Below are 144179 nucleotides of genomic sequence, written 5' to 3'. Positions count from 1 at the left end.
GAGGGGATGGGCGATATATACTGTGTAAGAGCTGTTAAAATAACTTTTCTATGTGATTGTAAAGTTTTATATATTCATTTTAGAAAAAGAAACTGAATTACAAAAAAAAAAATAAAAAATTTTAAGTTCAGAACTTTAAATGAACTTTATCTCACAAACTGGTGACTAATTTGCCATAAACATGTTGCAAAAAAAAAGTCAGGATTGTGAGGTAAAAATCCATTTTTATTTATTTATTTGATTTCAAAGTTGTAACAAGCTTGCACAATTTAGGATCTGCATTAGCCTATCTATAATATTTGTGTGTAAAGTTGCAGAACTGTATGCTTTCATACAACATTACCTCCTGTTTCAAGAGATCAAGTTAATTTCCTCATGATATTGCCCTTTTAATCATGCAATTAATTCATTGAAAGTGTAGAAAAGTAATAAATGTCAAGCACGAGTGCGTAAAGCTGGACGTCGGCTGAGGGTGTTCAGGTTTACCCTACTGCCCAATTATGACCCTTGTCCGACAGCTAATGTGTCCAATTAGAGTAACGCGCAGGCAAACCGCCAGTTCTCTGTCGTTATGGAAACTAGCAGATATGCGATAACTGTTGCATGCTTGTGGTATACTTGTGTCTCAGATGCAATTAATTATTTCCAGCACAAAAACCATTACTTCACACCTCCCCCTCAAATTCAAACACATGCACACACACACATACAGACCGAATGTTTTCAGCTCAGTGTAACAGCCTTTCCTCTAATTCATGATTTTACACGCAGGACAAGAAACCGCTGTTGGCTTTTCAAAGCGTGATAAAAAAAAATGTATACTACTGTTTAGTTTACTTTTCACTTCATTAATCGCTTCACCAAACTGCTTTATTAAACCTGTGGTTGGTCAATCACCTACTTTAAAATTTCCTGCATGAAAAAAACACTTAGACACATAAAAGATATTTTGAAAGACTTCTATTGTTTTTTTTTTTAATTACAATAAGAAATTAATTAGATCAAATATTTTATGGATGGTAAAGACTTTACAAATCATACAAATTTAGAGCAGAACTGATTAAAATACCGCAGTTATTTTTGGTTCACTATTCCTTTAAGATTTCAGCAAGTGTACACTCTTTCATTCATAAAATAAACTGCTTTTTTTTAGAATAGCATGCCTTTCCATGCCTGTTGGATGAACAGAAAAACTATCAATATTCAACTAGTTCTGTCAGTATCAAAAATCACACTAAAAAATCTGTGTGTCAAAGCTGATATTTGTCAGCAAAGCAAAGGTAAATGTGTTTTTCGTGCATTGACACCACAGAGAAACCATTATTGCACCTTTAAAGAACTTTCTGTAACACTTCTTAAAGCAGGGGTGTCCAAACTTGGTCCAGGAGGGCCTGTGTCCTGCACATTTTATTTCCATACCCAATTAAACACACCCGAACCAGCTAATTAGGCACTTTAGGTATACTACCTTCAGGGAGGTGTGTTGAAGGAAGTTGGAGCTAAACTATGCAGGACACCGGCCCTCCAGAACTGAGTTTGGACACCCCTGTCTTCAAGGAAGCAACAATATTTTAATAATTCAAATAACATTTCCAAGTTTAAAAAAAAAAGGTTTAAATCAAGCGGTTAAAAATGTATACATTAATAATTTTTTGCCAATTTTTCACAATTCAACCTCCCTCCTTCTTATTTTTTAGGTCAGGAGCTATGTCCATCTAAATATTCCAGACTTTGATGATTTATCTCTAGAAGGCGAGTTATTTGATTTATTTTTAAACTCTCCAAATGCTAAGAGCCTAACATCTTTATTTGTTAATGCTTTTAAAAAGAAAACAGATTTTTCCTCTCTTAATTTGAATGTTGCTTGGGAAGAAGAACTATAGGAATTTAATCTCTGAGACTGATTGGGATCAATTCCTTTTATCAGTTTATTTTTGTTCTAGAAATTCTAGACACAACCTTATTCAGTACAAAGTATTACACAGACTTCACTATTGAAAAACAAAGCTTAGTAAATTCTATCCCTTGGATTCCCCCACATGCAACAAGTGTAAAGCTGCTGAGGCACATCTTTTTTGGTTCTGTGTACAAATTCAGATTTTTTGGTAAGAGATGTTTCAGTTCTTTGCTGAGGTTTACGATTGTGTTTTACTGCCTGACCCAATCATATTAATTTTTGGAGGGTCAGATTTTCTGGAGACTCTTAACCGAAATATACAGTTACCTGTTCAGTATGCCATGATCATAGCTAAAAAAGTTATCCTTTGTTTCTGAAGGAAAAATGTTAGGCCTCTTTTTTTCTGTCTGGCTTCTCCACTTTACATTTGAATTAGATTTAGAATTAGATTTACAGTGCTCAGCATAATTTAGTACACCCCATTTTGAAAATGAATATTTTTATTTTCAGTGAGAATGGGCAATGCATTTTAATGCATTTAAACAAAAGAGATTTATTAAACAGATATATTTATTAAAATAATATTTAGTCACCAAACATATTTAGAAATTGAAAGATAATACAATTAAATTCAAGCTAAATATTGCAAAAATAAATTACAACCTACAAATTTTCAACAAAAATTTTCCATGTTTTTCCTTCTCTTGATTTTTCCTCTTTTTGAAATGTGTATTTAATATTTTTCTTTAACATATAAATTTGGGTGTACTAGTTTTTGGACTGTTATCACAAGTTATTTTGTTAGATAAGCTCCAGATTTGGTTTCAGTACTGACTAGTCTACTTTATGTGCCACATATAATATTGTATAGCTTCCTATTAAAAATATGAATTCAAAAGATAAATTTGCGAGGGGTGTACTTATATATGCTGAGCACTGTACCACTTCTGGGAACTGCGAAATTTGATAAAATGTGGGATCCAGTCTTTTTTTCTAAAACACTGCAATGACTAATAGTGTTGTTTAATTTCTGAATTTTTTTCTTCTCTCTCTCTCTTTACATCCATTGCTGTGTCTTTTTGTAGGTCATATTTTCCCTTGTTTCATGCTTTATTTTACATGTTGCACAGATTATTGTTTGATGATGGGTTTTTCTGTCTGTTCCTTGTTTCTCCATGTCTGCAAAAACTACAATAAAAGAAAACCTATTTTGTAGTGGTGCCACAGAAAAAAAAATGTTCCCTGGGAAACCTTACAGTCAAGAGTTCTTAAAAAATTATTTTTTTCTCAGAGTGAAAAACATGTTATTCCATAATGATCTAAAGAACCAAAAAAAAAATGGTTCCCGGAGGAACCTTTCAGTCAAGAATTCTTAAAATAAATTTTGATTTAGAATAATCTCAAGGAATGATTTTCTTTTTTTTTTTTAGTCTAGAGTTTCTAAAATAATTTATTTTCACAGAAGGAAGAATATTTTAATTTGAAATGATCTAAACACCTTTTTCCACTTTAAATAACTTTTCTAGAATGGAAAGTTTCCAAAAATGTTAAAGTTTCTTCATGGAATTATTGTTCCTTAAAAAGAACCTTTAATTTAAAAAAGCATATACTTTTTCTGGGAGTTGTCAGGGATTTTCCATACCTGTACTTCATGCCAGTGAGTTTCCCAGTGGACTCCTTCAGGGAAATGTGGTGCCTGTGCGTGAAGGAGCCCAGGCTGCGAGCGATCAGAGCCACCGTCCGGAAGCGTGCCCGGGCTGCGCTTGCCGTGTTGGGACTGGACGTGTTCTGCTTGTTTGGCTCGCTGGTGCGCGGGGCCTTCAACCCATGATCCGTACATGCGAATGACACCTGCATGGCTGCTGACTGCAAAGAAAAACCCACACAGCTTGTCTTGAAAAAGAATCAGGATGCAGTTCTGAATTGGATCTGAGTTTATAGTCGCTACTTCTGAAACTCTGGCTCCCTCTGTCCCAACAGCAGCAGATTCTGATGCTCTTATCCTCTGTGATGCTGCTTTGCCCTTCACTCTTGCCTCCTTTCTTATCACTCTTTCCCCTCCGACCCTCACCGGTGTTCCTCCTCAGGCTGTTGAGGGGGGTTTTCTTCTCCAGCCCACGCTTCTCAGCGAGACTATAAGAGCAACGCAGGAGAGGTACAGCAATGCAACAGACTCCGGGACTCTGGGAAAACACTCAGCAAACCGGTTGATCGATGTATTCCTGAAACTCCAGGATGGAGCCGGACCCCTTTCTGAACGCCGTCCAGACGAACGAGCTGCAAGGTGAAAAACAAGCCACGTCCCGCATCTAAATGTCCCTCTCAACAAAAAGCAGGTCCAACAGTCAGTTTGATGAAGAAATATGTAGACGGAAGCAGACAGGCGGAGGAGAGGACGGAGAGAGAGAGGGATGCAGCATGATCACCGGGGCTGTAAGTGAAGCTGTGAAGTCAAGCTTAGAGACGGAGAGAGTGAGTGTGAAATAGGAGGCATGAAAGCGCAGCATGTGAGAATGATGCTCAATCAGAGCCGATAAGAGGGAGGGGAGAGAGAGAGAGAGAGAGAGAGAGAGAGAGAGAGAGAGAGAGAGAGAGACTGCAATGAGACTGAAATAACTGCAGTCTCTCACCAGCGGCTCAGTGCTGCTCTCAACAGCGAGAGTGAAGAAGACAATCCATCTGGATGGGACTGTGTGTGTGAGTGTGATATGCTTGGATACTTTTGTAATGCAGATGTCATTCTAATTTCACAGCGAGTCACATGGAGTCCACTGCGAAAACTTGAAAAAGGGGGTGATGGAACAGTTAATCACTGAATCGACATCTTGCTATTTCTTTACCATATATTTCAACTGCTGTAAGATGTTAATGAGACATCTGGTTGTCAGTTGAAATGCAACATACAACATTAATGTGAAAGCTGAGCTTAACTGTCCTAAAAGCTGTAAGGCTACTGTCAGGTCACGCTATGTATTTGGCACATTTCCGACACTGCTTTCCTAGAAATTTCCTTTGTGCTGCAGTGGCATTATGACAATGATTGAACAAAACATGCATTCAGTAAAGAAGCTCCAAACTTGACATTAAAGCCCAAGTGCTGCATATAAACAAAAGCATTTGAACCAAAGTGACTGGTGCACTCAGACATTTAATATTGAACCTGATTGAACTTGAAAATATTATTTTTATTTCTCCTCTAACCAGAGTGGACCAGAGTACACAGTCTTTCGCACAAAATAGGATTGTGTTTTTTAGGAATTACTGCCAGAACTTGACAGAAACCCAAGGTCATGTGTGAAAGAACTGGCCAAAACTGGCCTGCAATGTCCTGGCTGGCTCAGGTCCTAGAGTAAAACTGAATATCAAAAGGATGTCAACCAATCATAGTAACAATTAAATACATTTAGGCACTGTTTACACTGCCAATTAAATGTGACCCAATTCAGATCGGATCTGTTCTATGACCGTGTAAAACGAATGCATTCAGATATTCTGTGATCGGTTTCAGGCCTCTTTATATGTGAAAATAAATCAGATGTAAATCATATATGTGACAATGTGACTATCATGTAAACATGCAGATCAGATTTATTGAGGCATTTTGTTTGTCATTAAACTTGCGGCAATGAGGTACTTCTCCACAGTTTAATGACGTAGAAGGAAGAGCGTGTGTGGAGACGCCAACACAGTAAACAACAACAACAGAGAAAACATAGAGGAGAAAAGAGGCCAGTCGCCACAATTTGCACCCACCAGACCTGAGATCTCTCTCGTACCCACAAATTCCTCTGAATGGTGGAGGATACCATATAGAAACCACAGGCGCAAGCTGGGTGTCACGAATGGGTATCACAAAAACAAGGGAAAGATCCAAATGCAGCAAAACACATTTATTGTCAAACAATAAAGATCCCCAAAAAAATGACAAAGGGACAGGCAAGGTACCAAAATCGAGGAAAACATGAAGTGCAAAAATTAAGCTCAAAAGTGAATCAAACACAAACTAAACAGATATCCAAAAACATAGTAATGATACTAAACAAAGTGAACAAACAAACAAACCAAACACGATGAACCAGATCACGAATAAAGCACGACAAACCTAAACAGAACATTGAAAAATCCAAAGGCAAACTAAACACAACATAACAGGGCTTATAAAGAGAGAACTAATTAGACAATGAGGGACAGCTGGAAACAAGGAGTGATCACATGACTAGGATACAAAACACAAAAACCAAAACAAAAACTGGTGCCCTTGAAAACCACCAGAGGGCACTGCAGCAGGTGTGACATTACCCCCCCTTTAAGGAGTGGCTACCAGACACTCCCAAAAACACCCATCTAGGAGGGAGGCGGAACGGAGGTGGACCAGGGGAGGGATGGTGGGACAGACCAACACTACAAACCAAACAAAAAAAAATCCTTATAACACAAAACAAGGAATCAAAGAGAGTCTGTAAGGGCTTAAGAAGAGTCTAAGGAACTGGTTACTGAAAGAGTCTCGACATATCAATACCCAAATATAGGACCACCATGGTGGTACCATAGGGGAGTAGGTCCCTTTTAGCCAGTTGTGGTTCCACCAATTTAAAACTGGTGGGTTTGGTAGCCCCCCACATGGAACAGAGGACCATCCTGAGGGTCCAGATGAGATGTCCGTTTTCCTCCATGGGGCATTAACTGGTGTAAAAGGCAAGGACCCACTGGCTCTTGAGAATGTTGGTTTGCCAGCACCCGAAAACAAGGGTCCGCCGCCACTTGTGGGCAAGGACTCAGCATTTGAGAGCGTGGGTCCACCAGCGCTTGAGGGTGAGGTTCCGCCGGCGCTTGAGGGTGAGGGTCCGCCGGCGCTTGAGGGCGAGGGTCCGCCGGCGCTTGAGGGCGAGGGCCCGCCGGCGCTTGAGGGCGAGGGCCCGCCTGCGCTTGAGGGCGAGGGCCCGCCGGCGCTTGAGAGCGTGGGTCCACCGGCGCTTGAGGGTGAGGTTCCGCCGGCGCTTGAGGGCGTGGGTCCGCCGGCGCTTGAGGGCGTGGGTCCGCCGGCGCTTGAGGGCGTGGGTCCGCCGGCGCTTGAGGGCGTGGGTCCGCCAACGCTTGAGGGCGTGGGTCCGCCAACGCTTGAGGGCGTGGGTCCGCCAACGCTTGAGGGCGTGGGTCCGCCAACGCTTGAGGGCGAGGGCCCGCCAACGCTTGAGGGCGAGGGCCCGCCAACGCTTGAGGGCGAGGGCCCGCCAGTGCTTGAGGGCGAGGGCCCGCCAACGCTTGAGGGCGAGGGCCCGCCAACGCTTGAGGGCGAGGACCCGCCAACGCTTGAGGGCGAGGTTCCGCCGGCGCTTGAGGGCGTGGGTCCGCCGGCGCTTGAGGGCGTGGGTCCGCCAACGCTTAAGGGCGTGGGTCCGCCAACGCTTGAGGGCGGGGGTCCGCCGGCGCTTGAGGGCGGGGGTCCGCCGGCGCTTGAGGGCGGGGGTCCGCCGGCGCTTGAGGGCGGGGGTCCGCCGGCGCTTGAAGGCGGGGGTCCGCCGGTGCTTGAAGGTGAGGGTCCACCAATGCTTGAGGGCGAGGGTCCACTGGAGCTTGAAGACCCGCCGGCACTTAAAGGTGAATGCTCACCAAGGCTTGTGGACGAAGGCTCACTGGTACTGGGAAACAAGGACTCAAGAAAACCAAAAAATGAGGTTTCCAAAGTAATAGAAAAAACTGGTTCTATAAGAACAGAAAAATCAAAGTCAGAAAAAATTGAAAATAAGGATTCCCCCAACTCTAAAGATGAATCCTCCGAACAAGTTGTTTCAAAACTAGTCAAGGGTTCAGGCACTGGTTTGAAGATAGCTGTGGTATGGCACTGAAGCTCAGAGCTTTTGACTATCTTTGGCAATTGCTGCAAAGTGGCCACAATCTTAGGCATGAAATCTAAATTAATGTCCATCTTGCAAAAAGGTTCAGAAGTATGAGCTTTGTTTAAACAAAATTCCAAATCATCAGCCATTTTAGAAAGTGGGCCTGGAGCAAAAACAAACTCGAAGGGTGTCTCAGGACTAGTATTGTAGGCTGAGTCGCAACACTATCCAAAATTTCATGAAGTGAGTCAATAAGCTCTAAGGCCATGCAAAGACAGTCAGGGGCAATGGTATCTTTAGGTGGGGCTTCTGAAGTTAAAGTCATCTTGGGAACAGAATTAACTTTTAGACTATTCACTTTAAGGTGGACAACAAACTCCCAAAATTGATTGATCCCAAGTTCATCCATCCCCTTAATAGAAAGAGGATAATCAAGACATTGATTAAATATAGTCATCAGTTCATAGTCCGATAAGCCCAGTCCCACAGCCAAAGTCCAAAATGACTGAGCAAAAGCTCCTACCTCCCAACCCTGCTGACGTTCAGCCACCAATGCTTGAAGACGAAGTGACCGCTCCCTTTCAGTCACTGGAGGAACCATTCGGAGACTCATACTTGACAAAAACCAAAGCAAAAATAGGGGAGAAAAACTGGGGCGAGAGAGAGAGAGGGAAAAAAATGCTGCTGGATCTTGGTAATGGCCTTTGGATTATGTCACGAATGGGTATCACAAAAACAAGGGAAAGATCCAAATGCAGCAAAACACATTTATTGTCAAACAATAAAGATCCCCAAAAAAATGACAAAGGGACAGGCAAGGTACCAAAATCGAGGAAAACATGAAGTGCAAAAATTAAGCTCAAAAGTGAATCAAACACAAACTAAACAGATATCCAAAAACATAGTAATGATACTAAACAAAGTGAACAAACAAACAAACCAAACACGATGAACCAGATCACGAATAAAGCACGACAAACCTAAACAGAACATTGAAAAATCCAAAGGCAAACTAAACACAACATAACAGGGCTTATAAAGAGAGAACTAATTAGACAATGAGGGACAGCTGGAAACAAGGAGTGATCACATGACTAGGATACAAAACACAAAAACCAAAACAAAAACTGGTGCCCTTGAAAACCACCAGAGGGCACTGCAGCAGGTGTGACACTGGGATGATGACAGTTTCCCTCTTCCTCCGCCTATAAGTCAATTTAAAGTTGGGCAAACTTTGCATTTTTTCAGAGCTAAAAGCAAGACAATTTCTTTCATCGTGGCTACTGTGATACAGATGCAAGAACCTGCCTTTACGTATGTGTGGCGTCGTAAATTGTATGGCAAGTGTAAACACATGAATCATATATGTGTCACAATTAAAAAAAACGTGTAAACGGACAGGCAAAAAAAATCTGATATAGGCAACAAATTGGAATTGGGCATCAAGACCTGACAGTGAAAGCGGGGCCTTAGACATGAGAAGTTGCTGGGCATTCCAGACTTTTTTAGAAAGCCTGTATTTATGAGTTGAAAGCACATAAACACCACCAGGCCCGCGCAGAGACCTTCAAAGAGGCATGTGCAGGATAAAGGGGGAGGGGGGGGGTGTTGTCACAGGTTGAGTGCACGTGTCTGAACACTACCACAAAGTGGTAATTATAAGGGGAAACAGATTTCTTTAAGCCTCAGGTTTTTTAACCTTTACAAAGCATCTTTACAGTAAATTTGTTGAATTATTATTTTTTTCCTCATTTACAATAAAACTGTTGTACTTGTATCTTCAAAATACAATATTTTTGTAAAGTTGCAATAAAATACATGACAATTCAGTTTATAGAAAGTTCATAAACAGAATACAACAACAACAACACCCAACTGATTCGTTTAAGAACACTATTTACCTACCAACAAAACAAGTGACTGCTGTTATGAGTGAGTTATTAAATGAATCACTCAAATGATTAGTTCAAGAGCACTATTCATCTACCAACAAAACAAGTAACTGTCCTTATAAGTGAGTAATTAAGTGATTCACTCAAATGATCCACTCTAAATGATTAGAGAACACTATTCACCTACCAACAAAACAAGTGATTGTCTGAGTAAGTTATTAATCGGTTCACATAATGTATTCTTTCAAGAACACTATTCACCTACCGACAAAACAAGTCACTGTTTATGTGTGAGATATTAAATGATACACTCAAACGATTCCTTCTTAAACACTATTCACCTACCATCAAAACAAGTAACTGTCCTTATGAGTAATTAAATGGCTCACTCAAATGGTTCATTTAAGAAAACTATTCACTTAATAACAAATCAACTATCTTCATGAGTGAGTTATTAAGAAATTCACTCAAATGATTTGCTTAAATAATTTGTTTAGAACACTATTCACCTACCAACAAAACAAGTGATTGTCTAAGTGAGTTATTAACTGATTCACTCAAATGATTCATTCAAGAACACTATTCACCTACCAACAAAGCAAGTGACTGTCTTTACGAACGAGTTATTAAATGATTCACTCAAATGATTCATTCAAGAACACCAACAAAACACGTACTTGTCTGAGTTATTAACTGATTGACTCAAATGATTTGTTTAAGAACACTATTTACCTACCAACAAAGCAAGTGACTGCCTTTATGAGTGAGTTATTAAATGATTTGTTTAACAAATCGACTAACTGTCTTTATGAGTGAGTTATTAAGTGATTCATTTAAAAGATTCAGTCAAATGATTCATTTAGGAACACTATTCACCTACCAACTAGGCAACTGACTGTCTTTAATAATGAGTCATTAACTGATTCACTCACATGATTCGTTCAAGAACACTATTCACCTGCCAACAAAGCAAGTGATTGTCTTTGCTGTTGCTCAGCCAACATTGCTGTCTAAAACTGGCTGAATTTCCTGAAAGAGAATGACGTTTTTATTAAAAAAATTTTCAACTGTTTGCCAAAGCATGCGACTATAGCCTATGCCTACATTAAGATATTTATGTTAATATTTTTTTTACTGCCTGTTGTTTCTTTTGGCATATAAAATAGGTATTGTCTGATAGAGATATCAATAAGGTTCATCTGTGTCGCAGAACTGTGTTGTTTCCGATTTCTACAAGCTCAATAACATCCACAGCAAAAAATAAAAAATAGTCGAAAAACTGTGCCAATTAATTAGATGTGCAAGGCAAGCAGGTACGTTTTTGGGGTTGCTATGGACAACTACAAATGTAAACATTATTAGGCTATAATGTAAATGACTTATTATTCTATCTATTTACTAAAAAATTAATTCAAATTAAATTAGGCATTTAGTAGTAGGCTAAATAGCAGCATGTTGAAATGATGTGTCAATGCGTTTTCTATTAGGCTACAATAAAAAAAATTGTACAGTACAGTGCGTTTAATTTAGGCTATTTATTTATTTTTGTCCCTGTGCGCCGATTGGAGACGGAGTTCACTGCTGATATTCTGAGAGCTCGGGTGGTTCTCATTTCTTATTTGTGCATCCTCGTTTCCTTTCCTTGCTTTCTTTCCTCGTGTTTCCACCCCACCGGGATAACGTTACGAGGGAAGGACGCAAAAAGACTGAAGGACCGAGGAATCGAATCAAGTGAAAAGACACGTCCTCGTATCTTTAGCGTAACTTCAAAGCGTCGTCAATTAATGACTTGCACGTTTGGATTAACTGCATGTCTACATTCAAGTCATTCTCTGTTCTATAATGATCGATAAAGAAACATTCATTTAATAAAAAAAGGAATAAGCCATTCAAATAAAGAGCCCAATCAGCAGATGGCGGGCGGGTGCGGTTTTAAAAATTGGTCAAAAATGTTACTGCAGATGGATGGCGGACGGATGATGAATTTTGTCATGCGGTTGCGGATGAAATAATAGCCCATCCGCGCATCTCTAGTACACAAACAGCTTTGACCTCAAAGAAATCAGACATGGACTAAAGTGCCACAAAGGTGCTGGATCTACTACTCTGTGCCTTGGCCCTCTAGGACTGCATCTGAATAGCACTACTCTGTCTCACAGTCTTAACTGAGTGTAAGTGTGTCACTAAAGTAAGCTTAATCTGAGACTGTCACACTTTGGCGTCCCCTGATGGAAAAACTATTCTGGCACCCAGAGACAAAGATCTCTCTAAACGTCCCCCTGATAATGAGACTCAGTCAGAGATCACCCACTTTATTATACTCTCGTCCAAATAAAGAGCTCTGGCAGGAAATTAGTTTAGTCAAACATGGTTTTGCATGAGCTCTCCAAGGACACCGCTCCCTCATTTTTAACATCTTTATACAGATTTATTATCATCAACTGGGAAGTTTCTCCTCTCTAAGAACAGCTGAGAAAGTCACTGATTTAGAAACACGATTAAATGTGAAAAATTGGTGTGGATGTCACTGTGAGATAAGTAAAAGATACAGCAGGCTGGATCTGAATGACTGTTTGGCCTTCTGAATTGAATTTAAGGTTATAAGAAGCTTGTGTAGACAAATATGTCATGATAATTAATAGTATTGTTCATTAGGAATAATAATAATCTTTATTCATTCATTCATTTATTTTCATTCGTCTTAGTCCATTTATTTATCATAAGGTCACCACAGCGGAATGAACCGCCAACTTATCCATATGTTTTACACAGCAGATGCCCTTCCAGCTGCAACCCAGTACTGGGAAACACCCATACACATTCATTCACACACATACACTATGGACAATTTAACTTACCCAATTCACCTATAGCGCATGTCTTTGGACTGTGGGGGAAACTGGAGCACCTGGAGGAAACCCACACTAACACAAAAATGCTAACTGACCCAGCTAGGACTCGAACCAGCAACCTTCTTGCTGTGAGGCGACAGTGCTAACCACTGAGCCACCGTGTCGCCTATAATCTTTATATTTTTAAAGAAATTTTAAAAGCAGCTTCTCAAAGCTCTGAAAAAAGCAGGACATTTACAAACTCTCTATGTATATTTAATTACCTTACATGAATCTCAAGCTTCAGACTGTAATAAATGTGCTTAATACCTTTTGCCAAGGCTGTGGTTTCAAGCTAATAAGGTGGTAAATATTGCATTTTATGAATCTTCAAGGACCACAATTTTAGCGAAAAACCTTCTTTAATGTTTTACCAAAGGAAAAAAGTCACATACATCTTGGATGACCTGGGAGTGAGTAAATCAACCTAGGCTAATTCTGAAAATGTACCGCTATATAGACTCATGGAGTGAGCCAAATATGTCCCAGAAGGTACAGTTTTTTTTTTTTGCAGTTTTTGTTTCCCCAATTCCACTTTAGTTATTTCACTTTAATTAAAATTTTAAATTCTACAATTAAATTTTAAATTTACTTTAACATTGCATTTATGTTTATCAGTGCAGCAAATTAAACTGAATAAAACTGAGAAATGTAGCTTTTTATAAGCTGAAAAAAAATAAAATTGCTATAAGTAATGAAAATGCTTTTATACTTTTTATTTTAGTTAACTATAAAAAAAACAGCTTTAGACCAGATACTTTATCTCAGTTTTGGATATTTTCATTTAAAACAAAATGTCATTTAATGTAGTGACATGATTGATTAAAAATATTAGCAAATATAATAAAATCTTTTTCTTAAAACTAAAGTATATTTAAAGTCTACATTAACCGGAAGCTGTGACTGTTTTTTTGCTTTTTTGTTTTTTCATATTGTGTCGCAGTGCCTAAAGTAGGCATTTCATTCAAAAAGATCAGGAAATGGGTTTAGAAGAGTTATTACAACCTGACAGAAACCTCCTTTACACCATTTCTGCTTGTTCTTAAAACTGACAGGGGGCATAGTTAAGTATGTTGGCCACGCCCAATACCAATTTACCAAAAAAAAAAAAAAAATAGGAAGTGCTAAAATCTTCAGATTTAAATTTTTCAAACTTTTTTTCTTAATATGTCATTATATAGATTATATTTGTATATTATTACATTAGTAATAGATTATATTATTGTATATTATATTATTTGTATATTATTAATTGTTCACCACAAAACTGGCAATGTGAGCTAACAAAATCATATGGTAAGTTTTGATTTCATTTGTCTTTTAAAAATCTCTAAAAAAATAAAAAAAAAAGCTAACAGAAATGTATTAAATTGTAAATTAACTAGACTCTAAGAACCAAAGGTCAACCAAGAAAAAAAAAAAAAAAAATATATATATATATATATATATATATATAAAATATATATATAATAATATAAATATATATATAATAATAATAATATATAAAAAATATATATATATATAATAATATATATATATATATATATATATATATATATATATATATATATATATATATATATATATATATATATATATATATATATATATATATATATATATATATGAAGTTATTGGAGAAGATATCAAGGTCTCACAATAAAACAAAATATGTAAAAAAAAAAAAAAATTAAGAATAAACAAAAACGCTTGTGTTTTAATATTAATTATTAGCCGGTAATTCACTTTTTGTGCTTTGACTGAACTCTTGAAATTTGTAATTTACTTGATCCTAATGATCTGAGGGATCTGTTAGGTTTGTATTCAGTGAGCATATCTGTGATGTATTGAGGTCCTAGGCCATTTAGTGATTTACAGACAAGTAATAATACTTTAAAATCTATTCTGAATGTAACTGGGAGCCAGTGTCAAGACCTGAGGACAGGTGTGATGTGCTCAAATTTTCTAATTAAAATGAAACAGGTTTTAATTAGATCACATAATTAACATAATTATCATTAAAGTTACCTTCCAGACATAACATTAAGACATCATCAGGCAAAATAACAACACAAAAAAAGAAAACTATTTTTGTATTGATAACCATATGATATATATACATACAGTGATGCAGTGAAACCAATCAAGATCATCGTAATTGAGTGTCCTCAACATGGCACACTCCCACTATGAATCTGTCAGTCCCTGGCCCTGAAAATGAGCAGTACACAATCCCTATAATTGATAATCTATGCTTTGCCACTACGCATTAAATACAGCAGAATTACATAAACCACAGATTTACATATTGTCTACATAATGACCTTTTCCTTCTGCGTAACTACATATGTACCTAACCCTCATCTCTCTCTCTCTCTTTCTCCCGCTTTTCCTCAGTAATCCCGCAGCTGTCATAAGGAATTAGTCCTATTGCAAGTCATTAGCATAAAGAACCAGTGTGAGTCAAAGCAGATCAAGCTGGCAGCTAATCAGAGCTAATAGCTTTATTTTACCCAGCGGTCGCCCCTCCTTCAGTGGCTCGAATAACACCTCTGACTCATGACTCATAAACAAAACCTTTGATCTTTGACAAACGCTTTCACGCACTGATTATACAGTATGGGTGTTTGTCTTTTCATTCCCGAACCCTCTATAGACACTCTTTAAAAATGAAAAGTGTCGACATGTATAATCAACATGTCAAAAATGTGAACTGAAAAAGCAGTAAACATGAAAACCAGCTTTGCATATTTTCAGTTAACCTATTTTTTTCCTGATTTGTAAACTCTATTACTGTATATCCCGACTGTTTCATTAAGTCAAACAGAAACTGAATCCACGGCTTATTTAATTTGCAAATTTTCTTGTGTAAGCCGTTCCAGGTCATGTCATTTAGTTTGTATAATGAATAAGTGTGCGAGTAAATTAATTATTACAGCTGATAAGTGCGGTTCAATAAATGACTGCAAAATCAGGGATGTGCTTGAATGCTGTTGCCAATTAATGCTTCTTGAATACTGTTGAAAGTCAATACTTGTGCAGTTATTCAATTATATTTCCAACAAGGATACCAGACTCACTCAATATTTTCCTGCTTGTTCAAACTATTTAAAAACTTATTTAAATTGAGCAGAAACAACAAACTTCTTGAGATTGTTTGGGGACAGCTTAATTGTTTTATGTTCAATACCCTTAAATGTGTAAATTACGATTACATTCAAAGATTCTTCTCCTTCATTCACTTTTGGTGAATTTAGCCTTGGCCAGGAAGACTTGATGTTATCAGGCAGTATCCAACGATCATTGGGTGTTTCAACCGTGAACCGCAACACCCTCAACATTGGTGGGTCAGCAGTGGTGGCCAAATCACTGCCCATCAACTCCCCCTGGCTTCCAGCTAAGCTCCTCTCTCCTGCTCCATGTCCAGCTAGAAGCTCTCTCTGCTGCCTCCCCCATCAAGCAAACAGTTATCTTTCTTTCCCTCCCCATTACCTTAATGGCTGTAAGCATCCTCCATACTGAATGGGCGTGGAATCCTCTACAGCCCTCAACTGGGAAGAGTAATGCTTGCCAACCTTTCTCCCTGCAGTCATGCAAGAGGTCCTGGTATTTGGCGCTCTTCCTCTCAAACGTTTGCTCACAACTTTCTTCCCATGGGACTGTAAGTTCGATGAGAATGATCTTCCTTGCCTCTTTAGACCACAGTACTGCATCTGGCCTCAGGGTTGTCTGGACAACCGGGGGAAATTGCAGTCTATCTCCCAGGCCTACCTTTTACAGCAGATTGGTTTTTGTTGTTACTGTGGTTGGTGGCTTTTAACCCGCTCTGAGTTTACTTAATTTGTGTTGGGCCAACATGAATGAGTTGTGAGGAACCCTGCAATTTGTACTGTGCTGTTCGCATTTTTAAAGGGACAGTTTACTCAAAATGTCAAATTCTGCTATCGTTATCGTAACACAAAATAAATATTCTAAAAATATCTTGCAATTAAAGTCAACGAGATCCAATGTTAAATGAATCCCAAGATTATTTAAAATATCTTCCTTTATGTTAAAATGTCGGCGACGCAGTGGCGTAGAAGGTAGTGCTGTCGCCTCACAGCAAGAAGGTCGCTGATTCAAGCCTGGGTCAGTTGGCGTTTCTATGTGGAGTTTGCATGTTCTTCCCGTGTTTGCGTGTGTTTCGTCCGGGTGCTCCGGTTTCCCCCACATTCCAAACACATGTGGTACAAGTGAATTATATTGGCTAAATTGTCCGTAGTGTGTGAGTGTGAATGAGTGCGTGTGGATGTTTTCCAGAGATGGGTTGCGACTCATCTGCTGCGTAAAAACGTGCTGAATAAGTTGAAGGTTCATTCCGCTGTGGCCACCCCTGTTAAATAATGGGACTAAGCCGAAAAGAAAATAAATGTTAAAATGTCTATTTTTGAGTGAACCTTTTCTTTAAATAAAGAGGTCATCAGAGCATTAAACTAACAAGACAAAGTTAGCAGAAAAACCGTGTGACCTTTACATATGAAACCTGTGTGAAACGAAACGTGATCTTATGATCTTTTTTCCACTTGAAAATGCTCCAAAATCAAGTTTTAAGTGTTTTATGTGTGACTTTAGCTCTCGTGATGTTCATGTGATTTTTCTGTTAGGATTTAAAGCCATTTTACTGTATTTCCACTTGAATTCTATTTCACTGTAACATGTTATTGGAAACAATCTAAAAACGATTTATCATAAAGTGAGTGAACAAGTTTCAGGACATATTTAAAAAAAAAAACATATAAAGAGAGGATTTTCAAATGTAATTTATCACAATATTATTTTATTTATATATATTTTATTTTATAAAAGACAATGAAGGAATGAATACAGTATAATGCAATTGTTGAATTTAACTTTAAATTATACTCTAACATGGCTGCGGTGGTTCATTCCGCAGTGGCGACCCCAGATTAATAAAGGGACTAAGATGAAAAGAATATGAATAAATGAATGAAACATAGCTGTTAAAGTACATAGCTGTTTTGTTTTAAAATAATCCTAAATTAAAGTTAAATTGTTGTGAAAATATGTTATATATATCATAGATTTATTCCTACTTTTTATTTTATTATCCTTTTTTGTTATTTTTTTTATTTTATTATTCTGTTTTCACTTTCATTTTTGGCAAACTTTCTGTACTTTGTTAAGATTTATATTGATTTCAAGAGTTCACCCTTAGCTGATGATAGATTGTGAAGCGTGTTTGGCATGCTGCCCAGGAGAGAGCCCTAAGCTTGTGCGATCCGTGAGCCCGGGGCTCCCCAGCGTTGCAGGGCCAGACGGGAATCTGAGTTCAGGTAGCTCTCGAGAACTCCCTCTGCTTGATGATGTTGGAAGTAGATTATGAATGCTATGGAATATCTACTGTATGCTGTCAAATTTTTTTTTTGTCAATTTACTTATGTTACATGTTCTTGGTCTGTGGGAGGAAACCGAAGAACCCGCGGAAAACCCACACAAACACAGGGAGAACATGCACACTCCGCACAGAAATGCAGACTTGCCCAGGTAGTGACTGAACCAGTGACATTCTTGCTGTGAGGCAATGATGCTAACCATTAGGCCTCCGTGCTGCCCTGACAAGGAAATGGGAGAAGTAGGGGTGGAAAGGGGGACTCTTCAAGACGAAGATGGCTGAGGTAAGATACTCAGGTTTTTTATAGTGGTTAAGGAGTCGTCTGATTGGTGAATCAGTGTAAGCTAATGTGGACCAGCTGCTATCAATCATAAGCGCGTGCTCCTCTCGAATTTAGTTTATAAATAAACTTCACTTAGATTCGTAATTTCATTGTAATTTAACTTTATTTATATTTGTCAGTGCAGGTATAGCAAGTATAACTAAATAAAGACAGAAATTGCTGTCTATGGCGAATGAGAAAGATCTCACATTTCATCTAAAATATGTTAATTTGTGCTATAAAAATGAACAAAGGTCTCTGGGGGTTGGAAAGCATGGGGGTGAGTGATTAAAGGGCCATGACACCCCCCACTTTCGGTTAAAGACTACTTCAGAATTTTTTCAAAAGATTCATGATTAATGGGCGTGGAGCTCCGCGAGCATAGGGCAGGAGTGGGCGTGGCCAACAGGGGAGAAGGGGAGAAGGGGAGCGAATATTTGTTGTTGACAGTTAGCTCACAAACTGAGACACAAACCGTGAGGAGACGCATGAGTTTATAGTTCACAAAGTTAAAATGCATAGAAATAAACAGTAATTTAATGCCCTGCTACAATTGTTATTCGTAATTTCATATACACATAACCACAAATTATATCATTATAAAGATAAGTGTGTTCATGTAAACACTATAAATGAGGATCCTTCCGGTCTAAATTATAAATCTGAATGCAGACTCAGTGCAGCAGGTCTCCTGATCTGTCTATTTTAACTATTAACACTGCTGGTAATATAGAGGATTTAGGCAAACACAGCAGCACGGTGATGTGTCTAAATGTGAACAAACTCCTGATAAAAGTCAACGTCCGCCATTCTTCAATTCTCGCACTGCTCTCCCGACAAACATGCTTGCAGCACACACACAGCTTTGCTGTATGATCGGCCCTGACAGGATCGCGGAGAAAAAACATGCAACAAACCCCGTGGATCATGGAAACAAACACATACGAGCCTTCATGAACGGCTACTGCGTGCCGTTGGTCTGTGTCTCACTCACAGCTTGCTTGAAACTGGCAGGTCTGCCTTCGGAAAGCACGTGCTCTCATGAATAATTAAACAGCCGGCTCTTCTCATAGGATAAGAAAACTCCGCTATGAATAATAATGAGAAACCGACGCGTCATCATTGCACTTGCAGTACTGCGCTACGTCGCCGATTTTGATCCCGCCCCAAAAATCATTTTAAACCCGGAAGCTGAAATTTGCTGACAAAAGCTCAAAATTATCAATTTTTCCCAAAATTAAAGCTGACAGGTGCTAACATTGTCTTGACTGATGCTCAACACACACAAATCTGTAAATATAAAAAAAAAGTTCTCCAGGGTGTCCTGAACCTTTAATATCAGAATTTTCTTTTTTTTCAGTGAAGTAATTCTTTGATGGTTCCACTGTATATCAAATCTACTTCTCTTAGTGTGTAAAAACAAGTGTACCTGTAGGCCATTTTGGTGGTGGTGCCCAATGGGTCCTTCAAAGAGAACCCATGGATCTGCATGAAAAGTCTCAGCTGCTGGAGCTCCAGGGCAGAGCTGGATCTGGCAGTCCAGTGTGAACAGCCTGTTGTGTGGTGCTGTGAGCTCAGTCCTGCCTGCTGTCTCTGGAGGACGAGACCTGGGCTTCTCTCGCAGCGCTGAACACTTCTCTGCCTGGGGACAGAAATGTCACTGAGAGCCGCCTTGTACAGATACATTCTTCTGATTCTCGCTTAAATGCGACGTGCTGTCATAAAGATGTGAGAGCCTTTCCACCTTGGTTTTTATACACAGAGCTAGCAGTCAATACACTGAGCTATCAGTCTGGGTAAACACAGCTGAGGCCAATCCAAATACGGGACATCACGCATGGAATTGTAATCCTTTAGTACCATCCAGTCATGGGATTTCTGACTTCATGGCATTCCAACGAACAATGGGAGATAGATTTGTAAGTCAGCTAAAGTCCTCATGTTAGCTGTGTGACTGTTGTCAGAATAAAAAATATCCCAAATATCTGGGTAACCATCTGTATATGCTTACAAACACTGGCACATACAATTGGAAACGTATAAATGCGTGTAGTTTCAAATGCGTCAGGTATAGACATAGTATTATTAATGATAATTTGTTAATTAAATAACAAAACCAGCTCTTGCATGGGCTCTGGCGCTGTCTGGCATTAGTGTCGACTGCCAGTTGCTTTGGGGGGATAAGCTGGGAAAAGCTTCAGCCATATTTCTGACATCAGATCAGATCAGTGGAGAGACTTTCAGCCAGAACACATATGAGATGAAGCAGCACGGCTCCTGTAAGCTCTGTTTTTACACAAACATTATTTTCCAGTGTATGATCCTCTGTTGCGTAGCATTTTGTTTTTTTATATTTTTAGTTTGATGATCTTGCACTCATCTTTTCATACCCAAAATATAGACTTGTTTAAACTCCAAATCACAAAAACATTCAACAGATAAAACGTTTAGTCTGGTATGAATACAGCTTTGATTAAATTCTGACTAATTTGAAAATTATTCATATTTGGCTATGTAGATTGATTTTCACAATAAATATAATAGAATAACAGTTATTGTAAAAAAAGCACTAAACTTAAATTAAATTGAATTAGTTTTCAAACTTGCCTGGAAACTTGGTTCTGTGTACTTATTGTTCCGTAATTCAAATTCACATACAGTTCAGATTTCTTCCCATTACAGACTTGCCTTCACAAATTTGTTGCCAATATTAGATGTGCATATGACTTGTCACCAGTTAAAAACTGCCTATATATATATATATATATATATATATATATATATATATATATATATATATATATATATATATATATATATATAGTTCAGATATAAACACTGATGTTTGTGGTTAAGATTAAAATCAAAGGAACTTTCATCAAACTTGATGTTGGTGAATGTTGTAGCAATTACATTTTTTAACCAATGGGTGGCTACAAACAACCATCAAAGTTATGTCAATGAATAGGTTTTCAAAAATGATACACCTATAATCAAACATGAAGTTTTATGTGTGAATTGTCATTCATTTTCTTTTCGGCTTAGTCTCTTTATTAATCTGGGGTCGCCAAAGCGGAATGTAGCGCTAACTTATAAAGCATATATTTTTACACAGCGGATGCGCTTTCAGCGGCAACCAATCTCTAGGAAACATCCATACACTCAATTACACTCATACACTACGGACAATTAAGCCTACCCAATTTACCTGTACCGCATGTCTTTGGACTGTGGGGGAAACCGGAGCACCCGAAGGAAACCCAGGCAAACACGGGGAGAACATGCAAACTCCACACAAAAACGCCACCTGACCCAGCCCAGGCTCGAACCAGCGACCTTCTTGCTGTGAGGCGACAGCACTACCTACTGCGCCATCACGTCTCCAATTGTTGAATCATTAATTTAAAAATAAATATGAAATGTTGTACAAGATGTTAGATTTCTATATTTAGCATTATCAGCAACAACAGCAAAGATCTTTTTTTATATTGAATATTTTCCTTTTGTTCAGATAATTTTTTCTTGATTTTTATTTGTATGAAAATTGCAATTTCTAAGTTCTGTTTGTTAAAACCAATAGCTTTTGCTGTCATTTTTTGTATAAATGGGAAGCAATGACATTTGTCTCATTCCTTTTTGCTGATCTGAAAAATGGTCTGATCCGTGACTCAAAAACCGTAGTGTGATCCGACCCATAAGATTAGTAATCTGTCAAATCACTAATAATATTCATGGGGACATATTTTTGACTATTACGTTTTTTTCATGCAGTTCTTTGCAAACCAATACCCCATAATATTGGTTAAGTTTAGGTCAGTGGTTCGCTGGTGTAGTCGATTTGAACGACAAGCCTCGCCTTCACCTGGATATCTACAAGAATGTGTATCTAAAACGTACAACAACACATACCCTAAGTATTCGCAAAAATTTAGACAGCGCCCTCTAGTGGATTTGTCATCTGAAACGTGCAATGAAAGGTACATGAAGTAACATTTTTTACTTTTCGCAAAAATGTTGGCTAATCCACATATTTCACAGCATCTATAGTAGATCTAACTGCTCAATATGGCTGCACTCACATTTACATACTTTCCCAAAATTCAGACTCAATCTGGTTTCATTTTAAATTCACTTAATCTGATCTCAGTTCAGACTCACAATGGTACACCGTCAATGCAGAATTGCTTAGAATGGCAGAAAAAGCCAGTGAAGGGTTCATCACAGATTTCAGAGAGAAGATGAAAAACTGAGGGACGATGGAAAGACGGGAGAGTGTCAGAATAAGTCTTTTTGTGAAAAATATGAGAAACTTTCTGTGTCTCTGACCATAAAGGAAGAATGCTGCAGAGAGAGTAAAGACATGGAAGCAGGGAGAGAAACTACATGAATGGAATACTGATAACTAGCTTGACAGATTCCCTCTACAGCTGCTGCAGGCAACAAATTCAGCTGTGACAATGACTTAGTAAAGCTCCACACATGCTTACAGTCACACACACGCACAATCAGTTTCCCTGGCTGAAGACGACTAATAAACATCACTCTCACAGGACTCAAGATAAGGGGGAAACTAATTAAATTAAATATAAACTTTAATAATAATTAGGTAAGTTATGTTTTGATAGTCTGCTTTGAGGTTTTCGTATAATAAGGCATACTGTATAGATGTGAGAGGCCGCAGGGAGGGTTCAGAAACAAGCAAATCTAATTACGCATAGAAATATTGAAAAAGTGGATCCCTGTAAATACTCCAAGTCAAGTGTCTTAACATGAAGACTCTGACTTAATCTAAAAGCCAACTTGGCAGTGTGAAGACTGCTGACCTAAGTATAAATATTGGCATCTGATTAATTAACGGCGACATGGTGGCTCAGTGGTTAAGGTAAAACTTTATTGTCCCACTTAGGGAAATTTGTCTTGGGCTCATGCCCTCAGCTGCAGTCATCACAAACAAAGAAAAACAATACAACATACAAAAAACAAATGAGTATATAAATAGATAAATAACTGGCCGTAGTGTATGTGTGTGAATGAGTGTGTATGGATGTTTCCCAGTACTGGGCTGCAGCTGGAAGGGGGTCCACTGTGTAAAATGTGCTGGATAAGTTGTTGGTTCATTACGCTGTGACGACCCCTGATGAATAAAGGAACTAAGCCGAAGGAAAATGAATGAATGAATGAATGAATAATTAACTAGCTTATGAGTCAAAGATGAGATCTTATTGAAACGTCTTGGTGTTAGCCAATATAAAGCATTTTAAACGCAGACAAGTCTAATGAAAATACAATGCCAAAATATGGGTCAAATATTATGTAACTGCACTATTTCATAAAGATTAAGCATGATGAATCTGACCTGTACTTTTTCAAATATAAACTGATCATACCGAATTTGATTACATTTTAAACATTAAAAACTTGAAAATACCTAGAGGTTTGAAGGATTTTGGCAAAAACTGGTTAAGATTTAAAATGAATTTTAATAAGGGCCTACATTGGAGCTGAACTTTGAGCCGGAACATAGCATGAAATAATGTTATATAAATGGTCATAAAATGATTATTATTGTAAGCATTTCTGACAATAATTTTAATAAACAAACCTTTGTTATCTTAAATATGTCTTTTGCTAGAGCGACAGTGGCTCATTGGTTAGCACTGTCACCTCAAAGCAAAAAGATTGCTGGTTTAGGTCCTGGCTGGGTCAGTTGGCATTTCTGTGTGGAGTTTTCATGTTCGAGTGGGTTTCCTGCGAGTGCTCCGGTTTCCCCCACTGTCCAAAGACATGTGCTATAGCCATAGGTAAATTAGATGAAAATAATTGGCCATATGAGAGAGTGTGTGTGTGTGTGTGTCTGCGTGTGTGAATGTGATAGTGTATGGGTGTTTCCCAGTACTGGGTTGCGGCTGGAAGGGCATCCGTTGCATAAGACATGGCAACCCCTGATAAATAAGAGACTAAAGGAAAATGAATGAATAAATGAATGTTTTGAGTGAGTCTATTATCCTTGTTGTTGGTTCTCCCTGTGTTTGCGTGGGTTTCCTCTGGGCGCTCCGGTTTCCCCCACAGTCCAAAGACATGCGGTACAGATGAATTGGGTAGGCTGAATTGTCCCTAGTGTATGAGTGTGTGTATGTGTGTTTGTTTCCCATAGATGGGTTGCAACTGGAAGGGCATCCGCTGCTTGAAAACGTGCTAGATAAGTTGGCGGTTCATTCCGCTGTGGCGATCTGGATTAATAAAGGGACTAAGTTGACAAGAAAATGAATGAATGAATGTCTTATGCTAATCTTAACAAAAATATCGCCATTCATAAAAGGCATCAATACACCTTTTCTTTCTACGTATGTAATAGTCTCAGGCCTGCAATATGCACAAGAATGAACCAACCCCGCCATCTAGTGTTTGGATTGATCTGCAACAACATACGTGCAAAAACGGAGTATATTTCTAACTTAATTTAATATTTTTCGTTATTATATGTATATATGTTATATAAGTTACATGTAAATCCATTTTTAAACACACTTTTTTCATACTTACAAATAAACAACTGTATATTTACAAATTACATCGATGGTGGTTTGTTAAAATACACCCAGAGGCCTAGCAACAGTTACTACTACAATCCGCGTCCATGGAAACGCTAAACTTAGCACCCGGAAGAGCAGGGCATTCACTTCATGCTAACGCTTTACAATAAAAAGAAAGAACATTAAAAACTCTAAAAACACTTACTTTTTCGTCGAAACCTCTCGAATAACACAGATGGAGGGTCTCGCGTCCGTTCATGATCTTCAGGCGTTGTCTGCTCTGCTCTCCAAGCCAAAGGATAATGATGAGGAAGAAGAGGACCTAACGCTACAGGTCTGAGCTTCAAAACAGCTGATGATTTATCTATTATCGCCTGACAAACCTTACATTTTGTTGAATTCTTTTTTGTTTTTTTGTGAAGCCCATGGCGAGGATGGGGCCGGGGCATATCGGCCCTCCTGCTGCACCTTCAGGAAAAAACAAGGGTAACGTTATAATTTAATGATTTAATTTAAAACTGTACCACTTTTTTATGCTGTTGATGCTTTACAGTTTTGATTTTGTAGTATTCTATTTATAAAAATACAATATAATAAACACATCTGTTTAACACTTAAATATTTAGTCCTATATTACTTTACATAATTCTGTAAATTGTATACACATAATATGTATAGTTTTAATGTATTTGCTTACAGATTAAGGTATTATTATTATTATTATTATTATTATTATTATTATTTTAAACATTAGAATGCATTTCTAAGAAATTATATGCCATTTTACCCATCATTTACTGCAGACATCTACTAAAATATAACTAAGTGTGTAACATAAGCGAGCCAAGCATGTCAGTCTTGTTTAGAACAAGAATCATTTGACGGTATATTAAACACTGTTTAAGAATCAGTGTAACAACGAAACACTGTTGATACAGTTTGCACTGTAGCCTCACAGCAAGAAGAACCCTAGTTTAAGTGCCAGCTGGTTCTTTTGGCATTTTTGTGTGGAGGTATAATAATAATTATTGTGTTTTTATTTGATCAAACATTAGAATGTATCCTCTTTATATTTTTAAGAAAAACTTAACTAACTACAATTGTTACCATAATTTACAATAGACATCCACTAAAATATAACTGTTACAATACAAATGTGTAACAATAATTTATATAGGCCTACTAAACATGTCAGTCATATTTATAACAAGAATAGTTTGACCATATATTAAAAGACGATTTAAGGATCAGTGCAACAAAATTCTTTCATTTTCATTCAGCTTAGACCCTTTAATCATCAGGAGTCGTCATTGTGGAATGAACCACCAACTTATCAAAAATATGTTTTACACAGAGGATGACCTTCCAGCTTCAACCCAGTACAGGGAAACTTCCATACACACTCATTCACACACATACACTACGGCCAATTTAGTTTACCCAATTAGGTTATAGGGCATGTTTTTGGACTGTGGGGGAAACCAGAGCACCCAGAGGAAACACACGCCAAACTCCACACAGAAATGCCAACTGACCCAGCTGAGACTTGAACCAGCAACCTTCACAGTGCTAACCACTGAGCCACAAAATACTATTAATAATTGTCATTTAATTTTTTTATACTTCTCAACTCCCCTTTAAACCACTAAGCTTTACCCATTCTGTCAGCAAAAAAGTTTTTAATCATTTAAAATATGAAAAAATAGGAATGATCACTACATATTTTATGTATTTTAACAAATACAGGTCAGAATAAGTATGTTGTTTTATTTTTACAGTACATCAATATACGTTACACTGATAGATAAACATTTCTTTACCCATATTTGGACATTTTATTATCACATTTATCTGAAACAGTTCTATGTATTTAAAAATACCGTAGTAATTTGAATTTGAGGAGAACGTAAAATGTAATGTCTTGTTTTCAACTAGGTAGCACTAGTGCCTATGTGAAGAAGAACAGCAAAGACATCTGGGATGAGGCTGAGGTGACCGAAGGGGCACATTTTGATGACCTCAATGATCCACGACCACAACCAGAGTACGACAAAACACATGCATGTCAGAATCTTACTGTATATGAGCTAAACATGAGCTGATCTCAACCTGTGTGTGTTTCTACGATAAGGTACGAGATTGTGCTGAAACAGTCTGTCGGGACTGAAGATTTGTTTCTTGGCTTAAGCAGAAAAGACCCCTCATCCATGTGTTGTGAAAGCATGCTGGTACCGCTCATTCCTCACTTATAATCTTAAACATTAATACAACATTAATCTTATAGCTCAGAACACTGTGGATTTACTGACTGATTTAAAGTTTTAGATCTAAAGCTTCAGATTTAAGCTTAAAAAGTTTGGGTGTAGAAATGTTATTTTCTTTTCCGAAAGAGATTTCCCACATGAAAAAAATACTACAGTATTTTATAGAAAATAATACTCTAGTGTTTTTTAAACTAAACTACAATAAAGTGTTTTCAATTGTATGTTTTTTACACCACTGTTTTAATGAAGAGTGCTGTAGAACTAAATATAATGAACCAATAAACTTATAAATACTGTAGTTTACTTCAGGTTTTACCACAGTAAACTATGGTGTAACTATGGTAATAAATTATACCCTGTTGTTGTAAAAAAAAATACAGTGTTGATAATTTTTTATTATTATTATAGTTTTGTTACCATAGCCACTATAGAATCACCACAACCAATAAATTCAAGTATTTTACTTAAGTATCTTTCAAAAACAGTACACTATTTACTATTAAATACTATAGTATTTTTTCATGTGAATTGGCTTCGATGCTTTAGAATAAATACATTACTGTTCTCAAATGATACATTTTAAAAGTTGTATTATCTTTTAATACATGGCTCTTTGGAATACTAGATTCTGATTGGTCAATCACAACATTCCAAGGTACAGTGCATCCTGAAAGTATTCATAGCATTCACATTTTTTATGTCACAGCCATTTTCCAAAATGGATTAAATTAATTTATTTTCTCAACATTCTACACACAGTACCCCATAATGACAATGTGAACAAAGAATTTTTTGAAATTGTTGCAAATTTCAAAAAAAAAAAAAAAAAAAAAAAAAACTGAAAAATCACATGTACATAAGTATTTACAGCCTTTGCCGTAAATCTCTGAATTAAACTCAGGTACATTCTGTTTCCACGGATCATTCTTGAGATGTTTCAGCAGCTTAATTGGAGTTCACCTGTGGTAATTTCAGTTGATTGGACATGATTTGAAAAGGCATACACCTGTTTATACAAGGTCCCAGGATTGACAGTGCATGTCAAACCACAAACCAAGCATAAGGACAAAGGAATTGTCTGTAGACCTCTGAGACAGGATTGTCTTGAGGCACAAGGCTGGGGAAGGTTACAGAAAATTTTCTGAAAAATTCCAATGAGCACAGTGGCCTCCATCATCCATTAGTGGAAGATGTTTAGAACCACCAGGACTCTTTCTAGAGCTGGCCGTCATCTTAGCTGAGTGATCGGGGGAGAAGGGCCCGAATAATGGTCACTCTGTCTGAGCTCCAGCGTTCTTCTGTGGAGAGAGGATAACCTTACAGAAGGACAACCATCTGCGCAGCAGTCCACCAATCAACCCTGTTTGATAGAGTGGCCAGACGGAAGTCACTCCTCACCTGGAATTTGCCAAAAGGCATCTGAAAAACTCTCAGACCACAAGAAACAAAATTCTCTGGTCTGATGAGACTAAAATTGAACTCTGTGGAGTGAATAGCAGGCGTTACGTTTGGAGAAAACCAGACACCGCTCATCAATAGGCTACTAACAGCCCTACAGTGAAGCATGGTGTTGGCAGCATCATGCTGTGGGGATGTTTTTCAGCAGCAGGAACTGGAAGACTAGTCAGGATAGAGGAAAAGATGAATGCAGCAATGCACAGAGACATCCTGAATGAAAACCTGCTACAGGGTGCTCTTGACCTCAGACTTGGGCAAGGTGACCGAGGTGAACTTCCAGCAGGACAGTTTCCCAAAGCACACTGCCAAAATATCAATAGAGTGGCTTTATAACAACTTGGTGAATGTTCTTGAGTGGCCCAGCCAGAGCCCAGACCTAAATCCTATTAAACATCTCTGGAAAGATATGAAAATGGCTGCTCACCGTCGCTTCCCATCCAACCTGATAGAGCTTAAGAGGTACTGCAAAGAGAATTGGGCAAAAATTCTCCAAAGACAGGTGTGCCAAGCTTGTGGCATCATATTAAAAAAAAAACTTAAGGCTGTAATTGCTGTCAAAGAGGCATCAACAAATTATTGAGCAATGACTGCAACAAATTTGCAACAATTTAAAAAAAAACTTTTTTTAAATAAATGAATTTAATCCATTTTGGAATAAGGCTGTAGCATAAAAAATGTGGAAAAAGTGAAGCGCTATGAATACTTTCTGCATACACTGTATATGTTATTCCCCAATCACAGCCAATGACATGAATAACACAGGCTCATTTATGTACCAGGAAACATATTGACCATTAGTGAACATATTTATACACATGAATGTAAATAATATGAATAATAAACATTTCTAATAATAATAATAATGTATAACAAGTAAGTGTTGGTATAATAAGTAACGTATATTATAAGTTTTGTTTCTGTCAGCTTTAAGTTTAATTAAAGAATTAATATATTATTACAACTCAGATCAATCAATGTTTTGTTTCTAATTGTTTCGTTTGTTAACCAGAAGCCATATAATAAGCAGGGTATAGTACATCTGTGATTGTTTATGCAGAAAAAAGCCCTTAATGCAATCATATTTTCTCTCTTTCTCCCTGTCTCTCTCTCTCTCTCTCTCTCTCTCTCTCTTTCTTTCTTATGCAAGGTAAGAGTTAAACTGCCTGATACAAAAACATCTGATTTGGTGCTGGATGTGAGGGAGACATTTTTGGATCTCAGAACTCCAAAGTAGTGAGTGAACTATTTGCTACAATATTTGACATTTCTCCTTCTAGTGTTCATTAGGTATGTAAATATCTTTGCATGTATTATTTATTTCAGTAAGCTTGGCCTTCACCTGCCTCACCCAGTCCATAAACAGGAGGGCAATGCCAGATTCATCACAGAGAGGGAAGAGCTGGAGATCACGCTGCCCATGAACAGACCAATGGACTGCATTAATCTGACCTGAGGGAAACAGAGAGAAAGATAGACAAAGCTCCACCACAATGTACTCAAGAACTTCTACAGATTCAGTTCTAGAGCTGTTCCTTTACACTTTTGAATCCAGCCTGGAACATAATGTTAAAATCTTTCCAAATCAGCTGCTTTGAAAGTGGAAAGGATCCAAAGTCTGTGTTAGAACTTATTCAGTAATATAAAATCACAATCATTTTACTTTTTAGCAGGATTGTAAATCTCTTTATTTTTCTGTATGTAATTTTAAGAATAATACAAATCTTAATCTTTTTTAATTCATGATTGCTTCTCTTTATGTTTCTTAAACCTATTTTAAAGCAAATTGCATTAATTGTTATTAAGTATTGACTTTCAGTAGCTATTAATGGAAATAATAAGAGTCATTGTTACACTTTCAGATTCATCAAATACCATTTCAGAAGGTACACATATTATTTCTGAGTTCACAAGCAGTCAGAGTTTGGTCCTAAACCTTTGGCCTTATAAATAGACACTGGGCCAAATAACATATTTTAAATTAGCTTTATTTGGGCCTTTGTAGCTCTGAATAAAATTGCAGTGCTTTTTCTTTTCAGTGATTATATTAGACCATATTATTAGCCATAAAAACCTGATGTATCAAATAAGATACAAATATACAGCAAAGACACAATTTTGATTTCCACATCTAATTACTTACTCATTTTTCTTCAGCTTATTTGTTACTTCTCTCAGGGGTCACAACCACAGTGGAATCTATTTTATAACAAAGAATACATAAAATGCATGTGTGTCTAATTATCAAAGTCAGCATTATTTTCAATTCTGCCACAAGTAGAGACATACAGAGGATTGTATGTAAATCATGTTACTCTCAGACCCTGGGTGCACACAAATTCTAAAAACACTACAAGAAGAATGTATAAGCAACAAATGCAAACAATTTTAGTCAAAATTAGGAGAGAAAAAAATATTAAAATACAAAACTGTACATTTAAATATGAGTGAAATATAGGTAACACTTTATTTTGATGGTTTATTTGAGTATTAGTAGACTGTCTGTTTAATATCTGTTGATATACTCCTTCGACAGACATTTAACTGACTATTAGAAACTTTGCAAGTACATGTCAACTTACACTAACCCTAACCCCATTAAACCATTAAAATAAACATATATTCACATGAGCTTATTTTAAAATTTTATAATAATGACAATTCAATGACAAATGGGTATAAGTTAGTGGTTTGAAAGTTAGTGAAAAAGTATAAAGTTTTGGGGGTCTGCACTGTGAGAACAAGTAAGACGCTTGATAAAAAAAAAGGCAATAAATTCCTTAAATTCAGTAGTACATGTAGCGGTTGTATTTGATCATATGTTTAGATGACAATCAAACAAAGGTTTACCTGAACGTTGTTGTGGTCTGTTGTGGTTGTTGTGTCTCCCATAGACATTTCAAAGCTGTATAAGAATAACAAAATGCATTTTTGAGCAGATGCCCTTTGTGTACATAATATGGAGCCAGATCAGTCTCAGAATTAATACATTTACAAAATAAAATTCATACATCCACAACACAATTAACATTAAAAAAATCTAATTTGTAAATTCAAAACATGATAAAAAAAAAACACAAATGAAATTTGTGAGTTTAAAACCCGATTCAAAAATACACAAATCAAATTCATGAATTCAAAACAAGATTTAAAAATAAACAAAGCCAATTTGAAGGTTTAAAACACGATTCAGAGATACACAAATCCAATTCATGAATTAAAAACACGATTCAAAAATACACAAATCCAATTCGTAAATTCAAAACACAATTCAAAAATACACAAAACCAATTCGTGAATTCAAAACACAATTAAAAAAATACACAAATCCAATTCATAAATTCAAAAGACGATTCAAAAATACACAAAACCAATTCGTGAATTGAAATTATGATTAAAAAAATACACAAATCCAATTCATAAATTCAAAACACGATTAAAAAATACACAAATCCAATTTGTGAATTGAAAACACGATTCAAAAATACACAAATCCAATTCATAAATTTAAAACACGATTTAAAAATACACAAAACCAATTCGTAAATTCAAAAATATGCAAATTCAGTTTATTTGTGAAAAATAATTGTGAATTCAAATTCAGTTTACAAACTGACAAAATTGATTTTGTTAATGTGAATTGTGCTGAATTTTATTTTGTAAATGAATTACTTTTGAGACTGCTCTGGCTCCATATTATTTAGTACTCTTTGAAATGGTTGCATTGTACTGTAGGTGACAGAAAGCACAGCCTTTCGTGCGTAATTCCTCAGGGGCTTCATGCAATACACCCCCCGAGCGCACGGATGCGCACACGCGTTGCCACAGCAGCGGACGTACCAGTGTGACGCAGGCGGGCTCCACACACACACACACACACACACACTTACACACACACACTCTCCGGTAGCACAACAATACAAGCTCTCGCCGCTCCCCCCTCTTTACGCCTCGCTCTCGTTATGGCGGACGGCGAGCGGTCCCCGTTGCTCTCGGATCTTGGTGATGGAGCTCTGGGCAGCGGTAACGGAGGGGTGTCTCCCGGAGCGGCTTCCCTCGGCGCTCCGAACAAACCGCAGAGTGAGTAGCGAGCGCGGCGCGTTTCTGCGCTGTCACGGGCCCGCGCATACACAAACACACACACATAGACACGCGCATGCTTATACATTTACTACGGATTCGGTTGCGTGTTCTGTGGGGTTTTCTTGCTTTGTTTTGCACGCTGTTGATGATGTGACAGAAACTGAAGGGAGGATGTTTTTTCTGGCAGATGGCAGATTGTACGTGCACGCGCGCGGTCAGTGACTGATACATGCTGCTCAACATAGTACAATGCAGTTACATACGATACACCTGCGTCTAAAGAGTCATATTGTTTTATCTCACAAATTATAGTTAAGCTGATCCTCACATACTTCTGTCATTCATCGTAAAAGCTGATAAGCTGTTAATGAATGAGCATCATGCACTTGTCCATGTCTGTTTACTGTTCTGTTATTGGCCTTTCCGAGGTAGGTGAAATATAATAAAGGGTTTTATTTTCTAAAACTAGTCATATGCCTGTAGACGGCTGAGCAAAGATTTTCATTATTCCCGTTTATCCACTTTTACCGGGCAGTCAGCGTCTCTGCATTACAAATTTACAGTAATCTGCCGTATCCTGTAACTCCAGCTACACCCAAACACACATGACTGGCACGTCTGTGGGCCATTCAGGAAGGCTGAAAATGTTGGCTGAGCAGAGCAGAACCAATCGTTTAACAGAGTGGGCGGGGCCAATAGAAAGTTACTAAAGGGCGTGCTTCTGCTGCTGATGGTGCTGTGTTGATGCTGGCGAAATGTTATGAGAATAACATTATTTTATGGCATCCACATTGGTTTTACTGTTGTATATTCTAGAGATAGTGTTTTAGATTAGAAGAGCATTTTAAAGTGCTGTTCTTTAAATGCAGCCAGTCCAAATATGTTTAACTTTTTCTGAGACCTTTGTAAAAAAATGTGGTTATTACAGGGATTTGTGTACTAGTGACCATGCAGCCACATTCCAGCAGTCTCCTTATAAAGCTCCTTTCAGCTGATCTCGAGACCAAATCTGATTTTCTTGTTAATCCTAATGGCGTGGGTGACCAAGAACTATTTCCCCTTTCCAAAGTGCAAGTTTCAGTGTTCGGTTAAACTTTGTGGAGTAAACGAAACTTTCGTTTTAATGACTCTACATCAAGAGCAAGCAGGGGCGTAGCAACCGGGGGATGGGGGTGACGTGTCCCCAGCACTTTCAGAGACAGACCATTTAGAAACAGGTGATCAAGAATTTAAACCTTTGGTTTTCATACAGCTGTCCCCCCACTTTTAAAATGTCAACTACACCCCTGAGAGTAGTATATTTGAATATAGTATATTTCAACTTGTAGTATATTCATCTGATGATAGATATGACTGATGTGTTCTTCCACATTATGACACAAAAGAAATTCTGTGGACCTGGATCAGTGTATTGGTTGTCACTGAACCTTTATATAAACATGCACATATTAATTATTCACAGTTTGCTCTACAATAACATGCATTTGAAAAATAATATAGTACATTTCATCATAACGTTAACAGGATAGTTCACTGAAAATGTGCAGTTAATAATTTACTAACGTTCTTACTAATTTCCTCTGGCTATCCAACATGTACAGATGTAGATGACTTTGTTTCTTAAGTTGAACATGAAAAATGATTTTAGCTGAAATTGTGATTCTTGAAGATGTGTAAATACAAGTGAACAGTTAGCAGCACTTACAGTTGCAATCCTCTGAAGTTGCAAAGCCCTCTGAATTATTAGCCGCCCTGTTTATTTTTTCCCCCAATTTCTGTTCTACTTAATAAATTTCATCATAATGTTAACAGGATAGTTCACTGAAAATGTGCGGAGAGAAGATTTTTTCAACACATTTCTTAGCATAATAGTTTTAATAACTCATCTCTAATAACAGATTTTTTTTTATCTTTGCCATGATGACAGTAAATAATATTTCACTAGATATTATTCAACACACTTCTATACACCTTAAAGTGACATTTAAAGGCTTAACTAGGTTAATTAGGTTAACTAGGCAGGTTAGGGTAATTAGGCAAGTTGTTTTATAACGCCGATTTGTTCTGTAGACTATCGAAAAAATATATAGCTAAAAGGGGCTAATAATTTTGTCCCTAAAATGGTTTTTAAAATATTAAAAACTGCTTTTATTCTAGCCAAAATAAAGCAAACAATACTTTCTCCTGAAGAAAAATTATTATCAGATGCGTAGCGTAAGCTCTGTGATTGGTCTGCTTGGTAGCGCTGACGAGTTTGCAAGTGTCGAGTTTACAAGTGTCGAGTCCCGTGAAGGAGCTCCGGATAGAAACTTTTGTTTTGTGTTTACCTTAATTAAAGTTGCTGCATGTCCACCGGTTCCCGCCTCTGTATGAGCGAATTTTAGCTTCTTGCACATTTAGGTAGCTTTCAGAAAAAACAAAACACCAGCGAAGAAACTCGACACAGAGGAACATAAAAACCTACTGCCAGCTTTTGGAAGTGTTTTTGCGGAGCAGCACAAACAGCATTCAGCTGTATAAATGCATGACTATGTGCAAGGTAGGTGCTGTATAAATTTAGTCTGTTTCACTGTAAAGGCTGATTTATACTTCTGCGTCAAACGCCGGCGTATGCTACGGCGCTGACGCATAGCCCTTCGCCGTGGCCATCGGCGTCACTGACGTGCACCTCTCAAAAACGACACAGAGGAACATTACCACCTCACTGCCCACTAGCGTTTCGGAAGTGTTAATGCAGACCAACAGAGACAGCGCGCAGAAGTATAAATGCACATCTACGCGCGTTGCCTGTGCCGTGGGTTACGCCGGTCACTTGACGCAGAAGTATAAATCAGGCTTAAGTCTAAAAAGTCATTCTTAATAGTCTAAAAAGCGTCTTAAAAAGTCTTAAATTGGACTTGTAAAACCTGCAGAAACTGATTTTTAATTTTGTTGTTTGTTTTATTTATTTGTTTTTATTTTTCATCTTTCTTAATTTTCCTCTGACGAAAAGAAAAGTCACCTACATCTTGACCTGAGGATGAGTAAACTGACTGCAAATTTGTATTTTTGTACAAACTCACCTTTTGTTTTTGATCATGTGGGAATGACAGTTTTTTTCTTTTGCAGGTTTTCCTCCGTTTCCGAGCTCAACTCAGCCGCCTGTGTTGTTGAGTGAGAATCCTCCACCATATTCCCCCCTGACGTCTCCTGAGAGTGGCAGTGCCCCGGTCATCAGCTGTAGGGTGTGCCAGTCACTCATTAGTGTTGAGGGCAAAATCCATCAACATGTGGTCAAGTGCGGCGTCTGCAATGAAGCCACAGTGAGTTGAGATACAGCACATGTACAATACACTTAAAGGTTCATGAAACCCTTGAGTAATTTTTTTGAGATTTTAACAGATTTGTGTGTGCTGAGCATCAGTTAAGAGAATGTAGCACCTGTTAGCTTTAATTGTGGGGAAAAACTGGATAATTTTGAGCTTTTGTCAGTTAATTTTTAGCTTTTGGGTTTAAAATGATTTTTGGGGCGGGATCAAAATCGGCGACGTAGCGCAAAACTGCAAGTGCAAAGATGACGCGTTGGTTTCTCATTATTATTCATAGCGGAGTTTTCTTATCCTGTAAAAAGAGCCGGCTTCTTAATTATTCATGAGAGCACGTGCTTTCCGAAGGCAAAGCAGACCTGGCTGCCAGTGCCAAGCTGTGAAACCCTTAGTTGTTTTCTTTGCATTTTAACTTTGTAAACTAAAAAAAACATGGGTCTCCTCATGGTTTGTGTCTTATTTTGTGAATCGACTGACAACAGTTGTTCGCTCCCCTCTTTCTTCCCTGCTCCGCTGGCCACGCCCACTCCTGCTCTTTGCTCGCGGAGCTCCACGCCCACTATGATGCATCTTTTTAAAACATTCGGAGGTGGACCTGAACTGAAAGTGGGGGGTGTCATGGCCCTTTAACACACGCTTGAATAAATAACAGGGTATATGCGCAGCTAGTGTCTTTGTCCCTTACAGATAAAATAATAAGTTAAATAGACTTAAGCATTAATTTAGTTGTTCAAGTGTAAAACGAGATGATAATCTATTTAAGCGCATGTGCCATCATAATCAGCAAAGAACCTCCATTAAAAATACTGGAGTAAAATAATTTTTCATATTTTGAAGACATTGTGTGGAAGAATTAAATTTAATGCAGTGCTTTTTGTACATTCTGAGACCCACTTTATATCATATAACAGTCAGGCAGTGAAGATCACTGATTTTTAATGAAAACAGACTTTAAAATTGGCAATTTTGTAATGGCATACAGTTCACCAGAAGCGCTTTAACTGGGTTACTGAAATTTTCTTCTGCATAAAAAAAGCTTTAAAATTCCAAGTTCATGTACATTTATTTATTATATCAATTTATTAATAGTTTTTTTATATTTAGATATAAAATATATACCAATTGTTTGCTATTTTTGCATACTGCAGTTATTCATTTACCAGTACCAATTCATTTAATCAGTACCATTTTATTAATGGTAAGGATTTGCTTTAATTGGTTATTTTATTATACTACTATTTAGAGTCAGTATAATTGTTTAATGTTTTAAAAAAAGTCTTTTGTACTCCCTAAAAATGCATTTTATCCTAAAACCCTGATAACGATATATATCATAATATTACACAATTTCTGTCAGTTCAGTCATTTAAAGGTGCAGTAGGTGATTGTCTTCAGTTTTTGTTGTGCTGATTAGAAATCTCTTCACATTCCAATAGTACTAATTAAAGTAAATGATCTAAATCAGTGGTTCTCAAACTTTTTTCATCAAGTACCACCTCAGAAAAATATAGTCTCTCCAAGTACCACCAAAATGAGCAGTATTGAAATACAGTAGCGTAGTAGGCCCAATAAAGCAGCTACAACTCTGTACAGTTAAAAAATGTGGCAGATTACCTCAGAAATATAGGTTATATGTCATATATGGCATATTATATACATCGTTTTTGATAAATTTTGAAATGTGTGTAGCATGTACATGACATATTTCATTCCTCCACGTACCACTAGAAGGAAGCCTGCGTACCACTAGTGGTACATGAACCACTGATCTAAATATATTTTTATGTTTTTTATATTCTGGGTAAGGCATTAAACTAAAAAATGTTGGTCCAATTAAATATTGTCAGCCCGACATCTCCCATAATTCTGATAAGTAGCCCAAACTGTCTGTCAACAAATGTAGATTTGTACAATTGCGCATCTGGAGTTATTTTTGCACGCTGGAGGAAGGACGACACCATGACTGAAGTGTTTCTTTTAGACAGGTTATGTTCTGTTTTAAAACAAATTTAGTCAAGCAAAGCTGATGTAGATTGTGTTGTTTTATGAATGGGATTATATGCACAGAAGTGTTGTTCAGCCGCTGAAACCTTCCTTCCGATTGATTGATGTGACTGTTTTCAGTTTCATAAGGACCTTTTACACCTTTTACAACATTGATAATGTAGATTTTAATTTAGTTTAAAAACATAACTTTGTTGGTTATTCTGCCTAGCTGGGTGGCGGCTGGAAGGGCATCCGCTGCGTAAAACATATGCTGGATAAGTTGGTGGTTCATTCTGCTGAAAAGAAAATGAATGAATGAATGAATGAATTCTGCCTAGCCTGCTTTACTGAGCTAACGTTGGTTTTCTATTCACATTGGTTCATTTTTGAACAATGACAAGCTATATAGGTCCCTAAAATGTTTAACATGCTACTCTGAATATTCGGTCTGAAATAGCGTGTTAGTATGGCTTAGTAATAAGTGTAATCCTGCACGCTGTCGGCCAACCACTAAGCATGACATATTGCACATTATGACAAGTTTTGCTTGCTACAAAACTAAAAATGTACTAGATATAATAGTTTTTCGTTTGGAAATGTAGTTTAATAAAGTTCTTTAAAGTTTTCTAACTGGCGAATGACGTGATCTAGTGGGTTGTCTGCTTTCAACTTTAAGGTGCACACATTCATGATTTCAGGAGGCGTGGCTTTAGACGTATCCTTTAATAGTGAAACCTTTTATCAACACTTACATTTTAAACAAGTGGCAAAAGGAATGGGATGCATTAGAAAACAATAAACTACATGAAATCCAAGCTGAAGTTTCACACAGAATTTTAAGACATTTTAAGAATCGATTTGATCAAGTAGTTTTTACCAGATGTCGTATTGGGCATACGAGAATTACACATGGTTTTTTGCTCCAAGGTGAAAACCCAACTCAGTGTTTGTGCTGCAAAACTCATCTTACTGTAAAACATATTTTACTGGACTGTCCTGCTTTTGCTGATTCCAGAAGGACTTTTTATGAAATTAACTCTTTTAAGGACATTTTTGACAAAGTGAAACCAGAAAAGATTTTAGAATTTTTATCATGTTTTAACACAAAAAATCTTTTTTAATTTATGTTTTATTTTGTTTGTTAATTTTTAAATTGTATATTTATTGTTGAAAGATTCCTGCCATGAAGATAACCTTGGTTGCTGACATGGCACTAAATAAAAAATACATTACATTACATCCTTTAATAGTTTTTATATATTAATAAAAAGACCATTTCTTTTATAGATTTTAAAGTGTACATTCTCAGTTTACTCATTCGTTTATGATCATTATTTCTCACTGTAGAACTTCAGGGCAGTAAACTTAGAAATACAAAATATTAATAATCAAATATAAAATACATCATAAAAATAAAAAAATATTGCAAATTGAAATGCAAAATGTAAACATTGTTCAAGATTGCAGCAGTGCTTGTTTCTGTCTGCATCCCTGTAATGCCGTGTAATTTTGCGTTCTTATAAATTATGGAAAAAAGTATTACCATAAACAATTATTTTGTGACACAATGATAAAATCAATAGAGCCTAATATGAAACGATTGACTTTTTAAATTGTCTATACGATTGAGCCATGTTGTACAGCACTACATTTTAATACCTTTAATGCATAAATATGAGCATTAATTCATTTTTTTTAATCTAAGTGTATATGGAATAAATCATTTAACATAAATGTACATTTAATTAAAATACTGCCCCAAAATTAAAAGTGTCAAGTTTATTGACTATGTTTTTTTGTCTTTCTCTTCCTTTGTTTTTTTTTTCTTTCCTTAACCTTTATTCTCTTCAGCCCATAAAGAATGCTCCTGCAGGCAAGAAATATGTGCGCTGCCCTTGTAACTGTCTTCTCATCTGCAAGGTCACATCTCAAAGGATCGCCTGCCCTCGGCCTTATTGGTAAGAGAGAGAACAGCAGACGAAGTTAAATTTAAACCCAATGAAATGTTTTACATTACTAAACATCATGTTGTATGTGTGTGTCTCTGTATTCATGATCCAGTAAGAGGATCATAAATTTGGGGCCAGTCCATCCAGGTCCAGCCAGCCCAGATCCACAACCTGCCGGAGCCAGAGTTTCCTGCGGACACTGCAGCAACACTTTCCTGGTACATAAACACACACTATATCATAATGACCACCACTGTGCATCATGAGCCAATGCATAATGACCGAATCGCTCGGCTCAGGTTCAGCGTCATCTGGAAGTCGAATATCAAATGGCGATTTATTCTTGTTTTATTTATGCTACTGTCTCACATTAGCCACTCAACCACTTTCTCCACATTTCAGTGGACCGAGTTTACTGACAGAACACTGGCTCGATGCCCCCATTGCAGAAAAGTGTAAGTATTTCTCCACCAACATTTACAGCACCTTTCGCACATAACAAATATATCAAACTCCTTTATTAGATCACAAACAAGTCAGCATTTAATGTTTATCTCTCTCTGTCAGTCCCGCTCGTACACCGCTTCAGCTTCTGAAATGTGTTTCTGCCTGTTACTGGCTGTAATTTTTCTGATGATGAACTCATAAAATTGTAACATCCTGTTCAATCTTATGAAGTAGTAGTCTCAGCCTTGGATGTTGGCTAAAAATACTGACATGACAGTAGAAAACCCTCATATGGAAGAAAAAAAAAAGAGTGTTTATGCAATTAGAGTATGTTGATCAGCTAAAAAACTGAGGATGTGTTGAGGTTTAATGAAATAAACTTTATGAAATATGTCCAAGAGGTTTACTTTGTTTATGTTTTTTTGAAGTACACTCACTCCGGAAAATATTTCATATGATTTTTCACAAAAAGATTGCAGAATTTGTGTCAATTTAAAAATGTTTTTGCTGCAAAGATTAATTGCGATTAATTGCATCCAATGGCATATAATTATTATTTTTTTTACATAATTTATGGGTGCGTGTTGTGTATATTTATTTTGTATATAAACAGTAAATACACACATGCATATATTTGAGAGAATGTTTATTCATTCATTCATTCATTTTCTTGTGGGCTTAGTCCCTTTATTAATCTGGGGTCGCCACAGTGGAATGAACCGCCAACTTATCCAGCTAGTTTTTTACGCAGCGGATGCCCTTCCAGCCGCAACCCATCTCTGGGAAACATCCACACACACATTCACACACACACACTCATACACTACGGACAATTTAGCCTACCCAATTCACCTGTACCGCATGTCTTTGGACTGTGGGGGAAACCGGAGCACCCGGAGGAAACCCACGCGAAGGCAGGGAGAACATGCAAACTCCACACAGAAACGCCAACTGAGCCGAGGTTCGAACCAGCGACCCAGCGACCTTCTTGCTGTAAGGCGACAGCACTACCTACTGCGCCACTGCCTCGCCGAGAATGTTTATATTTAGATATAAAATATATGTGTGCATGATAGGGTGCAACAATACAGTTAGCCTACGGTTTAATTCATACCTCGGTTTTTTAACACTATTTTCGGTTCAGTTGGGTTCTGATGGCGTGATACAAGTGTTTTTTTTTTGTTATTCTATGCTTAGAAAAATTCTAACAGTAAGAGGTTAAGGAGAAAAAAAAATAAAAACAATTTATTGCAATACTCCTTTATTATACTTAAAAGCCAAAAAAAGTACACTAGTTCCTAGTGTATTGTATAATAAAAAAATCAACTGAAATCTTACAGCTGCTTGTAGCCCATGTTCAAACTGGGGAACACAAATTCCTACATTTTGAAAATAAACATACATCTAAAGTTAATAAACATAAATTGACTACATAAATAAACATATGTGTACTTCAGTAAACATATTCATATATTCAGTAATCATTAAGAGTTTTACTCACTGTTCTATTATTTTAGAGATATTGCTGTTTTATTTCACTACCTAAAACATGATGTTCATCAGACGAACTCTGATTGGATGCTTTTATTGTCAGTCAGGTCAGGTGGCCTCTGAGTGGATTTAAATGACCAATGAAAGCTGCTAGGGGGTTCAGAATTTCTGCTAACTGTGTAGAAGAAAACTAAGTCAGCTAATAGTTGAACAGTTTCATCATGTCTGTCAATGTATTAAACATTGCTCTGTTTCTTTAAGAATACAGACTGAAGCAGGACTAACTTGCTCGCCTGACCAATGAGAGATGGGAGACTTTTTTTGTATTTCTGTGTACTTAATACAGTGTTTCCCAACTCTGTTCCTGAAGGCCCACCAACAGTACACATTTTCAATCTCTCCCTAATCAAACACACCTGAATCAACTCATCAGAACATTAGCAAAGACTCCAAAACCTTAAATCAACGGGTCAGATAAGGGAGACATCCAGAATATGTTCTGTTGGTAGGAACACCAACACAGACTTAATGTAAAATATTTGTAACCTAATTCGTAAGTTGCTTTGGATAAAAAAAAACCTCTGTTAATGGATAAATGCCAATGTTATGTAAAAGATTGTTTGTTCTTGCAGAAATTACACATTTTGCTTATCATTTGTTTCGTATTTCATTCATTACCCCTGTTTTTCCTCTTATTGGTCTCTTCCTCTTATCTGTCCTCGCCAGATCTTCAATTGGCCAGAGATATCCAAGGAGGCGGAGTCTGTGGTGCTATCTGCTGTGTTTGCTATTTAGCATCTCGGCTGCTGGTCTGATTGTGAGTTTGAAGCTTGTGTATTTATATGTATTTATCAACCATTTTATGTGTGGTTTTCATGTCTGTCTATATCTGTGTGGGTACCAAAGCTAAATCTAACTAATCTAGCAAAATAACTTAAGATAACGTTGCAAACATTAGTACACCACAATAACTATGTAAGAGAAAAAATAAAAGGTAATCAAGAGGAGAAGTCAAGGAAACCATAAAAATATTACATTTACTTGAAATTTGTCGTTTGTAATTGTAAATTTGAGCTTATATGTATTATCTTTCTGTTCCTATGTTGGGTGACCACACTCTTGTTTTAAATTGACAAAAAAAATTTTGGGAAATCATTTCCCAAATAGAGGTACTCATTTATGCTGTTCAAAGTATGTATTTTTGTCTTTACTTCCACTTTTGATAAATGTAAAGGAACACTCCACTTTTTACAAGTCCACTAGAGTTAAACAGTTGAGTTCATAGGAACTATAATCTCATTCTGGCGTAATAATCAAGGCACTGTGCTTTTGTACCATGGCTGCAGCAGGCTCAATAATATTACGCAATGCTGTTACCAAGCTGGGGACTATTATCGGGTGCTGTGTAAGATCATTGTTCCTACTCCAGCCATTATCCGGCAGCAAAAGTTCTTTTATTATTATGACAGATTAAGAGTAAAGTTTCTAGCCATATCAGTCTAGAAAATATTTAATTTTCTATTGGTCTTAACACATAATCTAACTACAGAAGAGAACTACAAACTACTGCATTTTTTTTGAGTGATATGCTAATGGTCTAAACCGATTCAATGATCTATGCTAAGCTAAGCTAAAACTATTCATACTAGATCCATATAACATCTGAATGAATTCAAAAATGCTAAAACTCAACTTTTTAACCCTAGGAAAGTTGTAATATGAGCCTTTTCAAAATACCACACAATGTAACTACAGAAGAGTCAAGCTTTAAATAGGAAAATTCATTAATCACTTTTTGATATAAATGTATATAAATTTTATATAACATAATAGACCATTATATTATAATTTATTTATTTATTTACTTTTTTTGCAAGATGCTAATGGTTTAATCTGATTCAATGATCTATGCTAAGCTAAAACTGTTCACACTAGACCCATAGATCATCTGAATGAATTCAAACATGCTAAAACTCAACTTTTTAACTCTAGGGCAGTTGTAAAATGAACCTATTTCCAAAATAGACGTAACTACAGAAGAGTCAAGATTTAAATGGGAAAATTATCAAAACTCTTTTTGAATAGTTTTTTTTTTTGAGGGATATGCTAATGGTCTAATCCGATTTAATGATCGATGCTAAGCTAAGCTAAAAGTATTCACACTAGACCCATAGATCATCTGAATGGATTTAAAATGCTAAAACTTAAATTTTTACCTCTAGGGGAGTCATAAAATGAGCCTATTTCCATGTAGCACACAACATAATTACAAAAGATTCAAGATTTAAATTGAAAAATACCTTAAACACTTTTGATATATATTTTAGCCAAATGCTACTGGTCTAATCTGAATTAATGATATATGCTAAGCTAAAACTATTCACACTTGACGCAAATTAACTGAATGAATTAAAAAAAATGCTAAAACTTGACTTTATAACTCTAGCAGAGTCGTAAAATGAGCCTTATTCCAAATAGCACACAACGTAACTACAGAAGAGTTAAGATTTAAATAAGAAAATTATCAAAAGTCTTTTTTTTTTTTTTTTTTTTTTGAGGGATATGCTTATGGTCTAATCTGATTCATTGATCTATGCTAAGCTAAGCTAAAAGTATTAAAACTTGACCCATAGATCATTTGAAGGGATTCAAACATGGGATTCATGCTAAAACTTAACTTTGTAACTCTAGGGTAGTTAAAATTAGCCTTTTCCCAAAATTAAAAATTATATTTTTAAACAAGGGATGTAACCCTTCTGAAATTGTATTTTATTTGATTTCCTAAATTCATACTGATTCATTTGCTCAAATGTGTAATATGTTACCATTTGTCATTTCAAAACTGAAATGCGTGACGTTTCCATGTGTGTGTTTGCAGGCAGGAACGTGGTCTCAGGCGCAGGTGTACGGGGGTATTTATGCCTCGTGGGCTGCGGCGTTGTTGCTGGTGGTGTTGACTCTGGCCAGGGCACTTTACTGGAGCTGCATGAGGGTCAGCCAGCCTCTCCACAACCTCACATAGAGACAGAAAAAAAAACACAGAGGGGTCATGGGGGAAATAAAAGTCCACAGCAAAACAGCTAGAGAGAATCATGGTCAACAATTAAAGCTTGATTGTGAAGGCTGGAATCAAGGGTCAAAGTAAAATCCACGCTTGAGAAGCAAAACAAAAAAAAAGCTATTATGGCAAAGAAGATTAGTGTTTTAAAGTTATTTTTATTCGGAAGCTTTCTCTGGATGTCTTTTCATCTGTGAATATAAATGACTTGTTACTCATGCAGTTCTGATTCCAAATGCCCCCGCTGGGTTTTAACTCATTACAAAACATGTAATCAAACTCTGTACAACTTGAATTAACTACACTACAATACGCAAATGACATAGCACATTCAAAGCTTGAGCGATGTTTGCTGCCTCTCTAGTGTCCAAAAAAAAAAGCCTTATAAAGAGAGAGGAAGTACAGGTTGATCTCCACTAGAGGGTGTTGAAAAACCACACACACACTTATACACACAGCCTATTTCTCTGTACAAACACTGCTAATCGGAATCATTTGGACAGAGCCTGATTAACAAATGCGCAGAACATTTCTTTAATTGATTTTCTTCCCCCACATGTGAAAGTGTGCTCAAACACCCTTTCCTGTTTCTTCATCCTTAGTTATGAATGTTAAGAACAGTATTTTTTTATTATTATAATTGTGGATTTTGTTTGTAAATATTTATTGTTTGTTTCACGAATGACTGAACAGTTGCACTGTAGCACTAACACGCTGTGATTCCTTTTCATGTTTTTATTTGATTTGCTAAATCACTACTGAGAAGTATACGGAAGCCTGTTTCTGCCACAGGATTAAAAAATAAATTGAAAAGAAAAGGTTTTTGTTTTCCCCTAAAAGTTAGAATTAAGAAAAAATAACTTGGAATTTCAAGTGGAAAATGTAGCAGTTTGCAATGTAGTTTAAACTCTGTATTTTAAGAAAATAATAAAACAACATGTCAGAATTTCTTGATTTAAATTCAAAATTTTGGGAAAAAGTCAGAATGGGTAGATTTAAAGTCAGATTTCTGATTTAAAAATGTCAGAATTTCTAGATTTTAATTTAGAATTAAAACGCCAGAATTTCATGATTTAAATTCTGAGTAAAACATGTCAGAATTTCTAGATTTCAACTCGGAATAAAACATGTCAGAATTTCTATATTTAAATTCAAAGTAAAACATGTCAGAATTTCTAGATTTCAACTCGAAATAAAACATGTCAGAATTTCCAGATTTAAATTCAGAGTAAAACATGTCAGAATTTCTAGATTTCAACTCGGAATAAAACATGTCAGAATTTCCAGATTTAAATTCAGAGTAAAACATGTCAGAATTTCTAGATTTAAATTCAGAGTAAAACATGTCAGAATTTCTAGATTTCAACTCGGAATAAAACATGTCAGAATTTCTATATTTAAATTCAAAGTAAAACATGTCAGAATTTCTAGATTTCAACTCGGAATAAAACATGTCAGAATTTCCAGATTTAAATTCAGAGTAAAACATGTCAGAATTTCTAGATTTCAACTCGAAATAAAACATGTCAGAATTTCCAGATTTAAATTCAGAGTAAAACATGTCAGAATTTCTAGATTTCAACTCGGAATAAAACATGTCAGAATTTCCAGATTTAAATTCAGAGTAAAACATGTCAGAATTTCTAGATTTAAATTCAGAGTAAAACATGTCAGAATTTCTAGATTTCAACTCGGAATAAAACATGTCAGAATTTCTATATTTAAATTCAAAGTAAAACATGTCAGAATTTCTAGATTTCAACTCGGAATAAAACATGTCAGAATTTCCAGATTTAAATTCAGAGTAAAACATGTCAGAATTTCTAGATTTCAACTCGGAATAAAACATGTCAGAATTTCCAGATTTAAATTCAGAGTAAAACATGTCAGAATTTCTAGATTTCAACTCGGAATAAAAACATGTCAGAATTTCTAGATTTAAATTCAAAGTAAAACATTTCAGAATTTTTAGATTTAAATTCAGATTACAAAATGTCTGAATTTCTTGATTAAAATTCTGATTAAAACTGTCAGATTTCTAGAATTTAATTCAGAATTCAGATTTTAAACATTTCTGAATTTCTAGATTTTAATTTAAGAATTCAGATAAAAAAATTGCCAGAATTGCTAGATTTGAATTCAGAATTAAGATTTAAAAATGTCAGTTTTTAGATTTAATTTCAGAATAAAACGTCAGAATTTCTAGATTTAAATTCAGGTTGAAAAATGTCAGAATTTTGGAGTGAAATATAAACTCAGAATTCTAACTTTTACTTGCAATTTAATGAAAAAACAACAACTTTTAATAAGTAAATAAATTAATGTGTTTATTCTGTGGCAGAAACAAGCTTTCCCAGCAAAATCACTACTGATAATGTTTTGACTGGAAGTAATTTTGAGATAACAGCTACAAATGCCTTTGGGAAAGCAGATAAAGAAGTCATATCTTTATTTTCCAATGAAGGTTCAGCTGTGTTTCATGGACTTTATCAAAAGGGTCATTAACCTCTCTTCTCATGCTCATGTGAAGTTAATCGTCATTTTCAGGTACTGTACGTTTGATTATGTTTGAACTCTGATATGATACTAATGAGATTAATCAACCACTAGATTTAGATTCTAAACTTCCAGACCTTTGTTTCTCTTCTTCAGATTGCAGATTTTCAACCAATATACTCATCAATATGCTATGGAAACATGTTTCAAGAAAAGAAAAGATTCAGTTATAATAACAATAATAATGCATTAAAGTTTTAAACTCAGAATTGCTAAAGTCTGAATTGCTAAAATCAGACTTATGAGATATAAACTGAACATGAATACATTAAAAATATATAATTATAACTGCAAATCTGGACTCAAAGTCAGAAACTTCATGTCTGGACGTCTAGAATCAGGAGGTCGGGATGTTATTTATAAAGAGCAGAAGGCCAATGATGGAGGTCTCCTCTGAATTTGTTTACATGAGATTAAGATTACACATGATTAAAATGGTGATGAAGTTATAAAACAGTGAAAGCACTGGCCTTGCGTCTTATTTTTATAAAGGTATGTGTGTGAGGGCTGCACAATATATCGCAAAGTTATCGTTATCTTCACAATATTAGTATATGCATCATACATATCACTGACATCTGTGAGAAATTAAATTTTTACATTTTATTTCATGCATTGGCTATCTAAATTTGACCAATCAGATGGGGTATTACTATCTTTATGCCCACCTCCCCAGTTGTTGCCATTCTGCTATTGGCTGGAGCGGGACAAAGGTGAACCCAGAGCTGAAAATCATAGATATTTACATTAGATCATGCTTTAATAGCGCTGCCACATTTGTACAGTGCTCCCAGGACAAAAGTCATTCAACTGCACTTAGTCAAGACTAAAGCCACAGTGAAGATGCTGGACTTTTGCACTGCATATGGGTGTAGTAACGAGCAAACAAAGAAAAGAAAGCATTAAGGCAGAACATTTTTATAGGTAGGATTTCGTTTCTTGCGATTTTGTATGTTACAAACTTGGTTCCACGTTCATTTCAAAGGAGCGCTACCCTGTACCAAAATGGTGGTGTATTCAGCCAATCAGAACATCCACTGAGGTTTAACTCTTTCATGGAGTTTTAAAGGTCCCATGATATTAAAATAAAGTTTTTTTAGATGTTAGTTTGAAGGATATTCATAAGCTTAGTGTGCTCCAAAACATTGACAACATTTGTGTTCGGAAAATATTAAACATATAAACATCCAAAGTTTCCAGTTTGTTACTTCCACTTGCATGGCAAAGAAAAATAAATGATTTTTTTTTTTCCACGACACATAATGCGTCAGTTTGATTGACCAATCCAATGCTCTCTAATATCTGGCATGACCCACCCCCTTCAAGACGCTTCTCATTTGCTTTTCATTTGATGAGCTTGAGCCAAAGAGCATAGAATCACCGAGGCAACACTCTAGTGCAATTTGGGAAACAGCCACTAGATGGTGCGGCGGCCATTTTGGAATGAAAACTCCAATAGAACCACAGCATATTACAAGTCTGTAAAATAAACTATTAAAAGTGCTGATGATTGTGATAGTAAGTGTTGTATTGTCATCTCAGTTTTAATGCAATTTTTAAATAAATAAATAAATAACAAAGCAGCTGCTTGCCATCGCGACAGCAATAAGATCCAATGGACAGCCAATCGCTTTCACTCCAAAATGGCGGAATCCGAGGCTGTTGCTGGGCGCTGCTGTTGCAATGGAACGTTCTATTGAGTGTCGCCTCTTGGTCATACGGGTTGTTAGTAGATTGGATATGGTTGCGGCCGGATGTTAATGAAAATTATTTATATAATTTATTAGATTTCCCATTTATTGTATTTTATTAACACTTACCCCCACCCCAACCCTGAACCCAACTGTCACAGTACTGTAAAAAGATTAATTATTGTTTTACAGTGTCAAAAAAATACTACTATAATTGACATATTGCATTTCCGGCCTGCTGCGTATTCGATCTAGACTTTACCCATTCTAAGCTCTTTGCTTGAGCTCAACTGCTCTCACTGGCAGAGCCTGATATAAAAAAAACTATTGGCTGTTTTTTTTGAAAGGGGAGGAACTACTCTACACCAAAGACCATAGAATACACAAGACATGTAACTCGTATTCTTTTGAATGGGGAAAAGTGTAATTGTCAATATGGCGAATGAAGCCCTGCCTTCTAGTACAGGTGCCAATCAGCAATCGCTAATGCAAATAAAGCCCGCCTTCTAGTACAAGAACCAATCACCGATCACTACAGACTCATATTTCTCCGTGGGAGGAGCTTGGACCAGATGTGAATTTCTGCAGATTTTGTGTGACTCAAACGTTTAGAAATGAAACTAAAGGGGACCAATGTTGCTTAATGTAATTGTTGTTTCATAATTGTTGTTTCATAATCTGAAATTTAATTGTTAGCTTGGCAAGCAATTTTGGAGAATTTGATTTTGACCCATGCCTAGGCCTACTGCCCGAGAGGCGTTTCAAAGATGGCCACCGAGTGAAACGACTTGCCTTAAAGGGACTTTGTCTACACTGAAAAAAAATGTTTTACAGATGATTCATTGAATTTACAATTTTTTTAAGGTAAGGGGTTGCAAATATTTTATTTGGGCTGAATTAAAAAACAAATGAAGTTGAACATTACATTTAATTTGTTTTTTCAGCGTTTGCAACAATATTACAGATATTTTTTTTCAGTGAATGTCCCACCCTCACACTGTTTCAGTTGAGGTTACATCAAACGTCTTATCAAAAATGCATATTTCAAAGCACTTCGCGGGATCATTAAAGTGTTTATATTTGCACATTGACAGTTTTTGAGTCTGAATTTGAATTAGTTAGATCTGAAAAACATTTTATTGGTTTAGTTTAGTTTCATTAAATAAATAAATTAATTAAAAACATAGCTAATAAAAATAGCATTTTTCTTGGAAAATGTTATATTGTAAGAAGTGTCGTTATCGTGTAATACTCAATTCAACAATAACGCGAAACGCATATTTTGCAGCCCTAGTGTGTGAGTGCGTGCATGTGTGTGTGTGTGAGATTCACTTTCAGCAGTTGTTTTGGCTCTTCCTCTCAGTGTCTCTGGCCGTTTGTCTCTCGTTTCGGACGGATATATTATTTTCCTCGACAAAGACTGATAGAGGCATGGAACATACAGAAAGCCTTTTAGAAACCACAAGTCCCCTGAGCTGGCAGACACTGAGAGTCGTCAGCATTAATGGAGGAGAAAGAGCAGAGATCTGGACAGACACACATGGAGAGAGATTTCAGTCTTCAGAATGTGACCACAGAAAGCAGAGAACGAAACACACCTGATTCATCTATTCACACACACACACACACACACAAACACACACACACACACACACACACACACACACACACACACACACACACACACACACACACACACACACACACAGGGCCAAGTTTGTGGTCATTGCCACCTCTGTTAAGCTAAATTTTAATTTAGTTAATTCTTATTTATTGAGACTATATATATATATATATATATATATATATATATATATATATATATATATATATATATATATATATATATATATGTATTTATTATTATGTTTATTTTCATATATTTTATATTCTTTTTGCCTCGTACAGCATGGTGGTCAACTATTGTTGTGTTTATTTGTGCTAAAATATTAAAACATGAAATGGTCGATAATAAATCAAGTTCATTAATAAGAGAAAGAAAGGCAAGGCAGGTTGGTTCGTTTTTTATTTTTAGCATTTTTTTTTAGGGGTTTTAACCTTTAATGGATAGAATAGTACATTGACTGGAAATCATTGGAAGCAGGGAGTGTTGAAGGACCGGCAAAGAACATCAAGCTGGGATTTGAACTCAGGTCACCGTGAGCACCTTGGTGCTATATGTCACTTAACCACTAGGCTATTGGCACTGACAGATCGTTTTGTTTTGATTACATAATGTTTATAAAATTCAACATTAAATAAAACTTACAATTTTCTTCTTTCACTGTTGTTTTACAAATCTAAGGAAAGCACTTCTACATTGTTTTTAGTATTCATAATGTATTTATGATGTATTTGCTGAAAAAAGTAATATAATAAAAGCATAAAAACGAAAATGACAAATCAATAAACAAATCAGACACTCAATGAAAAGGCAAAGCAGATTAATAGATTTCAATTCTGTTCTAATCTATTTTGCTTTCTACACAATATGCCAAAGTAGTCCCATAGACTACAGAAATATAAAAGCATTACATTTAAAATGTCATAACAAATAAAATAAAGCTGAAAATTGTACAATATAATTAAATAAAGCAGCAATCAAATGAACAATCATACTCCGCGAAAATATATTCATATTAAAATACATTGTAATAAATGCATTTACTAAACAAATAAATAAATCTGATTATTAGCATGATAAATGTTACAAATGTATTGCCTAAGCATTTCTAAGGTTTACATTAAAAGAACACATACACACACAGTAAATAGTACACTGTAAAAAAAAATTGGTTTGCCTTAAGTTTTTAAGCTGAATCAAATTAACCTTATGAGTCTATTAAACTTACATTATGTTAAACTGACTTAAAGCAGCTTGTATAACTTAAATCATTAAGTTAGAACATGATTAACTTAGTTTAATAAGGTACCATAAACAAAAAACATGTCATGAATAATCGATCCAATTTTTTTTACAGTGTAGTAAGTAATTCTAAAAATAAATCAGATTAAACTGTACATTTAGCAATCAACATTTTAGGATGAAACAGTAATAATAATAAATAATAATTAGCAAATTTACAATGATTCGTTTATAACCACCTAGAAGTGTGTGTGCATGTGTGTGTCTCTGTCTCAGTTGTGTCTCAGGGGAGAGAGTAAAGTTCCCAATGGAATCAACACGATCTGAGATTACTGAGCTTGCACAAACACACAAGAGCCTTTTATCCTCCTAACGTATAACAGGATTCATCCTCAAAGATGAGCCCTGTGACCTACACACACACACACACACACACACACACTCACAGAGAGAGAGCTGCAGGTCTCAGCGTGAACAGGAATAAGCAGCTGTAAGACGGATAGAGAGGCAGATCTAAGAAGAAAGGATGAGAACGGAGAGGAGATGAGAATGAATGGATAAGATGAGCTGATGAGGAAGGGGCTTTAAGTAGCTTTGGCACTGTCCACTTTAAACAAACAATTCGTTTAGGCTTAAAAATGTATGTTGGCTGTTTGTACAAGCTACTTATTTAAAATAAATCGATACAACATAATTCTTCAGTTTTTTTGGGGGGGACAACTTAATTGTTTTATGTTCAATCCACTTAAATTTGTAAAAACTAATTAGTTAACTTAATTACTTCATGTGATCTCAACACAAATCGATTGTGTGTAACCCAGCATTTTTACAGTGTATTTTATCCATTGCTCATGCACAAGTTAATGCAAAAAAATAAATAAATAATAAAAATAAATAAATAAAAATACAAACTAAAACATTGCAACTAAAAGTAATATTTTTTATGTTTCTCTTGATTTTTCAGGTATATTCAAAATTTAATTTAATATTTTTCCCATAAGTTTTTACAGTTTTTTGCATTTCGCTTTGGTGCATTTCTCCCAACACTATTTACTATTTATTTATAACAGTTAATGCATTTCTCAAAACAATTAGTACAAACTGCAAAACCTAGATTATAACCTGCAAAAGCATGTCACATGCTCAAAATGGATAGCTCATTCCTCAAAATCAAGTATTTGTGTCAATAAAAGTGTCAGTGTCATCAAGATGAAAAGTCCTGTCACCATGTTTATGAACAAGATAGTCAAATGGCTTTGTCGTGTTTTCATTATGACATGTACTCTGTACATTTATTCCAGTGCTAAAAAGTCAGATTTTGGTGACACTGAAAATGCTCAAGACAGCACTAGATACTATTTGCACAGCCATTGAATACAGTAAAGTTAAGGCTGATTTATACTTCTGCGTCAAACGCCGGCGTATGCTACGGCGCTGACGCATAGCCCTTCGCCGTGGCCATCGGCGTCACTGACGTGCACCTCTCAAAAAATGTAACTACACGTCGCAACAATGCGTAGCGCAAGCTCTGTGATTGGTCGGCTTGGTAGCGCTGACGAGTCTGGACGGGACCTAGAGCCGCGCGATTGGCGCGAGCGATTGTTTACAAGTGTGGAGTCCCGTGAAGGAGTTCCGGATGGAAAGTTTTGTTTTGTGTTTACCTCATAGTTAAATTTGTTGCACGTCCGCCGGTTCCTGCCTCAAAATGAGCGAGTTTGAGCCACTTGTACATCCCGGAAGTGTTCAGGAAACGCAAAAAAAGCAGCGAAGAAACTCGACACAGAGGAAGATTTACACCTCACTGCCAACTAGCGTTTCGGAAGTGTTAATGCAGACCAACAGAGACAGCGCGCAGAAATATAAATGCACAACCACACGCGTTGCATGCGCCGTGGGTTACGCCAGTCACTTGACGCAGAAGTATAAATCAGGCTTTAGACATCACTGCATTTAGTGAGGTATCTGAGTACAAGACACTGAATATGTATGTTTCACATGTTTACTGCATTTTCCCTTTGCAAGTCTAATTTATTCACAGCTTTGTGTTAAAAGTATAAATACACTCTTATTTACAACAAACAAACTTCCTTTGGGTAGAGCTGTGCACAACTGTAAACAATATTGCAGTACATATTGGAACACAGGTCTGTAAATCATTCATCAAATTGTTCAGTTTAGAAGACATTCTCAGGGAAAAAACATTTTAAAAAAATTAATAAAATTTGTTTGGCAGATTTCAACAACTAGGTCAACATTTTTGTATGTAAAGTAAAGAAATGAGCACTATTAGTTTTATAGGGAATGACTATTCAGCATTTACAAGTTTAGTTAATTTTGACTGACATGACATAAAACAGCAGAGAGTTGTATGAAAGCTATTGATACATGTCCAAAAGGATCTGCAGTGTGTTGGAAGGAATGAGAAACTGCCACTAGGATGTGCACAAATGACTTATTGTTTTAAGAAATGCTTTAACTGTTGTGCAAATGTAAATAGTGTTGTGAGAAATGCACCAAAGCCACTGTTTTTCTTTGTTAGATTTGATCCAGTTTTGTTAGATTGACTTATCTTATGTATACGCACAAATATATTATAGTAAAGCATCCTATTGTAAATTTTCAAGTCAAAGAAAAATTGGTAGGGGTGTACTCATTTATGATGAGCATTGTACTGTATATACACAGTTTAGCTAAAAACAAATATTACTGCCTGAATTTTTTTTAGTTTAGTTTATCTACTATGAAACTATGAAGTTAACTCTGTATAACTGGAATTCTGTTGGAACGAGCAGTGGTGTAAAAAGTTGCCCAGTTGGTGGAATGAACTCCCTAACTGCATCAGAACAGTCACTCGCTACTTTCAAGAAACGAATAAAAACTCAACTATTTAGTCTCCACTTCACTTCCTAATCTGCAATTGCCTCTCTGAATATCACACTAACTGTACCCAAAAAAAAAAATACTAATACTACTAATACTTCCCTTCTTAGACTTTACAGACCTGAAACTTGCCTATAGCACTTATTCATTGTTGCTCTTAGTTGAGTAAATTGCTTCCTTGTCCTCATTTGTAAGTCACTTTGGATAAAAGCGTCTGCTAAATGACTAAATGTAAATGTAAATGTAAAGTGTACTGAAAAATCATACTAAAGCAAAAGAACCATTACTTGCTTAAAAATGTAGTGCAAGTAGAGTAAAAATATCTGTTGTAAATATTATGAGTAAAAAATAGTATGAGTAAAAAATAGAACTTTCAAAAGTACCCAAGAGTATTACGCTATAAAAAGCTGATGCATTTACATGTAATTTGTGCATATGTGAGTAAACGTAACATTCTGTGGTGCGTCTAGTTATTGCCCAGCAGGCACACAATGTCATAAAACGTTAATATTAGGTTAGATTTAGGTCATGACATCAGGTGGCCAAACTTCAATGTCTTGTCAGCATCTAAGGACTACGATATTTTGATCATCAATAGCAATGTCAAATAACATTAATATGTGTTTGGTTCGAAAAGTGACCAAAATCCAACATCAAGGCAACATCTTAAATCATATTGACGTTAAAACACTGACATTTATTTGTCAAGTATGGCAACCAAAATTCAACTGATAGACGTCATAGTGGTAACGTCCACACAACATCAAGCTGTAGGTTTTAGGTAAGACATTGGACATTGACGTTGAGTTCTGACGTCAAACCAATTTTCATTTCCGAACAAAACGCAATGTCTTCACAACGATTTTTCTAATCCCCATAGACAGATAATAAAGTAGTGTCTGCAGGTTGAAGTAGTGGAGTAAAAGTACTAATACTGAACTAAAAATGTACTCAAGGGAAACTAAAAGTGCACATTTTTAAAACTACTTAGTAAATTACAATTTCTGAGAATAAGTTAGCAGTTCATTCCGCTGTGGCGACCCCTAATGAATAAAGTAACTAAGCTGACAGAATGAATGAATGAATGAATGACTGAACAATAAGCTAGTCATCTTTTTTACAATGTGTTTTGTCCATACATGCAAAACAGACACTGTTTTAATCTATATGTACTAATTTACGTATATTTCCAGAACAAAAAACTTAACATTGAACAAAGTATTCCTTAATTATATTTAAAGATTTTAAAGTGGCAATTTTTTCGTAAAAAAATTTTACTCAATAGTTTAAGAAAAGATTTGATGATATAAAGATGCAAAAAACCTGTATATGACCGTCTGTAAAAAGTATATTTAAGTGTTGCTAAAGTGGAGATTTAAGGGTCACTTCAGGAGAAAAAAAAATATTTCTATAAAATTATGTAACATTATAGAAATCTATTGACACAAATTAATAAAGTATGACAAAAGTGATTTTGTTATTGTTGCTAATTACATTAGAAAAAAAAACACTTTATGAAAAGCCCAAAAATCTAAAAACAGTGGTATTAAAAATGTATTTACTCTTTTTGCTTTTGTATAGCTTTACTGTATGCAATGTGTGTATTCAGAATGTCAGAAGTCTGTGTGTGTGTGTGTGTGTGTGTGTGTGTGTGTGTGTGTGTGTGTGTGTGTGTGTGTGTGTGTGTGTCAGACCTAAAGATCTACGGCTAAAAGCATAACGTTCAACTCAATTAACAGCATGAATTATTGATGTCTGTCTGGACCAGAATTTGTGTGTTCACTGGAATTAAAAGCCTCCGGTGTCACCTGTCACACTGCCTCGTGTGTGTGTGTGTGTGTGTGTGTGTGTGTGTGTGTGTGTGTGTGTGTGTGTGTAGACAGACAGAGATATGAAATTATTCTTTCATCTATTAATTCTCAGTTTTTTTCACCTCTAGTGAAGATATTTATTTGGCTTATTGTTCTGTGATGCTGTGACACAGTGGTTCAGTGGTTAGCACTGTCACCTCACAACAAGATGGTCGCAGGTTTAAGTCCCAGCTGGGTCAGTTGGCATTTCTGTGTGGAGTTTGCATGTTCTCCCGTGTTCGCAAGGGTTTCCTCCGAGTGCTCCCCCACAGTCCAAAGACATGCGCTGTGGGTGAATTGGGTAAGCTAAATTGGCCGTAGTGTATGAATGTTTGTGAATGTGAGAGCGTATGGGTGTTTCCCAGTACTGGGTTGCAGCTGGAAGGGCATCCGCTGCGTAAATCATATGCTGGAATAGTTGGCGGTTCATTCCGCTGTGGTGACCCCTGATACATAAGGGACTAAGGGCCAAAGGAAAATGAATGAATGCATGAATTTTAGGATGCTATTTTGTCCTGGTGTGAGAAGAATTTAATAAATGATCATTTAGGATGATTCTTTAAAGCTTTCAGGTTAGGTATTATATATTTTATGATATAATTTACTTGTAATATGTTACTTTATTATTTAAAATAAATGACATCTTTTGATATTTGCAAACACACAACATTTTGTCCGATGGGTCAAAAAAAAAAAACATCCCTCTTTGGGATTACTTCCCCCAAAACTAACTTCATTATTATTAATTAATGCTAATAACATTAAATGCAAGTAAAATGTCTACTTTAAGATCAAATAGCCTTTAACATTAATGAAAATAAAATGTCAAATACGGGTAAAATATTATTTCCTCATCATTCAGGGTAACTGATTTTTCTATTTAAAAATTACAATGTTATTTTGACTTATTAACATTCATTCATTCATTTTCCTTCAGCTGAATCCCTTGGCACAGTGGAATAAACTTCCAAATATTGCAACATAGGCTCATTCTGAAAACGTAGCCATATATACGCTTCTGGAGATTGTGATTTATGTAGCCATATATGTATGGCTGCATTCTGTCTTTAAAACGAATGCTACAGGGCAGTATAAATGATTACCTTCGTGTGGATGGCTTTCCCGCTGTTAATACTTTGTCCAGTGGCTCTCCATGTACCTCAAAGGACTTGAGACACAGAGAGGAGTTGACTTCGATGACGGGGTTCGAGTCCAGCAAAGAACGGTTCTAGAAAGCAGGTACAACAAAAGCCAAAAAATAAAATAAACAAGTAAATAACAGGGTGAGAAAGTGGTGAGATCAGAAAACGTGGTAAAAATAGGTGAGGGCTTTTTTTTTCCGGATTGATTTTCAAAACACTGTTGGTTAGGAAAGGGGGTGGGTCCTGGTCAATTGGTGCTTTTTAAAATCCTATTGATTGGATTTAGGGAAGGAGGACGGTGGGTCAGTCGATCGGTCAGTCAGTCAACAGGGGCGGATGGTGGATTTACGCGAGAAAAGCAGGAGATAATGGCACTTGTGCGAGAAATTTGAGATCTGAAAAAAGTGTACACAGCAGCCTCTGGTGGATTCGCAAAAAACAAAAACTGCTAAAAAAATTTGCTCCTGGGATGTATTTGGCACTCTCCAGAAATGTATATAGAGGTACGTTTTCAGAATGAGCCTAAGTTAAAATATTAACATAGAAAGTTAAAATTGATAATATAATTAAAAAGTGAATTAAAAACAATTAAAAACTCACTGACAAAAAGATCAAACCTAACAATTTAAAGGATAATGCAAAGTAAAAAAGGTCACTATATAATAATAAAGTAAAATGAGATAACCTGATCAATTATTTAAGCTTACAATTAGCTAAACCAAATCTCTCTCTCTCTCTCTCTCTCTCTCTCTCTCTCTCTCTCTCTCTCTCTCTCTCTCTCTCTCTTTCTTCTTGTGTGCCAAACCAGGCAAATCCACATCCAATACAAAACATCCTCCTCAAATAGGAAAGCTTGGATTCTCCTCTGTCAGTTTGGAGTGACAGAGAAAGAGAGAGAGGGGGAGAAGGAGAAGTAGAGATCAGGATAAAGTTAATAGTATGGTAAATAAGAAAGACAAATAGAGGTAAAGATAAATAGTGAGAGAGGCTTTACAGGTGTCTTTCTTCCGAATTGAGCATCTCTGCCGGACAGGTAAAACAGCTATCTTTAACACCAGCTTTCAGAAGTGCACTGTATGCTTTACATGTTTTTATATAAGGTGGAAATAATTGACACTACTGTATCAGCATGTGTGGTTGCTCTGAATTTCAGCACAGTATTTACTGATAATGTATGTTAAGAATTTAATTAAAAGTCTTTTAATGTAGTGTGATGTAATGAAACACGTACTAAAATGCAAATAATTTGAGTTTATACACTAAAAAATTGTTGTAAAATTGTTTTAAGTACAATTTAAGCACAAAAACAGTTTATATAGGCTGAATTTAAGCAAATTAAATTTAGTAATGCAAACTTATTTTAGTAATAGTAATAAGTTTACTATGAACAATGTAAACTTATAGTAATGGTGTAATGTAATGTAAACTTACTCAAATGCAAAGAATTTAGTTTGTAGTTTACAAAAACCACAAACACTATTATTTTTTTGAGAAATGCATGTAAAGCTTTTGCTGAAAACGCTCTTTATCCATTTTTTAATAGTCTGACATCACCAGCAGATTCCCAAATATGCAACATTTCTTTTTTGAATGACTAATTAAAATTAAATCTCTGAAAATCTAATATTTTCATCCAAGTATTGAGCGAAACACAGTCCTGACATGAACTGACAGTCCGCTGGAAGTAATTGGATTACAATCAAATGACTTCTTATTTTTTTACACAAAGATTTAATTGAATTCAGGGAGCAAAGATGATGCTGATTATGAAGAGGATGATGAATATATTAATATCTTACAGATGGAGTGTAATTGTAATTCCTCTCTCGGCCCTTTTTCCTCAACTTACTGGAGCAGAAGTAAGTAAATGTGTGCGTGTGTTTGTAAGAGAGCGGTGCAGATTTTTTATAAATTCTTTTTTGCTGCTATTAGATATGTGTGATGTTTGTGATTAGTGCTGTTTAACTGATTACATAATAAGATTCCAAAAAATTAATTGCTTATAATTATAGTATATTGCATTTTTAAACGCTCATAATCAGATTACAGTTTTGTATGGCTTGCAGGATAACGTTATTCTCACAAAGGCAGTAAATTACACATCATTTATACTGTAGATTCTGCTTAATTGTTTGTTTTTTAGCTTTTAAAATAGTCTTTCTCTTAAAATCCTACTGTGTGGGATTCAGTTATTACTATTTCTGCTACCGAATGTAAATGTTATGTAAATAAACCATGCTTCTGAACTTAGGGTAGTAGTTTATTAAGTAATGCAAAATTATGAATATTGAGTAATAAAAACTCAATTTATCAAACTAATTTTATGCAAATTATATAACACTGGTGATGTATTGCAGATAAACAATATTTCATCATTATATCCAGGACAAAAACAGAATTATTTATTTATTTATTTAAATGTTTTTTTTTTAATCTTTTAAAATATTCTTTCTCTTCAATTCTACTGTGTGTCATTTAGCTATGACTCTTTCTGTTATATGAATGTAAATGTTATGTAAATAAACCATGTTTCTGAATTTAGGGTAGCAATATATTAAGTAATAAACAATTATACATTTTAAGTAATAAAAAAATCTATTTATTAAACCAATTTCATGCAAATTATGCAACACTGTTGATGTATTGCTGATAAACAATATTTCACCATTATATCCATGATTTATTTATTTATTTATTTATTTATTCATTTATTTATTTATTTATTTATTTATGTTTGTATTTATGTATGAGTTTGTTCATTTGTTCATGTAATGCAGGGATTTTTTATAGTCAATCCCCTTTTAAATAGTAAATGGTGTTTACTTGAAACATTTGAGCTCTATAATTTAATACCACATGTGCATGTTCAGTTGTTCATGGCAGTTATCACACTGAAATGCAGGTAAAAAACAAAAAAGTAATAAAATATTTACTTTTGTTATTAGAGTTTAATATAATTTTATTTTATTAATTAATGTATTTATTTGTCTATTATTTAAAATAATTCAGCCATTTTTATTTGACATTTTCAATTAAATTTAAAGCTAACAAATCCAATGCAACTCTTGTATATATTTTAATATATGTTTATTTATTTGTTTATTAATATCGTAGCATCCGATGCGTAAAACATATGCTGGATAAACTGTGGCGACCCCTGACAAAAGGACTAAGCCGAAGAAAAATGAATGAAGGAATGTATGACAGTGATTTAAACTTGTATTTTAAAGTTGCATCGTAGGAAATATCCTCTTGACTACATTAAAACTGTAATTTTAATTTGCTGTGAATTGAAATACATAAAAAAACAACAACCTTGAAACCTGGCCAATCATAGGAAATACTGTCATTTGAGCTGTTTTATAGTAAATAGATAAATAAACAATGAATTATTATTATTAAAGCTTTTTTTTTTCATTGTATGAAAATATATTACAAGTGAAAAAACTAAAATACTGTATATTTTACAGTAAAGATAAACAACACTGTGAATACCAACACTAAAAAACCCTGTACATATTATAACAGTATATTTGCTGTAAATTTGATTTACAGTCAGTTGATGGCAAACTGCTGATAGTAAATTAATGTACAGGAAATTTGTTAACAGTATAATATGTATATCAATGGCTGTTTTTTTCCCCAACATTCTTCACAAAAACCTGTTTTATGTTTAACAGAAGAAAGAAATTCATAAAGTTTAGAACCACTTGAGGGCAAATTTGATGAGGAAATTTCATTTTTACATTATCCCTTTAATGATACTTTAAAACAAGTTGGATAACAAAATAGTCATAATTTAATCTGTAAATTTACAGTATAGTCACTGCTTGTCTCAGTTGTTTCTTATTTGACATTTCAAACTTACTTCAGGTAGTAAAACAACCCAAATAAATATTCTAAATTAATAAAAATAAATATGCAAATGGTGGGACAGCAAATTTAGACCTACAGTATTTAACATTTGAAGTAGATCAAACCTTTTGTCAAAGTTGTAACGTAATGTAAATGTAATGTGTATTTATTTATTTATTTATTTATATTTATGTAATGTGTTTCGTCAAAGTTGTCCCAAAACTATTCAAAACCCCTAATCTTGTCTTAAGACAATTTTGATCCACTTCAAATGTTGACATTTTGCAACTAAAAACATGGGCTGACATTTGCGCCAAAGCAAAACAATTAGGCCAAAAGTATTATTAAATAAAAGTCTGGTAAAATACAAACATTTTTCATATTATATTTTTAAGCATATAAATCTTCACGTATGTCTTTTAATTTGGCGGTTTGGAAGTTACCGTGCATCATTCCAGTCAACAGTTTTGGCAGAGTTGTTTCTTTACTTTTTCCATCCCTCATGCATTGCTAATTTTGTTTCCCTCAGCAGTGCTTTTTCCGGACTGGGCGTATAAACCCGCCTGGTCTCCGGGCTCGCGGCAGGTGCAGTTGTGGCACTTTCTGTTAGAGCTTTTGGGGCGTGGCGAGGGCGGAGCTATAACTTGGGGCAGCGAATGGGGAGAGTTTGTGATCAGAGATCCAGAGAGGCTGGCTAAACTGTGGGGGGAGAGGAAGGGCAAACCACACATGAATTATGATAAACTCAGCAGAGCTTTAAGGTACATCCACTGACACCAGCAAAAACATATATTCAGATATGTTACTTAAGAATAATACATTTTAATATTGTATTGTGACAGGATTTTTTTGTATTTGTGTTTACTGTTTATTTAGTTTCCCATTAGCCACTACCAAAGTAATGGCTATTCTTCCTGGGGTCCAACAAATAAAGTGAAAAATTTATTTCAAAAGCCAATACAAAAGTATTACAATAATAATTTTAAAAAACATATAATTAATTTGGCTATATTAAGTTGATAATAACAATAATAAGTTGGCGGTTCATTCCGCTGTGGCAACCCTTTATAATGAAAATGGGGGTGCAAATGAATGATTGAAGGAAACAAATGCCAAAACCAAAGAAGTAACAAATTTACAGTAAACGATACTGTCACAATATTGAAAAAAAAATCAATATTGATGTATTTACTTCAGAGATATGTAGCCCTATTGTGTTAACTTGATATCTACAATTATGTGCTTCGGCATGTAATGTTATAATAAATACTTCATATGACTTATATAAAATATTTTCTATAAATTATGATTACAGATTCTGTTACCCATGCATTTTGAATTCCATAGAGATAGACATTCACACATACAAACAATTTAGAAACCCCACATAAATGCATCATTTTTATTACACTGTAAAGAAATCTTCCTGTCTAAACGTTTTTAGTTGGGTCAAATTAACTTTTCTAGTCATCTCAACGTATTATTTACAAAAATATTTACAACAGTTCTATAAGTCCATTTAAATTGTTTAAAGCAATAGGTTTACTCCCTTTTTGGGGTAATATGAATGATTGCTTTTTACCTTGTTGTACACTGCAAAAATATATATTTTGCAATGATAAATTGATGTAAATTATTTAAAATTATTAACACACACTACATGTCAAAGGTTTGCTGTCAGTTTTTTTCGCGTTTTTTTAATTCCTAATTAAAATATTAAATGATCTATTAACCTATTAAATTATTAATTAAGTCGGTAATTATTAAAGCTAAAAATGGTAAATTGTTAAATATTTTATATATATATATATATATATATATATATATATATATATATATATATATATATATATAAGAATATAATAATATTATATTCTTATAATAATAAGAATTATTATTAGAGTGATTTCTGAAGGATCACATGACTCTGAAGACTGGAGTTATGTAGCTGAAACTTCATCTTTAAAATAACTGGAATAAATTACTAAATTAAATTATAAACTACTTTTGAACAGTTATTTTATGGTGCAATAACATTTCACAATTGTACAATTTGCACTGTATTTAAGATGAAATAAATGCAGTCTTGGTGAGCAGAAGCTTATTTAAAAACATTTGAAAATCCTACTGACCCTAAACTTTTGACCGCGAGTGTAGTTCATTCAGATAATAATTAAATATTTAATTAATACCCCTTAAATAACTTTGCAATGAGGTTACTCCCTTTTTTATGTCAAGTCAACTAATCTCTTTAAAAGCAACCCACATGTGCATGTATTTATGATATTTAAGGAGCTTAATATTGTTTTTTTTTTTCAGGTATTATTATAATAAGCGCATTTTACACAAGACCAAAGGAAAACGTTTTACCTACAGGTTTAACTTCAGCAAGCTAATCTTAGTGAACTATCCAAGTCTTCCAACCTGCCCACAGGTGCATAAAAGTGTTTTCAATATTATTATTGACCTTTTTTTTCTGAATTATAATATTTTTTTGTCATTTTATTTTTCAGAATACACCATCTGCCCCCTTCTCTGTCTTTCCTTCTCAGCTTTCCTTCTACAACTCTTCTATTGACAGGGGTAAGATTGAACTTTGAGTAATGAGTTATTTGGTAACACTTTACAATAACAGTACATGAATAATGATGTATTAATATCTAAACTAAACACTACTTTATTGTGAACTAATGATGAGTAAACATATGCGCTAATAATAAATCTTTAACATGAGTTCCAAGAGTCCATGTGTGAATAACGGCTACCTTAATTACTTGCACATGATTGTTTGTTAATTAATGTATTAATTACCACATTAGTTAAGGCTTAATTTAACCATCATGAGCTCATTAAATGTTCCTGTATAATTATATCATGACTTTACTTGGAGGGGCACAACATCATTAACCCATTTTTAACTACTCATGAACTCCTTATGCACATCCGTCTAGTGCATTTACACTGAATAACAATAGAAAAGTGTTCTGTAAACATCAACAGTTTAAACACAGGAATACATGAGTAGTTAAGGATGAGTTAATGGTGATGTGCCCCTCCAAGTAAAGTCATGACATAATTGCACATTAACAGCTCATGAGTTCATGATGGTTACATTTAAACTTAATATATTAATTAACAACATGCACTAACAAGTAATTGAAGTAGCCATTATTCACACATGAACTCTTTTGTTTCTTTTGCATATTATTATACATCATTATACATTCATTTACTCTTATTGTAAAGTGTTACTAATTATTGTTGATTTGAGACTTTATGATTTATATTTTAACACTGATGTTATGTTTCTCTGTGTGTCCTATATGTGTTATAGCTAGTATGCAGTCAATTTCTCATCCCCTTCTGCTGCCCTACAGCTTCCCTAAACCCCTCCCCTTTCCCCAGGTACATCCAATCCAAAGGCAGATTCCCTTCTTTCCTGGGCCACCTCCCTCAGGGATTAACCTATCAGAGCTCTCCTCCCTGTCACCAGTCAGCTCCGCCCTTCAGTTCAGCCAATCTTTAAACTGGCCAGTTAAAAACAGCACAGATTGGCCGCTCAACAGAGTTCTGGGATTACAAGACAGGAGTGAACTGCTAAATAAAAACCACGAGAGCAAAGAAGACAGAAAAATATTTCCAGAGACCAACATGCATTTGAAGATTTAGTCCTATTGTTGTATTTATAAATAGTTTATAAATCTTTACTGACAGGTTAAGAGCAAAGCACTTTATATATGTCACACTAATAACTTAAGATACGACTGAAGGTGTTTGAATAATTTGAAAAGGAATATATGTGTAAAACAATTTAATTGCCCAAGACTAAAGTATCTGTCTGATAATACATAGTTAAATAAAGATGGATGTCTTTGTACCTTTTACGCATTGTTGGTCACATGTTTGGTTTATGATATGTCTCTCTCTCACACACTCATACGCACATTTAATTTATTTATCATTATTATTTATTGATTAATTTATTAATTATTATTTATTAATTAATATTAGGTGAGGCAGTGGCGCAGTAGGTAGTGCTGTCGCCTCACAGCAAGAAGGTCACTGGGTCGCTGGTTCGAACCTCGGCTCAGCTGGTGTTTCTGTGTGGGGTTTGCATGTTCTCCCTGCCTTTGCGTGGGTTTCATCTGAGTGCTCCAGTTTCCCCCACAGTCCAAAGACATGCGGTACAGGTAAACTGGGTAGCCTAAATTGTCCATAGTGTATGAGTGTGTGTGTGTGTGGATGTTTCCCAGGGATGGGTTGCGGCTGGAAGGGCATCCACTGCGTAAAAACTTGCTGGACAAGTTGGTGGTTCATTCCGCTGTGGCGACCCTGGATTAATAAAGGGACTAAGCCGACAAGAAAATGAATGAATGAATATTTGAGTAGCTTAAAATGACTTTTCAGTTGAAAAACTCAAAGAGAGATTACTTTTCAGTTTTAGGTTATTTAATTAGTGCTACATAAAGTATACTGGCCCTAACTGAACTTACATTTAACAGTTCTGTCTAAATACATTAGGAGAAGTAGAGTAATATTTTGTAATGCTGTATATGTGTGTTTTTTGTAGAATGATACTATTTTTCAACTAAAGAAGGTCACATTTATCAAGACCTTTGCATATAGAAAAATGGAGTGCAAAAAATAGTTATATACTAAAATATAAGGTATCAGTTCAGAAAAACTGAGTGACAACATGTTTTCATTATTCATATAATTCACATAATTTTATAGAATTCTGACTTAATAACTCGGAATTCTGACTTTTTAATTTTTTTTTTATATTATTATATATATATTTTTTTAGATATTCTTTTTTTTTTATCATTCAATGGCGGGAACGGGCTTCCTTACATAATAAACCAACAACTGCACATTTGAAAAAAAAAAAAAAGATCGAGAAATGTTGAAGTGAGAATTATTAACCCCCCTGAATTATTAGCCAGCCTGTTTATTTTTTCCCCAATTTCTGTTAAACGGAGAGAATATTTTTTTAACACATTTCTAAACATAATGGTTTTAATAACTCATTTCTAATAACTGATTTATTTAATCTTTGCCATGATGAAAGTGAATAACATTTTACTAGAGATTTTTCAAAATACTTCTATACAGCTTAAAGTGACATTTAAAGGTTTAACTAGGTTAACTAGGCAGGTTAGGGTAATCAGGCAAGTTATTGTATAACAATAGTTTTTTCTGTAGACTATCCAAGATCTAAAAAGAAAATATAGCTTAAAGGGGCTATAATAAATTTGTCCTTAAAATGGGTTTAATTTTTTTAAACTGCTTTTATTCTAGCCGAAATAAAACAAATAAGACTTTCTCTAGAAGAAAAAAATATTTTCAGACATACTGTGAAGATTTCATTGCTCTGTTAAACATCATTTAGGAAATGATTAAAAAGAAAAGAAAATTCAAAGGGGGCTAATAATTCTGAATTCAACTGTATGCCAATATATGCTATGTATTAAATATGGTGTCATAAATCTGAAATAATACACATGTTTAACATTTTAAAGTTCTCTTAAAAAACTAAATAAAAGGTCCTGTTCAACTTAAATAAAAAAAATCAGAGTTTAATTTCTATTGTCTATGCATTGAGATTTACAATTTAGGGAACTTTAAGCAGCATTGAGTCGACTGATTCAATTATTTATTAAAATACTTTACAGACAAAGGTATTAGAAAAGTAATAATGTGAATTCTTACCCAAACACTGCAGCAATACCACAATTTAGTCTTTTTTTTAAGTTAGTAAACCTGTTGCCTTAAAATTATTAAATAAATGAACTATGTGCATAATTATAAAAATGTAGTTGTCAAACTAGTGGCGTCATGGTGGCACAGTGGGTCACCTCACAGCAAGAAGGTTCCTGGTTCGAGCCCAGGCTGGGTGATTTCTGTGCGGAGTTGGCATGTTCTTCCCATTTTCGTGTGGGTTTCCTTCACAGTCCAAAGACATGTGCTGTAGGTGAATTGAATAAGCTAAATTGGCCACAGTGTATGTGTGTGAAAGAGTGTGTATGGGTGTTTCCCAGTGTTGGGTTGCGGCTGGAAGGGCATCTGCTGCGTAAAACAGATGCTAGATAAGTTCCGACCCCGGATTAATAGAAAATGAATGAATGAATGAATTAATGAATGAAGTTATCAGCCTAACAGTTCCAAGTTGCAACAGGTTTACCATGTAAAATAACTAAGCTTTTGATGGTGCAGACCTCAAAGTTATTACAAGTTGATAATGTGAAATGCTGTCTAGTTTTTAAATAAGGCTTATTGTAAAATGATCTCTAAATGAATCATTCAGACAAGCCTGAAACTATAGCAACACAAACATTCAATGCACATCAGTATCTATTCAAAAGGACGTATGAAACATAATACCATGCGGCCAAAATAACGATACATGACAGATGACATCTTAAATAGTTAGTTTATTTAATTCATTCACAGTTGTAGTCTTTAACATTTGCACAATAGTTTATTGTGTGTTGCTGTGAGAGTTTCATCTCATGTAACAACTTTCTGCCTAAATGTCGTTGGAAAGATAAGACTTCTGAACACATTTTACCACTGTTTGTTTTCCGTTACTCAGGTAAAGTAATAAAACATATTCACTGTCACACTGCAGCCTGTGGTATTATTTACATTTTCATGTTTAAACCATAATATTGTAGTCAAAACATAAAGCGACAATGACAAACTGCATAAAGCTTCAAATTTCTAGTTTCCATATCTGATGACTGATCGATTTGATAGATATTGCAGCTTTTAATAAATTATGAGTTGGAAAAAAGGTGACATGGTGGCTCAGTGGTTAGCACTGTTGCCTCACAGCAAGAAGGTTACTGGTTTAAGTCCTGAGAGGGTCAGTAGGCATTTCTGCGTGGAGTTTGCATGTTCTCCTCGTGTTGAATAAACTAAACTGCCCCTAGTGTATGTGTGTGAAGGAGTGTGTATGGATGTTTGCCATGCATGTGTATGATTGTTTCGTTCTGCTGTGGTGACCCCTGATGAATAAAGGGACTAAGCTGAAGAAAAATTGATGAATGAATGAGATGGAAAAAAAACACAAATAACAATAACAAAAGTGTCGCAAGGTACATTGGGTAGTATGTTTACAGACTCTTGTGAAGTTCATCAAAAAAAAAAAATTAAGTTTAAGACTTCATGTTCAGACATTACAGCTTACAAGCACAATTATTACACAAATACACAATTCCAACACCTATAAAACATGTAAATCATCATTCCTACTCATACTGAAAAGAAAATGTGCAATATACGCTTTAATTGCAACTCCGGAAAATAACACAGTCCCTCATGCAGGAATATTCATTCATTCATTTTTTTTAGGCTTATTCCCTTTATTAATCTGGGGTCTCCACAGCGGAATGAACCCCCAACTTATCTAGCAGGTTTTTACGCAGCGGATGCCCTTCCAGCCGCAACCCATCTCTGTGAAACATACAGGAATATCTCACTAGCTATTAGGACTGATTCACTTTATGTAATGTGCTGTTTTACGTATATCTTGAAACTCACTTTACTTTATTGCACTTTAATTCAACATGACTGGCACTTAAACATAAATAATTTGCAGTAAAAGTTAATACACTAACTACAGTAGTTTAAATACTTAATACATACATGGAAAAACAACGTTCACATTCTCTTTGGTTACAGTTATTGCACGCTGCATAATTGAAGTACTTCCATATGCTCATATGATATCTACAATCACACTATTTAAATGATTTCTACAAAGTTACAGTGTCTTTCATTCCCATTGTGACAAAGAGCAGGGTCTCCTGAACTCCTGTCCAAACTCATGGATCCATTTATTAGCCACTGAAATCAGAATAAATATTTAGCACAATGTCAAATAAAACTGAAAGGAAATAGAGTATATATTTTATACATTATAAAAGACAAAAAGAGTCATCCAAACCAGTAAAATGTACTTTACCCCATTTGTTTCCCACTAAAACTGGACATCCTGCGTGTTTTGTTTTTAAATCCAGCTCTCCATTTTTGTGTAAGTTGTACCAAAACACGGCGGAGCCCTTCAATGACAGAAGATTGATGTGAATTTTACTTCATTGTAATTTTTCTTTTTATTTCTGTCCAGAGAGTTTTTTTTTTTGTAAGCCCATAAACAGTGTATACAATATATACATATAACAACTAATAGGCAGAACAATTATCCTTATCAATGAAAAAAAAAGAAGAAGAAACAGATAAAAAGGGGGTATGTAAAAGAATACATATTGAGAGAGCAAAATATACTTGTTAAATAGGAAAAGAGCCGCAGACAGTTGAAGTTTTTAGAGCCTTTTTGTACTAAGACAATTGGATCATGAAAGGTATTGTTTAAATTTGTTAAAAAAAAAAAACAGTTCAACACCATACAACTGTTTACTTTTAGATTGTTTATACTCTGTAAAGCCCAACACTACATCTTTCCAATACAAAGTACATTCATTATAAATTTTACTTCGAATAAAATTCAAGACACTTTTCCATAATGTTTTTGTAAATGGACAGTACCAAAACAGATGAACAACAGTTTCAAAACAGGCATCACAAAAGGAACAGTTTGAGATATCACTTTTATATTTTTTTTCATAAAATGACGGGCCAGATAGAATTTGTGAATTATTTTATAAGAAACCTCTTTTACTTTATTTGTTACCTTTTCCCAACATATATTATTCACTGTATTCAACCTCATTGTAATAAACAGAGATAGAAAATTAAGGTTTTACCTTTTCCGGCTTGACAGCAACTCCGACATTAGTGAACACAGTAGCGCCCCCTACCTCCACATCACTCATCTACACAAAACACATCACTTACTGCTCATTTTACACGAATGAATATGAAGGCATGAAATGTTTATAATTCTAACGAACGGGTAGAGACTTACATAAATTAGGAATGTAGCAGTCCTTTCATTCACCTCATCCTGTAAGATCAAGCACTTGTAAGTTATATTGCATTCATTTAACTGGTTAATACGGCTATCAAGCTCTCGTTTACACAAATTACATTGTTTATAGCAAATTAACATTTTCAGGTCATGTAGGCTATTCTCAATTAGAGATCAAAGAGTTACACTTGAAGAGAGAAGCAGCAAGTGAGTTGTGCTGTTACTGAAGGTGTGTTGTTCTTAAAGCAGGGATGCATAAAGAAAGTCATCAGGATAGGATATATATATATATATATATATATATATATATATATATATATATATATATATATATATATATATATATATATATATAGGATATTTTTATTTTATGATTACAAACCACAGCTTAGAAAGATCACTTGCCAATTCTCATAAATATTTGATTTGCAGTTTTGTGTCTAAATAAAATGTCATTTTAGTTTTAGTCCTGTAATATATATATATATATATATATATATATATATATATATATATATATATATATATATATATATATATATATATATATATATATATATATATATATATATATATATATATAATTATCCCATTTAGTGCATAACAAAAACGTGCCATATTTAATTTTAATTTTTAACATTTAATTTTAGGCAACATTTAACTCAATTAGTTAACTTTTAACTGACATTTAGAAGTTATTCCCTGATTTTTGAAAGAAACAAAAAATGCTTAATAAATATTTTTAAAAGAAAATGTCCTCTGACTTTAATGAAACAAAGATAGACTATAAATCCAGTAAATTCAGAGAAACAGAAAACTGCCATACAGCTAATGTGATTTTTAATGTGATCAGAGGCAATCAGAAACAGAGAAAGCCAGTTCAAGCAAGAATAATCACAGATCTTATGTACTGTAACTCTTGAATTCTATATACATTTATGATATATAAAATCTAAAATAAATTTGAAATACATTTATAAAAGAACAGTATGATCTTACCCCTGTATCAAAATGTGGAGTATATCTCCCACCAATCCCATAATTTTGAACCTGAAAAAACATTACACCACTTTTTATTTTACAATGTAAAATGTTTTATCTACCAAAGAGTAAATATAAAATAAATCATATATATATATATATATATATATATATATATATATATATATATATATATATATATATATATATATATATATATATATATATATATATATTTACATACATACAAATAATGTGTGTCAAATGTGTGTAGCATCATATAAATAAACAAATAAACAAATAAATAAATATGTTTCATATCTTTTTTGTATGTTGAATGTATGACTATCATACATTTTTTACTATGATTTACTGTAGATGTACACTAAATATGTGTAATTAAGTGTAAAAAATATTATCAAAAATCCTATCAGGCACATTTACAGCATTAAAATATTAATTTATTATATATATATATATATATATATATATATATATATATATATATATATATATATATATATATATATATATATATATATATATATATATATATTAATAAGAACAAGTCAGAATAAGTATACTTTTATTTATTTCATAAATATATCTTCTGCATTGAATTGATCAAAATCATTTAATTTCTAAAATATTTTAACAAAAAAGGATTTGATGCATTAAAAATGTTTGCTTGAGTTTACTACGCTTCCTCTAAACAAATAAAATCAATTAGTAAGTTTAATCTGATGCAAACACCAAAATAGACTTCTCGTCTTTGACACATTTTGACAAAAGCAGGTGATTTCATGCTTCCTGTGACATACATGTAGTTTTTCAGCTGATTCAACAGACAGTCCTGTGATATCTGCAATCCTCTGACTGATGCGAGCAACTGTGCCAACCTCCTCTAGAAAAACACTGAAAACAAAGAAGTAGCAATGAGTTTCACATTGTTAAGATTAGTTTCATGAACTAATAATGAAAGCAGACTAATGAACAATAACAAAATAATAATGCTATTTTTACAGCATTTACAATCGTATCTTAACAGGTTTTAAATATCGTAACAGGTTTTAAATACAGCATAGTATCAGATGATGACAGAATTTTCACATTAGAACGATCTTTCAATAATGAGATTATCACCTTTGAGAAGTACGAATGTCTGAAATTACTCCCCATCCAGTCTGAGACCTAGTAAGCTAAGCCACAAAAATAAAGAATAAATAAAAGATTACAGGTGTATGATTATATACCCAAAAAACACATGCATGTCTAAGCTGACATCATTGCTTAAGGAATTCATTGGGGCAAGTTTGAACTTTCCATTTCTTAATCAAACTTTGTGAAGCTAAAAGCACGCACTTCTTTAGACATTAGACATCTCCAGCATTTAAATTTGTCTGAACTAGATCTAATGGGCCAAACGTAATGGCCTCTAACCTCTGAATAGCACAATAAACCATGAACAACTTTAAGAAGAAATCAGATACAAATTAAACTGAAAACAATTAAATATTTGAGTCCTAACTTTAAGGTAGCCAGACAGCTGTTCTAACTACAAAGTTATATGAAAGCTAATGTGAAAAGAAGCCTTTTTATGCTGTCTAATAATGACATTGCATTTATTAATGAGTAAAAAGACTCTTGGAGGACTTTTAGAGGATGCTGCCCAATAATATTACAGTTAGCATGTGCACTCCAACCAGCATTACAGAGATCAACAAAGCTTCACAGAGCATTACTGGTTTTAATGCCATGTAGTTTTTTTTTTTTTTTTTTTATGTTTATCCGTTTTGTTTAGGCTAACTAACTCAATAGCAGTATTGTTTGCTTGTTAACAGACTTGAGAGTGGATTGTTGAACTTAATGACAAAGTTTATGATTTTCTAACTATAAGATATCGATTTAAGATACGATTTTGTCAGTTAATCAAGTTAAGATTTGCTTCTGTAATACGAATTTGCAAAAAATCCTAATTTGATGTATCGTATCTTACAACTCGTGTGAAATCACAATTTACAATGTTTATTAGGCTGGCTTGTCAAAGCCAGACTACTGAAATGCTATTTAAACTTATTATTATATTTTTTATTATTCTTCTGAGACTAAATTTCTGACTCTATCTCCTCCTAGAGCTTTTGACCTATTACCACCAAACTCGCTCCAGACCTCCAAACTATTCTGACTCGTGTTGCTATATCTCCTCAGACTGATCTGACTTTCGGTTTTCCGAAAAACGTCCCGGGACTGTCGGAAAAATCCCATTGGCTTAACATTGGATCAAACTTTGTGAGCTCATAACTCTGGGTCAGACTGTCACACAGACTTCTAACTGAGCTCATTTAACTCAGACTATCAAACTGCCAATGACTGATCACCTTTAAACTTTCTAGCCACGCCCTAGCAACCACTTTTTGACCCTAGTAACTGTCCCATAGACTTCTATTCAAAAGACTCTCATTGACTTAACATGGGATCAAACTTTATGAGCTCATAACTCTGCATCAGACTGTCCTACAGACTAATGGCTGAGCTCATTTAACTCCGACTACCAAACTGCCAATAACTGATGAGCTTTTAACTTTCTAGCCACTCCCCTGACTACCACATACTGCACCCTAGCAACTGTCCCGTTGACTTCTATTCAAAAGACTCTCATTGACTTAACATGGGATCAAACTTTGTGAGCTCATAACTCTACATCAGACTGTCATACAGACTAATGGCTGAGCTCATTTAACTCAGACTACCAAACTGCCAATAACTGATGAGCTTTTAACTTTCTAGCCACACCCCTAACTACCACATACTGCACCCTAGCAACTGTCCCTAGACTTCCATTACAAAAGACTCTCATTGACTTAACATGGGATCAAACTTTGTGAGCTCATAACTCTGCATCAGACTGTCATAGAGACTAATGGCTGAGCTCATTTAACTCAGTCTAGCCAGCAGCCAATCACTGATGGCCTTTTAACTTTCTAGCCACACCCCTAACTACCACATACTGCACCCTAGCAACTGTCCTATAGACTGTAATTAGCTGTGCTATTAAATGCTTATAATTCTAACATGCTAATGACATGCCAATCATGCTAGCAACATGCTACTCATATGCTAATCATGCTAATGACATGCTAACTCATACTAGAAACATGCTAATGACATGCTAATTTGTACTAGACTCACGTTAATAACTGGCCTACATGCATATCTTTGCTTAGCAGTGTCCTATTGACTTGGGGGATGGCTCATCTGACTCAGACAACCAATGAGCATCTCAATATGATAATGAAGCTCACAAGCCACGCCCCCAAATTGATTCCATAGACTTCCATTAAAATAGGCCAAGATGCATATCTTTGCATAGCAGTGTCATAGAGACATAGGAGTTGGTTCGTTTGACTAAGACAACCAACCACATTCAAGTTCACTCTGTAACCTCGCCCATAGCAACAAAACAGAGTACCCTAACAACCATTCATCAACAGCTATATCCCAGCATCGGAACATCGTAGAGACTTGGAGATTGGCTCGTTTGACTCATGCTAGCAAACGGAACTTCCTATATGCTACACATGCTAGCAGTGATTAGCTACATGCTAATATTGACTAGCCAAGTACTGTAACTTGCTAGAAATGCTTACTAAGTATAAATGTTTTATCAAGCATGTATGTGGGGCTTGCCTAGTAACCACCCAGGGTACCCTAGCAACTGCCTAGCAACCACCCAAATTAACCTAGCAACCGCCTAGCAACCACCTAGCAACGGCCTAGTAATGCCTTAGTAAGGGCCTAGCAACACCTTAGCAACTACTCAGAATACCCTAGCAACCACCTAGTAACACCTTAGCAACCATCTAGCAACCACTTGGGACACCTTAGCAACCGCCTAGCAACACCTTAGCAACCACTCAGAACACCCTAGCAACTGCCTAGCAACGCCTTAGCAACCACCTAGCAACCACTCAGGACACCCTAGCAACCACCTAGCAACACCTTAGCAACCACCTAGCAATCACTTGGGATACCTTAGCAACCGCCTAACAACACCTTAGCAACCACCTAGCAACCAGTCAGAACACCCTAGCAACCGCCTAGCAACGCCTTAGCAACCACCTAGCAACCACTCAGGACACCCTGGCAACCACCTAGCAACACCTTAGCAACCACCTAGCAACCACTCAGGACACCCTAGCACCCGCCTAGCAACGCCTTAGCAACCAATCAGAGCACCCTAGCAACTGCCTAGCAACAACCTAGCAACCACTCAGAACACCCTAGCAACCGCCTAGCAATGCCTTAGCAACCACCTAGCAACCACTCAGAACACCATAGCAACCACCTAGCAACACCCTAGCAACCGCCTAGCAACATCTTAGAAACCACATAGCAACCACTCAGGACACCCTAGCAACTGCCTAGCAACGACTTAGCAACCACTCAGAATACCCTAGCAACCACCTAAGCATGCTATGTGACATGCTAATTCATACTAGAATCATGCTAGTAACATGCTAATTCATACTACAATCATGCTAATAACATGCTATTTCATACTAGAATCATGCTAATAACATGCTAATTCATACTAGAATCATGCTAGTAACATGCTAATGCATGCTAGAATCATGCTAATAACATGCTAATTTACGCTAGAATCATGCTAGTAACATGCTAATTCATACTATAATCATGCTAATAACATGCTAATTCATGCTAGAATCATGCGAGTAACATGCTAATTCATGCTAGATTTATTCTAGTAACATGCTCATTCATACTAGAATCATGCTAATTCATTCTAGAATCATGCTAATAACCTGCTAATTCATACTAGAATCATGCTAGTAACAGGTTAATTCATACTAGAATCATGCTAGTAACATGCTAATGCATGCTAGAATCATGCTAGTAACATGCTAATTCATGCTAGAATCATACTAGTAACATGCTAATTCATGCTAGAATCATGCTAGTAACATGCTAATTCATACTAGAATCATGCTAGTAGCATGCTAATTTGTACTAGAATCATGCTAGTGACATGCTAATTTATTCTAGAATCATGCTAGTAACATGCTAATTCATGCTAGAAGCATGCTAATATGCTAATTTATACTAGAATCATGCTAATAAAATGCTAATTTGTACTACACTCATGCTAATAACATGCTAATCCATGCTAGAATCATGCTAATTTATGCCAGAATCATGCTAATAACATGCTACTTATACTTTTTCAAACTGTTTTTAAACTAAATAAACTATTACCAACAGGCTTTGTCAAGCCAGCCTCAAAGTTTGTCTCGACGAACTTTACTGTCTAGTTGCACATTGTTATTCTTAAGCCGAACAATTAATCTGTGCACATTAATCCATTGAAATAAAGAGTTTGTTTTGGTAACCTTCAAAATCTGGCCATTTTTGTGTTGATGTCTAACAACTTCAGCCACAATATTCTCAAAAAGAAAGCCCTACCACCACTCAATATTCTGCTTGAGTTGGAAGTACATCAACAATCTAAAATAAAAGTCTCAGGAACTTCTGGTTCAAGCGAACTTTAAGTTAAGACCTATAAAAAGAAACTTTCTGTAATATCCCCAAACATACCAAGATTCATGAGAGGGGTCTGGATGCAGACCTGGTGCAGTGCAATCTGAGCTGCATCCAATGCTTTTTAATGCGCTCACCTAACTCTGCCCCTAACCCTACCCGTCACAGTGATGTCACTCTCTCCATTGAGTGCATTGTGTCTGACATTGCATCGCTGAGTGATGCAATCTCAGCTTGCATCATGAAGGCTGCATCCAGATACTATTGAGATTCATCACATTGTGGGAACATTCTGTGAGGGTTAGCTTTAGCAAATGCTTGGTGAAGAGGACAAAAATATAGCCTATATATACAATATAAAAATCTATACATCTATGGTAAGTTCGTGTGCATGTGTGATTCACCTCAGGTCTGGCGATATCCTTGAGCGTCTCTATCTCTGTGTCTGAGATCACATCATGATATCTGATGATTTTAGGCTCGTCCCACAACTCCTCCTCTTTCACTGGTGCATACATAAGTCTGGGGTTTCCTCCACCCGTGCTGTACCTACAGGACAGCGCCCTCTGCCTCTTGGAGGTCTGATTTAATTAAACACAATAACACATCAAATCAATACACACTGAAGTATTATTAGATTTTAAATGGTTATTTCAATCTGAGACTGTTCACTTGCCCTCTCATCAACCTCTCCTCTACACAGGGCCTCGTAGGAGTTATTTGACTGTGTGTTCAATGTAAAAATGTCAGGGTTTGAAGTTCTCTGCAAACGAATGAGTCTGTAAAGGCCCAGTTGAACTTTGATTTCTTCATTACTTGGATCTGAGGCACAGGAGGTTATGACATCAACAGAATAATTGCTAAATTGTGTAGGCAATATGAATAAAGTATATAATAAAAAAATATTCATATTCATATTAAAGTCAGCATGAAATCAAAACTTACTCCTCTTTCTTTTGATGGAACGGCACAAATGAAGTTTATAAATAAACTTTGTAAAATTTATTTATAAACTAATTTTAAGAGGATCACATGCTTATGATTGACCGCTGCTGGTCTCCCATTAGCTAACACATGATTCACTAATCAGATGATTCCTAACTCACTATAGATAACCAGAGTTTCTTACCTCAGTTTCTTCGTCTTGAAGAATCCCCCCTCCCACCCCTACTTCCACTCCTTTCTAGAATGGACGACACGGCGGCCCAGTGATTAGCACTGTTGCCTCACAGCAAGAATGTCTCTGGTAAAGTCCTTATTGAACCAGTTGCCTTTTCTGTGCATAGTTTGCTTGTTCTCCTTGTGCCTTCGTGGGTGTTACGGCTCAGTATCTGTGCCTGTGTTTGTTTGTATTTTTTTCTCTCTTCCTCCTTCTCTACCTATCATTTTCTTTAGGTCCGCCCAGCTCATCTACCTATTGGCTAAGCAAGATGCCAGTCATCATTACCGTTTGCGATGACATCATCATTGGCCAATCACAAGAAGACTTCCCCACTTTAAAAGGAAGCCGGTGCAGTCGAAAGCTAGCTTGCTTTTTGCATGCTCACTGTTGTGTGTTTGCTATGTTGGTTGACTGTGGTTTGCTGGATAGCTGGATTATGTGATAGTTTCTTGTGCTTTGTGTGTTATAATCATTTGTGCTAAAATCGATCTTTAAAAGTGTTCTAATTGTGTTTTCTCTCTGATTACCAGATATACGACATGGGATTCGAGGAATAGTGTAGATGTCACGTGACCTACATGTTGCTACACGTAGGAGATACCAATGTATTATACACACTAGTTTAGAAGTGTGCGCCACTAATTGTAAGTTAGGTTTGCGTTTAGAAGTGTAGTTTATATAGGGCGTGAAAACACTGAAGACTTTTCTTTTTCTTTCTTTTATTAGATCATATAGAGATTGTGGGTTCTAGTTAGTAGTTTTGTTATTTTCTTTTCTTTGGCGCCACTTTTGTTCCTCCCCTTTATTACAACCATTTATTTTTGTTTTCTTTTTTTTGTAAATACTTTGTTTATCATTTATCCACTTTGTAAAATAAACACTTATTTTGGCATAATTTGGTTGTTTGACTGCTCCATTGCCGCCACCATTCATAAAGAGTCATAAGTTTTAAATGTTGCTTTTAACCCTAGCGTTTCCATCTTAATTAACTGTAACAGTGGGTTTCACCCGGGTTCTCTGGTTTCGTCCTATGATACAAAAAACATGCAAACTGAACATACCAAGTTGGCATCATATTCAAACTCTTAGTAAGCTGTATATCTCTCTTTAACCAACCCTATATCTGTCATTAGCCAGAAATGAATCAGGGGAGTTCATCAAGACCTACCTGAGCTCAAACTCCCCTCTCGCCCTGCTAACAGGTGGGAACCCAGGATCTTATAAGCTCAGGGCTCTCTCTCTGAACAGCAAGTCAAACAAGCTCATTACCAATCATCAGCCAAGTGTCAACTCTTGAAATATATAGTACTTTATATAAATGATGAATTTGTGCACTTGATGATTTTGTAAAAAAATGCCCTCATAATCTTTAATCAAATACCTTAACCTTCCCTCCCGCGTCAAAATAACATTTCTTCACTTCTGGTCACATGAAATGACTTAAGGGTGGGGATATCAGGTGCTTTAGGGCAGGGATATCAGTGCATGTGTCGGTTGTGCCCTGCCTTTATGAGATGCAATGGCTTAAACGAATATGATACAGTTCCATTTGTAAAATTTAGCTCCAGGGTCTTGTCATCATTGGGCATCGGAAAATATCTGCCCCAGAGGGTGCCGATTCTGGTGAACTGAGTGCTAACTGGCATTCAAATCATTCTCCGTTTGGTTAGCAATGCCAATGATCCAATAGTTTCCCAAAGGGTGAAAACAAGTACCACCCTACATTTTTAGCTAATTTCAGAAACCATTTCAAAATGATGTATGTCACGAAAAATGAGATTTTTAACTTCTGTTTCATGCTGACTTTAAATCTCATTTTACCATATTCTCACCCAGATTTAGAAGCTTTTGGCCAAAATAAATTGCCACAGGTAGGCTGCCAAACTGATAGGCAGAGGAACTAAGAAAACGTAGCAAATCATTCTTAGTAGTGGATGAGAAATCTGTCAGTCTGTTTAGACTGTGCAAAAACCAGAGAAAGGCATGCTGGAATTTGTCCTCTTCATAAGCAACCAGGCCAATATAGTAGGCTTCATCTGCACTAAGAGGTGTTTCTGTGAAATGCAAAAACGAAAGCATTGATCAGATTGGAATTTTTTCAAGGGGAAAAAAAGGGAAACTCTGGCAGTGAAATTGCACAGTTACAAATATTTCACCCTTTGTTATATTGTGTGGGTAGAGTTTGTAGATCTCCTGCAGCCCGATCAGTCCTAAAGCAGCACTGTTTATATCCTCCAGCTCTGGGATGAGTGAATAATCTAGTAGTGTCTGAAACTCTACAAGATTTTCACATAAAGAAGAGATCTATTACTGCATTGTGATCATACAAAAAGATTAATAAAATAGCTTAAAAGTGTTTATCCACTCTTTATTCACCAATACTTCATTCCATAAATAAATTACAATGCATATTTAGAGGTTTCAAGAAAAGGATCTCACCCTGATAAAGACTCTGCTGAGTGAATTTGGCAATATTCACCCATTCATGTCTCAGTCGTTTGAGGAGTTTGAAAGCTGCCACAGGGTCTCTCATGGTTTCCTCGGGGCTCTGTGGGTTGGAGAATGATCCCAGTTGAAGAAGCAGAAGAAGACTGCAGGATATACAATTCATCACATAGAGTGTTAAATATATAAATGTAATAATATTTTATTCATAAAGCAGATGAAGCAGATAAATAATTGCTTTCAAATACTTTACCTCTTCATTTTCTTTAGGTTTTCCTCTTCAGCATCAATATACAAGCTGAAGGTGTCCAGAAGGTTTTCCTCTTCATTAAAAAGTTGTGAAACTTGATCTAAAATACAATGACATATTTTGTCTGCATTGACCTTGTGTGATCTGACCCTGTCTGTTTTATTGAACTTGCTCCGAATGAATCCTTACCTCAGTCACCCTTAATTACAGATCCATAATAAAGTGCATTATATAGTATATACAGTATTTACAACTCTTTTTGATGAATGATACATGGTAATTGTCATTAATTGATCAATTGTAAAATAAATGTACTCTAATATACTAGGGCGTCAACATGATGTCAGATTGACTTTGAACTCCAACGTTATCGGATGTTGCATTTTGGGTGGAAACCCAACATCAGACCAACATCAGTGTCCAATGTCGGAGAGACGTTGAATTATGGTCACCTTCAATATGACCATCTAGTACAGCTGTTACAGCTTGACTTTGTGTACACGTTACCACTATATCTATCAGACTTTGGATTTTGTTTGCCATACCTCACGAATAAATGTCAGTATTTGACTTCAATAAGACGTCAGTTTAAGATGTTTGCTCGACCTTGGATTTTGGTCACTTACCAACCCAACCTAAAAACAACCAAATATCAATGTAATTTGACGTCATTATTCGACGTCAAAATAACACATTAAATCTTATCTAATATTACCATCTTATGACGTTGTGTGTATTGTAGTATATAAAATACACTTTAAAATATATCTTTCAATTAACAGTTTCCATATTTTGTGATGCACAAGTGTTTTTTGATTATTTACGGTTGAGAATTGCAAGAAGGGACCTTGATCTCAGATCTGTCGACTTTTAATGTTGAAAATTCTCTACAACCCTACAGTTTCTCTTAAAAAAACAAAGTGACTTTTATTGACATTTTAGTAGTTTGAAATAATACAGAAAATGTAGCTCTAAACTATTAAATATCACTTTTATATTAATTGATTATATCAAATTTTATATTTATTGATTTTTAAATATTTATTAAATGTGTTATTAAAAGTCACTTTTTCGAACTTGTTAAGAGTTGTTGGAAGAAAAATCAAGGTCCAGTAATTCAATTTAAAAGCATAAATAAATAGGGAAATAAATAAATAAATACATGAATCACAAAATATGAAAAATTGCTAATTTATGGATATTTTTAAGTGTACATTATATAGTTGTATAGATATTAGTACAGTAATGGGTAAATAATTTATATTACTATATTTGTTGCTTTACCATTGCAACTATTGAACTACCAAACAGAATAATTAAAGTAGTTTACAATAGTCTATGGTTAAAAAACACTATTTACTATAAATTACTATGGTCTTTTTCACAGCAACAGTTCAAACACAGAAGAGAACAAATATAAATGTCATGTAAAGAAGCAATTAACAAAAAAATAAAAATAATAAATAAATTAAAATATAATTAGGCCTACCTACTGATGAGAAGAATTCTTGTTCAGTTATACTGACAAACCACGAACACACCACAAATAATGTCAGCTCCTTCATCGCCATTATTAAATCAACTTCACAAAGCACAAAAAAATGTTTGGTGTATGTATCATGAACTGATAGCAGAGATTAAAAACGGACTGCTTACGGGCATCCTTTTAAAAGCACACCTGTATTACGTCATGAGACTGCATTACACAATTTCTCGGCACTGCTGCCATAAACACAATAAAATGAAAGTGAAAATAACATAAGTGACAATCATGATGATGTGTGAATAAAGCGTGTTGTTTGGTGTAATCAAATGGTTTTGATATAAAACACAGTATAATTTTGAAAGAAGAACACATCCTCAAATAATCATGCTCCCAATTAACTGCACAAATATTATTATTTTAAATTGTTAACTATCATAGATAGATAGATAGATAGATAGATAGATAGATAGATAGATAGATAGATAGATAGATAGATAGATAGATAGATAGATAGATAGATAGATAGATAGATAGATAGATAGATAGATAGAGATTTGGGAAATAAAAAAATATCAAAGGGGGACTAATAATTCCCCCTTTATTATAGATTATTTATCGCTACTCAATGGCCATATATAATTTGTACTTGGTCAATTGGCATCAATTGTGTGCATGTTCTCCCGTGTTCGCTTGGGTTTCCTCCTGGTGCTCCGGTTTCTCCCACAGTCCAAAGACATGCACTATATAGGTGAACTAAATAAACGAAATTGGCCGTAGTGTTTGAGTGTGTGGCGAGGCAGTGGCGCAGTAGGTAGTGCTGTCGCCTCACAGCAAGAAGGTCGCTGGTTCGAACCTCCGCTCAGTTGGCGTTTCTGTGTGGAGTTTGCAAGTTCTCCCTGCCTTCGCTTGAGTTTTCTCCGGGTGCTCTGGTTTCCCCCACAGTCCAAAGACATGCGGTACAGGTGAATGGGGCTAAATTGGCTAAATTGGCCCAAGTGTATGAGTGTGTGAATGTGTGTGTGGATGTTTCCCAGAGATGGGTTGCGGCTGGAAGGGCATCCGCTGTGTTAAAACTTTCTGGATAAGTTGACGGTTCATTCGGCTATGGCGACCCGGGATTAATAAAGGGAATAAGCTGACAAGAAAATGAACGAATGTATGAGTGTGTGTGTGTGTGTGTGTGTGTGTGTGTGAATTTTAGAGTGTATGGGTGTTTCCCAGTACTGGGCTGCAGCTGGAACGGCATCCACTGTGTAAAACATATGCTGGATTAGTTGACAGTTCATTCCGCTGTGGCGACCCCTGATGAATAAAGGGACTAAGCCGAAGGAAAATTAATGATTGAATGAGTTTGTACTTGTAATGAACTTTCCTAAGAGTTAATTATATACAGTTGTATTTGTTTATTGTGTATTTGTTGTGAAACCATTTGATGCATTTACTTGAAAGCACCATGTTTCCAGAAAGCATAAGAAACTAGTCTTTCCACTTCGGGATATTTATCTCACCAGCTCACCACATCTCTTTATGGGATGTCAGTTTGACAGGTCAGAATAATATGTGATTCTTCACCTGATGGTTTCACTTATCCAGAAGTGTGAAGCACTGATCAAATTTCTAGCGCTTTTGAAGCAATAATTCAATTGTCTAATTATGTTTCATCTCTCTAATTATGTTTTATCTGTCTAATTATGTTTCATCCTTTGACTAATTCATCATATCAAAAACTGTCATAAGAGTGCTGGTGTTAGCAACCCTTCATGTCGGCATCACATGCGAGTGTGAGTAATACAGAAACTGAAAGTACGCAATAAATCATCACATCAGCTTGAATGTGTTCCTCAGTTCACTGTAAACAACTCTTACAATGTTATGTTTTTGCTGAATAAATGTTTGTATGAGAAATTAATTATTTCATGTGCGTACACCATAAACTGTAAAATATAGGCGTACACACATATTACACTTGTTTTTGCTACACTGTGAGGACCAAAAATCCAGATAAGAATAATAAAACATGAGTCTATTAAACCTTGAATGCTAAGGAAAGGAAATTGTAAAAGACACAAAATTATGTTTATCTGAAAGTTTATAAATGCAGAATGTGCAGAAAAGAGATGTGTTTACAGGTTGGGTTGAGTTCTGGATGGAAAATACCATTTGGTCTGTATAAAGCACAATAGAAGTTTGTGGAAAGTCCCTGCAGTAAATTGACTAAGGTGTGACTAAAGTGTGACAGATTAACAGACCAAAGTGTGTGTCATGTTTAGGCAGCATGGTGGCACAGTGGGTAGCACAATCGCCTCACAGCAAGAAGGTCGCTGGTCAGAGTCTTGGCTGGGTTAGTTGGCATTTCTGTGTGGAGTTTACATGTTCTTCCTGTGTTTACGTGGGTTTCCTCCGGCTGCTCCAGTTTCCCCCCACAGTCCAAAGACATGTGCTATAGGTGAATTAAATAAGCTAAAATGGCTGTGGTGAGTGTGCAAGAGTGTGTGGATGTTCACCAGTGTTGGGTTGCAGCTGGAAGGGCATCCACTGCTTAAAACATATGCTAGATAAGTGGGCGGTTCATTCCGCTGTAATAAAGGGACTAAGCCGAAAAGAAAATGAATATACAGTTGAAGTCAGAATCACTGTCCCCTTTTGATTCTTTTTTTTATATATATATTTTCTGAATGATGTTTAACAGAGTAAGGAAAGTTTCACAGTATGTCTGATGATATTTTTTCTTCTGGAGAAAGCCTTATTTGATTTATTTCGGCTAGAATAAAAGCAGTTTTAATTTTTTTAAAAACATTTTAAGGTCAAAATTATTAGCCCCTTCAAGCTATATTTTTAAGATAGTCTATAGAACAAACCATCGTTAATGACTTGCCTAATTAACCTAACCTGCCTAGTTAACCTAATTAACCTAGTTAAGTCTTTAAATGTCACTTTAAGCTGTATAGAAATGTCTTGAAAATGTCTAATAAAATATTATTTACTGTCATCATGACAAAGATAAAATAAATCAGTTATTGGAGATGAGTTATTAAAACTATTATGATTAGAAATGTGTTAAAAAAAAATCTTCTCTCCGTTAAACAAAAATTCGGAAAAAATAAACAGAGGGGCTAAAAATTCAGACTGGCTAATAATTCTGACTTAAGCTGTATAAATAAGTTTGTATGTATGTATGTATGTATGTATGTATGTATGTATGTATGTATGTATGTATGTATGTATGTATGTATGTATGTATGTATAAATTATGAGTAAACAATGTCATAAATCATACAGAATATAACATTTTAAAATATCAATTTCTGAGCCTGGACCAAAAAAAAAAAAGTTGGATGTTGCACAGGGTATGTTGTTAGACAAAAATATATTGTGTGGGTCAAAATGATCATTCACCTTGCATGTATCAACTGACCTTGTGCCCTGCTTAATTACAGATCACAGTTTAGACAATACAGATAATACCAAAAGTATTTCTTTTTCAACATTAATTGCAAGACGTCTTAAATGTAATTTTTATCATTGGATTAGGGATCTTATGATTCGGTAAACCACCAAAGCAATATCACACTCGTAGCAGTGCGATATGGCTGTATATCGGCACTCGTGGGAGGCGTGCGATGCCCCCACCAGTGCCGATATACAACAATATCGCACTGCTACGAGTGTGATATTGCATTTATACAACAGTTTGACGACATAATTGTGTATATAAAAACAAAATCAAACCTAGAGAGTCTCAAAAACCCTTTTGTATGAGGAACTATTTTCTTCCGCATTGGATTCAAATCATAAGGTGACAGTTAAACAGCTGTTAAAACAGTTAAAAGCATCTTTTAAACTTTAGATCTGTAGTGTCTGCTTTTTGCTGGCTTTATGTGGGCGGAGTAATACACAAAGGGTAAAGAGGCTGTAGTTCTGATATTGCAGAATATCGCATGACTATCAGCCAATCAGATTTGAGAAACAGACAGAACTGTTGTATAAATATATATCAGGATCAGATTTTTTTGTACATTTTCAACTGTAAATATATAAAACTGTTTAAAATATATTTTTTGCTATTTTTGCTATTTGCTAATTTTTTATTAGTAATGTGCATTGTTATTTTTTACAACTTTCAAACAGACAGACAGACAGACAGACATAGGGATAGATGTAATGAGGTAAACTAAATTTATATGGATTATTTTAGTAGCAATGTGAACATATATGAATAAACTGTATTTTAAAAAAAGAATAGTAGCTACACTTTTCTTACTATACGCTGTTGTATCCAGCACATCCAATCCAACAGACGGCGCTACCGTGTGTTTGTGCTCAGTAAACCCCGTTGTTTCTGTTGTCTGAGGAGTCTACGTCACTTTGGCGCCGAATCATTCAGGGCAAAGCGCGCGGAAGAAAACATCGATTCTTCTGACTTTTTAACAACTCGCCGAAAGATATATTAAACACGTATTTGGGATTCAGCACTGCAAGACTACAACCATGCAGCGAAGCATAGCGTAAGTGTGTCCTGCTCTCTTTGTCTATTTTCATGTTTAGATCGGAGGATATTAACTGCAGCTTCTAAAACGACAGCGCGATTGACTTGAACTTAATCTGTGACACCAAGTTTATCTTTATATTGCACTTTTTAAGCGACTGCCAGAATTTACAATATAATATTAACTCGAGTAAACTTAGCTTAACTTAGTCCTAACGTGGTCTCGCTATTTCTCGCCTACAGGTCTTTCTTTCAGCCAATGAAAGGCAAGGAGAAGAGTGATGGACAGGCCAAGGGAAAGCCAGGGTACGTGATGGTCGATAATGCTTTATGAGTTAAACATTATGCTGAGTTTTCCCTTTCTAATTAAGTGTGTTGTCTAAATATATAGCTAATCATTGATTTTTTAAAATTGTATTTTGGTATATATTCTCTTTGTTAAAGGGATAGTTCACCCAAAAATGAAAATACTGTCATCATTTGCTCATCCTTGTACATATTTCAAACTTGTCTAAGTTTCTTTCTTTTGTTGAACACACAAAAAAATTCTGATTAATGCTGCAAACCTGTAACCATTGACTTTTACTATCTGTTTTTTCTTCTATGAAAGTAAATGTTTACAGGTTTTCAGCTTTCCTCAGAATATCTTATTTAGTGTTTAACTGAAGTAAGAAACCCATAAGGGTTTGGATCCACATTGAGGTAAAGTTGGTTTTATGTTTACACATCAGGACTTTCTTCTTTATAATATCATTTAATAAAATCTTTTTTTTGGGTTATCAACAGGGTTTTAAAAATTCTTAATGCCTTAAATCTTTAAAGCTAATTTTAGGCCTTAAAAAGTCTTAAATCTACTGAAATATAATGTAGATTGTCTTAAATCTTTTTTTTTACAGGTCTTAATTTTCTTTGGCCCAATCGAGCCATTAAAACCACACAATCACCAACGATTCCAATGTCAGTAAAACATTTAACTTTTTATTTACAGTTTTTTTCTCGGTGGCTTTGGTGCATTTCTCCCAACACTATTTACATTTGCACAATAGTTAATGCATTTCTCAAAACATTTAGTACAAACTGCAAAACCTGGTTGATAACATGCAAAAGTGCATCACATGCTCAAAATGGATAGCTCATTCCTCAAAAGCAATTATTGATGTCAATGAAAGTGTCAGTGTCTTCAAAAGTCCTGACACCATTGTTTTTGAACAAAATAGTCAAATGTCTTTGTCGTGTTTTCATTAGGACAGTTTACTCTGTACATTTATTCCAATCCAAAAAAAGTCAGATTTTGGTGACATTTCCTGAGAATGCTCAAGACAGCACTGTATACTATTTGCACAGCCATTTGAAAACTACAGTAAAGTTAGACATCGCTGCATTTAGTGAGGTATCTGAGTACAAGACACTGAGTAGGTATGTTTCACATGTTTACTGCATTTGCCCTTTACAAATCTAATTTATTCACAGCATTGTGCAAAAGAATAAAAACACCCTTATTTACAACAAACATAAACTCCCTTTGGGTAGAGCTGTGCACAACTGTAAACAGTATTGCAGTACATATTGGAACTGAACCTACAACACACAGGTCTGTAAATCATTCATGAAATTGTTCAATTCAAAGACATTTTCAGTAAAAAAAAGATTAAATTTTTTAAATAAAATTATCTTGACAGGCTTTGACAACTAGTTCAACATTTTTGTATGTAATGACTCAAGTAATGAAATGAGGACTATTAGTTTTATAGGGAATGACTATTCAGCATTTACAAGTTTAGTTAATTTTGACTGACATGACAAAAGCAAATGATAATGTTATAAAACAGCAGAGAATTGCATGAAAGCTATTGATGCATGTCCAAAAGTATTTGCAGTTGTTGGAAGGACAAACTCTCAATGAGTTGATCTTAGTTCAAACGAATGACTAATTGTTTTGAGAAATTCATGAAATGTTGTGCAAATGTAAAAAGTGTTGTATAAATTCACCAAAGCGACTGAGAAAAACATAAAATAGCATTTATTTACTTTCCTCACAGCAACATTGTTTAAAATTTCTTCATTTATTTAGATACTGACCTGGCCTATATATTTTTTATTAAATTATTATTATTATTATTATTATTATTGTGTTATTAAATGTTTTAAATTATAATAATTTTTGATAGGCAAAGTAGTGAAAATCTTTTCCAGCTGAGATATTCCAATTACATTCTTACCATTTAGCCCTCTATAAATCTAAAATTTAATTCATAAGGGTTTTAAAAATGTCTTAACTTGGTGAAACCTGCAGAAAACCTGTTTTTGCTAATTCTAAATAGTGAAATCATATTAGCAGCCAATAGCTATGTTTCCATCCACCTATTTTGCAAATGCACATTAAAAAACAGTTGATGGAAACTGTAATGCGCATAAATTTTGAAAATGCGCATAAAAAACTTTTGCGCCTAACTGGGTAGGATAAACTTTTTATTCGATAAGAAAAGATGCATAAACTGCGATGGAAACACTTACCGCACAAACTCCAGCATGCGCATTAAAAAAAGGTCAAGATTTTGCTAAAAGAGATCATGTGATGCTTAAAATGTGTGCTAATGGATAAAATGTCAGGTTGAGCACATTATAAAACATCTGAAATGTTGTTTTGGTCATTATAAAATGCCTTACCATTTCAGTATTAATATTATATTTTAATGACCTCCAGAATCAAGAGCGCCTGTGCGTCTGACACCTTCAAATGCCACTGTGCGCTCACTGCTTGTCAGGATTGTCTTCTGAGGCGCATTCATTTAGAAAAGATTGATGCAGCTTCTCCTACTGCAGCAAATGCAGTTTTTACTGTTGATATTTGGCGCCAGTTAATCAGGAAGTGACGATTTTGTTCGCTTTGACTCGTTGGATGGAAACGATGCTTCATTCGCACAACTTTTATGCGATAATCCAGTTTTGTGCATAAAGTTTATTCACATTTTTGGATGGAAATGCAGCTATTCACCATCAAAGTAAAACATTGTTCAAAGTCAAATAAATAGTGCTAATGTTGTTTTAAAGTCATACTTGCATGTGATTTCACACTGAGTATTTAAAATACCACGGTAAACAATACAGGGAGCATGTCACAAGTTGTCACCGAGGGTGAGTAAATTGTGAGTAAACTTTCATTTTTGGGTGAACTATCCTTTCAATTAATTTAATTGATTTTTTACATGTTTTTGTTTTTTGTTGTCGTCTTTTACTCAGACCAGTAAAAAGTCCTCTTAAAATTCAGAATGGCGTGCAGGAAAGTGATTCGCCAATAAAGAAGGTTCATAAACGCAGTCGAGCAATCCTAGACAGCGATGAAGAAGATGGAGATCAGCCAATGGTCAAGGAGCAGGAGCCAAAACAGAGTGAAGTTCAAACAGTAAAGAAAGAGAAGGTAAAATGTGAATAATCATGACCACTAAACATGAGAGCATGTCAGTATTGTTGTTAACTTTATTTCTGTCCCATGCTACCACAAATGCTCAGATTTCTGATGTTAAGACGGCTGAGGTAACAAAGGCTTCCTCTACTCCTGTATCTCCAAAATCCCCCAAAACCCCAACGACTCCGGTCACTTCGAGCACCTCTGTTTCTGTTGTAACTCCTGCGTCCTCTGGGACTCCTGGAACTCCAGCAACTCCAACATCAGTGTCACCGTCAGGCATTCCCAAACGCAAGACTGGTCTGTATTAGTCTGCTTTTCTCACTTTTTTGTGGTTGCGCTAATCATTTATTTGTATTTTTTCAATATTGCAAAATGCATTATGATTTAGGTATGGGCCAATGTAAAATTCTGATGGTATAATAATAATAATAATAATAAGTAATAATTATTAAATAATAATAATAAGTCAAGTCAGCTTTATTGTCAGTACACAATCAATCACATGTAAAGGACATACAGAGAATTGAAATTGCTTGACTCTCAGACCCCAGGTGCCTAACATGTAATATTAATACAAAAAGTAGAATAAAAAAAATATTACAATAAATACAGTTACACATATTATCTAAAAATATAAGTAAAAATTACAAATGTATGGTCCTTTTCTGTTGGAGATACTGTTGCCCTAAAAAAACTAAATAAAATAGTCATTAAAATTTTTTTATAAAAAGACACGTTCTGAGTTTGTTATATATTAACATTATATACACACTAACCGGCCACTTTATTAGGTACACCTTACTAGTACCGGGTTGGACCCCCTTTTGCCTTCAGAACTGCCTTAATCCTTCATGACATGGATTCAACAAGGTACTGGAAATATTCCTCAGATTTTGGTCCATATTGACATGATAGCCTCACACAGTTGCTGCAGATTTGTCGGCTGCAAATCCATGATACCAATCTCTCGTTCCACCTTAGCCTAAAGGTGCTTTGTTGGATTGAGATTGGATTATATGTTTATAACAAAGCAGCAAATCTGCATTTTAGGATGTGCATGTGTGTCAGTGTGTCTAGTTTTTGTGTAAAATGGTTTTCATTGCATCACAACATCATGTCAAAATTATCCCCTAAAATATATTGGGTTGTTGCACCCTATATGTGTACAGCCTTCATGAAAATAGAACATTGGTATATTTATTTCTAATGTTGGGGTAATTAAAAAAAAGGCTACAAACTTCAGAATAAATAGATAATTTAGGGCTGTTTTTCTGCTGTTGAAATAGTTACTGTTTATTTTGACAGAAGGGTTAAAAATCAGCTTATGAGTTTATTATATTTGATTAATTTGGCTTTTATTGGTCGTTCAGAGAAAAAAAACTTTCAATAATAAACTAAATCCATAAGGATCAGTCATGATGTAGTTGATTGTGTGCAGTAGGTTTTTCTTCAGTTCCTACCTGTTTAATATATTTGATGAAGCAGGCTTTCAACCTCTCTTTTTTTTAATAGCTCGTAAGCAGTTCCCTAAGAGGAAGCTGGAAAGCAGGAGTGATGGAGAAGAACTAAAAGAGGAAGAGAAGGAGGTCGATGGAGGACAGGAGAGTAAGAGAGCACGAGTCGACTCTTCACCAGAACAGACAGGTTAAATGAGTTGATATTTATTCACTGGTGTAGTTTCTCCTTGATCTCAGTTCATTTCTAATTCTTTTCTCTTTCTTTTTTTCAATTCAGAGAATGAGATGATGGAGGTGGACGAGACGAGTGCTGATGAAAAGACTGCAGTTGAGGAGAAAGAGGACAAGGCGAAAACTAGTGTAGTTGTGGACAGCGAGATGAAAGATGAAGATGACAAGAAGCAGAAGATAAATACAAACAACGAGGCAAAAGAGAAGGATAAAAATGAGAGTAAGCAAGAGGAGAAGATAGATACAGAAAAGGAGACGAAAGAAAAGGATAAAAAGATCAATAAGCAGCAGGAAAAGAAAGAAACAAAAAAGGAGACAAAAGAAAAGGATAAAAGTGACAAAAAGCAGGAGGAAAAAGATAAAAGTGACAAAAAGCAGGAGGAAAAGGATAAAACTGAGGAAAAAGTAAATGGTGAGAATGAAAAGGAGAAAATACCGGACAAGAAAGGAAAAGAAAGCAGCAGTCCTGAAAAAGTGGTGAAAAAAGAGAAGGACACAGACGGAGGATCTGCCAAAAAGAAACCCATCAGCAGCTTTTTTGGTGAGCCTTTTTATTGTTTTCTTCTTTTTTTTTGTTAACCACTCAAAATAAATGACTTATTTACCTTCACAACATCCCAAACCTGTATGATTTTTACAGCACAAGGGTGAGAAGCTATACAATTGAGTTTTCAGCTGAACCGTTATTTAGCTTTTAATCTTTTGTAGCACCCAGAAAGGCTGCAGTTAAACTGGAAAAAGAAGAGCGAAATGAAGGAGAGAAAAAGAAAGATGGAGAGACCTCTGATGTGGTGGAACAGAAAGAGAAGAAAAGGTTACAATTTAAAATGCCTTAATGACTTTAATAATATTTGGTAATTATTGTTCATTTTGGAAGTTTCTTTAGGTTTTTAAATATATATTTTTTCCAACAGTGAAAAGGGAGTGGATTCTGCAGTCCAGAGCCAATATGATCCTTCTAGAGCACATTATCATCCCATTGACCACGCCTGCTGGAAGAAGGGTCAAAAGTAAAGCATGCCTTTCGTTATTTATGAAACAGAGAGTCCTACGATTTCAGATTTTTCACAGAACTTCTTCAATCATCCCTATAGTCAGAGTTTGTTTTTGGTCTGTGCTTAACACAAGCTGAAGATATTTTCAGGTTTTGTTCTGTAACAGAATAATCTGTAATATCCACAAAGGTTTATACAGTCCTGGAAAACCTGGAAATGTCATGGAATTTTGACAATGCATTTTCCAGGCCTGAAGATGTTTTGGAAAAAATCAACCCAAAATATTTTTAAAAAGTCATGGAAATTAATTTGTTTAGCAAAAATCGATCTACTTGAATATGTTTGAGGTGATAATATTGGGTAAATTTTAAATACAATTGCGCAGTTAATTTTTTCATGTGACGTTCTCTTAGTGTGGTAAAAAAAAGCAACTCGTAGTTTCAGTTTCGGCTCTCTTTCACTCGCATTCGTCGTAATTTAAGCTACATTTTTTAGTGTGGTGTCCAGAAACCATCTCGAACTACAGGGCTAAGATGCTGTGAGTGCTAAAAGCTAATTTGTACTATTCTTATAAGTCTTATAAAAACAAAAGCCAACTATTCTAAAATATATTCATACAGACAGCAAGATACTTTCTAAAGCTTTTTACAGATTAAAAAACTACACAGAATGTCAATATTTTTTAATATGCTTTAAAAAGTTTGCATTTTTTTTCATGTAGTGTATGTAGACATTATTGAAACATTCGGTCATGAATATTTTACTGAAAGTTTTAAAAAATATCCTGAAATTTTAGTAGTAAAAATGTGTATGAACCCTGTGGCATGTGATCATGCTGAATTGAAAATCTGCTCACTAGTCTCCATTTGTGCAAACCAATTCTTTTACCAACTTGTAGACGTTAATGTTGAAGAAATGTGAGCGTGGAGTTTAACTATGTACACAACTTCTTACTTTAGCAGATGGTATTTAGGCTTTAAATGAATTTGTGAAGAATATCTTCATGAACTAAATCTGTAAGGTTCATAAAAATTAACTTATGGATTCTCACAATAATGTGTCATCCCTGCAGCGTTCGATATGTCATTGTTAAAAGATCAACGTAGTTAAATGCAAACTATTAATTATAGTCTTTTCTTCCCCTGCGGTGTTAGGAAAAGCTTTATACATTTACAAAAAAGCACTTTTTCCCCTTAAGCAGTAAAGTTTGATTTCCTCTCTTTCTTTTTTTTTTTTTTTCTTTTTTTTGGAATTTCATTATCTTTATCTCTTTCTCAGAGTGCCATATTTGGCTGTTGCTCGCACCTTTGAGAAAATTGAAGAGGATTCTGGAAGGTATGAAGTCTTGTATTCTGTGTGTTTTTCTACCTTTTATTTTTCATCTGTTTGAGCTAGAAAATGGGTCAATTTGTTTTAAAAAAATGTCTTTTTTTTTTTTTTAGGCTAAAAAATATTGAAACTCTTTCCAACTTTCTGCGCTCTGTAATTCTGCTATCTCCAGGTGAGTGTGTGTGAGAGTTTATACCTTGTGGTTTAAATGGATAGTCATTGTTTATGAGGTAACAGGGTTGTACTTTGTTTTTGTTCAACTTAAAAATAGCTGAATAGATTAAAGGGAAAAAGTTCACCAAAATATTTAAGTTGTCATTCTTTTAAGCACAATAGATCATATTTTGAAGACCGTATTCATACAAATTTTCAACACATGTTGAATGTCTTTTGTTCAAGAGAAAAGAGAATCTCAGAAAGGTTTAAAACCACTTGAGTGAGAGGAAAATTCTCAATTTTCATTGTTTGGGTTAAGTTATCTCTTCGGTAGCCAGAAGAAACACTTCAAAAATATAGTATGTAATCAGAATATCTAACCTTTAATGGATGTTTACACCAAGCACGATAAACAAGATGGAGTTCTGAAAAATGTTTCTGAATGTAAAACAACAGCACACTTCAGACCGAAAGTTGTAATACTAAAGATAGAGAGAAACAATGTTGTTGATTTTCTCTTTGACTTTCTGTCTACATTGAAATAAAAAGGGCTTGTGCAGTTTAAAGCTACAAGTGACACTGTGGAGAAGCACTCTGCTTGATTTTAAGCCCACTTTTCAAAGATTATTTAACAATAGCGATATTGGAAACATTTGGTTGTACTATAGGAAGGAATGACAAAAATAAATGAATGAAAGCCAGACTAGCCGCTTGTTAAGAGTGACTTCACACAAAGTAGCTTCTGGGTCCAAATGCTCTATCAAACTGTATGGGGAGGCTCAGCAAATGGTAATAATAAACGTTAACAAAGCGCTGTAATACTTTTGAAAATTACAATCAATATGACTAAAAAGTGGTCATAAACAAATATTTTCTTAATTCAATTGAGTAGCGGCTTGGACCCAGAAACAGTATTTTATACGTCACAAGTTGAGAAGTGGATAAACTTGACGTTTAAAAAGAAATGTACCTCAGGTTTCCAAAAAATTATTTGTTTTTATTCCACTACAGTGACTGTGATCGCTAAATTTCTGTTTTATTAGATAGATTAAAAGAGTTTTATTCACTGGTCTGATTCAATAAAAACATGGTTATAAGAGGGTAATGTAAAACTGTAGTGTAAGTAAATGTATAATTTAAAGTAAACCGATCGCTATCGTTTGCTGGTGTAAACACAAATATAGTTTTAAATTTATAGCTATTGTCCTTTGTGTGAACGTCTCTTTACTCCATACTCTTTGTTTGTTTAGATGACCTGCTGTGTTGTGTGTACCTGTGTCTGAATCAGCTGGGCCCTGCGTATCAGGGTCTGGAGTTGGGCATCGGGGAGACGGTACTTATGAAAGCCGTCGCTCAAGCAACCGGTAAATATATTCGTCTTTCCTATGGACCCTTTTTTCAAGACATTTGAATGACACATTTAATGGTCATCATAAACTTAAATTCTTAAAAAATTGTAATGTATATATTTTTTTAAAGATCCCCTATTTTGCATTAAAAAGGTAATATTTTGGTTTTGGGGGTCTCCAACAACAGACTGATATGCATGCAAGGTCAAAAAACATTTTCATTGTCTTATAATGTGCATTTATTTTTACCTAATTATCCCAACGACTCACATATGATTCATTCAGAGATTCTTTTGTTCCCAAACCCCTCCTTAGCACGATGCTAATCTGCGCTGATTGATCTGATAACCCAGTCTGTTGTGATTTGTCGACTGCGTTTAGCGTAAAACAGAGAGAAACATCCACTATGGATTATTAACATTGTTGAAGTAGTCAAAGTGCAGAGTGTATGTGTGAGCCCAATGAAGGAGTGCATTAAAGCAATGCAGTTTAACACCAGCATAATGCTCTATTCTTAACCATAAGTAAAAACAGTGACACACATTCTGTATTAATTCACACAGTGGCAAAAGCTGAACTAATTTGGAACTTGACCGCACATGTGTAGAACAGCTGTTAGTGGCCATAGCAGCAATAAACAGTAGAGGATCACAAGCTCACAAACACATTTGAGTCTGTAAACAAAGCGTCACGTGTCGCATTTTCATTGTGGCTTTAGACACAATATGTGAATATAAAGAGTTAACCAGATACGGTACAAGCCACGTGGAGCGATTACAAGTAACAAAACAATTAAATACATAATTTGCTAGTAGAGAAAACAAGGAGGCAACTTATTTAATCACACTTAAGTTACTTAAACTTGTGAAATGGAGGAAGAAACTGATCCATGAACTGTGTACTGTTCCTGTCAAGCTCTTACAAAGTCCCATTTATTAATAGTCTTTTCTGATCCTTCCTTTAACAAACAGCCAACGATTCCCCCATTGCAGGGTAGATTATTGTGTTAATCACCAGAACTTTCACTCCTCTTGTCATGATCAGTTCAAAACACACCCGCACTCTGCTAGCGTTTGAAGAGAAAGGCGCGTTCATGTTTTACCGGATCTGGCACAGAACGTATTTGTCTTGTGTCAACATTGACGTGAACAGGCAACCCATCTGGACGAACAAGGAATCATTTAAACAACTCTGAGTCAAATCTTTTATTAAAAATCTATATTTTTAAACAAGGTGCAGTTTCAGATTTAAACATCAGCTGGATGTTTTCATTTACTTAGAGCTGTATTGCACACTACATGAAAGTTAGTTTTCAAAAACTGATAATAGTAGCTCTTTAAAAATGTGTTCATATTTATGTGTATTATATCATCCTTGCATCAAATTACAAAAAACAAAGTACCAATTGTGCAAGGCATTTGAAATGCAGAGTGTTTGGGGGCAGGACTGTAAATTTGACATTGTTATCTCCTCTGCCTGCTGTCTCATAACACCATCGTGGAGTTTTTCTTTAATTACTTCAGCAAATAGGATTTTAAAAAAAGTATTTGAACTCTCCCTTCACTGCACTCTTTAAGTTCACACAACTATGATGACTTCCACTGCTGAGAAACCCGGAAACGTAAAAAGGGTCCATTGTTACTCATTATCTCCTTGTCTGACTCCTGTACTTGTGACTTCTTTTACCAGGGCGACAACTAGACAAAATCAAGGCGGAGGCTCAGGAGAAAGGAGACCTGGGATTGGTTGCTGAAAGTTCCCGCAGTAACCAGAGAATGATGTTTGCACCGGCTAATCTGACAGCAGGGGGTGTTTTCAACAAACTGAAGGAGATTGCTCACATGAGTGGAAACTCGGTGAGTGCAAGAGAGAATAGTATGGCGTAAATGTACATGAAACTCTTAAATGTGTAAAAAAAAAAATTATAATAAATAAATAAATGAGCACTTTATTTTATTGTACAGAACCAATAAACTACAAGTTAGTAGCTTATTAATAGTTTATAAAGTAGTTGTTGGGTTTAGGTATTTGGTAGGATTAGGGATGTAGAATATCATCATACTTTATAAGTACTAATAAACAGTTAATATCTTAATTATAAATAATAAGCAGGTAATACGCTTGTAGTTAATAGTGTGAATTAAGTGTTACTTAAAGTGTCACAAAAAAGGTGATTTTCTTGAGCGTACAAAAACCATAATATGTTTGGAGATGTTTAAGAAACAAGCTGTTTTTTCAGATAAACAAAAATGTTTAGAGCATAAGTCAGTTTTTCTGCTTAAAAAAATTGAGTTACGCGGCAGAATGCTTTCTTTGTTTGTTTTTTTTAACCCACCCAATGCCACTTTAGCCAGTTATATTTCAGCACCCTAGGCTGCTCTGTTGGAAAACCGCGTATTTCATTCATTCAGTCAGGAAGACTCTCAAAGCATGTGTCTCTGACCGAAAATGCGACCTCTGGTGGACAGTAACAGCCCTGAAATGAGAGGGAGATTCAGACTTCCACATGAGGTGGTGATTGTTTATCCAATAATTTAAATATTACAAACGTAAACATTAGGTGAGCAGGTTACATTGTAACCCCGTGTCCTAACAACACACTTCATGACTAGATTTGCAGTGATGAACAATCTGGCTGTTTGCACCAGACAAAATGCAAAAGAAATTTAAATGCAGCCATTAAGAAGCACAGAATAGTCAGTCACTCACGAAGTGGTAAGATTTTATAATCTATTTAATACATATTAAACCTCTTAATATTATTAAATGTGAATGCTAAATCACTCATATGTGTTGGCTTGCATTGTTTTACAGTTCTAATGATCAATTTCAAACGGTTTATTTTATAGTAAACTATCTTCTGCTGCTTTCAGTATATGGCATTAAATGTCACGTAAAATGGGATTCAAACTCCTGTTTTTAGCCATTAACACTGAATAAAGCACGAGGTGTACCTGAGGTGATCATTGTCATTTATCCTGTTGGTTATATGTGAGAAATGGAATCTTTTTTTTTCAAAATTTCAGGTATTGGTTGGGACAAAAAAACTTTTTAATATATATTATTTAATATTTAATATATTTAATTTTGGCCATTGCTTCTAGTTAGAAAACAGTTCAAATCCGCCTTTAGACTCGATAGTTACACTCGCATCAATCTGGCAACCTGCACTTGCATGGACCTGTTAGGGGAGGTGCAGAGTGAAAATTAGTTTTGATCCAGCAGTGCAATACCTTGTTCAACCACTGGGTGTCAAACTTGCATACTGCAGCTTCAAATCACAACAAATAAGTTTGTAAACGAATGTATTTTCTGATAAGGTCCCTAGTACATTCTCAAGCTATACAAATAAAACTATTGTCATCATAAAGCAAGTATTAACATATCACTCAAACCCCTATAAACTCATACTAATCTAATGAAAAAATAGCATTTGAGCGGTTTTAATTTTTATTGTTGTAATTGATGTTCTCAATAAAAAAATATTCATTTTAATAATATTTTTTTTTCTCTTTCAGGCAATGAATAAGAAGATTGACATTATTAAAGGCCTTTTTGTGGCGTGTCGGTTTTCTGAGGCCCGATACATTGTGCGGTGCGACATTTCACCTCTCACTTAGAACATTTGACATTTCTCATATGATCAGCCATGCAGAAATGTTGAGTCCATTCTGAAAAATACAGAATATAATTTATGGATGACAGTTTATTTTATTCATTTTTACTAAATCTAAATGATGTGCTTCTGGCCTTGATTATGCTGCTGTACAGCGGCAGATTTATATGAATATTAATGCTAAAAAGCAATGTGTTAATTTGATTGGTTGGCCTTGTGATTGACAGGTCGTTGGCGGGGAAGTTGCGGATCGGATTGGCTGAGCAGAGTGTTCTTGCAGCTCTCAGTCAGGCTGTGTGTCTGACGCCTCCAGGCCAAGGTTTAAAACGATCCTAATGAAACTGGCATTAACACGCATCATAATCACAACATTGACAGAACCTCCAGGCATTCAGCATTTGCAATTAGATTACTCTCTGCCGTGATGAATAAAAATGAATAACACTTAAACGTGTTAATATTAATTAGGTGTTCGTTTAGTTCAGCAGTGCTAATATGTTTTCCTTGTGTTTATTCAGAGTTCCCACCAGCTGTGTTGGATGCAGGAAAAGGAATGAGTACAGAAAACAGGAGAGTATTCCTAGAGGAGAAAGCACTAATCCTGAAACAGACATATTGGTGAGTGTAAACAGATATACAGTGGAAGAAAAGTATTGAACACTTTTTTTTTTCCTGGGGAAAATATTCTAAATGAGCTGTTGATGTGGAATTGAACCAGATTTTGGTAAAACCCAAACAGTACAAACATAAAAATAAAACAAAACAAAAAAAAGTATGTGTAATGATGAAATGACACAGAGGAATTATGAACTACTGAGATGTATTTAACAGGGAAATTACCAACCTACATCACACAGGTTCAACTGCGCATAGTAGTTGCAATGGCAAACATGCCATGTTGTGTGGTAGGATGCCAAAATAGAAAGTGCAAAAATAGAAAACTTAAGTTTTACCGTACACCACACTGCTTTTAATGCCGACCGCAGACGTCTTTGGCCAACAGCCATCAGAAGAGCTGAATGGAGTGAGGACCTAATTAAAAATGCTTGACTGCAGTTCTCATTTTATATCAGGTAAGATCATGCTATGCTGAATCATATACATTACTTGTTTTTGATTGCAGCAATGATTTCAGCAAAAACACTTAGATATTTTTAATTAAACTGCAGACACTAAATGCTTAGAATGAAATGTAAAAAAGTTAGTTCACATACCCTGCCATACAGGTGCAGTTCGCTGTCAGAATGCAGTTGTTTTGCTTGTTGATGATTACCCAGGCCTTGTACAGTTGCGTCTTTTTCATTGTCTTTGGCTAAGCAGAACCTTGGTTTCTAGCACTACAAAGTTTTTAATCTGGTAATCATGGAACATTATTTCTTGCACATGACCACACAGAACTGTGCTGATCACTGGGTGACAAGCTGTTATAATGCGCTGAAAGCAATATCTGAGTAATGCATATAATATGTAATCAATATAACTTATCTCTAATACAACAACAAACTCTGTAGTGCATTGGATGTCATTCCCTCATTGGAAATGCTAGCACTCCTGTTTTTTTTTTCCTGCAATCTCGATGTGTGCGCATCCTGAATGTTTACAAACCAGTAATTTGCCTATACTTTATATAAAAGGCATTTTTAGTGATGGCAGCTTGAAGTCCTCTCTCATATGGAGAATGAAGTCACATGAATTGCTTCAACAGAGTGGAAAAATTCTAATGGTTCTGTGGGTCTCGTCTATCAAATCTGATCTTTAATTTTTATTTTATATTGGTTTTTAAGTCAGGTGATTGGCTGGGCCATTCTACAGCTTGATTTTCTTTCTCTGAAAGCATTTAAGAGTTTCCTTGGCTGTGTTTTGGATCATCGTCTTGCTGAAATGTCTACTCTGTTTCATCTTCAACATCATCCTGTTAATGTGGATGTTGGATTGAAGCAGCTAATATTAATTTACAATGACGAAGGGCTGAGGGTTGCTGAATAACTACTGGGAGATTTCAGTTTCTGTCTGGGCTATCACTGCCTTACTACACCTCCCTTTCTTTGTGTTCAATATTTTTTCCTGTGTCATTTCATTTTATTACACAAATTGATTTGTAAACTAATTAGATTAATTTTTTTTTGCATATATGGATTTGTTTTAGTCAACGACACCTTTAGAAATGTTTTTTTTTTTTTTTTTTTTTTGAAAAAAATACTCATATGCTCAATACTCATTTCCCCCACTGTAATTTTGAATATATTATGCATGTTCTTTCCAAAATTCCTTCTATTAGGCTTATTTGCTGCAAGGACACATTACATTTATCAAAAGTGACATCAAAGGCATTTATAATGTTTGAAAGCATTTTGTTTCAAGTGCTTCAGTCATTTTGAGCTCTTTCTAATCGTCAAGAATTCTAAACGAGTTAAATGTAACCGTGTCCACAAGAATATGAAGCAGAGAAAACTTCAAACATTGATAAAAATAAACAGCATTATTGAAGATGGAGTACCAATAATAACATTAGGAATTTCTGAAGAAAGTGAAGTAATGATAAATAAAAGATATGGTATGCACTGTTGTCTCACAGCAAGAAGGTTGCTGGTTCAAGTCCCCACTGGGTCAGTTGGCATTTCTGTGTGAGTTTGCATGTTCTCCCCATGTTGCTGTGGGTTTCCTCCGGGTGCTCCGGTTTCCCCCACGGTCAAAGACATGCGGTGACATAGGTGAACTGAATAAATTAAATTGGCTGTAGTGTATGTGTGTGTATCTCATTACTTACATTGATACATAATCGTGCAGGGTCATGCGTTTCATTCATTTTAAAGTGTGCTCTGACTATACAAAAATATGTTAAGAGACAGAATAAATCATGATATTTTTTATATATTTCTGACACTGGAAGTAAACACTTGTCAGTACAATGAGATATATTTAATAAGACTTATTAACATGTCTGCGGTTATAGTTTTCTTTTTATTTAGCTAATTATGTTTCGTAAAAGTAGCTCAGTTGATTGGTTTGACACTCCTTGGTTTGCAGTTGGTAAGATATTTAATAGGGTCTTTGCTTTTGAGCTCATTAGCAATATATTTTGCAAGGCTGATTCATTACTGTGAAAATGTTTGTGTTGCTCGAATGTTCTTATGTAAAAATTTCATCATGCATTGAGGAAAGCTATCCGTATTTAGATTTTAACACTGATTATTGTTGAAAGGCTAAAAATAGATTTTTAAAAATTTTTTATTTAAATGTCCAGCCAGGTTGGCTAGCGTTAGGTAAATATACGCAGTCGAGAGCACAACCTGATTGTCAAACACCAACCGCTGCTGTGAGGGATAATTATCTGTACACTACAAACAATATTTCAATTACGACTACAGGTGTCCCCTGCATAACAAGTGCTTTTTTAATGAGTATTAGCATAATTTGTACCCTGCAGGAAGCCTGATTTTAACAAATTGGACAGGTGTTGCAGTTGCTTTAAATCACCTCAATGCATGCAAATAATGTTTTCTGTGCTTTCTCTCATATTAGTGAGATGCCAAATTATGATGCAATCATTCCTGTATTGCTGAAGGAGGGGATTGATGAACTGCCCAATCACTGCAAGCTCACTCCAGGTACTGACCATTCGTAGCTTGCTCAGTTCTACTACTACTAAATGAAAATTTAATTTTAGAAATGGACTAAACTGTATTATGTTTTAAAGGGGTTCCTCTGCGACCCATGTTGGCTCATCCGACTAAAGGGGTTGGTGAGGTAATGAAACGTTTCGATGAAGCCTCCTTCACCTGCGAGTACAAATATGATGGAGAGAGAGCCCAGGTGTGCTATTTTAATCTTATTCCACAAGGTGGAGCCTCAGTCCTAAAAGTGACCTTTTTTGTTTCCATAGCAATACCATTGATTGAACTAATTGTTTTTTCTTTGCATTTAACAGATCCATATTCTTGAGAACGGAGAGGTGCGCATTTTCAGCAGAAACCAAGAGGACAACACGAGCAAATACCCTGATATTATCTCACGAATCCCACAGGTAATGCAAATGCAAAGCAGAGGGATAGAAATAGATTTCTGATGGATGCACAAGCTGGTCTCTGTGTCTAATGCAGGGCACATGCTGTGCCATTTTTGCCACAATTTTACTGTGTAATTTCTGGGATAATAAAAGATTCCATCATAGGGCAAAATTGGCAGTCTTGGACCGCCTAAGCCTCAGTGTGACATACTCACTGAAGCCCAGTTAATTGCTTTCGCAATGAAACCTTAGCCTTAGAGGTTCTGGCAGAATGATTGTTTTAGTCATGTTTATGTATTATATAAAAGTTTTGGAAAAAACCTAAAAGAAAACTGTAGCAACGGGGTAAATGCACAGCTAATTATCACAATATCATGTTTCATATCTTTCCATATTGATTATTATTGAATATTTTTTTATGATACATTTAGGAAAATAAGGATATTTTGTATGTTATTTAACCACTTTATTTTCATTTACCAACATTACTCAGCCAAATAGTTTTAAGAGTCAAAAAAAATATTTAAACAAAATATCTGATCTCTTTATAATAAAATAAACATGTTAAAGAGACTCTTAAACTTGATAGATAAAATGTTACAAATTTTGTGCAATTGTAAAGCGTAAACACTGAAGGTAGATCAACATCTGTCAACATCTGTAAGGTGTCAATAATGATTAATTAAACCTTAAACTCTGTTAACAACACAAATTTTGATAATCAAATCTGAGTTTTTAAGTAAAGAAACTAACCATCATTATTCAAAAACATACTGAACATTAAAAATTGTGAAGTTTAAAGACTACATTAGCACTATGCTAAAAAAATCTTTCAGAATGGGTGCTAGTGGCAGGGATGCACAAGAAAAGAATCCAAAAAGCCACTCTGGTGATTTACATTTTTTTTTACAATCTCCTAACTGCTGAAAACTCATTTTCAGACGTGTTGTTGTTCTGACCTGAAGTGTCAAGTGAAATGCGTGGTTTCCTTCACTATTTACAATAGGCTTTGTGCTTGCACTCCCCTGGCGTCTCTTGTAACTAGTCGACCATCCACCATTTTCTCAGAGGATGACAAAAAGACAACTCATTGTTGCAGCACCGATGCAAGTTTATGGAAAAAAGTAAAAAGCACTGCAGTGTTTGGATGCACCGTGTTGGTCTGAGGTGATTAGTCTACCATTATTACTGAAATGTGTATATTCCATACAAAGTGGGAAGCAAATTGGTTAGTTCTATGTACATGAATCGCGGTGGGCTCGTGGCATTCGGAAAAGTTCAGATGTTTTTTAACTGTAAACTAGGGTTGTAACAATATACCGGTATGACGGTTTACCACGATTTGAACGTGCACGATTATCATACCATGAACAATTGCATATCAACGGTTTTAACCCTTAAAGACCGAGACAGCCGCCCGCGGCTAAAAATAAGTATTGCTCTTAAGTGTTTTAATAACTTTTGATCCGCTGATCCGATTCATACAATTCAAAGATTGGCATAAAGAAGAGAATCTCAGCTTTCCAGTGCTGTATCACATAACATTCGCGGACTTTCAGAGGCTCCGGAATCAGTGCGGTTACGTCATCAACATTTGACAACGCTGATTTGACAAAGAAACGCTCGTCACTGTGTCTCCGGACAAATCAGACATGATACATTGATGCATTGTCCCTCCTCCATGCCCAGATTGGTTCAAACTCGCTATATCACAACCAATAAGCATAGGTTTCGCTTTTGTTTGTGGACCAAGCTTTTTGAACAACACGGAATGAGAGATAGGCATACATTTATGCGCGGCTAAATAAAACGCAAAAAAAAAAAGTTTTGCATGAAATAATTCCCATACTAAGTACTTTTGCATGCACAGCAGCACAGAAACATGACAAAACAGTGACACAGCAAAGACGAACTGCTGATCTTGCTGTTTTCAAAAGACACAAATGAAGGTGCAGCTGTTTGTCTGCATTGCATACAACCACATCCAAATCCACAGACAACCATATCCATGCTGGCACATAAAACCTAAGGATGTTCCATATTGAATCTAGTTTCGTTATGTAACTATTTATAGTATAGTAAATATTTATATCTATTTTTTTACTGAGGATTTGTACCATGTTTATTTGGACTTTATTTGGATTTTGACACATTATTTATTATTTTCTTATTTTTATTTGTTCATTGTAAGTGGTGTTGTTTATAGTAACTAAAAATATATTATTTGGAAAAAGTCAAATTTGCTTCACTGTTCTATTATTTTGTAACATTTGTAACATACCGTATACCGCGAAACCGTCAAACCGTGGTATTGTTTTAGACGATTATCATACCGTGAAAAATTCATACCGTTACAACCCTACTGTAAACACACACATACACGCACACCACGTGCGTCTCTCTGTGTGTGACGGCAGTTTCTCTGTCGACAGCTTTTCCATACGTTTTACATCTCAGACAATGAAGTCGCAAAAGATATGTAAACGATTCATGTTACTTACAAAGGCATATTCCGGATATGTGTAAAAGAAGTCCTGTAACGCATTGAGTTAAAAAAATACAGCAATGCTCTCTTATCTGGAGTGTAGCAGCAAAAAAAATCAATCAAGGCTCACACAGGTCTCATCCCACATCTTGTGCTTTATTCTGTCACCAGCGTCACCACAGAAAATAACTTAATCTGAGCATGAGAAAAAAAGAAAAATAAACATTGGTCCCGCGCACATGCGCTTCTCTTGTTACAGGTAGTTCACAGTATAAACACACACACAACGGCACACAAACACTCTCTTAAAGGAGCCACATCTCATTTTCACTCGTTGCAGACACTTGTTGACTAACTGTTTACACAAAACGCTCGTGCTTGTATGGGCGTGACGTGGAGCCGATCCGCAAATTGCAGCACATTATGACGATGACCAATCAGAGTCACTTGAGGGCGGGCCTTTCAGAGGAACTAGGAAATATATCAGTCGTTTTCATATTAGCTGAGTAGCTGTGTAAAATCAAAGTGAGATATATGAAAAAATAACGCGATTTCCTTCGAGTGAAACATGAGCACACATTGCTTTGCATCTTAACACAACCAAGCCATTAAAATTACATTCTGGACCACCCCTTTAATAAAACTAAAGCACTTCATAACAAACTTTTTTTATTAATATTAGCATTAGTGTTTGGTAAAATACTGAAATCGATTTCATTGCCCAGCCCTATGCTTTTTTTTTTGGACAATGATAAACTTTCAGTGTATTGTTAATGTGACTTAATGTGTTCTTTTTGAGCATCGATGTTGTAATGTAATTAAAATACAATAAGTTAAATAAACTTAAGCGTTCATTTAGTTGTTCAAGTGTAAAACGAGATGAAAGACCGTGTAACCATTAGAAGCTTCAGTACCTGCAGGCTAGTGCAGAAACTCCATTGAAAATACTGGGGTTAAAATCAATTGTCATATTTTAAAGACATGGTGTGGGAAAATGGAATTTAATGCAGTGCTTCTTGCCCTGCCTGGGACCCACTTCATTTTGTATATGTATCAGGCAGTAAAGATCACTGATTTTTAAAGAGATCAGTTCTTAAATGTTGCATTTTTGTAATAGACAATTCACTGGAAGCTCTGGGGCTGACTGGCTGAAAATTCAAAGTCTGTGTGCATAAACCCCATTATAGCTTTCTGAACTAAGTTCAAGATGAAGTAGTGATTTTACAAAACCCGAAAAGAAAATTTTATTAGTTTAATTAAGGAATTCATATTGCATGTTACAAATTTAAATGCTTCTCACTGACTCTGAAAGTGCTTTTTAATAATGGTTGCATCATCAAGACACACAATTGCTCCAAGCTCATTCTGTGTTTTTTTTCCCCAGCTGATAAACGGACTGTTAAAATTAGTTCTGCTGTTTTGTTCTGTTTGGCTTGCTATGTTTTTCATGCACAAATGGTCACACTTATCAGTCAGATTGGTAGTGCCACCAGTTACAGAAGATTGTAAACTGTGACTGTGTAGTGGGGCTGAATGACTTTAGATTTATTTTGGATCTTTTATGTTATTTATGTTAGAGTCAACATTGATCAACAAGATGCAAATGTTTTGCAACATGTCACAATGTGCTATTTATTAGGGAAAAATATACAAGACTCCTTAGTTTTTCATAATTTTTTGGGGGGGGATTTTAAAAATTACTGATTTTTGTTGTGTTAATTCCCAGAAATTTGCGGACAATTTTGTGATTTTAAAAAATATATAAATGTAAAAAATTATATATATTTACCATATGTTAGGTGTGCAATCTGAAACAATGACACAAAAGCTTCTTTATTTAGATCTGAAACGGTAAGGATTAGGCCAAAGAAAGGTTGTATAATTCTTATTTTTATCCACGATCTTTCTTTCAGATTTCACTCCAAGGTGTGTCTGATATAATGTATCGCACTCAGGACATCCGTTAGGGCTTCCCTTTTTTTTGTCTAGTTACCTGCAGGAAAAGAGTTAAATGAAATCATTTTGACGCACATCATAATACCAGTCATGCATGTAAAGCACAAATAATGTCCTTCAATTCGGTCACGTCCAGCGGCGATCACCCTTGAATCAATCTCATCTTCACCTGTTTGTTCCATTGCTTCGTTTGCTCTAACTTTCTTTTGCAGTCTTAAGCTCTTCAAATGCACAAAATGGCCAATTCTCGTCACAAGATGTCTATCTTATCTTTACTATGACTTCACATGTTAATCACTCGCGCTTCATTTGCGTCTGCTTACTGCACAACCTGAAAACTTTCCAGCCTTCTATTCCATGTACTTCTAGGATTGTGAGGGCTCAGAAGAGCCATCATTTTTTGAGACACTCAAATACATCACATGCGCTGTGTATGCAACGTCTATAAGTCATGTAAAACAAACAAAAGCAAACTGAAATAAATATAGTTTGATCATATAGTTTGGAATTTGATGTTTTATGAGATTATTTACATTTTCTGCGATTATTTTGCATTAAATTAAGAATTTTGCAGAATTGCAAAAATTAGCCATTTTGTTCATTTTGCGTTGGATGCAGCAATCGCGAAACACTAGGGTGTCTGATTAAAAACATTTATTTATTTTTTTGTTAAATTCACATCTCGTGGTAAAAATGAGACTAATGCGTGATTAACTGGAAAGGATTGAGGGCGAAAGTGGTACTGCTGAACTTCACTGCTGAATTTCCCACCTCTGACTGTACTTTTCCCACTCTGTTGAAAGTTAAAATACTTTTACATTTGACACAGCGTCTATAAAACGCAGCTTGTGCATGTCTCTTTTAAAGAGCTTTAAAGTCATGCATGTTTTTTTAAATTGGTGTTTACAATTAAAAAACAAAGGAAAAGTAGCACATTGGATGGGAAAACGAATTCTGCGTGAATGGTCAAACACTATTATGTTGTTGTGCCCACATGATTCATGCTGCATGACTAGTTGACATCAGTCAAAGTCTGGTAGAGCATTAAAGTGATGGCAGAGCATTCATCAAGAGTATATTATCAAAGCATTTGTTGATGTACACTTTGCATTAGATTTTAACCAATGCATATGAAAATTAAAAACTAGGACTGTTCGATATTGAAAAAAACTGACTGCGATATTTTGTTTCTCTATGATTTATATATTGCAATTTGAATATAAATTCACAAGATGACTTGAGTAAATCTATTTGGAAAGTATTTATAATTTTAGAGCAGTGCATCTGCATAAACATACAAAATTATCCAAAAATATAGCAATTAAAATAAAGCACAGATAAAACAATGCAACAAAAATAAAAGTCAAATAAACAGCTCTTCATAGTTTTAGGTGAAGTCTAACAGCATTAAGGTTCAGAATTGCAATAATCAAAAATAAATTAACGCTGTATAATCTTCATTGTATAAGTAATAAATAATTAATCTTTGTTAAAGTGGCACACTTTAGAACTTTTTGTACCCACATGGTTTAAATTGGATTAAATCAAATGAAAGTCTTTCACACTATTAGAACCTATTAGATTAGGTCAAGTTTGAATAAGCCCAACATAACACATGTAACGCTGGAATGTCATGTCTATGCTGAAACGATAGATTGTCCAGCCCTAGGTGACACAATATTGGAAAAATCTGACATTGTGATATTTTTTTTTTGCTGCAATTATATATTGTGATGCAAATATAATTTCAATAAAAAATGTTAATTTTAGATTGACTGAGATAACCAAGTCTTTTTCTCTGCAGTGCATCTGCATAAAATGTAATTACAAGCATTTATAGATATGACTGATCAATAATAAAAGTTAAATACAGTGCTTCATGCTTTTCTGGGGAGTGTAACCGTATTCAAGTACAGAAATTGAACAGTCAAAAGAGAAATAACATGCTCATCGTTTATTTTAAAGTAATGTTTAATAATATCTTCATTTTTTAATATTTAACAAACAATCTAATCCTCCGTTGTGACTATTGCAGAAACACACATTGCGATATGGATACTCAAATTATATATTTTTCAGCCCCAACTCAAATTATGTTTAATGTTGCATTTATATGCTAAACATCTTGCTGACCTAAGTAGTTAAGAGGAAAAAACGGATCACATACTATTAAAGTTATATACATTCACAAATAGAAACATTGCAACTCATTGTTATGAGATGCATAATAAATGAAATATTGTGTCGTAAAACAACTTGATAATCTATGAAAACTGTCAGCTTTGGCATTTAACAACCAGCATAATCGTTAATAATCGTTTTGTAAATAAAGGCAGAAATTGTGTACACCAGCCTTTACTAAGAGAAAACCACAGCCAGTCAGAATGTGATGTTGAATATGCAGCAGTTTTGGGATTTTGCTCATATGAGATTTCACAGTGGGTGAAGGAACTCAACATGATATGACCAAAATAGAAAACCAAGCAATTGGCGACACATTTTCCAGATACTAACATTGTTGCGATCACACCTGGTTAGGACACCGTGTAAAGTCTTTCTCACAGACTCTCTCTTTTTCTTTATTTTTTTCCCCAAGTCTCTTTATATCTGTCTCTTTCTCTCTCTTTTTCAAATTTGTCCTCTGTCATACTGCTCTGTTCTTCTCACAAGAAAGCAATAATGGATTCAAGCCCTAAAGCAAAGAAAAGATTTGATGAATGACACCAGCTCACGCGCAGATAAATCAATGGAAACGCTGTTGTTTTGCTTATCAGTGCCCATATACAATCTCAGCACCTTAATATCTCACTTTTTTCCATTCGCTTTTCTCAGTTGTCTGATATTCAATGCAAAATCTCATTATTGTACAAGTATCAAATTATTGTACAAGTATCAAAACTGTCTGAACAAGTCATGAACAAGATGTCTCTTAGGAAATGAACATGTTCACTCAGCAGCTGTCAGTTGTGTTTTAAAATGCTAAATGTAGAAAAGTTCATAGCGGTTAAAGGGATAGTTTACCCAGAAATGAAAATTTATTCATTATTTACTCACCCTCAACCTTTATGATTGTGTAAGATTTCAAGCAATTGTAAACCAAGAAGCTATTAAGATTGAAGCTTTGACAAACATTAATCGCATTTAATTATTTATACAATGAAGATTGTAGTGTTATTTTACATTCGATTATTGAATTTCTGTACCTGAATACTGTTAGATTTCACAGAAAACCATAAAACATGGATAATTTTTTTTATATCTTTGTTCTGTTGTATTCATCTTTAGTTGTGCTGTTTTTTTATATTTTATGCATGATTCTTTTTTAAATTATCCCAATTAATGTAAAATTCTGAATTCTTTTCAAATAGAGTTATAAGTCACTTGTGAAATTATGCTCATATCGCAATACAGTGCATCAGGAAAGTATTCATAGAGCTTCACTTTTTCCACATTTTTTTAAGTTACAGCCTTATTCCAAAATGGATTAAATTCATTTATTTTCTCAAAATTCTACACACAATACCCCATAATGACAATGTGAAAAAGGCAAAAGGCTGGGGAAGGCTACAGAAAAGTTTCTGCTGCTCTGAAAGTTCTACTGAGCACAGTGGCCTCCATCATCCGTAAGTGGAAGATGTTTGGAACCACCAGCACTCTTCCTAGAGCTGACCGGCCATTTAAGCTGAGTGATCAGGGAAGAAGGGCCTTAGTCAGGTAGGTGATCAATAACCCGATGTTAACTCAGTCTGAGCTCCAGTGTTCTTCTGTGGGTAGAGTATGTGAACCTTACTGAAGGACAACCATTTGTGCTGCAATCCACAAATCAGGCCTGTATGGAAGGGTAGCCAGATGGAAGCCACTCCCCACCTGGAATTTTCCAAAAGTCATCTGAAGGACTCTCAGACCATAAAAAAAACAAAATTCTCTGGTCTGATGAGACTAAAATTTAACTCTTTGGAGTAAATGCCAGGCGTTACGTTTGGAGAAAACCAGGCACCGCTCATCACCAGGCTAATACCATTCCTACAGTGAAGCATGGTGGTCGCAGCGTCATGGTGTGGGGATGTTTTTCAGCAGTAGAAACTGGAAGACTAGTCAGGATAGAGGAAAAGATGAATGCAGCAATGTACAGAGACATCCTGAATGAAAACCTGCTACAGAGTGCTCTTGACCTCAGGCTGGGGGGACGGTTCATCTTTCAGCAAGACAATGACCCAAAGCACACCGCCAAAATATCAATGGAGTGTCTCCACAACAACTTGGTGAATGTCCTTGAGTGGCCCAGCCAGAGCCCAGACCTAAATCCTATTGAACATCTCTGAAGAACATCTCTTTGAAAATTGCTGCACACCGTCGGTTCCCATCTAACCTGATAGAGCTTGAGAGGTACTGCAAAGAGGATTGGGCAAAAATTCCCAAAGACAGGTGTGCCAAGCTTGTGGCATCATATTCAAAGAAACTTGAGGCTAATTGCTGCCAAAGGTGCATCAACAGTATTGAGCAAAGACTGTGAAAACTTGCGTACATGTGATTTTTCAGGTTTTTTTTTTTTTAATTTGCAAGAATTAAAAAAAATATATATCTTTTTTCACATTGCCCTTATAGGGTATTGAGTATAGAATTGAGGAAATTGAATTTAATCCATTTTGAAATAAGGCTGTAATATAAAAAAAATGGAAAAAGTGAAGTGCTATGAATGCTTTACGGATGCACCGTATATCTCACAGACAAACAAAATGACAGCAATTTGGCTGTTTGCACCAGACAAAATGTGACAGAACTTTAAATACAGCCATTCAGAAGCACAGAATAGTGCACTCGCTGCACTCCTTCAAAATGGTACGGTTTACAATCTAATTAATACATATTATACCACTTAAACTTTATTTTCTGGGAGACAGAACAAAATGGGAGATGGGTCTGAAATACGGGAGTCTCCCGGGAAAACGGGAGTGTTGGCAGGTATGGCGAGCACCTCGGTGCTGTGTGGTGATGCACTAACCACTAGGCTTTTGGCACCGAACAAACTAATGCTTATTTAGACATAATTTAATTGATTTGGAGTGAAGTTGAATATTTGATTAACAGATTTTTCTGGTTTAATAGAAGCTCAGGCAGCAGTGTGATCTGTAGCATGATGATGATTGACGCAATATGTAATTTTCACCTTTCTTTTACATTATGGCCCATGTTAAAGTTCCCCATTTTACTAGAATAATCACAGTACAGAAATAGTTTGTGTCATGGTGACTTTAGTGTGAAAATTGCTTTCTATCCTTTCCTGTGTAAAATTATATCCTATTGTACAACTTTGTTTCCCTGACAACGGAGTTCCAGAAACCCTAAAACAATTATTAAAATGGTTTTAAAAAACCTCTTTAGATGAGATTCTGATGGGCTCAGTGTCTATCCGTTTATCAGTCTGGGGGGAAAAAACATTCTGAATTAATTAAAGTTGTATTGTTTAAAATTATATAATTGTAGTGCCAAATTACCTGTTTTGTCAGTGAGGATAATATACCTCTAAAAGAGTTTTAACTATGATAGAATAGCAGAGCACCACAATGATAACAGCAGTGGGTGTTTTTGGAATGAACAAGCTTTATTTCCTACGTTTATTTTATACTGTGTTTTCACTGAGCGGTGTAGTTTAGTACAGCACAGCATGGTTCTTTTCAGTCACTATGATCAAGCTTGCATTTCCACTACTAGTGCACTTGCATGGTAGGCTTGATATATGCCATAAAATTGGCTCATTGGCTCAGGTTCATTATTTGAAATATCACTTTATTTTGATGGTCCCTTCAATGCGTTTTGTTGAATTTAATTTATGTTACAGCTACATGCCAACTAATTCACAATAGAAAAAAAATAACAAGTTACTGAACTACACTGTTTCAATTTACAATTATCTTCTATGTCAAGCTGCTTTGACACAATCTACATTGTAATAGCGCTACACAAATAAAGGTGAATTGAATTGAATTGTTGGGGTTAGGGTTAGTATACAAGTTGATGTACTTGCAAAATTTCTTATAGTCAGTTAAATGTGTGTTATTTAAAGGGCACATAGTTTACCCTTTTTTTATGATTTAATATTAATTTTTATGGTTCCTCTGAGTGTGCCAGTTTAGGTTCAGTTCAACACACAGTTCAGATATTTTTATTATAATGTGTTCAAAAGTGTCATGTTGGGGGTGTTTACACATTTTGCTGTTTTAGGAGCGTGTTGCTTCACAGTTCTGTTCTGTAGCTCCTGATCCACTTTAATATCATTGCATATCCTGTGATGCAACTATTGTGAATGTGCACATTGCAATAATGATGCTAAAATGATATATTGTGCAGCCCCAGGGACCAGGGTCAACAGACTTGACATGCGCATAACCTCGTAAACAACAATCCGCTTGTTAAGTGTGATGTCACGCGAACCGTCTTCCAGATCCAAGGGCTCTATTCAACTAAATGGAGACTCGTGAAATGGTAATAATAAACATTTACAAAGTGATTTAATACTTTCGAAAATCACGCTCACAATTTATATGTCCATGCCTAATATCCGATGGCCAAAAAGTGGTTCATTTTTTTTAATTCTTATAAATTGTTTATGTTTGTATTTGTGATGCAGCAAGCCCAGAGATTACTAAAGTACACTGACTTTATAGAAAATTAACTTTAATGTGTGATATGAATAAAAAGTGATCATGAATGAAGTATTTCTCAACTCAAATGAGTGGCGGCTTGGACCCGGAAACAGTATTACATTTGTCACCAACACATCACCACTTAACAAGCGGATAGAGGACATGCATCAGATCATGTTCTAGCTGCTTTGTAAGTGGCTGTTTGTCCCAAGAAAAAATAATTGATGTAATGTATTATTACAATGTTGCGTTTTGGCGGTGTATTTAATAAGTGCTTTCTGTGTTGCTCGTGCTGGTGACAAATTTTCTTTAAACTAATAGATTGCGGCAGTGCCACTCTAATTGTAATGTTCTGTTGTTCTAGGTATTCTAAGAAAGAGTGCCAAAAAAGTGGTACATTAGACCATTGAAGGTGAACATGAAAATGCACACCAAACTGTACTGCTCCGTGAAATGGGCCATTAGAGTGTTTTCACACCTGACAGAATTGGTTCGTATCATGTTCTGGTGTGATTGTTCTGTTTGTGTGGTTCATTTGAACAACTGTAAATGCTTTAATTCAAACCTTGTTGCACAGCAGGACCTTGGACTTGATCAAAAGCAAGGCCTTGGTCAGCTTCCAAACAAACTCTGGTATTGTTTGACGGACATATAAAAGGAATAGACTAAAAACAAGACATGATGCAAACATTAAAAGGACTGAATCTTCAAGCATATGTTTTTTTTTTTTTTTCCTGCAGTAGTTGTGATGTTGCCCATTAGAGTTCAATACAGTATCGAACTCCTTCTCTTTGCAGCTTGATGAATAAGAGTATAAAAGAGAGAAATTCCAGGTGCTGGGTGATGTTTTGACTCCTATACACATTTTATAAGCTTTTGTGAGTTCTCAACTGAAGAAGTGGTATCAGCTTAGCTCACAACAAATTCTGTTGCAAATACACTTTAAGAGCAGTTTTTTGTTATATTTCGATTAAAAAACTATGCAAAGCTAAACTAAACAAACAAACTAAGTTCCAAACTACAAGTATGAACAGCCTTAGGGGCCATTCACACAGAATGCGTTTTTCATCTCCTCTCTATTGTGCTACTTTTATTCAGTTTTTTTCCATGTAAATGCACTTGGCAGATGTTTTTAACTGTTTCCTTTGCATCTTGGATTTTTATGTGCATTTGAGCGCTGTGTTTTTTAGACTCCATGTCAACTTGAAAGATCTTTTAACTTTTACACATAGCACAGCTCATCACTGTCAGGTCCAAAAGAGCTCTGAGGCGGGGCAACCATTGCAAGCTTCGGATTATTGTAGAAAGTTGACAAGAGAACGGTTTTATTTACTATTATATCATGGGGAGAGGCTCATGGTGGCATTGTGCAGACATCCTGAGTTATTTGATGCATCTTCAAGTGCTTTTCATAACATTATTTGCCTATTTCTAATTGGATCGTTATTGTCGTTATCAGATGGCATACATAATATTGAGTTTTTGTAAACTCAGGGTGTCCGCTGAGTCTTGAAGTTGATGAAGCAATGTAATGAAATTTAAATGGCACATATTTTACTCCTTTTACAAGATGTAAGATATGCTTTTGGTGTCTCCAGAATTTGTCTAAAGTTTCAGCTAAAAATACCCATCACATAAGTATAGCCTCCACAATCTGCTCATTTTGGTGTCTGAATACATTGTAGCTATTTTTGTAGCCTGTGGCTTTAAATCTAAATGAGCTGATTCTGCCTGCCCACTGTTCCCACGTGCGTGTGTGCTTCTCATCTTGCATTAATTCAGATAAACAGCTGTCAGTGATAGAGACAGACTCGGATGAAGCTGAAATACAGCTCATTCAAAAATACCTAATAAGTTTATTTCATGTATTTGTGGTGGAGTTTATTCAAGCCTTTCTGAAACTATGAGTCCCACACATTTATGCACGTTTACTGACACCATGCGGACGTGATTATATCGGTTAAGAATTACATAGTGTCACTGTGTTACTGTCATTGTTACAAACATGCTCTGTTTTAAAAGCATTTTAATTGTATAAAACTTGTTAAAAATCACAGAGTTGTAACAAATATTTTAATCCCAGTTTGCAACAAAAAATGTTCTGTAAACGTGTTATGTTAAACGCGTTATTTTAGAAACATGGTGCCTGTCAATCAATTCGGTGGGCAGGGAAAACCGCACTCTCATGTCTCGTTGCAGTGGGCCTCAAAATCACTGAGATGTGGGTCCTATTTCAAGGAACGTAAAAAAAAAAAAAGAGACACTTTTTTGGTTTATATCACTCCAGTATGACAGTGGACACACTATACACACACATAGTTCTGTCCAAACAGCTTACAAAATTGATATATATTAAAATAAATTTATTTTTATATATAATTTTATTGTACAATTTACAGCTCTATGCTAAAGTTTGATTGAATTTAAACTCTAAATATAGGGTATATGCCGAGCTAGTGTTTTTCCCATACTGAAACTTTCGGTGACCTGTTATTGTGAAGTTTTTTCATTTTATACGGTTCCTTTTAACAGCATCGATGTTGTAATGTCATTAAAATACATTCGGTTTAATAAACTTTGGCATTCATTTAGTTGCTTAAGCATAAAATGAGACAAAAAGCCGCTTACTCAAACGCGCCCATCAGAATTGGCAGGCTAGCGCAGATGCTCCATTGAATATACTGGGGTAAAATAAATACTCATATTATAAAGACATGGTGGGGGGAAATGTAATTTAATGCAGTGGTTCTTGTACAATCTGAGACCCACTTTATATTGGATATCACTCAGCTAGTGGAGATCGCTGATTTTTAAAGAAAACAGCCCTTAAACGCGCCGGTTTTTGCGTTGGCATACCATTCACCGGAAGCGATTAACCCAGGTTACTGGCAAATTAAAAGTCCTATTAGCATGCTTCGGCATATACCCTATTGGGATGCTGTGTAGTTAGAACATCAATAGAACCCTGCTAGATTTGGCATGGCATTGCTTTGTAACCAAGGCAACATCGTGATTTCTGCAGTTGTATAGGCGCCACCTGCTGGATTAGCATTTTTATTCAGTATCTGAATAATGTTTTAGCTTTGGATTCCTTTCTTACAATCAGTATTTAGTAAATATACTGCAAGTTGAAAAAAAAGCTGCCAATGTTACCGGTTGAAACCTAAAGTGGTTCTGAGGTCTTAAAATTTATGGAAAGAATCCTAAAACAACATCTTAAAAGGTATAAATTGTTACTGTCTGATTCCTGTGTACACGCTGAAACTCATTTCTGAGTGCAGCATCTTGCGTTTTCAGAAGCAAATACCTGTTCGGTGTAAATAAACCCTGTCATTGTGGTTACTGGTTGTATTTACAGCTGTTGTGAGAATGGAGTGGTTTGACTTTCTGCTATTTATTCCTACAGATTGCATTCAGGCTACTCAGTCAAACCTGTTATTAAATTCAGATGTCAGTCCCATTATACACAGACTCTGTGAATGCGGTTAATTGTGTGAGAGTGTTACAAACATTGACAAAACCTCCATACATTCTGCGGCAGCTCTCACAGGCTCAATATGCACTTGTAGCATCTTCTGAATTGTAAATGTCACACAGCCTGAGGGTCTCGGTGTGTAATGCGCAGGTGAAGTGGCACTGTTTAAAGCTCAGGTGACCTTATAAACAAGTAATTTTAAGATGTTATGACTGAGATGAGGTGAGGCTGTGCTCAGCGTCGATGATCCAGTTTATTCAGGTTGATGGCAGATTTAATAAATGTTCTTGCCTTTTTTCTCGGTCTCGCTTGCAGGTGAAGAAAGAGAGCGTACGGTCCTGTGTTCTGGATTCAGAGGCAGTGGCTTGGGACAGAGAAAAGAAACAAATCCAGCCGTTTCAGGTCCTCACCACAAGAAAGAGGAAGGTGAGAGGAACAAATTAAAATGCAGATAATCAGTTTGAATACAGAAAAAGATCACATTTGCAACTTTTTTAAATATGATTTAATTTACATTCATTACTTAAAGGGATCGTTCACCCAAAAGCATTTACTCATCCTTGACTTATTCCAAACTAGTTAGATTTTTTTTTTCTGCCTAAAACAAAAGAAAATAGATGACACAGTGGCTCAGTGGTTAACACGGTTGCCTCACAGCAAGAAGATTGCTGGTTCGAGTCCCGGCTGGGTCTTTTGGCCTTTCTGTCTGGAGTTTGCATGTTCTATGCGTAAAACATGCAAAATAATTGGTGGTTCATTTCACTGTGGCGACCCCTGATAAATAAGGGACAACGCCGAAGGAAAATTAATAAATAATAAGAAAATATTTTGTATGTTTTAAACCTGTACCTTTTGACTACATGCAACACTTACTGGTTTTTAAGGGATATTTCCTGCCTTAAGTCTGACAACAATGCACCAAATACAGCTAAAATAGAAACACAGGCATCTCACAAAAAACAGTCACCTTTGAATTCAAGCCATATAATTCTGGATAAACTGACAATAAGTCTTAGTGATTTTATTTAAATAGTAATTATGATTAAATACATTCAAACAGTTGCAGGATAACATGTTCAAGTTTATCTAAAATGTTTGTGAGTTTTTTTTTTTTTGTGCATCCTTAATGGAAATGTTATTTATTTACAGGGATCTTATGATACATGATTTTGTCCTGATTTTGTTGAACAAAATTATTTGAGAAACAATTAAGGTGAACAAGTAATCTTGTTTTTCTCAAATGCTGCACAATTCGTTTTTTTTACAAACTAAAATGAGTTAATTCAAACTAAAGAAGACTCTTTAATATAAACATTTTTTTTTTTTAAAGAAAAATAAGAATATCTATGTTTTTTGCCATGAGCTGAAATTTTAGACACTGTATTCCAGTCTTTTTTAATCAGACAAAAAAAAACATTCTATTCAAAAATTAGTAATAAAAATATTATTTTTAATCTCATCTCCACATTCCCTCCAAAAGTTTTAGCAGTCTATTAGGTGTTTCTAGTATTTATTCATTCATTCAACCATGGTGAACACATGGAGAATAAAGGCTCTTGCTTTTGTACTTCTTTATTTTGGACACCTTCAAGAGAATTAGCTTCCTATGGTGCACAACAAAACTGAATATTCGGTGCAACTGCCACAAGGGGGCATATTCCGACAGTGGTGACTGAATGTCATGTGCAGTGGAAAGTCAGCTTTAGTCTGAAAAAACATCTTCACGCTTTCGCTATGAAAACTGATGCACTGTGTGATCTCTGTAATGTTAGCACCCACCTGAGCAAGCGAAGTTGCCAATCTTCCGGTTTGCGTGGTTTGGCCTATTAATAACTTTTTGTGTATAGGCGTCTGGAACAGTAGCTTTTCAATGTGCTGCATCCTATTCGCTGTTCTGAATAAACTTATTCTTGCAGTACTTGCACACTTTTTGTTTGTCTGGCGTGACTCACCGCTATTTTAGTTTACTGCCTCACCTCTTGCTCGCCGCTGTTGGTCAGATAAAGCGAGTTTGCGCCTGTAAGCACAGCACCATCTTCTGTTCAGAACATGTATCGCGATTCAATCATTTGAATAGTCACGCATTTAAATAAAATTTCAACCGGCTCACTGTGAATCGATACATCCCTATTTATTTCATTATTTGATGAATTCTCCCGGTTAACCATTGCATCTTACTTCTTATAGCCTAATTTATTTTTAACTATCTGCTTTTCTCTCTCTCTCTCTTCAAAAAAAATTATAATAATAAAATAAAATAAAAAATTGCAATAAGCCAGAATTGAAATCACTAAAATGAAATATGGATAATACCCAATCTTATTTATAGCTGACTTGGCCATGTGTCCAATTACAGCAGGCTTTCAGAGTTTACAGAGACTGTATCCTTAAATGAACAGTTTCACACACTGAAACATAATTAATGCTGCAATGTAAATTATGAGAGCCAATAAAAGTTTAATTTTGATCTTGAGCAGAATTAAACCTTTTGAAGGAGATCTATAAATCCAAATGAAAAGGCACTGAAATGGCATAACATGAGCACTATTCTTTCAGGATGTGGATGCATCTGAGATCAAGGTTCAGGTGTGTGTGTACGCCTTCGACCTGCTGTACCTCAATGGAGAGGTAAGACCATGATAACCATTCCTTTCTTGTCGTACTTGAATGAATTTGCATTTTTTTTTAGAAATCTTGCTTTCTGCATGTGATGTGCTCTTATTGAACTGTGTGCGTGTGTGTGTGTGTGTGTGTGTGTGTGTGTGTGTGTGTGTGTGTGTGTGTGTGTGTGTGTGTGTGTGTGTGTGTGTGTGTGTGTGTTGCAGTCTCTGGTGCGAGAGCCTCTAAGCAAACGCAGGGCTTTGTTACGAGAGAGTTTTGTGGAGAAAGAAGGAGAGTTTGTTTTTGCTCGATCTCTGGATGCTGACAATACAGAAACCATCGCTGAGTTCCTGGAGCAGTCTGTACGAGGTCTGTGTGTGTATATCTAGAGCTCTGATTCTCAGTTGGTTTTAGGGCATCTTGTTGGGCCTTTGAAGTAGTGTTTGATTGTTTTAATATTTGTACTTCTAAATCAGTTTGTGTTGTTTTAGGTTGTCAGCTTATTAATTAATATGTTAACCATTTAATAAGCAATAATAGTAGTTTTTTCATTTCATAAATGGTTCATTAATCTGGTTTTCTGGAGCTTTCTCAATGGTATCAATGTTTTGCAGATTCTTGTGAAGGCCTAATGGTGAAAACATTGGAAAAGCATGCAACTTATGAGATTGCCAAACGCTCCCACAATTGGCTCAAGGTAGTGCACTCCACAATTTGACAATGTGTTCATTCATAGGGAAAGGATTTTTGTATAAGCCTTGTTTAATGTAGCTTATTCTTGTTATAAACATCAGAATACTGTGTTGTTAATAGCATATTTTCTTTAAAACTTTGAGCTGCTGGAACAAAAGGTGCTCTAATGTCAAACAGACACACACAGACTTGTTTAAAAAATAAAATCCAGACAAGTATTCAAAGTCAGTAGGAAGGTGTAAGTCATTAAAGTGTAATTTCCAGCCCATTAGGCTTTTCTCTTGCTCTATGTCCATAACCTGACATTAAAGCTGAGTGGTAGGATACAATATATATTCTGAGAGTAGAAATAAGATGAATATTGAAGATTCGTATTATGTGATTTATTCATGCTGTGGTTTAATAACAAAAACTGCATACATTTCCAGTCTGCTCTGCTAACTGTGTGGCTGAAGGTTTTCAGTATGGGTTTTAATTGGGGATTCCAACGCGAGGGCGATTTAGGCTGCTGATTTTATTGTTTCCTGTAATCATATCACATTGTCAGCATTTGCACTTTGCCGTTTCCACCTGGTATTAACCCTCTGGGGTCGAAGACCGCATATACGCGTTTTGACCTGTGGTGGCGTCGAACTGCTGAAATGAACTTAAATAACACTATCAGTTTTGATCGTGCAGATAAGATCAATACATCAATTGAATCTGTTATGTGTCTACTTTTTGTTGTGTACACTCACAACAACAACAAACGTGTGTCCTTTTGCAAAATAAGGAAAACAAACAGTGTAGGCATTCTGTCGTTTTTCTCTCCGTGATCTGCTTTTAGAAACGCGTCGGTAAAATGCGCTAAAACTCCGCGAATACAAAACGCACACAGATGAGAAATGTATTTCTAAAAAGCTTAAAGTGTCTACTTTTAAACGCAGCTATGCATGTTGAAAACAAACATTGCTTGATAAAGTAATCGGTATGAAACCAACGCTATGTCTAGTTTCTCAGTCTGATCTCATTAGTTTTAATGCGACCACGCCCACAAGGCATTGTTATTACAAGCGTCTGAAGACGCGAGCAGACGGTGGTCAGAAAAACACGTCACTAAAATGAAAGGAAACTCGGCAGATAGTCAACAAAGATGATGATTTATGATATCTGTATAAAGCTTGATATGTCTACTTTTGCATTAATTCAAGTCGAAAACAAATGATCCCCTTTTATGTAATCCGTATAAAAGTAAGGACTTTTCCTATATCGCCTCATTACAGCAGCGTGGTCCCACCTCTCAGTAAGCGCGATCCTATGTAACTCCAGATGTGAAAACAACAGAGGTAAAGGACCAGCGGCAAAGAGAGCTAAAGTAGACAAGAAGTACTATGACTTTGCTCAGTAATGAGAGTAATGTTGCTCTGTGTCATTCCGACAAATTATTAGATGAAGATGTAGCCTTCAACTTCACAAAATGTTTAAAAACACTACAAAAGTGGACCAAATAATCCTGCGTCTGTGAGTCTCCGCTGACATAAAGTTAAATAAAAAATTATATACAGTACACTTTATAGAGTGCACTGACTCTCGCAAGTGTATCTCCAGTTATTTTGTGTGATTTAATATATTTTAAATAAACCGCAAACAAAAAAGTATATAAACTTTCCTCTGATTCCTTCTTGAAACTCTTCCCTCCTAGTCACATACTGTACCTGTCTGATGGCTCATTATGCAGCTCATTATGCAGGTCTTTGTCTTCTCAGGTGTGACTCACTGCATAGTAATGATAGTTCGCACCTTCCTGCATAAACCAATTTCGCTCAAAAAGTGACTTAAAAATTTTAATTCATTAGATTGTTTTCTGTGAGCAAGTGAACAAGATGATTCTCACATCATTTTGAAGCAAAAACACTAGATTACCAGACCCAGTTCTCAAAAGTCTTGTGCACAAATGTTCTCTGTGTGTTTCATGGCCTTGTTTCAGTGACTTCAAAATTTTAGTTTTTCACTAACCACGCATAAACGTTTCTTTCTCAAAAACACAAACACATACAAACATGCTCTCTGGGTATTATTGTAGCCCAACTTGTGCTGTTTTCAGTGTTATCACACTTTAGCCATTAATATGTTTTTAAGATACTGAAAACAACACAAATGTCAGTGCATGTCAAAACTTCTCCAGAGCCCCAAAACACCCTCAGACCCCAGAGGGTTAACTTTTGCAAATGCATCTCTGTTTTTTGTTCAGATTATGGCTGTAAACTTCCTCAATTGATCATTGTTTTTATTAACTATAAGTTAATCAATTAATTGCTTACCTTAATAATGCAATAAGTGTTCTCTAGCATAAGATGTGTTAATTAATTGCACAACCTAAATGCTTTACAGTAAATTAAAGGCTATTAGGGATGTGAAAAGGATCAATGGTTTCTAATAAAAGCATTTAATGATTAAATGCAATGAATAATAATATCATTAGCCTGTTTTAGGGCTTTATGATATTGGAAAAATCTGCCTTTGCAATGTTTTATTTATAATGCAATATGAATACAATTTTGGCAGATGTCTTGAATAGCTCTGAAATCATGAAATCATTAACTTTGATTGGAATAATCTTGTAGCAATAAATATTTTTATGTTGAAATATTAAATGATAAATATGTTAAATATTTTTAAATGATAAGGGAAATAACGCATCAAAGTTATAAGATGTATTTCTTTTTTTACCAGCACATATATTTTGTAGAATTGCAACATTGGTATGTGCTCGATCGGCCATTACAAGAAGTGCCACCTCATGTGCTGTGGCCTAGGTGGTAAACGGTAGCAGTGCAAGGCTGATGAATTCTTTTGTACCTTTAAATAAATATCGATACTTGGCTACATCAATAATGTATCGAGGGTGGAATTATCACAAATCAGCATTTCAATATTTTATTGAATCATTGAGTAATCAAATGTAATGTAAAATAACACTGTACATTCTTCATGTCCGGTCAACTATAATAATCCCTGCTCACCGTTGCAGATGTTGTGATGTGACTATTGTGAATGCACATGTGATATAGATGATGAAATGACATATTGAGCAGTCCTGGCCTGTTTACTTAGACATGTCAATGACGTGTTGAAGGCTTGTGACATTTAGTTATTAATATCTTTTTGATACAGAGTAGAAATTTACTTGCTTTAGATTTATTATTATTTTATTTATTAAAACTAATCATAAAGCATGATCCTTTTCGACTTGAAACAATGATAGAGCTATACTTAATCCATTTCTGGATCGTCTTCCTAGCAGCATTTAAACAAAATCAGCTTCTTGTGAAAAAAGGAAACAGTATTGTAGTAGTTAATTGGAAGAATATATATGGAACTCAATGTGTTTTACTCGGTGTCCACATTTTCTCTGGAAAGCACAGATCTGCTTGACGTGACACTGTCACCTGCAGTGGAAAACGCCCTCTGGCTACAGGGACAGCGGTTCAGGCACAGCCAGGAATTATGGTCTGGCTGAAGTGGGCTCGTGAAGAAATATTGTGTGGGGCTCAGCTAATGTAAACGCTGAATAATTTTAGGCTGTGCCTGAAATTTCTGTCTTTCTGCTTTACTTGGTTTACAAATTCTTTTTTGTTTTACAATGTGAGTGTTGTGTTTTTTTAAAAGGAACTCAGCCTTAAAAATAGTACATTTACAAAATAAAATTCATACATGGACAATTCACATTAAAAAATCCAGTTGATCAGTTTGTAAAGACAATTTGTTAATTCACAAGTAAAACACAAACATTTTCGCCTAAAGAATTGAATTTGTGTTTTTGAATCATGTTTTGAATTTACAAATTGGATTTTGTCAATTTTAATTGTGTTGTGGATGTATGAATTTAGTTTTGTAAATGTGTTATTTTTAAGACTGAGATTGCTTTCCTCATAAATCCACTATATATATATATATATATATATATATATATATATATATATTTTTTTTTTTTTTTTTTTTTTTACAAAACTCTGTGCAGAAATAGAAAAAATGTCAAAAGATTCTGTCCAGCCTTATATTATGAGCAAACGGGAATCCACGGGGTCGTAAAGTCTTAATGTCTTAATGTCTTAATTTTCTTTTGTTTGTGTAACGCTACCCAATGGATCTCAATAACACTTTTGGCAAAAATGCTCGTAACCAATATTATAACTGTAGTGTGCAAACATTTATTTTTCTGTATGATTTTTTTTTAAGTTATGTTGAACAAAAATCTATGTATACATCTACGGTCTGGTTGTTTTGACACGTTATTTAAAATATGTGGCTAAGAAATGACTAATTATATATTTTTTTTCTGCTGGGTCATTAAAAATTCCTAGCATCTAGCCCTATATACAGCAAGTCTGAAATTTTATTTTCATGTCTTAAAAAAAGGTCTTAAAAAGTCTTAAATTCGACTTGGTAAAATGTGTAGATACCCTAGACCATAATCTCTAGTCAGTGTAAAACAGTATTAAAATTTCATTGACTTTTTTTATGTGTCGTTTATTTGAGTAATGATTAAGCTAAACTTTAGCAGCTATTTATTCTGCGTTTTTTGCAAGATTATTTTAATATTGTCCAAACAAAAAAATTAAAAAACTCAGCAATTTATTCAATAGTTTTTTTTTTTTTAGTGACCATTACTTTTGATCTTTTGATATTTATTCTTGCTGAATAAGAATTCCTTTAACACCTCCAGACCTTCAGACATTAATTTAGTTACCCATGGTATTAATTTAGTTTTTAGCTTAACTCCGAATTGATGGTCTCTACCATGAAGAGAGGCTTGACTCAGCCCTTATATTTCAAACTTATGTGAATGACTTGCTTCAGTGGAACACAAAATGTTCGTCAGAATGACAGCCTGAGTCACCAATCACTTCTATTTGCATGAGAGCAGTGATAGTAAATGGTGACTGAGGCTGTCATTCTGCCAACATCTTCTTTTGAGTTTCCCCGAAACAATGAAATTCATACAGGTTTAAAATGACAGGAGGGAGAGTGATGACAAGTGCGTGCCGTTCTACCTCTCGGGTACATTTATCGGGTTTTAATCGTTTTGTTTATGTTCCGTACTCCAGAACAAGACAAAGATACCGATAAAATGCTTTCTTGCAGTGTAGTTATGCAATTTATTCATATTTATACCACTGTCAGAATTGTCATTTGCTAGTGCTATATTGCTTCTAATGGTGTGTTTTTCTGCAGCTGAAAAAGGACTATCTGGAGGGTGTTGGAGACACCGTGGATCTGTGTGTGATTGGTGCATATCTGGGCAAGGGGAAGAGAGCAGGCGGCTATGGAGGATTTCTGCTGGCCTGCTATGATGAAGAGAACGAGGAATTCCAGTCTGTTTGCAAGGTGTGTTTGTGTGTGTGTAAGTGTGCATGTGGCTTGTATTCTTTACAGTTAGGCGAATTTTTTGGCTGAAATCACACCAGATTAGGTATTTTGAAAATGTAAAAATGCAGATCGTTTCCTGTGAATGGCTGGGTTTAGGGTTGGGGTAGGGGATAGAATATGCAGTCTGTACTGTATAAAAATCATTACGTCTATGGGAAGTCTCCTTGAGGATAGCGATAAGTTTGTGTATTTACACACAGGAAAACTAGGACTATGTAATGTAATGTAAAAATATTGTAATGTGTAATTATATAGAGCATTTTTTGTGTATGTATGTATGTATGGTCATACACTCAAATCGCTTAACAATCATGAGGTGGGCTGTCTCCACACCACCACCAGTGTGCAGCATCCACTTGGATGATGCGAATGCAGCCACAGGACAATGTGCCAGTGTGCTAACCACACACCAGCAATTGGTGGAGTGGAGAGACCGTGATAGAGCCAATTTAGTGGATAGGGATGAATTTGACCAGGACACAAGGGTTACACCCCTATTCTTTACAGGAAGTGCCAAGGGAATTTTTAATGACCCCAGAGAGTCGGGACTTCGGTTTACGTCTCATCCGAAATGACGCTTACTGACAGTATGGTGTCCCCTTGAATATACTGGGGCATTAGGACTCACACAGACCACAGGTCGAGCGCTCCCTGCTGGCCTCACTAACACTATTTCCTATAGCAACCTAGCTTTCCTATGTGGTCTCCCATCCATGTACTGACCAGGCTCAGCCCTATGGAGCCAGATGAGTCTCAAAAATAATACATTTACAAAATAAAACTCACCACAATTCATATTTACAAAATCCAATTTGTAAACACACAATTTGTGAATTCAGTAATTCATTAATATTTTCACCAGATGAATTGAATTAGCATGTTTTTGAATTGTGTTTGGAATTTACGGGGGTTTGTATAAATTTTTACATGTACACAATTTTTTTCATACAACTTTTTCCAAAGTGACAAATTAGGACAATAAAGTCAACAAATTGTATGAATATATAATCCTTTTAAATTACAAATTCCCATTGATTCAAATATATAGCATTTTTGAAGTATATAGAATACCAGAACATTTTGATACAAATATATATTTTTCATTTTAATGAATTTTAATATAAGATTCTTATGTCTCTGTCTCTCTATGTGTGTACAAACACAAACAAGGTGAAAAAATTCTAAAACGAAACAGTAAATTACAAAATTTATGTTTTATTAAAATGCAATTCCTATGATGGCAAAGCTGAATATTCAGTCGTCATTACTCAAGTCTTTACATTAACCTTCAGAAGTCATTCTGATAAGATGATTTTGTGCACAAGAAATATTTCTTGTTCTCAATGTTGAAAAATGTAGTGCTGCACAACATTATTTTAGAAACGATGCTGATTTCTTTTAAGAAATCTTTTTATAGCATTGATAATGTCTTTAAAGTCACTTTTGATTGATTTAATGACTCTATCCTATTATAAAACAACTAATTTATGCATTCATTTATTTTACAAACCCACATTTATCATTGACACATCATTTTAGAGACATTGTGTGTTTTAATTTTTCATCGTGTAACATTTTATTCGTTGGCTTTGGTCAGATTGGAACAGGATTCAAAGACGAAGATCTGGAGCAGCATTACAACTTCTTAAAGGTACATCAGTGTTTACACTTTATTTTAGTGTATTGTTTATCCATGTATCAGTGAGTGATCTAAACTGTTTTCCAATCCACTATAGGAGCACATTTTACCCAAACCCCGCCCGTACTACCGTGTAGACCAATCAGCAGAGCCGGATGTATGGCTGGAGGCGGTGCAGGTGTGGGAGGTGAAATGCGCTGACCTTTCCCTGTCTCCAGTCTACAAAGCAGCCATGGGATTGGTCAGTAAACCACAGACACATGTGAAGCATGATGCTGAATCAGTGCTTTTTGGTTCATAGGTTTAATTTCACTGTGTCTAAGTTCACTGCGCTGAAGTCTTCATGGTGCAGTTCTCTCTTTGTCCATCAGGTGGACCCAGAGAAAGGCATTTCCCTCCGTTTCCCACGATTCCTCAGGATCAGAGATGACAAAAAGCCAGAGGATGCCACCACAGGGTCGCAGGTAACACACAGAATAAGGGGAACTGTGTATACACTGCATTCAGGGAGGAAAAGGAATACACCAGGGTTTCTAATTAGTAAAATATGTGAACAAAGATGGTTCTGGCTTTAAAATAAAAACAGATGTATAATTATAATATGAATGACTAAATATGGAATTAATCAAGATGCCTAATTTAGAGTTAATAATCTGCATTACAGTAGAAAAGCACAATGGAAGCAGTTTCACTAGTGTATTCGCAGATGTAGGAGTCGGTGGTAATTACCCCACATGAGACATTTCTTTCAAAAGCAAATGTCATAAATGCATAATGTATGAAAACAACGCAGGATATGGCACCGTTCACGTGTGCGTTGTCATCCCATGGCAGACGTGACTGAAAAAGTGAGATTCTGAAAGTAGTTTTTCCTCTTGAAAGTCAAACATGATGACATTGGAAGCGTCGTGACATCGTGATTTAGTGGAGCAAGTGGAGTGGATCCGTTAAAGGAAATCCATCTTTTTACGCGCCACACTGTCTTCCTTTCCTTTTCCCCCTTCTCATTTTCACAGTTCATTTATTGCGGTTTTCTTTTATTCCTGTCTCCCGACGGTTGGAAACGCACAAATACTCCCTCTCCAAATGAACTGTTCTGATCTCCTGCATCAGTGTCTCTCTCTCTTTCTCTCTCAGATTGCTGATCTCTACAAGAAACAGCAGCAGATTCAAAATCAGGGTGACAAACCAGATTTGGAGGACTACTATTGATCTCTGCGCTTGGATTGGCTCCCGTTGGCAGCTCGTCGTACTCCTATTGGGCCATTGGGAGTGTTTTTTCGATATTGTTTGTGTTGCGTGCTGAATTTTAATGCTGTGATATTGTGAGACTTAATGAAAAATGGAAATGAACATGTAAATAGCCTTTCAATGATACAGAAATGGAATAAACACTTGCTTTTCGTTAAAATGTCTGCCTTGAGTGTTTGTCACTTCAGTTTTTTGTTTGCATGTGATCTCATGCATTTCTTGCGTTCGTCGTTTGGTTTTCCATATTTATCAGCTTACAAATGCTGATTTTAATGTTTGTCGATGGACTGGCGATCATGTGAGTGTTATTGTCGAAATGTGTGTGTTTTTAGCATAATGGCTTTGCACACTGGTTCTATTGTCAATGGCCAAAGATGGAAAATTAAATTATCCAGCTCTTTCTTTCCATCACATGCTTTTGTACTCTCTATCACTTCCTTCAAAGAATTCCCTTTCCCTTTTCCACACTATTTGCTCAGCCTCTCTGAAATGAGCCTGGCAGGTTTTGACAGTGTCTGAGTTAAGACTGTAAAGAGAATTTTAAAGTGTTGCTGTGACTGTCTAGTAATAGCGAGCGCTCATAGGCGAGGCTTCACACATCTGTGGAAGTCTTTGAGAAAGGCATTACAATGAATTAATACAAGTTTAATTAATGTAAAATTAATACAGCATTAATTATTCAGCCGTCGGTGCTCATTTGAATAGCCCACGAGCTGAATGTACTCGCTTGCTTCGGATTGCAGATAAGAACATTGATTTTTAAAGGCCTTGAAGCATTCGGCTAAATGACTGCGCTGTTCATTAGTGAGGGGTTGTGTTGTAACCACATGATTTTTTATTAACTGGAATCTAGAACGGAACTGATCTAGTCATGCAAATATATACACAGACTGGGTTCAGAATGCTTTACTATGCAGCATGCTTTCGCAGTTGCTTAAATAGGGTTATTTTACTATAGTTTATATACAATTAAAGTGCTTAACATTTTCTTTGGTATTTAATTAATATTTAATTCTGCAGTTTTATTTCATTTTATTTTCATTAAATTTGGTCATTTTTTTATGTATCCTATTTATAACTGGTTACCAAGGGAGCTTTTTATGTTTTTAATCTAATATCAGTTTTGCTGTTTCTCATTTAATAAAGCACACGCTGGAGTGTAATCTAAAGGATGCAGAGAGTGTACGTTTTTTAATTATTCTATGGGGCTGTTGAATGTTTTATTCTGATTGGTTGATGAACATTCAAACCTTCAAGACACCCTGGAATACATTTTTTGAGATTTTAAAATATTTGTGTGTTTAGCATCAGTTAAGACAACGTTTAATAAAAAAATATATAATAATAATAAATAAAAAAATATACTATTAAGACAACGTTTGCACCATTCAGCTTTAATTGTGGGGAAAACTGGATAGTTTTGAGCTTTTGTCAGCTAATTACATCCTCCGGGTTTAAAATAATGATTGTGGCGGGATCAAAATCGGTAACGTATCGCAAATCTGCTAGTGGAGTAATGACGTGTCAGTTTCTCTTTATTATTCATTGTAGAGTTTCTTATCCTATGAGAAGAGCCTGCTTCTTAATTATTCATGAGAGTACTTGCTTTCTGAAGGCAAGGCAGACCTGCCAATCTGAGACCCAATGACTGGGTGAGACCGTTCACGGCACGAGTCGTATGTGTTTGTATTTATGATCCATAGGGTTTGTTGCATGTTTGTCCTTGCGATGCTGTCAAGGCCAATAGAGCAAAGCTGTTGGTTTGCAGCAAGCATTTTAGTTGGGAGAGCTAACCGAGATTTGTAGAATGGCGCTGGCTTTGTGTTTTATCCATTGAGTTTGTAACCAGTCAGACGAATTGCCTATTTAAAATCTACTGGATTACCAGCAGGGCTTGGAATAGATAGGGAAAGAGATCTGCTGCACTGCTTTCCACTGTGTCTGCTTTCAGAACTGGAGATTGTGGAGTAGATAAGTACTTTTTATTTACATTGTTTGTATAAGCAAGATTATCTTTATAAGGATATAACAAATTGTGGTTATGTGCATACGAAATTACAAGTAACAAATGTAGCAGGACATTTACATTCAGGGTTCACATAGTCCAGGAAAACCTGAAAAAGTCATGGAATTTTGACAAGGCATTTTCCAGGCCTGGAAAATTTTGGAAAAACAAACAAACCTCAAATATTATGGAAACTTAACAAAAATCTATCTACTTCACTATGTTTGAGGTGATTATATTGGGTAGATTTGAAATTCAATTGCAGAATCTCTTGCGCAGTTTCAGCTGTAAAAGCTAATTTGTACTATTCTTATAGTTCTTATGAAAACTCAAGTCAACATTTCTAAAATATTTTCAACTGTCAACTGACAGCAAGATACTTTTTGAAAACTATTTCAAATAAAAATAAAATACAGACTAAAAACTTGCATTTTTTTCATGTAATGCACGTAGACATGAAACAGTAGGTCATGAATATTTACCTGAAAGATATGGAAAAGTCCTGGAATTTCAGTAGTTAAAATGTGTATGAACCCTATAAATTAGTATATTTCTTTGCATTTCAACTTTGTAAACTATAAAATCATGTGTCTCCACATGGTTTGTCTCATTTTGTGAGCCAACTGACAACCGTTGTTTGATCCCCTGCTCTGCCAGTCATGCCCACTTTTCCCTCTGCTCGCAGTGCTCCACGCCCATCTCGGAGCTTTTTTTGAAACCCAAATAATGCACAATCATCTTTATCTTTATCTTTGTTTCATTTGGATCTGGTCCAACCTTTGCAGCTTCAACTCTTTCCACAAGCTTAATACATGTTTATGTGGATTTTTGAAAGAAGGGTATTAATGGAGGTCAGGAAAACTAAATTCATCCCCACAGTAACCTGTTTTTTTTTTTTTTTTTTTTTTTTTTAATGTCTACTACACCTTCACCAACTCTAAACCCTGCCTACTTGCAGTGTAATCTCTCCCACTTGAAGGTCTCCATTTGAATTTTTGACTGTTCTAGAAGTGCATTTGTGAGGTCAGGGCTTTGTGCAAGCCGACCAAGTTCCCCCACACCAAACTCACTCATTCATATCTTTCTGCACTGTTTTGTGCACCATGACGGAACAGGAAGGGGTCATCTCTAAACTTTTCCCACAAAGGTGGGAGCATGAAATTGTCCAAAATGTCTTGGTATGCTTGGCCTGAAGGATTTAGAGTTCCTATCACTTGAACTAAGGAGCCAAGCCAAACCCCTTAAAAAAACAACCCCACTCCATTACCCACCTTTCACCAAATCTTACACTTAGCACAATGTAGCCTGGCAAGTACACCAAACACAAATTTATCCATCGGAGTACCAGGCAGAAGCAGGAATGATCACCCCTGAGAAGACCTCTTCACAGCTCTGGAGTCAGTCATGGTGTGCTTTACATCACTGCATCCAACACTCTTTCATTGTACTTGGTGATGTAAGGTTTGGATGCAGCTACTCTGCCATGGAAACCCATGAAGCACTCTACGCACTGTTCTTGAGCTAATTTGAAGACCACATGAAGCTTGTAGGCCTTTAGCTATTGTCTCTGCAGAAAGATGGTGTATTTTGCACTGTGTTGCCTCAGCATGGGCTAACCACACTCTGTTAACTAAGACTCACTACCACTGCATAGCTGAGTTGTTGTTCCCAACTGCTTTGTTATAATTCCACTAAATGTTGACTGTGGAATATTTAGCAGTAAGGAAAATGGGCCTATTGCACCACTGCACCAACATTACTGGCAAATGGTGCCAATGCTCCTTTGTGTTTTTTGGTGGTTATTTTGTAGTTGGACTTGTGACAGGGTTGTCTTTTACACAAGTCAATGATAGGCATTTTGGTTGCCTACCTATATGTGTGTGTGTGTGTGTGTGTATATATATACAATGTATATTACAGCATAACAGCTTTTGATGCATTTTGTTTTCAATACTAATCTTTAATTTAAAATTTCATTAATTTTCTTTTCGGCTTAGTTCAGCGGATGCCTTTCCAGCTGCAACCTATCGGTGGGAAACATCTATACACACACATACACTATGGACAATTTCAGCATATACTCAATTCACCTGTAACACGTCTTTGCATTTGTGGGAGAAACCGAATGAACTGGAGGAAACCCACACAAATATGGAGAGAACATGCAAACTCCACACTGAAATGCCAACTCATTTAGCTGAGGCTCAAACCAGCGGCCTTTTTGCTATGAGGCGATTGTAGCACCGCACCGCCCCAAATTCAATTTATAGTTGTAGTTTTTTCAGCAACAGGTTTCTGTATCACCATAGAAGCCAACCATGGCTTTAAAAAAACAAGCAAATCCATATTATTAAGTGAACCTTAATTTCTAAAAGTTATTTGTACTTCCAAAGGTAATTTTACTACCCTGCTGAAATTATTATTTTTTTATATCAGCCTAAGCTGGTTGACCAGCCTGGTTTTAGGGGGTTTTGGCCATTTCCAGGCTGCTTTCCAGCCATTTACAGCCTGGTCTTAGCTGGTCAGGCTCTAAGACCAGCCTGGAAATGGCCATAACCCTCTAAAACCAGGCTGATTGACCAGCTAAAATCAGCCAACCAACCTTGACTGGTTTAAGCTGTTTTTTTTCAGCAGGGTAAATAACAAAAAATAACAGCTTAAAATGTAAAAGAATATATTTTGCAGTTTTACATGCTAGCTTCCTTTTTATGAATTAATACATTTACTTATTTAATCTGAAAAGTCCCATTGAGATACAAAATCTCTTCTACCAGGGAGTTCAAGTCTTCTACCAGGGGAACCTTAGAGTTATAGAAAAATATACACACAGACAAAAATAATATGAACCATGATTCATTTTAAGCCTTAGTGTGCTAGTAGGACTGAGTAAATCCTTACAAAAAAATTACAGCCGTTTTTTTATTTTATTTTTTATAATACTGCAGTTTTTATAAGGAATACTGTAGTTTTATGTAACTTCTGAAAAGTGCAGTTTTTTATAAAAAAAAAACTGCTTTATTGAAGTATATTTCAGTATTACTACAATACAACCAACTTTAGTTCAACTGCAATTCATCTGAATTACTACTACACTACAAATACTGCTATTACTGATACTACTAATAATGCAGTCCTGCTACTGCAATACAACTGAAGTACTACTACACTACACCTGTAGTACAACAACTATTTTTCCTGCTCAATGGACAATGGTTTCCAAATGAGGTTTCAGTACTTCAGTTGTATTGGTGAAGTACTACCACAATATATTGTATTGCACTTTTCAGAAGTATAACTAACTACAGAAATACATCTATAATCATCTGCAATGAACAATTTAACTAAAGTGCACTTTTAATACTTGCTTAACTGCAATAAATTTTGTAACATTACTATTTTGCCCCTCTCAGTTTATTTAATATTACTTTTAACAGCTGTTGAACTTAATTGCATTGTAGTTGAACTGTATTTATACCTCATTATATTGCAATTTTGCATTGAATATACCAGTTATCTTTGTATGTAGGCTACTGCTGTTGTACTGTTCAGTTCACTGCAGTTATTTTTTATTATGTTTTTTTTAATAATCTCATTAAATTCTAATTAGAAAATTACTTTGATTAAAAAAAAAAACATCCCTGAAACAAATACAAAATATTCTTTAAAGATGTTGAAGAACAAAAACCTTGAAACATATGCAGTACAGTTCTAACCACACCATTGGCAAATTAGACTACGTCTGCACAAGTGCAGTAAGGACGGAGTTTATTTGTTTTTACTCCAGTTTACTGCAACGTATACTGCTGTTGAACTTTATTATGTTATCGTTTATGTTATTATTATGTTTATTATTTATTTATTTATGTATTTGAACTGTTTATACTTTGAATTGAAATTTTGCAATTGTTCTTAATTTTTTCTTTAGTTTTACTTCTATATACTGCTATTGTACTGAAGTTGTACTTCAGTTTACTGCAGTTATTTTTTGTAAGGGAACCAGTCAATGTTTTTTTTTTCATTTAGGGAATATAATAAACTTGGAGGACATACTTGAGCAGCATCCTACAAGTATATGTTGCCTCTGTTTTTGTGTATTTTAATATTAATACTTCAAAATAACATATATTACTAAGAAGAAATCAAGCAAGAGTGAGTAAATGACGAAAGAATGGTCCTTTTTAAATTTCCTTTCCTTTTAAATAGCATTTGTCGTGCTCTCACACACTGTATGCTGCATTATGTCTTAACTCTATGACTTAAGAGGCCTTTTGAAAGAAATAGAACACACATGGAGTACTTTTGTGATACTTTTATGTGGCCTAAAAGCCTCATTACCTGTTCACAGTATGGACGCGCGCGCCCACCGCGGTCTCAATAATTTACCGATGCAGGCTTTAGCACGACCCGAGGGTGAGTAAACGATTACAACTTTTCATTCGCGACTGAAATATGTTTTCCAGGCTTGTATTCCTTTGAGTATGGACCAGATACATGTGTGCTCAAGCGCTCAAAAGGTTGTCTCTGCCAGACTCTTGTTTCCTCAAGGTAAATAAACCGCTCACCACCCTGAGGACTGCTAGTGTCATGCTAACTTATCAGCAAACAGTCTCGAACACTCCCGGAGACTGATTTAGCTCTCTCGCACACACACAAAACGATGGAATGAGTCAAACAACACCCTTTCTCCGTCCTCCCTCCACTGACAGAGGGCAGAGAGAAAGACTGGCCCCAAATTTCTCTTTCTCCTTCCAATTCTTCACTCCTACTCCAGCACACGGTTCCGCAACACAATAACTCATCTTTGAATCCCAAACAATGCTTTTGTTCTGCATTTTGTGCCCCTCCTCTGCATCCCTTCATCTCGCTCTCCCTGCATCCCTTGTTTTGGTGCTCCCTGTGACATCCCTGCCATGTGAGAACAAGAGCCGAGGGTAGAATGGAGGGAGGATGGGAAGACAGATCGCTTCTTTGTCCCGACGTGACCCGGCTGAATGTCAGCTCTGTTGCCATTAGGCGTGTGTATGTGTGTTTCTGTGACGGTCCATGGCTTCGGTTTGATGATGTCAGGCAGTTTTAAGGGGTCTGTTTGCTCTGGAGTGAGTGACATAAAGGCCTAATGTCATCAGATATAATGTACGCTGCATGGCCTCAAAAAAAGAGGTGTGAGACAGATTAGCCACCATGCATAGGGATATGTAAGGTCAAGCATGTTTTTAAAAATAAAACAATTCACAAAAACTTAAGTAAATAATGCATGTTTAGTGATTTTGTTTCTTGTTTTAAGATGGTTTTTAACTTTTTAGAGGCATGCAAGAAAGTAAAATTAATGTACACTGAAGTATTTCTGAATCTTTCAAAATTTTAGAATCACTTGTAATTGATAATTGCAATAATAATACTTTATTAATATCATTGTCATCTCTCTAGGCTGCTTATTGTCAGTTTAAAGATGTCAGGCAGTTTTGGGTCTGTTTGCTCTGGAGTGAGTGACATAAAGGCCTAATGTCATCAGTAGACATGGGACGGTAAAAGATTCTGAAGGTATGATAACCTTGGATAAAGCATCACGGTATTGTGCTCACTGCTCTAAAATATATTCTTTTTAAATGTCTGGGTAAAAGTACAAACACCTTTTTTCCCCTTTAATGCAATATATTTTATTTTTTGAAAGATTTATAATTGTTTGGAGCAGTAAACTGGTCAGGCTAAAACATTTAAAAGATTATTTGACTTCATTTGTTCCCAAAACACAAATCTCTTTAAATTAAACCGGCATCTTTGGATATTTTTTCAGCTGGAGATACTGTGGTCCTAAAGAAAAAAAAAAATTAGATAAAGTTATACACATACCGTAAAAACAGTATAACAGAACATTTTGGCGGTTTAAAAACCTTGACTTTTCCAAACCGTGGTGTACCTTGAAAAAGGTTATCGTCCAATGCCTAATGATCAGATGTAATGTATGATGCGTGGCCTCAAAAAAAGCGATGTGGGACAGATTGACCATGCATAGGGATGTAAAGTCAAGCATATATATATTTTTAAAAAGAGACAATTCACAAAAAGAAAATAATGCATGTTTTGTGATTGTTTCCAGTTTTAAGATTAAGGCATGGAAGAAAGTAAAATCATCCACAAAAATAATTAGTATTTATTAATGTTTTTAAATATCTAGAATCTCCTATTAAAAATAATTATAATACTTTATTATTATCATTGTCATCTCTGTAGGCTGCTTATTATCAGTTTGATGATGTCAGGCAGTTTTTAAAAGGTCTGTTTGCTCTGGAGTGACTGAATGTTTGAATGATGAGTGACAAAAAGGCCTAATGTCATCAGATGTACACTGTGATGCCTCCAAAAAGGGGTGTGGGACAGATTAACCATGCATTGGGACATGTAGGGTCAAGTATAATGTATTTAAAATTATAAATTTTACAAAAAGAATAACAGAACATTTTGGTGGCTTAAAAACCTTGACTTTCCCAAACCGTGGTATACCTTGAAAAAGTGCATGAATGAATAGTGCATGATTTGGGATTGTTATTATCATTATTACTCCACATCGTAATAGGCTTGGTTGGTGTTTGTTTTAGGACTTGTTTAGGGCAGTTTGTGTTGTTAGACTCTATTGTATTCGCTCTCTGTATTGTCTGCTGTTGTTGCCATCAGGAGTCTGAACCGTGCCTTAAAATTTGGAGGGTTTTCAAAATGTTTAAATACACGAATCTGTATTTATCTATTTATTTTTTTAACAGGAGGCTTAAAGGAAGTGCTTGGAGACCCATGAAAAGTTTGGCGGAGAAAAATATATATTATTTTTATCTGATTAATGAATAATAAGATTGAAGTGAATTATGAGTAAATGTATTATAATAAATGACATATATAATATGAATTAAAGAATTGTATTTTTCACCTCGTCCTAAAATATAAAAGTACCAATCAAATACTTATATTCCGTGTTGGGGATAGTGATTTTAAAAAAGTAATGCATAACATTATTGAGTTACTTACCAAACATTTTATGGTAAGCAATGTGTTAAAAAATTTTTTTTAGCCTTGATCTCTTTCAGAATTTGCAGGTGTTTTTTTTTTCTTCTTCTTCTTCTGTTTTTTTTTTTTTTTTTTTGCAGAGGAGTTCTGCAATTAGCAACACACTCTATAACCTTTATTTACCTTTAAAAAAACATTTAGCTTAAAAAAAAAGTTAAATAATGTTATCTTCGGAGAACTTCCTAACCTCGAAACACTACTTGGTGAATATACAGATTAATGAATGTTAAAAGCAATGTGTTTGCTACTTTTGTAAAATCACTCTCCATTCAGATAATCCTCTTTTCCTTTTCTCCCAGGTTCAAAATAATGAGAACGTTTCCATCACTGAAATGTAAGGCTCTGCCATCTTCATTTGTGTCTGTTCCTGCTTTCTCCAAATGACTACACTAATTTTATTTCAGCAATTTATTATTTTAAAAGTGAATAACTATAAACTAAAAAGTAACTTGCATTACATTTTAAAGTAACTCAAATATCACTTATTTTTGAAAAGTAATGCGTTACTTGTCACTTAGAAAAGTCATATTATTCCGTTACTTGTACCCCCGACACTGTTTATATTTATAAATTCTCTTTTGATGGAAAATAATTGAAATACATAAAGCATATAAAGCAGATAATATTTTGTATATCTGATTATTCAATGCTAGCTTTGACAGCCATTAAAACTTTTGTTATTCCATTAGGCATGTGTGTGTGTGCTTGATGTCAGACAGTTTGATGAGATCTTTTGCAGTGGACTATTGGTGTCTATTTGGTGGCTTATTGTGATGATTAAGTTTTATTTTATAGGTAACATGTTTGCATAATTGTACATTTTATTTTGTTTTATTTATTTTAGTTTTACATTCACCCATCCCTCCCCATTCTGAAATCCTTTGTAAAGCCATACACGCCGTGAATACCAGCAAAACACGAACATGTGTGTGTATAAAGCAGTCATTATGCTTCAGTACAGTTGGCATAAAATTACCTTCCCTTCAAAGCGCCCAGCCAAACCTTTGAGGTGCTTTTGCATATTTTTACAGTTATTTGTAAAGACCCTTTCAGCAGTATATAAAGTAGATATGCAATCATTTCAATTCCATTTCACATGAGTCTACACTTCATCGGTTTGTTCTCCTGTATACACCGCTGCTTTTTGCGTCTCTCTCTCACACACACACAGTCGACTCTTATCTTCTCTCAATTTTCTCTCTTGTGCAGGTTTTTCTCCAGCCTTTCTGTCTTTCCCTCCGCTCATTCTACAGCTGTCAGTCAAGACTGTGTGTTCCAGTAACACTCATTTGGGATTCAGCTGATGGTGCGTTTTGATTGGTCCTGCTGTCAAAGTCAAACCCAATGTCAACAGTGCAGTCATGCTCCCTGATTCCCATCCGCATGCAACAAACACGCATCTCCTAATAGACTCACATTAGCGTGACTTCAATTGCATCACCTTGTTTTTGCATTCCCATCTTTTGAGTCGTGTGCTGTTATTTGTCTCTTTGTTTTTAGTTGCATCTCTTCTGGGATTAGAGTAAATTGGCCAAAACTGCCCAAACTGGCATGTTTGCGGAAATGTTGTAATAAGGTTCACAGTCCCAGTAGATCTGAACTGAAAAAAAAGAAGGGGAGAAGGTACTTGTAACCTTGGAAACCAGTGGCGATGTCATATTCTGCTGCTTTTGTTAGCTGACTTACTGACCGTTGTGTGTTATTACGTTTCTCAAGTTGAGTAAACTGGCATTAGCTTCATTTTTAATAAGCATAAGATTGCTTGTTATTGTAAACTTAGTTGAAGCGAGGCTCTTGGCTTTCTTGCTTAGCAGTAAATTGTCAGACCCAGTCATATTTAAAGTTGGCATCAAGATGAAAAAAACATATTATAAGCACTTGATTAAAAACCCCACCTCACCACACGGCAACCCCAAACATCAATTTAGAGTGTGCCTCACACAGGTGAGTGAGCTTGACAAACCACCTGTAGAAAACCCATCCCTGACACTTTATGCCGAGTTCAGACTGCATGATTTTCAAAGTAGTCGTGTCACAGATGTTTTCACACTGCATGACTATCTGGGCTAGCGTTTCGTCGCTGCTTTGTTTACACTGCAAGATGGATTGGCGACAGGGACATTCACATTGCATGACTTTACTAAAGGAAGAATCGCCGACAACTTCGTCCAAACTACGTCTCACAGCCAAAAACACATAGTATATCTTTTGTTATTAACTACATAATGAGAAAGAAGCCTTTAATGGGGTAGAACATGTACATGTTTGCTCACCTGGGTTTAAAGGGAATTAGCCATTTCTTCTCAACGTTGATAATAAACTAATTTCTTTCTGTATGAAACATCAAACAGACATGCTACTGAGTCCTGTCAAACCTCCACTAGTTTTTCCTCCATTTCGTGGGTCCAAATAAACCGAAAAAGAGCGCTTTTAACTTCTCCCCCAGCCTCCCGCTGGCCTGTAGCAGGCATACACACACGCACACACAAGTGAAAGCTGCTCTCTCATTGGCTGTAGGCGATCGCTGATGTTATTTTCAGTCAAAACTCAATTCACACGGCATGATTTGAATTGCCGACAGCTCCAGATATTTAGCACGCCAAATATCTCACAGGCATCAGCGACTCATCGGCGATTCTCTCAGATATCGTCTTTGAAAGTTCATACTGTGTGCACGAGCACCAATTTGCCCGTGATTTCAGGCATTTGACGTCGATTTCTCAAAACCTGTTGGCGAGCCAAAATCGGGGCTAAAATCACGCAGTCTGAACTAGGCATTAACCAACAACAGTTTTGCACTGTTGCACCAGACTTAAGCTGCGGTCGCAATAGAGGTTGTGTGTGCGATATTCTGTCGTGCAACGCTGCAAAAGGGGCAGAATTAAACAAGCTTATTAGACATTTTAAAAAGTGAGCGATTGCTCCATGTTTTAAATTTGTTGCATTCGCGTGCAACAGCCTCCTCATCAAAGTTCCTGAAAGCATAGTAGGTCAAGGTGCTCAAGGATTGGCCAACTCACTCACCAAACATGGACATTATTGAGCATATTTGGGGTAAAATGTTGGAGGAGGCATTGAAGATGAATCCAAAGAATCTTGATTAACTCTGGATGTCCTGCAAGAATGCTTTCTACGCTTTACCAATGCCATTCCAGATGACTTTATTAATAAGTTATTTGAGTCATTGCAGAGATGCATGGATGCAGTCTTCATAGCTCATGGGAGTCATACACAATACTAATTCTTTTTCCACTGCACCATGACTTTATATTCTATACTGTACATTATTTCTGTAAGTGACATGACTTTTGTCTCCGCAAAGTCAGACCTTACTGTCCTAATGAATTCAAAATCAAGGCATGACATTATTTTATTTTGGTAAAATAAGCGTAATCTAGAGACCTTTGCCTTTCTGATACCAAATCATCAACTAGAAGTTATTATTTGTTGTTCCTAAAACTTGGATAGGCGACGACTTTTGTCAGGTAGTGTATATAAAAAAAAACTTGTGCAGCTATGAAGTGAGCTTCACACCGGTGGATGGGTTCGACAAACCACCTGTAGAACTCTAGCACTTAATTCTCTGAGCACAAGCAGCTCCTTTGTATAATTATCACTTCTTTTGAGTATTCCTTCTTTTTGTTGACTCGCTGAATACCGCCTCAATTGTAAGTTGTTAGGAACAAATGCATCTGCTAAATTACTAAATGTACATGTAAGAAATATCCTGCATGCAAATTGCTGGCTGACGAATGCAGGGACGGAACCACACGTTATTGAAGGAGCTTCTGATAAACATTTATATTCTCTCTGTCATGAAGCTGTAAAAGATGCCAAATTCTGCTGCAGAAATCATCCACAAATTCATGACACTTCACCTCCTACTTTCACTGACTTCTGCACACACTTTGTTTAGACTTTCCTCAGTTGGAACAATGAACTTAATGTTTCCCAATGTTTCTTTCTCCGAAGTTAACTTTGAAGCAGTTCTTTGTCCACACAACTTGCTCCTTGGCAAATATTATCGATCATTGGGATTCTTTCAGCTGATGAAGATTTGGCCACTTCAGAATGGGCCTAAAAGGTGCCATAAAATGGAAATCTTCCTATATAGCCAGGCATAGAATTCAGTGCAAATGACATACCATGACCCCCATGTACTATTGTTTCTTGCTTCTTATATAAATCTCGTTTGAGCAAATGACCTCAGAAAAATGTGAATCAGAATATATCACAAATATTAATGTTGTTGTTGGTTAATAATTCATGCCCATTTAAAGTCAAATTATTAACCTTCCTGAATTATTAGCTTGTTGTATAATAATGGTTTGTTTTGGAATCGATCAAAAAAAAAAAAAATATATATATATATATATATATATATATATATATATATATATATATATATATATTACTTAAGGGTGCTAATAATAATGATCTTTAAACTTCTTTCATTCTAACCAAAATAAAACAAAAGACTTTCTCCAGAAGAAAAAATATTATTAGAAACACTGTGGAAATTTTTTTTTGCTTTGTTAAACATAATAAGGGAAATATTTGAAAAAGAAAAAAAAATCACAGGAGGGCTAACAATTCTGACTTCAACTGTTTGTCAAATCCACAAAAATACAGCTTTAAATATATAAAAATCAGTCTCTTGTTTTATACACAATGGATAACTCTGGAGGACACTAGGTTATTACGGTGGCTTTCTCATAGCTAACAAATAATTCAATCCGATTGAATGTCATCCTAGGGTTGTAACTGGACATGTAAAACCATTTCAGGAGAATTTCTGTGCTTACCTAAACAACATACCTTCTATGTAGATATCAGAGAACAATGTAAACATATAGAATTAGTGCATTCTACGGCACTTTTATGTTTAAATTCTCTTAAACATCAATACACAATGTCTGAAGACAGATGAACTGGCAAGTAATTCTAGCTGTTAAACCAATTGATCATTTAGATCAGTGGTCACCAAACTTGTTCCTGGAGGGTCGGTGTCCTGCAGATTTTATCTCCAACCCTAATCAAACACACCTGAACAAGCTAATCAAGGTCTTACAAGGTATACTTGAAACATCCAGGCAGGTGTGTTGAGGCAAGATGGAGCTAAACCCTGCAGGGACACCGGCCCTCCAGGACCAGGATTGGTGATCCCTGATTTAGATGCTCAGCTTTATTCTGTCCTCTCACACTATCATCTCAAAAACATTGCAAGAATTAGATTCTTTGTTCCCAGTGAGAAACTTGTTCATGCTTTAATGAGCAGCAGGGTGGATTACTGTAACAGACTCCTTACTGGCCTTCCCAAAAAGACAGTCAGACAGCTGCAGCTCATCCAGAACGCTGCGGCCAGGATTCTGACCAGGACCAGAAACACAGAGCACATCACATCGGTCCTCAGGTCTTGACACTGGCTCCCAGTTACATTCAGAATAGATTTTAAAGTATTATTACTGGTCTATAAA

The 144179-nt window shown here is 35.5% G+C and overlaps 6 protein-coding genes across 26 annotated transcripts in view; 4 read left to right on the top strand and 2 right to left on the bottom strand.

Moving 5' to 3' along the window:
- The window catches only part of kcnab1b (potassium voltage-gated channel subfamily A regulatory beta subunit 1b), a 105692-nt gene extending 80624 nt beyond the window's left edge, over nucleotides 1–25068 (bottom strand). For 2 of the 4 annotated variants that reach the window (XM_678582.11, XM_073929599.1), the window contains exon 1: nucleotides 3540–4406. In XM_678582.11, the coding sequence (XP_683674.2) occupies nucleotides 3540–3754 (215 nt within the window). In that variant the 5' untranslated portion in view covers nucleotides 3755–4406. Of the gene's footprint in view, nucleotides 1–3539; nucleotides 4407–19660; nucleotides 19874–24774; nucleotides 24862–24969 lie in introns of those variants that run through there. The other 2 variants (XM_009298790.5, XM_073929593.1) reach the window with 2 other exon arrangements.
- Nucleotides 24850–30226, top strand: dnaaf6 (dynein axonemal assembly factor 6). Of its 2 annotated transcripts, NM_001002309.1 has the most exon segments (6): nucleotides 24886–25098; nucleotides 25187–25250; nucleotides 26700–26808; nucleotides 26896–26992; nucleotides 29634–29719; nucleotides 29810–30222. In NM_001002309.1, coding segments are annotated over 6 exon segments (585 nt in total). In that variant the 5' UTR covers nucleotides 24886–24999; the 3' UTR covers nucleotides 29940–30222.
- A 2145-nt stretch (nucleotides 30227–32371) lies between these two features.
- Nucleotides 32372–47820, top strand: pip4p1a (phosphatidylinositol-4,5-bisphosphate 4-phosphatase 1a). Of its 2 annotated transcripts, XR_012387545.1 has the most exons (8): nucleotides 32372–32563; nucleotides 35675–35868; nucleotides 39709–39815; nucleotides 39919–40024; nucleotides 40209–40261; nucleotides 42471–42561; nucleotides 44623–45577; nucleotides 47144–47820. XR_012387545.1 is itself a non-coding variant. In NM_001037376.2 (7 exons), the coding sequence occupies exons 1-7, from the start codon at nucleotides 32446–32448 to the stop codon at nucleotides 44764–44766; spliced, it is 813 nt and encodes a 270-aa protein (NP_001032453.1). In that variant the 5' UTR covers nucleotides 32400–32445; the 3' UTR covers nucleotides 44767–46817. The 2 variants fall into 2 exon arrangements, 1 of the variants encoding a protein (NP_001032453.1); NM_001037376.2 differs by lacking the exon at nucleotides 47144–47820 and having other exon boundaries at nucleotides 32400–32563; nucleotides 44623–46817.
- A 10822-nt stretch (nucleotides 47821–58642) lies between these two features.
- Nucleotides 58643–65526, top strand: LOC100537796 (ETS domain-containing transcription factor ERF-like). Of its 13 annotated transcripts, none has more exons than XM_073929686.1 (6): nucleotides 58643–58820; nucleotides 59589–59646; nucleotides 62175–62403; nucleotides 63962–64076; nucleotides 64156–64225; nucleotides 65020–65526. In XM_073929686.1, the coding sequence occupies exons 2-6, from the start codon at nucleotides 59589–59591 to the stop codon at nucleotides 65166–65168; spliced, it is 621 nt and encodes a 206-aa protein (XP_073785787.1). In that variant the 5' UTR covers nucleotides 58643–58820; the 3' UTR covers nucleotides 65169–65526. The 13 variants fall into 13 exon arrangements, 12 of the variants coding, with proteins under 12 accessions (XP_073785787.1, XP_073785781.1, XP_021329597.2 ...); XM_073929680.1 differs by having other exon boundaries at nucleotides 64981–65526; XM_021473922.3 differs by having other exon boundaries at nucleotides 64977–65526.
- A 2532-nt stretch (nucleotides 65527–68058) lies between these two features.
- Nucleotides 68059–87208, bottom strand: zgc:152670. 4 transcript variants are annotated; one of them, XM_073917651.1, is made up of 14 exons: nucleotides 86716–87208; nucleotides 80972–81068; nucleotides 80713–80864; nucleotides 80430–80549; nucleotides 80106–80327; nucleotides 77788–77933; nucleotides 77516–77692; nucleotides 72699–72754; nucleotides 72377–72470; nucleotides 71574–71624; nucleotides 70572–70610; nucleotides 70411–70479; nucleotides 69612–69708; nucleotides 68059–69493 (listed from the first exon to the last, which is right to left on the bottom strand). In XM_073917651.1, the coding sequence occupies exons 2-14, from the start codon at nucleotides 80977–80979 to the stop codon at nucleotides 69423–69425; spliced, it is 1302 nt and encodes a 433-aa protein (XP_073773752.1). In that variant the 5' UTR covers nucleotides 80980–81068; nucleotides 86716–87208; the 3' UTR covers nucleotides 68059–69422. The 4 variants fall into 4 exon arrangements, 3 of the variants coding, with proteins under 3 accessions (XP_073773752.1, XP_073773750.1, NP_001070123.2); NM_001076655.2 differs by lacking the exon at nucleotides 86716–87208 and adding an exon at nucleotides 82458–82612 and having other exon boundaries at nucleotides 68060–69493; XM_073917649.1 differs by lacking the exons at nucleotides 71574–71624; nucleotides 86716–87208 and adding an exon at nucleotides 82458–82604.
- On the top strand, nucleotides 86943–129602 carry lig1 (ligase I, DNA, ATP-dependent). The gene is made up of 27 exons (NM_001126388.1): nucleotides 86943–86959; nucleotides 87184–87246; nucleotides 90181–90358; nucleotides 90451–90646; nucleotides 91862–91993; nucleotides 92084–92578; nucleotides 92746–92851; nucleotides 92952–93047; nucleotides 94311–94367; nucleotides 94475–94533; nucleotides 95768–95881; nucleotides 97556–97722; nucleotides 99385–99461; nucleotides 99710–99801; nucleotides 100001–100100; nucleotides 103005–103090; nucleotides 103180–103295; nucleotides 103411–103506; nucleotides 118364–118474; nucleotides 120605–120676; nucleotides 120874–121018; nucleotides 121264–121346; nucleotides 126557–126709; nucleotides 128349–128402; nucleotides 128488–128631; nucleotides 128762–128854; nucleotides 129528–129602. Exons 1-27 carry the CDS (start codon nucleotides 86943–86945, stop codon nucleotides 129600–129602), a joined length of 3177 nt encoding a protein of 1058 aa, NP_001119860.1.
- The last annotated feature ends 14577 nt before the right edge of the window (nucleotides 129603–144179 follow it).

The sequence above is a fragment of the Danio rerio genome, chromosome 2 (genome assembly GCF_049306965.1).
Source record: "Danio rerio strain Tuebingen ecotype United States chromosome 2, GRCz12tu, whole genome shotgun sequence".
Taxonomy (NCBI): Eukaryota; Metazoa; Chordata; class Actinopteri; order Cypriniformes; family Danionidae; genus Danio; species Danio rerio.
This window is presented reverse-complemented; position numbering and strand designations above follow the sequence as displayed.

Excerpts from the sequence above, each read along its gene's own strand:
- pip4p1a (NM_001037376.2), top strand. The coding sequence starts at position 32,446 with ATGGCGGACGGCGAGCGGTCCCCGTTGCTCTCGGATCTTGGTGATGGA. Across the intron at positions 32,564-35,674 it reads CGCTCCGAACAAACCGCAGA|GTTTTCCTCCGTTTCCGAGC; the intron begins GTGAGTAGCGAG and ends TTTCTTTTGCAG. Across the intron at positions 40,262-42,470 it reads TGCCCCCATTGCAGAAAAGT|ATCTTCAATTGGCCAGAGAT; the intron begins GTAAGTATTTCT and ends TGTCCTCGCCAG.
- LOC100537796 (XM_021473921.3), top strand. The coding sequence starts at position 59,589 with ATGGAGTGTAATTGTAATTCCTCTCTCGGCCCTTTTTCCTCAACTTAC. Across the intron at positions 64,077-64,155 it reads GTCTTCCAACCTGCCCACAG|AATACACCATCTGCCCCCTT; the intron begins GTGCATAAAAGT and ends TTTATTTTTCAG. Across the intron at positions 64,226-64,976 it reads CAACTCTTCTATTGACAGGG|CTAGTATGCAGTCAATTTCT; the intron begins GTAAGATTGAAC and ends TATGTGTTATAG.
- zgc:152670 (NM_001076655.2), bottom strand. The coding sequence starts at position 82,539 with ATGGCGATGAAGGAGCTGACATTATTTGTGGTGTGTTCGTGGTTTGTC. Across the intron at positions 81,069-82,457 it reads AGAATTCTTCTCATCAGTAG|ATCAAGTTTCACAACTTTTT; the intron begins GTAGGCCTAATT and ends ATTGTATTTTAG. Across the intron at positions 80,550-80,712 it reads TCAGCAGAGTCTTTATCAGG|AGTTTCAGACACTACTAGAT; the intron begins GTGAGATCCTTT and ends AAAATCTTGTAG.
- lig1 (NM_001126388.1), top strand. Across the intron at positions 94,368-94,474 it reads ATTGAAGAGGATTCTGGAAG|GCTAAAAAATATTGAAACTC; the intron begins GTATGAAGTCTT and ends TTTTTTTTTTAG. Across the intron at positions 95,882-97,555 it reads AGCCGTCGCTCAAGCAACCG|GGCGACAACTAGACAAAATC; the intron begins GTAAATATATTC and ends TTCTTTTACCAG.